The sequence below is a fragment of the Perna viridis genome, chromosome 3 (genome assembly GCF_037379345.1).
Source record: "Perna viridis isolate PV_CMFRI_1.1 ecotype Kerala chromosome 3, ASM3737934v1, whole genome shotgun sequence".
NCBI classification, from domain to species: domain Eukaryota; kingdom Metazoa; phylum Mollusca; class Bivalvia; order Mytilida; family Mytilidae; genus Perna; species Perna viridis.
In genome coordinates, this window is record NC_142447.1 from 48,800,229 (window position 1) to 48,915,335 (window position 115,107).

At 33.0% G+C, this 115,107-nt stretch overlaps 9 protein-coding genes and 1 pseudogene across 10 annotated transcripts; 5 read left to right on the forward strand and 5 right to left on the reverse strand.

Annotated features, from left to right (window-relative positions):
- Nucleotides 1-4,514: 4,514 nt before the first annotated feature.
- Nucleotides 4,515-19,075, reverse strand: LOC148622693 (uncharacterized). The gene is made up of 12 exons (XM_088572756.1): nucleotides 19,001-19,075; nucleotides 18,765-18,855; nucleotides 16,686-16,773; nucleotides 13,781-13,831; nucleotides 13,285-13,356; nucleotides 12,747-12,836; nucleotides 9,989-10,022; nucleotides 9,707-9,774; nucleotides 8,869-8,928; nucleotides 8,162-8,216; nucleotides 7,591-7,671; nucleotides 4,515-6,041 (listed from the first exon to the last, which is right to left on the reverse strand). The coding sequence occupies exons 1-11, from the start codon at nucleotides 19,038-19,040 to the stop codon at nucleotides 7,592-7,594; spliced, it is 729 nt and encodes a 242-aa protein (XP_088428882.1). The 5' UTR covers nucleotides 19,041-19,075; the 3' UTR covers nucleotides 4,515-6,041; nucleotide 7,591.
- A 6,180-nt stretch (nucleotides 19,076-25,255) lies between these two features.
- On the forward strand, nucleotides 25,256-30,249 carry LOC148622694 (uncharacterized). Its single transcript, XM_088574054.1, has 3 exons — nucleotides 25,256-25,666; nucleotides 28,976-29,111; nucleotides 29,252-30,249. Exons 1-3 carry the CDS (start codon nucleotides 25,330-25,332, stop codon nucleotides 29,481-29,483), a joined length of 705 nt encoding a protein of 234 aa, XP_088430180.1. The 5' UTR covers nucleotides 25,256-25,329; the 3' UTR covers nucleotides 29,484-30,249.
- A 12,384-nt stretch (nucleotides 30,250-42,633) lies between these two features.
- On the reverse strand, nucleotides 42,634-44,979 carry LOC148622695 (uncharacterized). Its single transcript, XM_088572757.1, has 2 exons — nucleotides 44,640-44,979; nucleotides 42,634-43,967 (listed from the first exon to the last, which is right to left on the reverse strand). Exons 1-2 carry the CDS (start codon nucleotides 44,827-44,829, stop codon nucleotides 42,973-42,975), a joined length of 1,185 nt encoding a protein of 394 aa, XP_088428883.1. The 5' UTR covers nucleotides 44,830-44,979; the 3' UTR covers nucleotides 42,634-42,972.
- Nucleotides 44,980-56,665: 11,686 nt separating this feature from the next.
- Nucleotides 56,666-59,874, reverse strand: LOC148622696 (ependymin-related protein 1-like). Its single transcript, XM_088572758.1, has 6 exons — nucleotides 59,705-59,874; nucleotides 58,822-58,932; nucleotides 57,876-57,963; nucleotides 57,386-57,550; nucleotides 57,150-57,232; nucleotides 56,666-56,780 (listed from the first exon to the last, which is right to left on the reverse strand). Exons 1-6 carry the CDS (start codon nucleotides 59,837-59,839, stop codon nucleotides 56,742-56,744), a joined length of 621 nt encoding a protein of 206 aa, XP_088428884.1. The 5' UTR covers nucleotides 59,840-59,874; the 3' UTR covers nucleotides 56,666-56,741.
- A 211-nt stretch (nucleotides 59,875-60,085) lies between these two features.
- On the forward strand, nucleotides 60,086-68,986 carry LOC148622697 (uncharacterized). Its single transcript, XM_088574140.1, has 7 exons — nucleotides 60,086-60,092; nucleotides 60,175-60,354; nucleotides 64,429-64,527; nucleotides 65,025-65,138; nucleotides 66,913-66,987; nucleotides 68,163-68,220; nucleotides 68,899-68,986. The coding sequence occupies exons 1-4, from the start codon at nucleotides 60,086-60,088 to the stop codon at nucleotides 65,045-65,047; spliced, it is 309 nt and encodes a 102-aa protein (XP_088430266.1). The 3' UTR covers nucleotides 65,048-65,138; nucleotides 66,913-66,987; nucleotides 68,163-68,220; nucleotides 68,899-68,986.
- A 1,354-nt stretch (nucleotides 68,987-70,340) lies between these two features.
- LOC148622698 (uncharacterized) lies at nucleotides 70,341-73,423 on the forward strand. Its single transcript, XM_088572760.1, has 6 exons — nucleotides 70,341-70,486; nucleotides 70,997-71,107; nucleotides 71,663-71,741; nucleotides 72,040-72,189; nucleotides 72,644-72,744; nucleotides 73,361-73,423. Exons 1-5 carry the CDS (start codon nucleotides 70,370-70,372, stop codon nucleotides 72,730-72,732), a joined length of 546 nt encoding a protein of 181 aa, XP_088428886.1. The 5' UTR covers nucleotides 70,341-70,369; the 3' UTR covers nucleotides 72,733-72,744; nucleotides 73,361-73,423.
- Nucleotides 73,424-75,637: 2,214 nt separating this feature from the next.
- On the forward strand, nucleotides 75,638-84,329 carry LOC148622699 (uncharacterized). Its single transcript, XM_088572761.1, has 7 exons — nucleotides 75,638-75,825; nucleotides 76,766-76,879; nucleotides 78,074-78,152; nucleotides 78,909-79,056; nucleotides 83,287-83,371; nucleotides 83,657-83,687; nucleotides 84,274-84,329. The coding sequence occupies exons 1-6, from the start codon at nucleotides 75,712-75,714 to the stop codon at nucleotides 83,666-83,668; spliced, it is 552 nt and encodes a 183-aa protein (XP_088428887.1). The 5' UTR covers nucleotides 75,638-75,711; the 3' UTR covers nucleotides 83,669-83,687; nucleotides 84,274-84,329.
- Nucleotides 84,330-88,862: 4,533 nt separating this feature from the next.
- On the reverse strand, nucleotides 88,863-93,579 carry LOC148622700 (ependymin-related protein 1-like). The gene is made up of 6 exons (XM_088574055.1): nucleotides 93,373-93,579; nucleotides 92,981-93,091; nucleotides 92,546-92,621; nucleotides 92,203-92,364; nucleotides 90,378-90,460; nucleotides 88,863-89,003 (listed from the first exon to the last, which is right to left on the reverse strand). The coding sequence occupies exons 1-6, from the start codon at nucleotides 93,502-93,504 to the stop codon at nucleotides 88,962-88,964; spliced, it is 606 nt and encodes a 201-aa protein (XP_088430181.1). The 5' UTR covers nucleotides 93,505-93,579; the 3' UTR covers nucleotides 88,863-88,961.
- A 623-nt stretch (nucleotides 93,580-94,202) lies between these two features.
- LOC148622701 (diamine oxidase [copper-containing] pseudogene) lies at nucleotides 94,203-97,791 on the forward strand (annotated as a pseudogene). The gene is made up of 3 exons (XR_015920682.1): nucleotides 94,203-94,321; nucleotides 94,547-94,659; nucleotides 95,382-97,791. The product of XR_015920682.1 is annotated as a diamine oxidase [copper-containing] pseudogene (transcript).
- Nucleotides 97,792-97,867: 76 nt separating this feature from the next.
- LOC148622702 (potassium voltage-gated channel subfamily B member 2-like) lies at nucleotides 97,868-104,864 on the reverse strand. Its single transcript, XM_088572762.1, has 2 exons — nucleotides 104,352-104,864; nucleotides 97,868-99,784 (listed from the first exon to the last, which is right to left on the reverse strand). Exons 1-2 carry the CDS (start codon nucleotides 104,781-104,783, stop codon nucleotides 98,858-98,860), a joined length of 1,359 nt encoding a protein of 452 aa, XP_088428888.1. The 5' UTR covers nucleotides 104,784-104,864; the 3' UTR covers nucleotides 97,868-98,857.
- Nucleotides 104,865-115,107: the final 10,243 nt, after the last annotated feature.

Here is a 115,107-nt window from a genome sequence, read left to right on the forward strand (position 1 = left end):
ACACGGTACTTTGGGCCTTAAGAAAGGACCTCACGCAGAAATTCGTTTCCCATTATGCTTAAATCGCCCGTAACGACGTGACCGGAAGGATCATATTTGAATGGAGAGTTTTTGCAAAAACAGTCAGGTGGTTTAGCCTTGAAGTCCTCAATCTCGAGGTTCTGCAATAGCCTTTTATAATTGAAAATTTTCAATGCAATAGGTGAAGTATATGAATATGAAATAATCGGTATTGATTTGTCCTTGAAATATGGGGAATTTTGTTGGTTACGTTTTTGTGATGGAGGATGTTAGCCAAATTAATCAAAAGAATGCAATCCAGGGACAAAGACCAGACATGGAAAACAGACATACACAACAAAGAACATAAAGTAACTAAAATAACACATACAAAGTAACAAAAGCAAATGAGCAACTCGGACTCCACTAAAAACTGAGAGCATGGACCAGGTGCACCGGTAGGGTAAACGTCCTCTGCTTTTCTAGAAAAACCCGTCGAGTTGCTCATAAAAAGTCAAGTCCGGGGTAGACGAAAGAGAAAAGGAAAACTATGACACGTTGAACAAATCAGTTTTCATGGAGCAGATGGATACACCGTAACGATCCACGTGTTCATGATGACGTATAGGTGACGTATAGTGGCGAAGAAAAATATGTCAGCTCAAGGCAACCCATTGGTCTTCAAAGAATTACGCGAAAACCCTCAGAGCATATTTAGTTACTTTCCTGATGACTCCATTTGGGCCGAGTTTCCTTCTAACTCCTTTAAGTTATGATAGTTTTTGGGTTTCGTCTCCAATATTGCAGACATATATGTTTTGAAAGAAACTTGAAATTATATAAATTATTATATTCACTAGCCAAGTACTAGTAAATCATATCCTAGATAAAACCAGAAATGGTTATCCAAAGTGACAATTATTAATCTGTACGGGTTCAAAAGTTCCAAAATATCAATCATATAAGTATTGCAAATTTCGGTATACTAGCTGTTTACGTGTTTAAGGGAGTATCCTCTCATCAGGATTTATTAAAATCAAAAAACTTGTTAATGATTCACAAGTGAATTGTATACAAGAAGCACTTAAAACCAAAATGTATCGAAGTAAGAAGTCGAAACCAGGAACTGACAATTTAAGAGGAGCTACAACAATGTAGCCCTATATTTAATACAGCGAATGAAGCCTCAATAGTTTAAGTGTTTTGAATTTTGTTTCGGTGAATGGTATAAACTAGTAGTATGACGACTGGACAAGTGAAAACCCTCGAGAACCGACATATGGTCCACCAGCAATGGCATCATCACAATGGTTTCTAAATTCAAAAATACCAACCATATGAAATATTGCATATTTTCCCCATTATTCTTATCATTGGTGGTGTTTTTTGTTTATTATGTTTCGTGTTCATTGTCCTTTTACTAGTGCACAGTTGCCTAAAAAATCAATATTTTCTTTTCAATCCATTTTACTTCATGATAATAAGTGGGTTGCAGTAAAGCAAATATAAATTCTATTGTGTTATTATTTGGCACCTTAAAAGCTTTTTACTTATTTGTTTAAAATATATGAAATATATAAAATCCTGGATAAATCTTAGACAGTGGTATACACTTGTAGTCCTTTATGGTTACTATGTACCCATTAAGTAGCTATTGATATTTCTTGAAAATAAATTGTTTTAAACCAGACACTAAAATCAATTACGAAAATATCAGCATTAATATCTAAGCCAGTATGCCAAAAACACATTTACTTAATTCTAATTTATTCGTAACGGATATACATATGTCAATTAAAATCTACTTCAAATATCCAAACTGAATGGGTGTCAAGTTTATCCTATTAAGAAAGTTGGGTCACTATATCCTTTTATTCTTTATAAAGCCGTTAAAGATCCTATTAATTGACTTGTACTGAGGATGATTATAATATAACATCTCGCTTATTTCATTTTAAGAGCCATTAAACCTTCAAAGGTTTCACTTATTTTTTCCTGCACAGTGTAAATATTACTTATAGTAATGTAGCTTGAATCAATTCATTCAAATACAGTTAAGTATATTGGTGTGAACACCATAATTATCTGACCTTAGCTTTTGCTTTTGATTTAGTAAACATATTTTGAAAAGTGTGGATTCAAAATGAAAATGTTCGCTATGTATCGCAAACGAAAAATACAAATAAATGTAGCTATTTACTTTCTATTACAATAGATTCCACTTTATCACATAGAAACTCAAAGAACAAAAACATTTCCCATCTTGCCCATGTATAAAGTTCCTCATATTTACATAACATAAGACAAAAAAAAAGATTGAAAACATTAGAAAATATCCGTTGAAATGATAATTTCTGTTAATTGCATGTTCCATTTAATTGCAAATATTTACTGAAAAAAGCTATGCAATTAACAGGAATCCACTGCACACTCGATTCTAAAAAAAATGCAAAAAAGACAATGACTTTGGTAACACCTATATCGAATGAATGGAAACTATTGTAGAGCTTTTTTTTTGTTCACATATAGTTTTGAAAATATCAATTGAAATAATTAACTATACCCCAATATTCTAATAACATCATTTGTGGTCATGCTTAACGCTTAATTAGCATAATCGATACCAAAAAATTAAAAACTCAAGGACGTAATTGATCGCTGGTTTTGAAGAACATTTTAGAATTAATGACAATGATAATTCAGAGTTGTTGCAAGAGCTTACACATTTAAAGTCCGGCATAAACAGAACCTGTCACATATAAAACGATCATTTCGTCAGCTCCTGACATATATTGGTCTTCAATTTGTAGTAGAAAGCAAGGATTTTGGAAATGTCGAAATGCCTTTTTTTGATTTGATCTTGATAGTTGGTTTAAGAAATATACCGGTAGATGTTTTCAACTGATAAACGACTTATAAATAGAAATAATGTGTCCATATAACTCGAGCAAGCAAATCAATAATTAAATCAATTTTTTTTTATTTACAGAAGCCAATCATAACATCATTAAAGAATTTTGTAGACCTTTGTTACAAGATATAATTTCATCAATAGAAGGTTTAAATCCTTCATGATTTTCAACTAGATTAGCAATTTCCCTTAAAATTCAGCAAATAAGGTCAAACGCTGTGGATCAGTTCATAAAAAAAAAAACGTTTCTTTCTGTCTGTCATGGTTTTAAGTAATCAACTAATACTTTAAAAGGCAACAACTTTTACATGTATGATTAGTCCTGTTACGATTTCGAAAATCTACCAAATTGAATTACTTTTATGAGGTTAATCTATAAATGGACCTCCGCCTTTATTTTTCTTTATTATATAGATAGCGGTGTAATATCGAATGTTCCCGGCGTAATACATTTCAATAATTCACACATGAAATAAATTCGGCAATTTCACGCGCGCACTTTTTCCCGCCAAAACGTCATAACTTGAATATCAATCCATCTGTCACAGAATTTAAAATTCATGTTGAAAATATCGATTAATTATGAAGAAAATCTATATAATAAATAGGATAATCAATTGGTTATCGTGAATAATCAAAATATGATCACTCGTAACAAGAGCACATGAGGATTTAACACTAGCGCGGAACAACTTCCGCATACTCGTTAAATCTGGGCGTTCTTCTGCACTTGTGACAATATTTCAGTTAATGGCGGCCATTTAATTTTCACTACAAACGCGTCGTTTATGACACTTAATACTATAGAGATTTTGGTGACAGAAATAAGCTATAGAAAAGACTTTGGACGGCAATGGACACCAAATGATGACATAAGCAAAATAATTTTATTTTGTATAAAACTTCATAAGGACATGTTGCCTATGAAATATAGAAAATAGAACAGATATGGTGAATTGCAATATGAAAGTTAATAAACATTGAAGAACATAAACTGATGAGCTATTCATGGGAAGGCCTAGGCGTTTAATTTTCAGGTAAAATAATACTCATTGTAGAATATTCTGGAATTCAACCAAAAATTCCAGATCAGATTCAAATGTAAATTAATTGTAATGTAAAGTGAAATGATTCATTACGAAGTCAACATATACCAATAACAGGTGATTTCTCCTGGAGTTATCATAATCTTTTCAAATAAGCATTTGGCTGAACTTCTAGTATTCAATATTTACCAACAGTGATAATAGAGCAAAGATCAGTAACTCAATGAACACCAGAGGCTCATGTTAGCCAAAAACACATCACATACTTCAAGATCTACAGGAATATTTCAAATGAATGTCTAAGTAATCTAACATTAAAAAAAATTTCACCAATTTCTTTAACAGTTTTCAATCTTACAGCTAAAATGACTGTTTGCTTATATGTAAATATGTGATTCTTTAAATTTAAATTTTTAGCTTAAGACCACAACGGAAAATTTTAATTTTCTTCACAAAATTGATTTCTTGATACATCACAATACCATATTATATTGGTCTCTAATACCTGAACTTCAACTTTCTCTATTATCTAAAATATATATATGAACACTACAAAATTGTTATAAATATCTTTATTCATACAAATCAGCTGATATGAAACCAGCAACATGTAACAATTGTTTTCCATAATATTTCTCTTATGTGGTATTGTTTTCCTGAAGTATAGAACTGCTATATCTAAATCTTCAGTCAACAACAGTTATCAGAAATAAAAAAAATACAATAAAAGTGTACAACTGACTACAGTAATGTAAAATGTGTTGCCATTGAAACGCAAAAAATTACTATGAATATTTTTGACAATTACGGCAAAAGATCAAAGATCACTGGATACCTCAAACCTTTAACAAGCAAAAGGTTTGTGCTAGTCTAAAAACCAACACCAGTATATGGATTCTTAACCTTTTAACATTATTTTGAATTACAATATTTAAAAAACTATAAATGTGATAAACATAACAGTTCTGTTATAATAAAAAGTTGTTCAGGTACTCTTACAAATCTGTTAACAATATTTAGAACACTATATCTTTGATGACTAGAGATTTAAGTATTCATAATATCCTTTAAACAATGATGAAAATGAACAAGGAGAAAAAATGTCAAAAATGCACCATTTTAAAAATATATGAAAACTAGACTATCACCATTTTACATGGAATGCAATACAATAACTCGGACAAATTTTCAGATCAAAACTTAAATTATCTCAATGTAAATGTCAGTCTGGTGATACAATAAGTAAAACTGCTCTAGTCAGACCAAATACTTCAGTATACTGAAAGTATAAAATCTCTTCTTATTACTGTAAAGTGGGTAATTTTCAAGGGGTGATAATTTTTGCAGATTTTAGCAGTCTGTCTAAATTCCACAAAATACTAACTCTGTACTTAAGTACTGAGTGTAACACTATCTGCTAAAATTAGAAGTGCCAAATTTTTTTGTATTCTTTTTTGTCTGAAAGTCACTGGATATCACAGCCACAAATAGAACTGTCCATACAGAAACAAATAACTATGATTGTTTGACAAGATTTCATTAATAAGAGCAGTCGAATATGAGCTATGTGTAGCTTTGACAATAGAATTACAGTTTGTTTATGTAGGATATAAGATACAATGTCATTTTCTTTTTTAAAAAGTCAACAAGCAACAATGAAAATGTCCCTTCTTCAAATATATGAAATTAGATTTTCATATGAAAAGTATGGACAGAGTAATAAAAAACAAAAATAAAACAAAAATCTCCAAAGATAAAATATGAGAAAAATTCAGATGTATTTAAATGTTACATGTAAAAATATAAAAAGAGGTACATTTCTTTTTTTCTAAGCAAATACAGTACTACATGTACTTGTCATATATCTTTTTAAAAACTATACTGGGATCTTCCAGGGAAAAAAATAATTTCCATTAACTATTGAGTTGAAACAATTACTGTCCCATTATAATATTATTCATTGCCATGTTATAAACATAAGAACATAATATAAATGAAATCTATGGTTGTTTGTGACATTTTCTTCAATGTATGTATGTCTGTATGGAGGGGATGATTATGGTGGTGATTCAGTCTTCATGTATCTAAAAAAAAAAATTCACTAGATAGAAGTAGTATTATCTTATCTAATATATTTAGTGTCAAATACTATAGAATGTAGTGGACAAGCACAACCGGTTTTATTTACAGCCTAACATAACAAAGAACTAAATCTACTTACGTGTACACATGTACAAACAATACTGACCTACAATTTTTATTCTAAAATATGACCTACACCAATGTGTACATCCACACAATATTGACCTATATTAATTTGTGTATGCACCCATTACTGGCCTAGAACACTGTGAATGAACACACAATACTGACCTACAATAATTTTTATTCTAAAATATGACTTACACCAATGTGTACATCCACACAATATTGACCTACATTAATTTGTGTATACACCCAGTACTGGCCTAGAACACTGTGAATTGACACACAATACTGACCTACAATAATTTTTATTCTAAAATATGACCTAAACCAATGTATACATCCACACAATATTGACCTACATTAATTTGTGTATACACCCATTACTGGCCTAGAACACTGTGAATGAACAGACAATACTGACCTACAATAATTTTTATTCTAAAATATGACCTACAATAATTTTTATTCTAAAATATGACCTACACCAATGTGTACATTCACACAATACTGACCTACATTAATTTGTGTATACACCCATTACTGACCTAGAACACTGTGAATGTACACACAATATTGACCTACATTAATTTGTGTATACACCCATTATTGACCTAAAACACTGTGAATGAACACACAATACTGACCTACAATAATTTTTATTCTAAAATATGACCTACACCAATGTACACATTCACACAATACTGACCTACAATAATTTTTATTCTAAAATATGACCTACACCAATGTACACATTCACACAATATTGACCTACATTAATTTGTGTATACACCCATTACTGACCTAGAACACAGTGAATGTATACACAATATTGACCTACATTAATTTGTGTATACACCCATTACTGACCTAAAACACAGTGAATGTACACACAATACTGACCTACACCAATGTGTGCACACAGGAAAAGATATGGTGAAATCAATAAATGCACAAGTTCATAGCCTAGAATACTTTCAGAGATCACCTAGAGGTTTAACAGGTAAATACACACCATTAAGTTAACTTTGAAAGGCCCCCAACAAGGAAAGTAATAAGAACTATGACACTTTTTAAAATCTCAACTAAAGTGTAAAATAACAACACAATGATTCAGTAACCACCCCCCTTTATCAGTGTAATGTCAAAAATGGACTGCAACAACAAATACACCTCAAAATTCACTCTGACCTTTACCATTTGTGTACATTCACACAAAACTGATCTTTCCTAATATGTATGTACACACAATACTGATCTATACCAATATGTATGTACACACATTACTGATCTATACCAATATGTATGTACACACAATACTGATCTATACCAATATGTATTCACACACAATACTGATCTAATACCGATATGTATTTACACACAATACTGATCTATACCGATATGTATTTACACACAATAGTGACCTACATCAGCTAGCAACATCCTTAGCATCCTTTATGTGGTTTTTCAGGTATTTCATCATTCCAAATGTTTTTATTTTCTTTTTACCTGTAGCAAAATTAAACATTTAATATCAAATCAATTTGCTGATAAGAGCAACAATAATGTTACGGTTTATACAATGTTAATATTTTTATGTTAAGTGTTACCTACGAAGGATAAAGTCACTAGATAAACTTGTATCAACTTTATTTATTATGCACTGCTATCTTGTTATGGTTGACATCTCTGCAATGCTTCATATAACACTCAGTGTTTGCATTAAAGGTTTAAATATTCACTTCCAAATTACATTCATCATTTCCAACTGAATAATTTTGAGCCATTTATGTTTCAGACTCCCTACATATATAGGACATCGCTGATGCCCCATCCCTAATACAGAAAAATGGGGATATTGGTAATGTGTAAACCTCAATTGAACATAAAAGCACACTAGGTTTCTGTTTTAGAATATATACTTTGTTTGTACCATTCGTTTGTTTGTTTTCTAGTGAATTGTAATTCGAACTGTAAACTAAATAATGTAGACAAATACCAAATAAAGGCAGGAGTTGGTCATCACAGATCATAAACTGTTTGTTTTTAGGGTCCTACAAAATAAGTACATTATTGTTTAATACATAACATAATGATCTGTTATAAACTTCTGTTGAAGTGAACATAGTTTAAATACACTGACTACATTTTTTTCATTTTATGGTGACAGTTTTAGCATATCTGGCAGAGGAAAACATTTTTCAAGATGAAAATCTATGCCAGTACTAGGTTTGTGCATGTAACTATTGTACCATCAACCTAAAGGCCACTTGTTACCTTTGTCAGAAAAAAGTTTTTGGTAGGATCAGCATTGTAGATATATTTTTGATATAACATGCCCCGAGAAGGCTTGAGAACTTATCTGGTCACTATCTATAATAGCATCAGAGATTTTTGAAGAAAAATATGATGTAACAAATCAACAAATAGCCAATACAAAGTGATGGCGTTAGCTCACATAGACTTTTGGTCAAAGTGAATAAAAAATATATGCCAAAAAGTTTTTATTTATTGTTGTGAACCTTTCCACATTTCCAAAAGTACTGCAATAATGTCTTGGTAGATTGCAGATGACATCACTACTATTTCAATAATGTCTGACAGATTGGTAGACTGTAGAGGACATCATTATCATTTCAATAATGTCTTACTGATTGGTAGATTGTAGATGACATAATTAGCATTTCAATGTACATCAGATCTTACTTGTAAATTTCTTTCTTTGACTATTTGCCACATTTTCTTCACAACCTCATTTCTTGCCATCTGTAAATACATTAAAAACTTAAAATGTACTTCACTTAGATGAAAGGAGTAGATCATAATAATACAATATTTTAACAGCAGGAGATTGGCAGTCATTTATACAAATAAAATAACCATCTAATGTTCAAGTGAGGGTGAAAAAAAAACAAACTTTCCAATATTGCAGAGTAAGTGTGTAAGTTTTTAGAAATACACAGAGTTTCTGCATATAACGATTATACAACATCAACCTAAAGGTCACTTGTTAGCTCTGTCAGCTAGTTGTGTGTGGGATCAACGTTATAGATATATTTTTAATAGTAGATACCCCTACAACAACATGAATGAAGTATGAGAGCTTAATACCAGTATTAAGTCACAATTAAAATTGATGAAGCTCCTAACATGAATATCTTACCCTGAGGAAACCTGGAAAGTAAAAAAACACCTTTAAATCTATCCTACCGTTTTCTCTCCTTTACCATGATTACCTTTCTACATATTTAAATCTAACCAATCTTCCCAAATATTAATTTTTTTCAGAGACATTAAATGAATGAAGCCTTACCAAACCAAACTGTAGAATTCTGTAGAAGTGATATATCTAAGGGCTATTCCACAAAAAAAATGGTGAGGGGAGAGGGGGGGCACGCAGAACGCAGTTGATTTATTAATGAATAGGTGGGGGTAGGGTTTGAATTTTTATTTCAAGAATAATGTATTGCATCTTAATTTTAATGTGTTAGTGGTACCCTTATACCCCTATCTATCATGGTCACTCTGCCCCTCAAGACCTTACCTGTTCAGCTCCCATCACAGCTGCTAACTCTTGTGACAGAAAACATGGCCTACTATATGTTGATGTTCCTATAAATAACAGACCAATGTTTGTGGTTAGTATAATCAAAAGTAAATAAGAGTTACATGTTTATTGGTGTCAATATTGCAGATTTTTTGTTGGGTGTTTGATTCAGATCACAGCTCTGGTCTCATTCTTCTCAGTATTCTAAATAAAAACTTAAAACAAAGTATTTGACCACATTAAATATTTTACTTTTTAGTTTTATAAAGATAATCATACCTTTTCTCTCTCCTGTTTTTCTTTCTTTCTTGGGCTGAAAGATAAATACATCTATATGTAGGGGTACATTAAATGAATAAATAATAAATATATAAATATATATATATGTAAATATGTAAAAAATATATACTGGTATATTTTGTGTTATTTACTTAATTCTTCTTCCCTGGTATTTTTTGGGTCTATGGAGTTTGAAAAGGCAATAACCTCGAAAAAAAAAAATCTGATTAAATATAAAATACTTAACGTATTATAGGTATACTGTTTTAACCTCTTTGCAATGTATTACTAGTTGGGATGTATTATTTGGTGTAAATGTTTGCAAGAATCAGGCAAAATGGGAAAAATCAGAAACATGCATGTCATAAGCAAATGACATTATTTGCTGTTTTTTATACATGTTTGAAACACATGTCAAAATCCCACTGATCTGACAATAAAATATCACTCAGGATGCTTTCTCTATTTGAAAAGATCATTATTTGATCACTGTATCATTGGATTCAGTCAGAATTTTTTCATTAGAATCTTAGAAAAATGATGTTTTGACAGAGTTATCTGCCCTTGAAATGTTCATTTTCAGCCCATTTCAATGAAATTATAATTCAATAGTCCAGCATGATATGGAAAATCTTGTCTGTTTTCCTTCATTCTGATGTGCAAATAGTTAAATTACACTTTCAAAATAATGGGTTTTTTCATACCATGTTTCACCTACTGGCTAAATCTTACAGGGACTGACACTTAAAGGAGAAGACCATGTTATTGTGCAAGTCATAAATATCGAAACTAATCTGTTAAATATTCATGAAAATTAAATTGAAACAAAATAATTTCCTTTTCTTAATTAATTAATTGAGATTTATAATAAGGAAATTTGAATTTCCCGCGCCTATGGCACCACCATGATCGGTTGAACTGTGATGTCACGAAGTCGGTTTGTAAAGTGAAAGTAAATAGGTTATTGATTACAATTTCCAAAGAAATCGTAAATTTGGGACTTTTCCCCTATAACTTCAACCCAAAATTGATAGAAGAAGAGATTGAGGCACAACATATAAGCAAATGTCAGACATCATCGACGAACAACGGGATTTGCAGATGACTAGTATTTGTAAGGAAAATCTTATTACTACTTCCAAAGAATGTTCGTGTTGCTGGTGAAAAGAAAAACTTTTAGAATATTTCTCTTTTATCATTCGTGCAATTGTAAGCTTGACAAGTCATTGTGTTTTGGTGATTAGATAAACATGATCGTAGAAATATTTACAGAATATTCTGTTTACATATTATTTGCAGTACTTGTATCAGTATCAAACTGACTTAGTGATGTCATGAGCCAATCGGAAGTTATCGGTAAATATCAATCAAATCTGGCTATGATCTTCCTTCAAATAGTAGAGTTCTGCAAGATGGCTATCCACTTATATTTCAAGGATTTCGGACTTTACATAGCCTTGAGCATTTTATAAAAGCGCATTTTGAATTAAAGGTTATTTATTTTTGTTTACATGGGTACGATTTATCATAAGAACCTAACTTAATGCAAAGGTGGTCTTTCCCTTTAATATCCCTTTTTGTTCTGAACTGATTACATGTGCTTGGGTCTGAGGTCAGAAGTTGCTGACATTGAAACATGACTGTTTCTACATAACAATAACAAAAGTTAATTTGCCAGCATTCCAGGTGATTTTTAGGTTATAAGCTCTTTTTTAAAGAAATAACAATAAAAATAGTAAATCATGCTGAACACTTTTATCTGATGTCAATATTTGGCTAAAACTTATGGCTTTTGTGCAAGAAACCCTATGGAACATCTGTGCAAGTATCATATAATTCAGCTCAGTAGTTTCAAAGAAAATTGTAAACAGATGACAATGACAGATGCCAAGTGATGGCAATAGCTCACATGGTCTTTGGCCAGGTGAGCTAAAAATTCAATGAAAATGAATATATGTGCAATATCTAACGATAGAAAAGTTCATAATGGACAAAGTTGAGCTAATTTGGGATATTTAATTATTAACTGATATCTCCAAAAACGGTAAAATGGGTCTGTCACTCAAAAATGGTCATTTTTGTCCATTTCTGGCTATTTTTTGCTACATGTGGGGTTCAACAGGAGCAAAATAGGATCTAAAGTGCATTTACCCTAAAAGTCTGTACCCCATGAAGGCTACTGAAGCCAAATAAAGTTTGTTACATTCATGTGTGGGGGATCAAATTTAAAAAGAAATAAACTAAATAGAAAGCATTGAAATTCATTTAAAAAAGGGAAATAACTCCTTAATTTGAGCAAATTTTGGTTGCTTGGTTAGATAATTTAAAAACAATTTCATAAGCCATCCATTGTTGATTCAAAATGAAATTTATACTTTTTGACATACATGTGGTATAAACATTACATTGGAAATAAAAAAGTCAGTTGGATAAATTTACCTTTTGCCACTTATCTCATAGGATCTGATTTTTACATGACAGCCTTTTAAATGACTACTCATTTTTACAAAAGACTGCTTTTTCTAAATCCTCTCTTTCTATTTTTTTCATCAAAATAACACCATACTTCAGAGAAAATATGACCACAATAAATTTGTATTTATCAAATATTTAAACTTTATTACACTGCTGTTAGTGTTCCATAATTTTTTGGGGCAAAAAAAATGGATTTCTTTTTATAATTTTTTTTTTTGGTTCTGACCTTTATTGCACAGGATTTTTTCTACAAAATGTAATTCACTTTAGAAAGACAGGATACCTTCTTTGGAGGTTTTTTGTTTCTTGTTCTTCTACCACTGTCATTGAGTTCTTCCTGTAATTTTTGGGCCAATTCTTCATCATTAACATCCTAAAGATATAAGTAAAAAATATATTTCATCTGAACATATTTGAAAGGTAACTATTCAAAATATGTTTCTGCCATATTAAGTTCCAATAAGAATTTGAAAAGAGAACAATTTTCACAGCTAACATAGGAAATCTAACAAAGACATCTTAGAGACCTTAAATAAAACTAAAACAGAAATCATTACAGAAATTTTTAGTTGTCAGAATAAAATCTCTGAAAATCAGTACTTAAAACTAACATCATACATTTGGACAATGAATTATTTCAAGGACAGTCCACAAACTTTCCCCATTTTTGTGTCAGACTGAAGATCTGACAAGACATTATCTTGATTTCAGAAATTACAAAAAATGCATCTCTTAGTTATCAAACTCGCTATTAAGAAAGAATTAATGAAGCCTGTATAATATTATCCCACATGTACAGGTAATGTAAATAAAATTGTTACCTCATCAGATGATGAACCACTCATATCATTAGATTTTACTTTTTCTGGTGTCTTATTTGGTGGAGGTTTGGACTAAAAAAACATTCACCTTCAATTAAAATTCTGTATAAATCAACTAAACTAAGCTTTCTTATTCTACATGTGAATTGTTGATTATGATATAGTAAAGAAAACCAATATAGTAGCCATTTGTTTGGCGTATGAATACTAGTACCGGTACTTCACCTTTCAAGGTGTACATATTAGAGTAACAGCTCATACTATCCCAGACTAAGAAAGAATACTCTCCAGCATGCATGGAAAAGTCATTCTCATATATTTACAAATTATTTTGACAAAAAAAACATTGATATGGACCTCTGTAACAATGAGACAATTGAAAGAAAATGTACAAAACATTAATCTGACCTGGTCATGAAAATAAATGCTTCTTTCATTTAATTGAGATAGCTAAAAACATCTTTGTGTCCAGATTAGTGATAAAGACTTTTTTTACCTTTGTAACTGTGGGAGTTGGTTTCTTCTTCTTAGGTGGAGGTTCGTCAAGCTGAAAAATTAAGACCTAATTGAAATTTGTTCAACTGCCTTCTAAATCTAAAGCTATTTAAACTATTCAAAAGTCTATTTTCTCCTAATCGACCTAAATATTTGTAAAAAACATTTTCAATTCTCAGTTTTTATTTTTTTTACAACTAATGTTGATTTAGAAAAAAAACAATTTCAAGTTTTGATATTTTTTATTATACAATTGTTTTTAATTATATTTTCTACTTCACACACATTTTGTTTCTTGTGTGACCACATGATAAGATAAAAGTATTACTTGATCAGATTAGTGCCACAGATACATTATAATCATGATGCATGCTGGGAAAAAAATGTCAGCCTCCTGTGTTAGTGTTTATCAGTTAATTAAGGCTAATTAGTGAGGCTTTGAAATTAAAGAAACACATTTTTTGCATGTTTACATAGATACTTGTGTAACAGAATGAGTCAATATGGTCAAGGTGATAAATCAAGAACATATAAATTATTTAAATGTTCATATTTTACTGAACAATATTTGTTGCAAAATACACCTTTACGTTTTCGTAGTGCATTTGCAAAATTTAGATGTGATGTAGCACCTTTAAAGATTGAAACTGATCGTTATGAAACGTTAGCATTAAACGAAAGATTATGTCTCAGTTGTAATGATATAGAGGATGAAAACCATGTATTATTAATATGCCCTTTGTATGATGATCTAAGACAGTCACTATTTTTAGATATTATTAGTTATAATGAAAATTTTTTGTCATTGTCTGATGATGATAAATTTATATTTTTATTTAACAATGAAAATGTATGTAGCTTAGTTGCCAAAACCTGCCATAGTATTTTACTGAGAAGAAATAGTATTTTATATCATTAATCTATGATACTTTTTATAAATCGTACATTTTTTTAACTGTATTTTAGATGTATATATTACTATGTTCTCAATAGTCTCATATAATTTTTTTTTAGAATGGCTCATGCATTTTAATTTGTATGTTTTATCTCTTTTTGTTATCATGTTTTATATGAATGTATGTGGTGAGACTTTAATAAACTATTGAATTGAACTGAATACTATTAAATTAGGGTAAAACTCTTTTGGGGTTCCTATTCCCTTTAAAAACAATTATAATTTTTAACTGTACTCTATTTTAGACATACTACTTTGAATTGCTCTGCCAATGGTTTTGGGTATAATGCGTAACAACATACTACATGTCAACCATCAATAGAATCTGAATAATCAGAAACATTATAACATGTATTTAACATAAATTTTGGACTTCAACAGACATTATTTGCATTATGAGTTATTTTTAAAAAAAGGCAAGAAATTTGTCCTGTCAGAATCAACAAGTTTATGGAAGGGTGACTTATAACACCATTTAACCAAAAGTTGTTATTTTATCCCTTTATTTCACCACTCACTATTTTTCATATCAAAAGGATTTGGCTGAAACTTACTACATTTGTACCTGCAGTGACTTCTGTTATTACAAGATACTTGTGCACTATTGATAAATCGGTATTCCCCCTCCCTCAAATTAACCCTACTACTTACAGTAAGACAAGTCACAGGTCTTAAACCAGTAAGTGTGGTTTAAAACCCAAAATTGAAAATTGAAAATAGAAATATCAACATCAAGTGGCTGTAAGACTTAACATCAAGTGGCTGTAAGACTAAATATCAAGTGGCGGTAAGACTAAATATCAAGTGGCTGTAGGACTAAATATCAAGTGGATGTAAGACTTAACATCACTTTTCCTTTTAAACATTATACCTCCTATCCTCTTCAGATCAGAGGTATAATAATTATACATTCACTATTCCATTACATTTTAAATCAAATGTTTTGCAGAACCCACCTTGATACAACTGCAGAGGTTGAACCCTGAACAGTTGAGGCTAGTATGGACAAACCAATCAAACTTGATAGATCTGATTGTAATTAGACATTTGACACAGTGTAATAACTTTATCCTTTTTGGACCCTCATTCCTACATGGTTTCAGTCACAACCTGAAAAATCAATCCAAACCTTCCTTTGGGAGTATAATACTTTGTGGTAGAATTTCAAAGAGATTTAATCCCTTTTACTCAAGTTGACATCCAGAAATAAAAAAGAACTTTTTTCTGGACCCTTTGTGACTTCTAGCTCTTAATTGTTACAAGTCACAACCCCAAATATCAATACATGTACATTGTACTGGTCTATTTTTGAAGTATGATGTTTTATACTAGTCTGAAATAGATCCATTTACTATAACTAAGATATTGTGTAGAAAATACTCTTGTTTCTTGTTTGGCCTCTTATTCCTAACTGGTTCAATTCATAGCCTCAAAATTATTCCAAGCTTTCCTTTGGCGGTTTAAAACATTTTTTTAAGATCCAATTACCTCTAGTCAATAAATTATTTGGAAATCGGGAATTGCTTGTTTTTGGCCCCTTTTTGATCCCCCATTCCTAAATGGTTCGAGTTTTCAACCTCCCTAAATCAACCCAGGCCTGACCTTCAAAGTTGTGGAACAATATCATTGACATTCATATGCTTTGACTGGAGTTAATAAATAGCTAAATTCTATGAAATGCCTGTTTTTGGCCAATGATTCCAAGACAGTTGAGGCCACAACCCCCAAAATCAATACCAACTTTCCATTTACAGTTTGAAACCTTGTTATAAAATTAAATATCATTAGTTGGTTGATCTTTATACAATTTGAAACAAGGTTTCAAACAACAAATAAATATTTATGCTATTGCATGAAAATCGAGCGTCTACAGATGATGACACAGACAAGGACATGGACAGCACCATTATAGGACTTCTAAGCTATAAATATATATACATTTAAAATATACCTCTTCATCATCAGAACTTTCATCATTATCTTGACTTTCTTGACTCTCTGATATCAGTGCCATTACCAACTCATCTATTTCTTTTTTTCTAATTAAATAGAACATTAATTAACTTATTAAAGAAACATGTACAAATAAATTTGTAACAGAATGTAGCCAAATGAAATTTCAGTAACAATTTTTTATAAGCCTTGGAAAAGAAAATAAAAAATGTCTAACAATTGCTACACTATGTAATTTACATTTAATAAACAAAAACTCATATAAAAGCCCTATAACAATTACAAATGAATGTAACCCTTCTGCAAATATTAAGGTTTTACTCCTCCATCTACAGTCTAAGCCAAGCACTGGATATGCTTACACATGAATGTAACGGTTATATAAATATTACCCCTGCACTATGAATGATTTATTAGAATTCAACCTGAGAACAATTCTATCCTTTAACAATTGTACCAGTTCAACATTATTGAAAGTATTGAAACTGCCAAACAGCAACGGCACAATTCTAAATAGATTATGACTCCTCCCTCTATTAATATATACTCTGTGTTTTACTACAACAGTATGTGATACTGAGGCCTGACTGGGACAAAACTGGATTCAAACTTTCAAAGAATATTGTATTATATTCTTTTCTGTACATTTGTAAGTAAGAAAGTCTGAGGACCACTAGTGAATGTACATGCACAGGAAACATACTTTGCCTTGATTTATTTGAAGAAGAAATTACTACTGACAATTCTATCTACTTACGAATTTCTGACAAAGACTATAAAGGAGTGTCAGCCAAGACAGAAGGGTAGAGAGGTTAGACTTCTTTTTTCTCTGTTTGAGCTGGTTGCTTAAAGTGTTTTTGATTTTTCTGTTTGAAGCTATTTGCTTAAAGTTTTTTGTTTTTTCTACATAGGTTGATGAATAAAAATGCAAATGATTTTTTTTTATTCACACTACACAGACCTCCAACAAATATGTATCAAATACTGCTGATATTCGATCATCCTACAGAAGTTCAAATACATACTGAATGAGGTTTTAAACAGACATTACTGTATAGTAAGACAATATGTTGAAATGTTTTAATTTATATTTTAGCATAAAATGACTTTGATGTTGCATCAATTCAGTTGAAATTGCAATAAATTAGCGGTCAATATGCTTGACATGTACAAAATATATGTGTATCAAGATGATAAGATCTATGATAAGTTGTCTTTTAATTAGATTTACGATATAATTTTTTTTCGGAATTTTCTGTATTTCTAAATTGAGATTTTTTAGAGAACCACAATGAGATGATGATAAAGGAAAATTAAATACAGTTAGGTAACTTCACTAAAAAACTCAATGAAAGTGGAAAAATGAACTTTGATATAATAACAAAAGCAAATTAAACAGCCTTCTCCTTTAAATCCTCATTGGAAAATGAAAAATTTGCAGGTCAGAACGGTTCTATGATTTTATGACACCATTACTCAAGTAAGTTGGTAGACAAACAGAGGGGGAAAGTTCAGAGCATTAAGATGTATGTTTTGGGGGTAACAAAGTTATGAATTAAATGGGATTAAGTAAATTGTTGAAAAAACACTTGGGAAGAATAAAAATAAGTGTTTGATCTGATTAATTCTGAAATTTTGTCTGATATGGACTCCGCTGTATTACGATGTTTACAGATATAAGTACTTCAGCAGGCACTGTACATGCATGTTTTGGGTTTTTTTGCGATCAATATCACATACCAATTGAAAACAAATGCAAAGACCATAAGCATTCAATGCATAAGCACATGTACTATGTAGCTCAAAAGAATATAAACTTCAATACAGTGGTAAAAATATGGTAATAAATCAAATCATCAAGTTTTATAAGCATCAACACTTTCATGCATGGTACACAACAACACACAAAGTAAAAAAAGTCAAATCGGCTGAGCAAAATGATCTCTATGAAGGATTGAATTATCTCCCCCTGAATTCTCCTCCACGTGCCAAATACAAGCATTTACATCTTTATTAACAATCCTATATTATTTTAATCATCGAAAAGAATTTGCAGAATACTCGATCGAATCATTACCTGTTTGTTAAATCTGTATCGTACTTCTCTTGTAAAGACAACCGAACTTTCTTTGCCGACAAGCTGTCCAAGTCGGCATCTTTTAAAATGTCTGTGAAAGAATATGGAATGTAACTATAATTCAGTGTCTTTTCAAGGAACATGTTAAACGTTAAAACAGCTTTATAAAACAACAAATTTTACAAACCGTTGAAAAGCAGACACACACACACATACTTATATATATATATATATACCTTTTATAGCTTTGCGAAGTTCTTCTTTCGTGAATGCCATTGTTGATGTTCCGATGTCTAAGGGGAGATCACTCTAACCGATAACAACAACAACAAGAAAGTGAACTGCCCCTTTTCTCATTATGATTTTATGTGGAAAACGTTAAGCACGCGGGATACTGCCACAGTAAACGAAGAATTTGGAAAGTACAAAATTATACCAAAAAAATCAAATACTTTCATTAGGTCCAACAAAAGATTTTTATGGTGGACTATCAAAATCCTTTCTTCAACACATTAACATATACATGATATAGCCTATAGAATGACATTCATATAAACATATGTATTTTTGACATAAGGTGGTATCAAATGCAATATTAAAAATTGAAGTACTTTATAACATCAGAAAATATTGTTTCTAAACATCTTTAAAATATATTAGCGTTACTGTTATTCAGAATTAAATTATTAATTTTATTTTGTGCTGTTCAGTTTATCACATTGTCTGCAGTTTTCAAATACATTTCGTACAGCTGCATGAAAATACAATTAAAAGATTTTTTCTCAATTATGTCTTACAATACCACCATAAATGTTTGACGAAATACTGCGCTATTGTGATTTTTTAATTATTCTTATGTAAAAATCAACAACATAAAATACAAATTTGTTGTTGTTGTTTTTTTTTCGGGGGGTGGGGGGTGGGTTACAACATCGATATTGCCATGCCATAGTATCTCACAATATTTTTTTGAAAAAATGGGGTGTGCATCTTTATAGTAGACTATATTTAACTCTTTGCACCATTCTGTCTAACAGTTGCTTTAATTTCTCATACTTATGCTGATAATTTTATCAACAAGAAACAGAGCAGACATTTTCTTCAATATTTTGCTAACATTACCCAAGTTGCAAGAGTTTGGAACCCTATTCATAATTTCACCAAAATTCACTACAACATTATATTTAATTATACCTATTTTCACTGAAGTCATCACCACAGAAGTTTTATGATCGCCATCATGAACTCGTGGATCGTTACGATGTATCCATCTTCACCATGAAAACTGATTTGTTCATCGTGTCATCGTTTCCCTTTCCTCTTTCTTCTACCCCGGACTTGACTTTTTATTAGCAACGCGGCGGGTTTTTCTAGAAAAGCAGAGGACGCTTACCCTACCGATACACCTGGTCCATGCTCCCAGTTTTTAGTGGAGTCCGAGTTGCTCATTTGCTTTTGTTACTTTGTATGTATTATTTTAGTTACTTAATGTTCTTTGTTGTGTGTGTCTGTTTTCCATGTTTGGTCTTTGTCCCTGAATTGCTTTCTTTTGATTTCCGCAAGAACTTTGGTTCCCTTGATTACTCTTTCACATTAGGAACTATAATTGATCAAACTATACGACAAACGCGATAACTTTTTCATTCCGTATTGTCAACTTTCCTTTTATCTGAGGTAACATCCACTCTGCGTATGGAGTTTTTATACCACAACTTATACGTTATGCTAGAGCTTGCCTTTTTTGTACCGCGCTAGACTTCTTACAAATAAGCCTCTGGAACAAGGTTATGTTGCTATAAGAACAAATTCATCAATACAGAAATTTTATGGTTGCCATCATGAACTCGTGGATCGTTACGGTATATCCATCTGCACCACGGAGACTGATTTGTTCAACGTTTCATAGTTTTCCTTACCTCTTCGTGTACTCCGGATTTAACTTTTTATGAGCAATGCTTTGGATGTTTCTAGAAAAGCAGAGAATGATTACCCTACCGGTGTATCTGGTCCATGCTGCTAGTTTTAAGAGGGGTCCGAGTTGCTCATTTACTTTTGTTGCTTTTTACGCATCATTTTGGTTATTTTATGCATTTTGTTGTGTGTGCCTGTTTTCCCTGTCTGGTCTTTGTCCTTGGATTACATTCTTTTTATATCCGCTAGAATCTCGGTTCCCTTGATTACCCTTTAGAATTTTGACCGAAAATCTTGTTACCAACATGAATGACTTCTTTGGAATAAAAATAATGTTTGGTAATGGTTGAGTTTTTTGTTCGAACAACCGTGAAAGAAATGTTCGTTTAGAACACCCTGTTACCAAAAACTTGCATGTAATCTCTGTTTCTACTGTCGACGCTAGTTCTACTTTACTTTACTTTTTGTCGACGAATGATTTAGTATAAAAGTTTCATTTTATCATATTTGTAACTGTTAATGCTGAACTGAATGATACGTTGTAATGCTGAATCCAAAAAAATTTTTTTTTTCATTTTCATAGTGAAATTCGAAAGTTGTAACCAGATTTTGTGGTATGGAGATCATGCAGTATAGAAACCTGTCTGTCTGGGTATAAATTAAGTATTTTGTTAGTCTGTTAATTTGTTGACAAGTTCGATTGTTGACTTGGAACGGCCTTAAGAGAAATACATACACGTTTAACTATAATAATTCAAATATATTCAAGATTAAACTTTTATTCTAACTGATATAGGACCGGTTTACGTGTTTTTTTTTCTATTTTTTTCCGGAAAGAATTAGAAATGAAATGCTGCATGTCAACGGTCGCAATGAAATTAACAATATATCTCTTTGAGTGGAACAGAAATAATACAATAACTACAAAGCAAAATACCTTTTCGAGTACCGAATTTACTTGACTTGGTCAAATTGTATAATTACAACGCGTGTAATTTCATTTTTATTTCAAAATAATACGATTTAAAAATGATTCTCTCCGGTGGTCGGTCTGGGGTGCTAAAATAAATAGTTAAAGTTCTAAATTTATTGGAAAATGTGTCAAAGATCAATATGGAAGTGATTTGTGTTGATCCATTCTCACCTTAGCGTTAATTCGGTTTTATCTATGTAAACTAATTTGTTCTTACAAAAGAAAAGCCAAATTAAGCAAGAATAAAGTTCTGTTTTGTCCATTATCAATCAATGTGATCTTGTCGGTTTCTTTAATGATATTTGTTTGTAAGTGATAGGTGAAGGTGTAAATAAGTTGGGCTACGTCAAATAGGTGTACAAGATGAGCTTTAATGATAGGCCTCTGGTGTTCACTTCTAATTGTATGTATATAAAGTTATTCTAATATTTGGTGTTGACAAGCTTGCGGGGAACTCCATAGTCAAATCGTGGGAAACATTGTAATCTGTTGTGATTTTACAACTAACATTATTAAAATGAATAATAAAATTGATATATTTTGTTATAAAAATCTACTGTTTCTCAGAAAACGCACTTCCTTCCAACGGTTATATAAAAAAGATGTTAGAGGAAAAAAATTTTGTCGTCTCTTGATGACCTCATATTGGCACAGCAGTTGAATATCGCAAAATATCAACTCGCGTTACTTAATTTCAACATCATTACCAACTATCCGACTAGTTTGTTGCGATGTTAGAATGAAATAAGGTGAGTTGATATCTCGCGATATTCAACTTTCACTCATCATGAAACCTATACATCTTTCTTGTGAACACAAAATATTTTTATGTAAGTTTCGGACAAGAAATGCAACCGAAACATCGGTAAATGTAGTCTAAAAACTTATTTTTAATTTTATTTAGATATTTTTTTCAGGTAAACTAATACACTTTAATCAGTTATTGTTCTAATTGTTAAATATCACATCATAAACTACCCAGTACTGTCTCACTCTAGTCATTACAACAGTACGTACAGTTACAATACAAAATGGAAATATACAAACCTAACGTTGGTCATTAGTGTAATTAAGTTACTGTAAAAACTAGATAGTGTGTTTCATTAATAAATTCGGTTATTTGGTCGCAGTTTATTTTTTTTCTACTAACTTCATTTTGAATGTATGCACGGTTAATGGATGTTACCGACAGCAAATGTTTAAATGAATATATTATGCGTGGCACTCTGTCGGCATATAGGTATAAGTGTGGGAAAGGAATTATTTTCTTTAGCTAACCATCTATCATTGAAGAAAGAATGTATACAACAAAAGTTGTTATTCAAAACTGTTTTAATGAATTAAAAATAAATGATTAAGTTAGATTGGACTTCACCTGCCTCAAGTGGACAATCATTTAAATATTATACACAATCATTCCAATTTATATCCTTTCATCTACAGCTAAGTGTTTTCAAAGTAAATATCATTTATTTACGTCAATAATAGCCTAGGTCTAAAATAAGTAATTATACGCCAGATTTAATGAATTTTAGGATTAGTATTAAGTTATAATGAAGAAATTGTTGGGCACCTGCTTACGGCGAGCTCTAGTGTAGGTAATAGTCATATTTTCATTACAAAATTCAATGCTATACCGATGTCGTTGGTAATTTGTGAAGCATAGAGGAACATTTTAGCATCTCTAATCACTGTCACTATTAGAGTTGTGCGTAAAGTTCATTTCTACTGTCGACAGTTTCCCCATGATACTTAAAAGAGTTTGCGTACACGATGCATTTTGATAAATTCAGTAAATGCGATAGGTATGAAAGTCATTTCATGGAAAATCTTAATAATGAAATATTCATGTATAACTAAATACTAAACAAAATATAACATTTTCAAGTAATAAATTGTAAAATAGTAACAGTAGAAAGATGGTCAACATGGAGAGCACAGTAAATCAATTATTTCGACACCTTACGACAGGAGAAAAAATAGATTCGTGACTTTGCATAACAATGTGTTATTCTGAAAAAAAACTTCAGAAAAAGATATTGAATACTTTGGTTTTTATTGAAATACTTGTCAAAAGGGAATCATCTGCTAAATGTAAAATGAATGACTGTCGACAGTGAAAAAAAAAAGATTTACGATTTTCAGTACAGTGTAAATTCGTGAACTGAACGAAACTATCTACCGAAAAAAAAAACAACACTTGAAGTGTAAGACATGTTAATACAAATGAGAGGGTACTCAGTTACATATTTTCCCTTTTTTTCAGAATATAAAATAACATTTTCAATGATATAACTTACAAATACACGATAACTTTCTTCAAGTCAGTATATAATGATACAAAAAGTGAAGAGATGCCCATGAGATAATGAAGGCTTTCGTTTATCAATTAAATTAATCTGATTTTTTTTTATTTCAACATTTCGAAGTCGATTCAATATCGTAATTTTCACACTATGGGTATTTTTATGTGAATTAAATTAAAATCATTCTGTCAAATTTATTGAGTATTTGCCTTTTTCATAATGATTTTTACTTCCTACAGTGTTTAATCATTTAACGACCATCTGAAGTGGTTATTTCAAATTTAAAGAAAATAAACGTAACAAGAAAAACAACAATATTAACAGATTTAGTTAGGTAAATATTGAATCTTTTGGTTCCTATTGTCGGGGATTAGGAACTTTAAAATGAGGGGCGATATAATTTGATCCGCTCAACTTTATTTACTTGTCAAAATTAAGAATAAATGAGACCCGTGATGTAGATAATACTTATTCAATTAAATCAAATTCTTGTGCAATACATGTGATCGTATATACTACTGAGTTATTTAATTTCATTTTGATAATTACGGCAGTAAAAGTGTCAACGGTCTGCTCATGTGAGTTCATGCTAAAGGCTGTGCTCAATTTTTGCTCTATAAACTACAATGGAGTAACGTTAGTGTAGATTCTTTACAATGCTAAATCAGAACCAGTATTCGGGTATAAGCAACAAAACAATGATATGGAGCATTTTAAAGCTTAAAAACAGTGAGAAAAATGGTCTATAGTGAAAACGCAAATATTTAGATTTTTGTGGTGAAACTTCAGTTCCATATTCTTTTTCAAATTAATTTGATGTATTTTTATTTCTTCCGCAAAACATAAACCAGGGACCATTAAATAAATATACTTAAGAATATTACAAGAATAACAAGAGCATTTTCCTAAGTATAATTTCATTTTTTCTGGTAAATTTTATTTTTACTAAATTACACATTAATGTATGCCTTGATTCTTGCTTACATTCTTTTGTTTTGTCTTTTTCCTCCTTTCAATCAGTTAATAGTATACACATATTAGTATATTTTTTCCCTAGGTTTGATTTTTTTCTTACAAGCCAGGCATCGACCAATATAATAAACTAAAAAAGGAAACCACTTACAGTCATTACTCAAATGGTACTGTTATTCACCGGAAAATGCCTTCCAGGATTTATTATTGATTTAATAGGCGGAGTTAGCGTTAAATTGTCCAATGAACGAACTTCCTTATAATTCAGAAATTATAATTGAAATAACCTCCTTTAATAGTCTATTGTAACACAGTAAACTTAAAAATTGTGGTTCTTGAAACATTACTTTACCATTTACGTCAATTTCAAAAACGTTGAAGAAAATTTCTGGACTAAGGCAACATGAACATCGGAGCTCACCATCCGTTGGCCTTTCATCAAGGATTCTGGCCATTTCCTTCTGTGCATCCAGCATTTCTACACACGCAATATCAGAATTATCAGAACTCTCATCCGGTGAATTATAGTAACAAATCAAATGCTTTCACAATAGACGCTATATTGAATCGTGATCATGTGGACGAGTTACACAATAAGAAATCATCCATGTTTCCATCTAGTCCTAGAAAAGAGACGGACACATCATCACAGAGACACCAGAGGCTGTTTGAGGCCTCTCACCCTTACCTCTCAACAAAAGACAAAACGACACCGATGAAGAAAGTTACAGAATTCTTCGGTAAGTAACATTTTTTTTCTTTTAATTGTTTTTTTAATAAATAAGCAAAAATATAAAATAAGTAAATTAGAAGAATACCATATGTACGTGGACAGTTTATAACTTACTAATAATTCGATAGCTCTGCTATTTTTATGAATATATTTTTTAACTAAACGAATGAGGCTACAATTGAAATATTAATTTTATTCTTTATATGAATATCTAGCCCTAATTGTTTGCATAAATTACAAGTGTAATGAAATGTGCACTATCTTTATAGAAACCAGTGTGATTTTTGCAAGCATTTCTAAAGCACCTTTTCTGTAAAAAACGGTAAATTGGAGGCCTTAATGAAATATGGTTACATTGTATATGTTGTAGCTTCGTGGTTTATACCGTAATCCTAAATACATAAATATATGAGAAAACCCCTTAATATCTTCAGAACAGTAGTTTACATATTAACCAAAACCAAAAATACAAACAAACGAAATAAATAATACAAAAACATACCAAAAAATGTTCTGCGTGGCATACATTAATAGTTGAAAACTTAATGCATCGCGAGCCAGAATCAATCATCGATTAAAGAACAAAAACCGAAACACTGAAATATCATGGAAAGTTTGATGTATATCTTCATGAAACCGTTTGATTTCTGCTCGAATCTTAGTTCCCTTGATTTTTCTTGCTCTTTACTATGTGATTTATATTTATCATAACAAGTTGTGTACAAAATAGGATTACACGTAGATACTTAAAAATTCTTAAATGATTGTGTTTCATCCAAGATGACTGCTTCATTTAAATGAATAGATTATATAAGAATTACAAAAGAAAAAGACGACCGAAAGTAAATATCTATGAAGATTGGTGTAACGTTTTCTATACTTAATTTTATGCTTTGTAAAAGTACAATGTATTGATATTTGTTCTCCAGAAATTGATGAGAAAAAGTGTGAAACTGTGAAAAGTAATTGGAAGTTTACTGTATGTTTTTATATACAATTGTAGAAACGACATAGTTTCTTCGGGTATTTGTAGAAATGTGGTTGTCGGTGGTGATTTATTCTTAAATGTTAACATCAAACGTACGAATCTTGGAATAAATTAAGTTATAACCAATCTATTGAAGTCTGAGACCTCTCAAAATAACATTTATAACAACAGAATATATGTAAGTTATATTACCTTTAGTAGTTTTTGAATGAAATAAAACTAAAGAAGATTTTATAACAAGCTAAAGTTAAAGATCATTATCATGCATATGGAAAAATGGAAAGATATCATACTAATGGTAATTTCCACATATATAGCCCGAATATCAATTATACCGAAGTTATTATCTCTTCCAGGTTAAACAATTGATATCAGGCCTTCGGTTCATTAAAATAAATAAAAAAAAAGGTTGAGATTAACCTCAAATCCTGAGTTTTTCCTCAAATCTTTAATTTCAAGTGACCTGATTGGTCGAAATTTGAGTTGAGGAATTTAATCCAAGCAAATTTGTATGCGACCTGGCACTGGTCATTTAACAGGTTTGGTCATTGAAGTCCTCAAAATAACACAAGAAATCGAACTGCTTTGAACAAAATAGCATATTGAAACTTCTATCAATATAAGATTTTTTGAACACGGGCTGTCCTCAGTTCGAACTGTTCGCACATAACTATAACACAAAAATATTGATATTATCTGGACAAAAAATACATAAAATATAAAAATTCAATGATCAGTTTCCCTTCAGGTCATTACAAAATCGTTATTTGCAAATTCTTATCGACTTAATTTGTGTTAAAGCTACTTACCAAATATGAAAAAATATTGGAAATTGAACAAGAGTGAAATACTTCTTCGTAAAACTCAGAGGAATTCAGGAGACATGAATGTGGTGACCTTCACCCTATAATGTCCTGCTTCACCCAATGCAGCTAGAAAAGATGTACTTGTACATATATTATATCGGCTTTTTTAACCGGTACTTCAGTTTTGATCACGGTTAATATAGGGGAACCCAAAAAAGTTACCGTTTTCTTCATTTTTATTGCCGAACCTTCTTCTTATGCGTCGGGCCATGTTTGGAGTGAAATGTATCCAACCCCATGATTTTTTAAACACATTGATTTGCAACATCAAAGACATGAAAATTCTTTACAAGAATTTTATACAGCTCAAACATCAACACTAAAAGTCCCCGTCACAATATTACTTTCAGAATTTAATTTCACAATAGGTACATTCAGTATTGCGTAACTTTCACGTGGGAATTCGATTTTAATGATGCATAAGCGGACTTTATAAAATTCAAAAAGATCAGCAACCTCCATTTAATTCAGTCTGACTAGTAAATAAATGATTTTTAATATAACTGAGATAATGATAGAGTTTTATACAGAAATCTGAATACTTCAACGTCCTATAGTTATTTAAGTTTGTCACTTATTTTCCAGTTACTTCCCCTTTCTTTGTAAATTTTTTTATCACAATTAATTTTGAAAGTCTTTTAAAAGGTTTGCAAACATCATTTAAAAGGGTTTCCTCGGTTATGAATAAATATCAGGTGTTTTGAAATATTGCACCTTTTGCAAGCCTTTAAAAAGACATTAGCCCATTTTATAGGTTAATAATACCTTCCATCTCCAGTCCAAACATCGAGTCTTGTTCCTTCTTTCACTTACAATTGATTATTTTCCCATTTTAGGAAATTTAACAAAGTGTATTTGACCTTAGATATTTTATCAATATATTTTTTTCATCTTTATATTTATTAAGAGTAAATTGTGCCCAGTTATTAGGTATTTGAGATGATCAAATATTGCCCACTATTTACCAATAAGGTTGCAGGTGATGGACTATAATTACACGGACCACACCCCGTACTTGGTAACAATGCTTACCCCTTTCTGTCAGCTCACAATATCAATGAAATAAATTATTTAGCATTTAAATATACCTCTTACACAACATAGATGATTATTAAAATTAAATATTGCTTTAATTACTAGATTAAGCTAAATTATTTCAATATCTGAGAAAAAGTTTTGCAGATGTTCATTCTAAATATGTAATATTGTCATTTGAAATCAATGTTTCAATGAATAAGCCTTTTTGAATGTGATGCAACAAATTTGTCATGAAAACCATGTTTTATCACGAGCTGAATGATATGAATGCAATCGTTCTTAAAATTAAAAAAATATTGGCTATTTTTCCAGCAAATTTTTAAGATAAATCCATTCCCAACTTACATTTTGTTTGATTTTATTTCAATTAAATAATTGTGGAGTACTCGCATCACATCTAAATAACAATGTCTTGTATTTTCAGACCATTCTGATAAAGAACTGAAAAGCGATTGGAAACAGGGGAAGGGAAAACGTATAAGAACAATATTCACACCGGAACAGTTAGAAAAGTTAGAGGCGGAATTCGAGAAGCAACAGTACATGGTCGGAACAGAAAGGTAACTAGTATATGAAATCTATGAAAAGTGGAATAAAATAGTATAATAGTATTACACACATATACTCTTGTGTACTATTTATTTTGGCAGAAGCCAAATTTCATTTTCTTCAATGTTTTATATATTTCATGTCATTTCAGGTATTACCTTGCATGTTCATTAAACTTGACAGAAGCACAAGTCAAAGTTTGGTTTCAGAACCGACGAATTAAATGGAGGAAACAAAACTATGAACAACAACAAGCCAAACTGGCTCAACTAACAATGTATAAAGACGATGATGTAGAGTCAAACGATGGTCACAGTGACGACGGACAATCGTACTCGGATTTGAACTCTGACGTCACGCAAAGGTCATCAGAGCCATTTTGATTACTCATCAAAAAAAAGTAATGCTTAGATTTACCTTTGCAAAATGTGCTCATGACAAACGTGAATAACGATGGCGAACTGATTTAACCATTAGTTTTGGATATTAATAATTGGAACTGAATGGTACTGATTGGTTGTTAAACATTGTGATATTACAAGACACGTTGTATATAGTGCTAAGTACTAATTATGTTGTTAACAAGTGACAAGTATTGTGAATAATCTTTTTTATTGTGTTAATACTTTATTTTACTTCAGTTATAAACACTTGAAGAACAATATTCATTTTGTTAGATAACAAGAAAATATAACTTGATGAATAAACCTAGTATTGTAAAGGGACTGCTAAAAGTGTTAGTCAACACTCGCTCTTAGTTTATCATACTCAAGATTTCTCTGATAAAGTCACTTTGTATATTTCCGCCACACTTTTTGTGCAAGTCACAAGGGTTCTCTTCTCCTTACTTGTTTAATAAACATTTCAAAAGATAATTGACACCCATAGAAACAAACATTTAGGTTTATTGAATGTTTGCATACAAAGGTTTATTTCTAATTGTGGTACCACGACAACAGAAAAACAATAATGTCTTAATTCAATGACGAATAATGAAAATGAAGTGTCTGCTTCTAGGGACATAATTAAAACATCAGTCAATAAAACGGGACTAATGATCAGGGCAAATGACGAATCAGCTAATTTCCCGTGTTAAATATGGCCGCCGTGTCAACAATTTGAGTTGATGTTTTTAATAAAGAGAATAAATGGTGATGAAACGACACGCTTCTGTTCATTCATTTACATGGCAGACGACTTAACTTTACATTATTCGAAAATCTGATGGACGTCATTGGAACGGATACAGTCAGTATTGGCAATACTGAGAACATATTTTTTAAATGAATTTGATTCCGAGAAAGTCTTGAAAGCAATACAGAAGTTAAACGTATATTCAGTTTATGTATGTTGCAACCGTAGCAATAAGTTTCATACTTGAAACTTATAAGATACAAAGAATAAAACATTTAAAAAAATAACTCCAATACCAGGCAAAAGAAGTGCAAAATTATTAAAAAAAAGTTTCTAATTAACATTTGATAAACAAAAAATTACCAATCTTATTATATTAATGTTCTGAAACCGGCCGAATAGTACCGAGTACAACATGACAAAATTCATAACTATGGTAATGAATTAAGTGGAGTTTGCCTGCGGTCTAACATTGACTCTAAAGCGCTGCGTTCATTGTGTCTTCCCAATAAGCTCCACTGAGTCGTTTAGGTTGGTTGTGTTAGAATACTTGTGGTATTAGGAGGTTCTTATTTGGATCAAATCGGTGAAAACAAGATATATATTTTTAAGATTAATTACTGTTGACCAGTTCAATAAAAAAAAAATCCAAAAAGGTTTAGACTTTAAAATACGCTTTAAAAGAAATTCAAGATAAATGGTCAGAGTTTTGTATGTTTTCTTCTATTTATTATTTGTTAATAGTTACCCAAATTTTAAAGTTTGTCTTTCAAAATTTGATAATTGATTTTTTTAACCATTGATTGCAATTATTTTACACCCCGTTTTGTAAACATGGTTTCTTTTTTTAATCATCATGAACATGTAATATCTTTTAGAAACGGTAGCTGTCACAGCAAAATTGTGTTCTTTTTACACAATTTTGTACACTTCATGATAAAAAATAACAAACGAGACGCGATTTTAATTTTCGATACAGCTTATCGAACACAATGGGAAAAGAAAGCTCTGAAAGGCCTGACAACGAAAGTAATAAACTCCACGGTAGCCGAACGATGACAAGTCTTCAAAATCACACTAAAAAATAATACCAGAGGCTCTAAAGAGCCAGAATAGCTCACCTGGCTTGATACCCATAAGCTATATTCTATTTTAAGTAACAGCGACCATGTATCAATTTGATCCGATGGAGCAGTATGTGACTGCCGAATACTGTCGTCACATTCTGAGACGTTTATATATATATATATATATATATATAAATATATATATATATATATATATATATATATATATATATATATATATATATATATATATATATAATTGCATCGCAAATTTGCAACCTCGATTCTAGAGTTTGGATGTAGTTTAGACTTGATTATCTATGTATGTATGCATCCTTGTATTAACATACTATGTTGATCCTCGCCGTGCATGCTATGCATCTACATATTAATGTACTATCAAGTAAGATGGTAGACTTACCTCAGCCCATTAGACTTCTTATATGTACATGCATTACATACTTGGTGTGGCTGTATTTGTATACTGTTACAGATCCTCTATTGTCTTGCTCGATACCATCAGAGGTTGTCCTATTCAGTTACATTATGTGCTAATGTTCGCGCTCTAGATTTACTTACGAGGAAGTATCACTCGGTCAACGAAAGCTATATTTTTGTCAATGCAAGCCACGACAGCGGCTGAAATTGACTTAGGCATCACATGAAAATCTTGCTAAATATCATAATTTGCGGTAGCACTCACAAGCATCCGCGATCAATACCATTGTGAATGGAAAAGAGTGAAACGTGAAATGGAAAGGAGTAAAAATAACCATGAAATAGACCCTTTTGTGGTAAGCTGGTGAGCATGCTCAATATACACTTCCGCGAGGTAGGGCTTGGGTAGAACAAAAGAATTTTCCTCGCGGAAGTGTATATTGAGCATGCTCTACGCATGCTCATCAACTACTCCAAAGTTAGCACAATCTTCACGATCTATTGATACTTAATCAAACAGCATCCAAGGGAAATTTTGCATCTCCCATTTTATTTATAGGAATCCATGTAATATTTACGCATTATTTAATGACTTGTCTCTTCGGACTGTTGATCACGTGGTGAATCAAAGTGCTGAGGCACTGAGTCAAGGAAGACCTCATAAATATTCATGTAACCAAATTGCAAGCTAAATAAAACGATAAAAACCTTAGTCACTTTTAAAGAGAACCATCTGTTTTAATGCAATGCATATCAATACTGCTTGTTTATTAATGCATTTATGGATCTTCTTTTCTTTTATTGTTTTTGGTATTTCTGGCTGTGTACATTTATGTCCTCAAATTTCTTGACACTTTACACCTAAACCAGCATTTCTTCAAAAATATTATCTCGACTGTGAATCACTGACTAACACTATTATATTGATTTTCAAAGTAAGAAAAAATCCACACTTTGAAATTTCGGGTTGGAGATGCATGAAGTAGAAATGAATTCTGTGGACTAGGGGAGCTAGGTTGACCAAGGACTTTATCTAAAGGGAGAAATGAGCAAAAAAAATTCTTCTTGTTTGTGCTCTCTTTGACAGTGCTTCGTAATAGATTAAATGAACAAATCTGTCAATATTGTTAGTTTTCAAACAGAATTTACTAAAGCTTGTCCTTGTCATTGTTGTCTAGATTAGGCCCCGAGTTGAAAATGTCAATACTATACACTTTTTTACAATAAATAATTACCTTTCTCTAGGAATTTTTCAATTCAAACAAGGATACAAACTCTTGTTATCAAAACTACTATGCAGTTTAAAAATCTTTAAACTAAAAAAACTTTGGTTGTACCTTATATATTTTAGCAATGTAAGATTCCAATCAAGATGGAAAGTCAAGGATGTAGTGAATACAGGAAATATTTTGTCTTTCTTTATAACAAATGCACTTTGAATATAACTCCATCTTTTCTACTTTCAAAAACAAAAAGGTTACTAGTGAACCCATACCCCATGAGTACCACTTTTTATGATGAATCATTATTGCGCTTAAGCAGATTGTTTTATACCTGTCTACCTTCAATAATGTATGTGCATTTCTTCCATTTTTTTTTCTGCATGATTGTTTCACTGATATGTATTACATTAAAATACAAGGAACTCGTGTTTTGCCAACAAATAAGTGCTACGAAATCAGACTTCATATTTGCGGTTTTAATTAAGAGATGTTGACATGTACCAGCATTTGAGAATCATGAACTTTGTTTCATGCCTAAATAGTGTCCCAGCACAGAAATAGTTCATTTTGCTTTTGCTTTCTTCTCACTACATCTAGTGAAACTTTAAATGGGATTACCACTGAAAAGAAATCAAGGAAAAGATGATAACAGTGCCTTTGCAAAATGTTACAATATGTAAATGCATGAAAATATACATGTATTTTAGCCACATCATATGGAAATACAGAAACCTCCTCCTGATGAGAAATATTCTTACATGTACATATAATTGTGTGCAAAGTCAGGCAAAAATAGAGGTTGGTGGTTATCACTGTCCCAGGTTTTTACTGGTTTTTAAACCACCTAGTCAGTACTGGTTGATTGAAATTTTGCAAACAGTATTTCTGTAGCATTATAATTTCTGTCCTACATTATAAAAAGTTAATACAATAACTATATATTATATTTAAGCATTCTGAAATGTTATTCTTAAAATATCTCTATCTCTTAATTAACCTGTCTTAATTAAGAAAAAATAAACACTTTTTTCTCTAAAATAATTCAATTTTATCTTAAATAAAATATAACAAACTTTACAAAAATGTAGTACAGTGTACTTCATGAGCACATATTTGTTTCAATAACTGTAAATAACAGGTAACATAAGTAAGAGTAGAATAGGTTACTTTTCACCTGACTGACAGGTGGTCATTGTTAAAACAACACCCCCTCATAACCAGGAAGATCATTAAAGTGGTTTGAAGTGGGGAGTTTAAAACAATAAATTAAAGCCATTTCTTGTACTAGACAAAACTTCTAAATACAGAAATGGAAAGTTTACTAATGATATTGCTTTAGGATTTCTCCCATGTATGGTTTCTAGTTACCTGATGATTGATAATGATGTCTGGACCCCCCATTTCAAAATATCGCGATCCATCCCTGTATGTTGATATATTTATGAGCAATAAATGTCACACTGTAAAGTAAATAACAAATTTGATACATGTATTACTATATTACAAATATCATAATTTCATGTATGAAATCTTTAATTGATACTGTACTGCATAGTTAGAGTACATGCACATGTATTTTTGAAGTTTTCAGTATAAAGTTCCTGTTCACAGACATACAAATGTAAACTGCAAATTTTGCTAAGACATTTGACAACTGTTCTACACTAGCAATGTTTACATTAGACCTATCACCAGTTCTGAAAATTTTAAATCATTGTGTACATTGGAAGTATATGAACAAACATATGTATAACTTCATTTACCTAATACATGAATGTCCCTGAAAATCAGCTCTTAGGAAAGGTCTACTTTTGAGTGCCTTGATATCCATCATATTTTCAATCCACTTTCATGGACATAGAATTTCTAACCTAATTGACTGTGTCCTTCATGTGTCATGAAAATCCTGTATCTATCTTGAAGATCTGCATTCTCAATGTATATCTTGACAATGCACTAAAAAAGAACCATATTGATAATCAATTATGACTTACATGTATATGGATATAATACACATGTACTAGTGTTCTAGCTAGGATTTTAAAGTAGAGGGGCGCAGGGAAGAGGGCACTTTAACGTGTAGCATGTTTTTTTTCAACAAAAAAAGGGACATTGATTTTGTATGTTTGTGTTAAGTCAGTAATTTGTATTCTTATTGCTTACCTGCCAACTGTTGAAAATGAAGGTCGCATCATAATTTGCAAACTGAGTAAATTTGACTGCATGATTAATATATGTATGACACCCTTATTGTATTGAAAGACCTTTCTCAAGATGACCAAGTGCTTTTAGAACTTTGACACGTGTATGTAGAGGTGATTACGCTGTTATCGTATTACTGTAGCCTACAGATCCCCTATGAAAAAGTTAGAAAATCAGTTTTGAATTCTTCTATTGTTGTGTTCCTGCAGTGAGGCAGCAAGTCAAATGATAGAGGTGACAAGGGCAAGTGATTCCTTACATTTATGACATATTATAAGGTGAAATGTTGTATGAAATGTTACAAATATTCAATACTGTTTCAATTAAATATCAAAATTATAAGTAAGTAAAAGAAATAATAATTTCCTTTAACTATTGCAATTACAACTTATGAAAAATGTCCTTTACTGTTGAAGATATAGAAAATATTGAAATTATAAGGGAGGTAACTGACATCTTGAATAAACTAACATGTGCAACATGCAATTGTTTGCACTGGTAGTTCTACAAAATTTAGACCTGTCATCTTGAACATATTTGTAAAATTAGTAGTGCAGTTGAAATTAATTATTAACCAATAATTGGCTGTCCATAAAATTGTTGAAGATCCAATCGGGATTCATTTTCTACTTGTCAATCATTATCGGATAACCCTAGTCAGCTGATTGGTCACCGATAATTACCTGAGGCTTACCTGTGGGTTAATTACGACAGGATGTAGTTAATGAAGGTGACACTTCTTAATTGGCTTGGGGTAATTTGTTAACAAGAGTGAAAATCTTAAAGGGCAATTCAGGTAATTGTAAATGGGCACGAAAGGGGGTACTTAATAGGGGCAGAGGGGCGTGATAGGGGCGGGGCGGGGCGCGGCGTCCCTCTATTTTGCCATAGCTAGGACACTGTGTACATTCCATACTGAATATTACATGCCAAAATCTGCATCACATGCGGTATCAACACAAGACTCCTGTGTCAACCCACTTAGGGCTATTGGTCGCGGGGTGATATAGGTCGAGAATTTATACCCCATCAGATACAGATTTTGGCATGTCATGTTCATCAAAACATATATTTTAATTATACTTCAAGTGTGTTCTGTATAGGGTGTGATATAAGGTATGCAATATTGGTCTAGGGGTGTGATATAGGGTATGCAATGTAGGTCTAGAGATGTGATATAGGGTATGCAATATAGGTCTACGGGTGTAATATAGGGTATGCCATATAGGTCTAGGGGTGTGATATGGTATGCCATATAGGTCTAAGGGTGTGATATATGGTATGTCATATAGGTCTGAGGGTGTGATATGGTATGCCATATAGGTCTAAGGGTGTGATATATGGTATGTCATATAGGTCTGAGGGTGTGATATAAGGTATGCCATATATATGTAGGTCTAGGAGAGTGATATGCAGTATATGATATGCATATTATGTATGGTTGTGATATAGGCCAGCGGTGTGATATAGGATATGCGATATACATGTAGGTCTAAGGGTGTGATATACAGTATGCCATATAGGTCTAGAGGCGTGATATACATTTGTACAGTATGCAAATAGGTCTAGGGGTACGCGAAATAGGTCTAGGCCTGTGATTTAGGGTATGCAATATAAGTCTAGGGGTGTGATATAGGGTATTTAAATCACAGGTCAGCCACAATGATAATGATTGAAAATTTGAGAATGGGGCAATTTCTAATACAATAAAAATGTAATTAAATTGTTTTAACGTATTTAGGAAAATTTTCAGCAGCAATGTCATAAGCGGGGATTCTCTATGCTCTAAAAGTTTGTTTGGTTACGTATAAATACCTAACTTTTACTAGATATCCCTCTTTTTGATATATCAAGATCAACTATACTGAATGTGATAAATATGCCACATGGCTACATTTCATCCCATTCTAATTCAGATTAGATTTTAAATGCTCCCCCCTTTACCTTTGTCGGATGACTTCATGTGACATAGAAAAAAAGGGAGCAATTAAGATCTAATTTTAATTACATTGCCTTTCATTCTTACCTTTGAAACACTGTTACAGGCATTGTTTATGTTTCTGCTAACAATTCCATGATTCAAATGTTTATTTTCTAGTATAAATAATTCATATTGTTTGCTACATGTACATTTGTATGTTTATTCATGTACATGTACACATTGCTTGCATTTTAAATTCCTGGGATCAAATCCAACACACGTGTATTTAACAGTACAATTTGTATAAAGTATAGAACAACTTGAAAACTGGTAGCATATGTAAAAATATTTTTTATCAAAATTGTTCTAAAAAATACCTGTAATTTACAAACACTAGAGCACTTTCTCAAACCTTCAGGACCCATATTGCAGAGGCGGATCCACACACTTTGAAAATGAGAGTGGCAGCTTGGGTTCCTCAGAAAAAGGGGTGCTAGGACTTTATTTGCCATTTTGTCAATTTTACACATGAAAATTATAATTTTCCCATAAAAGGAGGGATGCCAACTCAGCCCCCCCCCACGCACCCTCACTCTAATCATAGACATTATAACTATTCTTACATGTACGTTTTTTTGTACATCACAAAAAACGTACAATGCAGCTCCAAAAATCCGTTATTAGAAGCTCCTGACATTCGCAATAGCCTTTTACAATCATGATAGCAGTCTATATTTAACTCCTTGGTAAAATTGACAAACAAATAACACTTTCAAACCTACAGGACCCATCTTGTAATGGTAGACATTAACAATATACTAACAACTCAAAGAGTGTACATTGCAGGTAAAAAGATACGTCATTAAAAACTTCCGACATCTTGTGAATGTTTGACCGGGTTGCTCGAATAACCAAAAACCTAGGTGTTAACCGAAAACCAGATTGAAAATCCGAAAACCTCAATAAAATACGTTTTTGGGTGGTATAATTGCTCACTGTGTTATTTAAACACACTTGCAAATAAGTTTTGTTATTAGTATTCCAGCACTTTCTAGATACCTAACGAAAGTCTATAATAATCAATATGGCGTCAGTACTTTGAAATCAGTGACTTGTCCTTTCGACGCAATATTGTTTTCGGTTATTGCAGGTACCATGTTTGACCTGCGTCAGGTCAATTAGAGAAAATAGTCCTGCTCGCTAAGACAAAATTTAAATAGTTTAAGATAAGCACATAATCATAGAAATATTGCAATTCAACAAATATTACAAAAGCTTTGATGTCATAATACTTCCATCTTTTTCGAAAACTAAAGCATCACATATTGATCGGCGGCGGAGAGATATACTAACGTAAATTTTCAAGGTGGAAAAGGGGGAGGGTAAAGAGAACAGACCGCGGAGTATTTAAGCAGTTCCATGTGGCAATATCCACTTCCGGTTGAATCCCACTGGCCGACGATCTCTAAGTCAAGTTCAGGCTATAAATAGCCTTCCTTGACAAAAATTGTTACAGTCACCGGCCATCTCATGCGTTTGAATATCTCACGTGACCTTAGAAGAAAAGTTTCTAAGCTGAAGGTGACGCCAAACGGGAAATAGTTTGATTAAATAAGGTGGGTTACAGCACGAAAGCACTCCCTAATGTAGACACAATTCTTTCATTACAGATACTATTTGCGAACAAGTTTATCTTGAGGGAAAGAATGGATATTTTTTCTGTATCTATACCCCCCGCTAGTACCCTCGCGTCATCCCGCCATCTTGGATTTCTCCAGTTGAGCATCATGACAAATCTAAATATATTCTTTAATTTGCCTGACAATTTTTAGATGTAGATTTAAAATAGCTGAAAATAGTATTTGAGAGACAAAGTTTTATATATTTTAATATTGAAGGGAAGGGAAAATGAATCCTTTTCTTCTGCCAGTCAACCCGTTAGTACAGTTCTTTCGCGTCACCCTGCACGCATTTCAACAGGCGAACATCTTGTCCAATCTTCTATATTAATCCTGTTTAATTTTTTTTATCATTGATGTACAATATTTGTAAAATGTTCTTTGTACTCTGTTAGTTTATGATAAAAAGGTGTGAATCTATCGTGAGCTCATAGTCCTGATAATTTACCTTTTTTTGCTGTGTAATGTATGATTATATTCATGCTACAAACTTTAGAGGGTTTCAACTTTTTGAATCCGTTTGTAATTACGCAACAACAGAGAAAGTATAGGTATTGCATGCTATATATACATTGTATGTACCAACAGATACTTGTAACATGTATTCTTTTTCCGATGCAGTCATTTCTAGAATGAAATGTAGAAAATTATAAGTAAAAATAACAAATTTTACTGCGTTAGCTATCTTTTATTGAAAGATAAGACTTGTTTACAATGTGTTACTTGTAAACAGTACAAAAACCTAGTTTCAATTGATGTATTTATTTTATTGTTTGTCATCCTAATACATATACACATATTTACAATTAACAACACATGTTGAAAACTGTAACGTACTTGTTTTTGTCTAAGTTTAGAATGGATAGTAAAATTGTTATTTACCAAAAGTTTTCAGTTTCTGTTTATTCAGAATATTTTGACAGCATTGCATTTAATAGGGATGGGACTTGCTAGTTATCTGATTTAGCCATTAAACAAATATATGGGGTCCATTAGTACTGAAAGATACAAGTTGTTTGAATTGTTTCTATTTGCAGTCTTGAATACCCTTTTTGCGTCTCTCAGGACTGCTCCATTTTATGACTGTTAGTAACTCTATTTAGTAGAGGTGAAAGAACTTTTTTTTTATTATTATTTTTTTTTAAATTTTTGATATTTTATTTCAATCTGTACATTTGTTACCGGAAAACATAGAATACCGGTACCTTATCCCGGCCCCGTTTAAATTAGTATAATAAGAGAATTCATTTATATTTATTAGAGTGGATAGATTTTGTTAGTACTTGTTAGTGTAAAGGTGAAAGAACCTTGGTTTTGGGTCAACTACTATGTTGAGGCTTTGGTCTGATTGTATGGTCATAATTCATTTTGAAGGTAATTAGACAGCAAAAACGGCAAATTTACATGCTTTTACACAGGAACACAGGATTCAACAGTGGCTTAACTAGAGAGTCTTTGTCCATGTATGACTAAGGGAGAACTTGGAGCTGTATAAATATTTGCTTCAATTCTGTGATAAGTAAAAGCAAAAGCTATGTTGTGAAGTGATTTAAAAAAGCAAAACAAAAAACAAAAAAAAAAAAAACAAAACATGGAAGAGTAAATTAACATGTATATTTTTAAATGTGTACCGTCAAATCAACTCAAGAGGCCATGCTGCTCAGCTAGTAAACAGTCTTTGAAAAAAAATTCTTCTAAGAGAAAGTATGGTGAAAATATTACTTTCCCTAGTTCAAAATATTACAATCCTTTTTTATTATTAGAAATGTGATTGTGCAGTGAGAAACAGAGAAAACTATGAAGGCTTCATTGACTCAGTACTTCAGTACTTTGATTTATATAGCCTAGTTGGCCGAGTGGTCTAGAGCGTTAGACTTAATGCAGGCAGTGTTGCCACAGATGTCAAAAAAAAAAGAGAAAGGGGTTCGAATCCCGCTGAGGGAGCGACCAAATTTGCATCGCAAATTTGCAACCTCGCATCGATTCTAGAGTTTGGGTGTAGTTTAGACTTGAACACAAATAATAACTAAAGAATCTTCGAAATTTAACCCAAATTGAAAAAAGGGAAGAATTTTTTTTTAAATAGATGAGATATTATTTGACAAACAGAAAAATTGTCATCATTTTGATAGCTAAGTCTTATAGTTACTACATTTTAGGATTGTGTTTTTTAATTTGATTGAAATGTTGCAAGGGTCCTCACTTTTAAGCGTATAAATGCTACAGTATGCTAGAGATAATTTTTTTTTAAGTACATATTTGTACTATGGTTCGCTTTGCGATGCAAATTGAAGCACACATTACTATGTTTTGACTGTTTGTCTATCAAAAAGCCATGTACAGATTTTACATGTTAAGTTTTTTTAATGATGAAGTTGAAGGATCTACGTAACAGAGCGTTAGAGAAATGAAATAGCAAAATCGCGAATAAACGAGAGAGAGAATAAAATAACGTCATAACGTGTTTAACTTGCGAAAAAGCAAGACATTTGTCTGTATTCATATAAATTTTATTTCACCCGCACAATCTTTTCTATGTATACGGAGGATGCAAACTATGATTTCTGTTTAGTGCTGTACAAAGAATAATACTGACGTAGACATGCAAAATAATTGGGACAAAAAACTCTGATAAAAAATGAATGGCAATCCTTTACAATGTAGACTTTGTCAAAAAAGAAAAATGTTAATAATCTCTTGATTGCAGTAAATTATACAAAGAAATACAAATTAAAGTGGTTCACTATTTTTGAATGAAGACAGGCATCTGGGCATTTCTAGTACATGTAGTTTAAATTGTGCCTCTTTACCTGTTTTAGAGAACATAAAGAAATAATATTCATAGTGAACGAAAATGATGATTAAAAGTTATATAATTAGTGATGAAGATAACATATTTCACAGTTAATCCAACTACATGTACAAATTCTGAATTTAAACCCCCCCCCCAAAAAAAAACAAAAAACAAAAAAAAAAATCACTAAAATTTGGACACTGGTTGGACAAATTAATAACTTTGTCAGGTGCTGTTCAGAAAATTAGTAAGGGTAGAAAACTGTTATTAAGCTAAGAGGTAACATCAAATTAAAAATAAAATGATGGTTGGAATAATTAAAAAAAATGGTTCATTTAACCCAATGATTCATGGTCATTTCCTTATAAATAACGGAGTTGTAAGCAATTGACTTGAACTAGTTTATTTATAAATTGGAACCGCACGATTGGATGATTGTTAGGAACAGCAATACGCATTTTAAGCGATTCTAGATACTACTTAGCAACGCACGAGACGTCATTAACTGATGATATAATGTAATGGACTGGTGAGTTAGAGATGATGAATGAATAACCAATTACATTCAGAGTTGAACTATGAAAGGCTATAATGATATCTCATCACCTCACCAATGTCTCGTCTTCAATTTACGAAGTAATTGACTACTTCAATGATAAATGTGAACCATTTCTAACGGAGACATTCCTAAACGCTCGTTTTAGTTACACTGAAGACAATCCAAATGTATGTTCAGAATTGAGCCTTCATGAGAAACACATGTACATCCCTTAATGGGGAGCATTAAGGTATACTTCATATGCTGTTTTCGACTTATACCTTTATAGAGAAAGGAATTAACGATTAAAAAACAAAGCACAAGAAAATATAAAAGTTTGCAATACATTCAACAAAATTATTACCGATTTGTCCTTCAAATCCAGGTCAATGTTTTGTATCTTAGAAGAAAAAAATTCAACAACAATAATATAATATTAGCGGATAAGTTAAACATGAAAACTTTTGTCAAACACCTTAGGATACTTCATTTGATAGTACAAATTTCCTCTTTTAAAATTTCAATAAAAAGAAAACGTTTGATACATTCTTTAATCGATAATGTGATGATTTCTTCCATTCACTGATATCTATATTCGATTTATTTTCTTAATCAAACTTTTAATTTTTTTATAAAGGTTTAAAATAGGCTAAATTCGTCATAAATGAACTCGTTATTCGGAGATACGTTTGACATAGTCAAATTACAGTTGCAATTGGGAATAAAATAGTCGCCACAATTGTATTTTTGATATGAACGATAAGAAAATAACCCAATAGACAAACAATTTATACAGTTACCACTAAAAACATGTAAGTTTGAGAATATAATCATTTTCAAAATAAAAAAAATAATAGCATTTAGACGGTGCATCACTCAAAAAACGGGGGTCAGCATTTGTTGCTCCCGCTTGCTTTGTTTTACTTTATGAGTTGTTGTCCATTCCGTAGTTTGTTCAACAAATGATGATGCTGATTTATTAGTTTCTGACTGTTTATTCACGTCGATTTTAGAGATTGAAGATTCAGAATGACAACTGCCAACATCTTTTGTTATATTGCTCGGCAAAGCCTTTATTAATGGTTTCTTTTGACGATGACAATTCATAACTGTTTTGTCCGTTTCCCCGCCGGTTTCACTGTTCTCTGTGTTTTCCTTTTCATCATCATTATGTTGTATATGAATGGCATCTTTTAGCACGGTTCTTAGGCCAGCTTCCTTCACAAAATCTTTCGATGCATTCTTAGTTACTTCCAAGGAAATGTTTGATGTTGAATTTGTCCTAGGTATTGAAGACCAAAGATCAGGTAGTGAGATGTCTTCTTTATAATGTATATTCACTGTATTTGTCATGAAACTCGTTGAATTTTGTATGTCACTAGCACTGGAAGATCGCATCATTGTAGTATCTGCATATGGTAACATCAATTGGGATTTTGTGGGAAATGGAGCATCATTACAAGTCGTCGTTACATTGGTCAAGTGACCTTTACCTGACCCTTTAGCTTTAGCTTTACCATAAGATAATGCATGGGAGACTTTACTGAAACTCGATCTTCTTTCTAAATACGGTGTGTCATTTTCAAAAATAATACTTTCGTCAAATCCAGTCAAACAAGTTTTTTTATATTTCTTATCTGAATCCGATATTACTCTCGTTAATTTGTCATCAATGATCACACTAGAATACATCTTGCCTTTTTCAGATTTTCGTAAGGTAATGTTATCAGTTTCACAAATTGATTCTTTTAAATTTGAATTATCTCCCCTTTTTACTTGTGCTGTGAGACCAAGTTTTTCTATTTCTTTGATAATATTATGGTCAGCATAAGTAGCTCCATTAGGAATTGATTGGAAACTGTCAAATTGTTCTACAATGAAAAAAAAAAAAGTAAACGTCATTTTTTCCTTCAAATACAAGATGTTTTAATCAACTATCTGAAGACATTTTAGTACATTCGTAAATGAGTTGATTGTCCACGAACCCTTTTATCAGTACATAGTTCTAGTTGTAACATAGCTTTTTGGCATTGATTTACGTTGTCCAATAGCCAGGTCAGGTTATAGATTGAACTATGAACCGAACCTATATCTTAATTCTATTAAACTTCTACTGCAGTCTTAACAATTTTATGCCTATTGGTTTTCAAACACTGAGTATTTATAGCACATTATGATAGCACTTGTTTGATTACAGATTTATAAACCCAACATCTCCAATACAAATGCACATGCATGCATGTTAATAATTTCAAAATAAGGCACTGAAATCTTGAAAATCTACATAAAAAAGAAACAAAACAAAACAAACAAAAACAAAAACAAATAAAATCAATAATATTTATAACAAAAACAGAATTGATGTTCAATGCTTTTGTTGCTCTCCTTGGGTGCGTAATTATAATAAAGGTGTACTCAATGAAATGTATATTAGTAGTTCGATGCTAACAGTAGAGATTATATATTATAACATTCTAAAAAAAAACGGAGACAATGAAAAAAAGCAAAAATATGCGTACAGAATTTAAATATTTACCACTTACCTTCATTTTCCTCGGGAATAATTCCAGTCAGGCGTGCTGCTGTCAACATTGTATTTGGGTTTGAGGTTTTGTACTTCCGTTGATTTTTTGGTGACACGACAGCAGTTGTATCGTAGATTCCTGAACCGGGATACGTACAAGAAAGTTCGCATATCACAGGTTTTGGACTAACCTTATTATCCTCCATCATTAGAATTAAATACTCTTATCTTATCCTTGAAACCAATGGAACTTTATATCGGTGTTTGTAAACAACACATGACCTATAAATAAACGGCGTGTCACGTTTAAAAAAACATAACTTTAACGACCTACTGTATGCATTACATCATGTAGTGTTAGTCTTAGATCAACATTGTACTAAGTGCTGATGTAAACATCAAGTTTGTTTTTAGATGAGTTGTATAAAATTACTTTTTATAAAACATTTTTACCCACATTAACTTATTTTCAAAGGACAAATCTTTTTTTTTTTCGATTTTCGATTTTTATATTTCTTAAGAATTTCCCCTAACATCTTTCCTGCGAATTGATTCCGTATAAAACTTTCAAAAGGATATTTCCTCAGAACCTCTCCGAAAAATGTTTCCTAAGATATCCGATGAATATTTCCTAAGAACCTTCCCTAAGAATATGTGGCAGAGTTAAACTTTATAGTTTATATGTTTTAAGTACAAATTTTTAAGGTTCATGCATTTACTTTAACATCTTTATCCTCACTAATATGCATTTCTTCTGTGTAATTGTTACGAATGACTGAATTAGTTTAAAAGCCCATTTGGCGTATGAAAAGTGAATGTTACTGTGTGCGTATGGTTTTAAACTAGTTTAAAACTTAAATCGGCAATGGTATCAAATGAATTTCCCGTAAAAGCTCTAAATTCATTTTGATCTTTAAAAAGATGATTGAGAATGAGTCTGTTTATTTTAACATTAAATTTCTTTATGAATTTAATGTAGTGCATTCATTACATTTTACCTCATTATTTATGAATCCATCATTGGTTCTCTTTAGGTGGATATTACACATGCAAGATGAAATAGTTGTTATTCACAAAGCATTTGCACCTCATGCAGGGTATGTAGTTCACGTAATATTTTTACCATTTTGTCAGTTTTGTATAAGTAGTTCTAGTTTAAGTCGCTAGAATATCGTTCTGTTTTATTTACATTATACATTATTTCTTTATTTCGCCTATATTTCAAAGCAAATCCGCATTTTTGCTGTATTTGGTAACAAGATGCATTTACGAAAGACGTGCATTTTATTTTTGGTATGTTTCATGTTAAGTTAAGAACACAAAGTAAATATTTTGAACCTTCTGTAAAAGTTATTGAAATAGCGTATTATACATGTATGTGTTGATAGTGAATTAGTTTGTTGTACTTTGACATATTAATTTGGTGTACTTTGTTTGACCCCCTTCCTTTCCCCTCAATTAGAAGACGCACCCATTTGGAGGACAAAGTTCAACCAGAAGTATTGAAAGTTCACACGTGTTATTGTTTACATCTAGTAATTATTTACTTTCACTTTTTTCCTAGCTGGACTCAGTTAATGTGGATTCACTTTAAATACTACTGTTTTGTCTTTTAGAGTTCAGTGTTTATACTGTGACCATTACTACCTATTGATAAGTAGGAGAGCTTGCTTTACATTTTTTCCCTTCACGTTTGTCCTGAATGTACTTATAGAGTACTTTGAGTCAAAGTTCATACATACAATTTATGTTTTGTATTTGTCTGTATATATTTTGTGTGTGTGTGTTTAGTTTTTGTATTTACTTGTAATTCGTCTTGTCTGCCTATGCATTGATGTCTTTGTATTTATTTGCGATTCAATGTGTTGATATTTGTGACTATATGTATGTGTTAATGTGAGCTACACTGTGTATTCAATCTCATTAATAGGATATACTTAAAAATATCTAAATAGAGTATATTTCAGTGATTAGATCAGGTATATAAAAGTGATAGTATACTATAGTAGACTAGTGAGCTTGTGATATTACAAGAAATTAACAGAGTATATTCATCACAGCTTGTATTCCACGCATGTATTAACAACTGTCTACCGTAAGAACACTTAATCCCTACCTTTAGTCCTTAAAAACCTATTACTAACAGCTACAGTACTTAGGTAGCAGGTTTGCTGAGTTATTGCTTACTTGAGGTTATTAGGTATAGGGTGAGTTACCTTGGTAGGATTTAGGTAGATTTATGGTATTAAACAGACGGTGTTGAAGGGTTGATTCTTAGTTTATCTTACCTGTCTCGAGTTATTTACTCCACTTTGAAGTAGTAGTATTCAGTTATAGTGTTTGTGTATCACATGTTCAGATATTTCTTTTGAAATGGGTATGTGAACGTACAAGCTTCACGTATACTAATATCCAAGCTTAGCTTTTGTATCCTGAAGGTAAGACATTGTGTGCTTTAATTTACACTTTGTGTACATATTTGCATAATTATTCTTTACTTTATACAGATCATATAGGTATTTTGTGTTTCTATTGTGTTTATAAGAATGAATTTTACAGAATTCTGTTTCCAGACAACTGAATTTGTTTGGACAACCATCTTGTTTCTACACAGATAGTATTATACAATCAACATGGCTGAAGGTGTAGTATCTAACGAAGACCTCGAACTGTTACAAATGACAAAGATGGAAATTAAGGTGAAACCCAAAGGTACAAACCCAGATGATGTGAAACCATGGATGTTAGATTACGTCAAACAATTTAGTGCATTGGAACACTCTGAGCCAGGTCGAGAATCCAAACCAACAGAAAGTGAAGTTAAGCCTGTACAACTCCTTAAGAAAGATCCACCAAAGATTTCCTGTTTTTCTGGCAGTAATGGTAAGAATGAAATATCGTACGACTTGTGGCGATATGAAGTTGACTCACTAGTGAATGATGGAACATATTGACCAGACAACGTCAGTTATGCAGTAAGACGGTCTTTAAAGGGAGAAGCTGGTAGAATCGCAATACATCTTGGTCCTAAGGCAACCTGCACAGAAATTATCCAGAAGCTAAACAGTATTTATGGTGTGGTTGAAAGTAAAGAAGAACTGGAACTGCTTGCTGAATTTTACAGAGCCAAACAGAGAGATGATGAAACAGTAACATCATGGAGTTAGATTAGAAGGCGTATTGGGCGAGGCAGCAGATAAGGGATTGGTTTAGCGACGAGAAATGGACAAAATGCTAAGATCGATGCTTTGGACCAGTTTAAAGACACAATTAAAGGACATATCTGGCCATAAGTATGACACCATTGATGTATTTGATTAACTTAGAGTTTCACTGTGACAACTAGAGGAAGACCATGAAGAGAGGCATCGTAAACCAAATGTATCCAAATCAGCCACAAACCGATCTGAAAGGAAGTCAGACTTAGATGAAGTTAAAGGACTTATCCAACAGCTTTCAACAAGAATGTATAGATGGGAAACTAACAGAAATAGCTATTACAACAGCCGATATAGAAACAATAGATACAACAACAACAACAACAATAACAATAGATGAAGCAACAGAAATAACAACAACAGAGATAACAACGAGAGTAAACAGAAATCCAGACAGCACGAGACCACTTAAAAGATGACACTACTTCTTCACGATCTGAACCACCCGCAGCTGAAGTAGAATGCTATAGATGCGATCAGCGAGGCCATATACGTAAAGGTTGCAGGGTGAATTTAAACGGAAGGAAGCCAGTGAAGCAGAACGTCACTAGGCTTGTGCAATGAAGCAGATCCTACAGAGATGTCAAAGACTGTACCACCACCTGGATTATTTGAAAAGTATTGCTGCATGGCAATCCTTTAAAAGCACTACTAGTTTCCGGATCTACTGTTTCCACTGTAAGCAGAACATTTTTTCAACATCATTTACTGGAACTTCAGACCCTTACAGATCTATTAGACATCGAGTGTGCTGGGGGCAACAGCTTCCATACGAAGGCTACATCAGAGCTGAACTGAAGATGATGATTGGCAATGATACTATTTATGAATGTGTTATACTTGTTGTTCCAGACAGTACTTTTAACAGCCATGTGCCCCTCCTACTTGGAACCAACATCTTGCAGAGCGTTATGGATGATCTGAAAAAGCAACATGGAGAACTTACAGGATAGCCAAAAAACCCTGCGGTCAATCAACATCAGAGAACGGGAACTTGCAAGAAACAACAACGCTCTAGCAGTTGTCTAGAACACAGAGAAGTCAACAGTTACCAACAAACCTAATACTACCTGCAACATACTTGGATATACGGATAAAGAACTTCCGTACAGTACCACCACAGCAATGCTTCATCCTTCCAAACTTCAACCGATTTCTAGAGATTTAGACATTGGACCATGCCTCATACAGTACCAGTACAAGAACAACGGAATAGTCAACTTACTGATAGCCAACGTTACCACCAAGACCATTGTCATACCACCACGTGCAGTCCTGTGTGAACTTCAGCCTGTCAAGATCAACCATGATAGTTCCAGAACAGTACAGTAATCACCCGTTTCATCAGTTTTTGATCAAATTGAAATCACTAGAAGCGACCTTACAGAAGATCAACTACAACGTGGAATGAACCTTATCCATGTTTATGAGGACATCTTTGCCAAGAATGACCAGGACATAGGGAATACCAAGGTTAAGCATAGGATTGATTTGAACGACGAAAAACCATTTAAACAGAGATTTCGGCGAATACCACCTGCCATGTATGACGAAGTAAAGGAATATCTGCGTCAGCTGTTAGCAGCCAGTATCATCAGGGCTTCACACAGTCCAAGGACATCGAATGTTGTACTGGTCAGAAAGAAGAATGGCAAAATAAGGATGTGTGTTGATTATAGAGAACTTAATCAGAAGACAAAGGACAGCTACGCATTACCGAGAATAGACGAACTCCTTGATTTCCTTTCGGGTAGCACTTTCTTTTCCACCATTCACATGAAAAGTGGATACCATCAAGTGGAAATTCAAGATGAACACAAGGAAAGAACAGCGTTCACAGTTGGGCCTCTTGGTTTTTACGAGTACAACAGAATGCCATTCGAATTGACCAACTCTCCAGCGACGTACCAAAGAATGATGGAGGAATGCTTATCTGATCTCCATCTGAAGATATGCTACATCTTCATAGATGATGTCATCATTTTTGGGAAGTCATACGAGGAACATCTTGAGAATCTTCGCCTAGTCTTCGACAGAATCAGACAACACAACATGAAGCTTGCACCAGACAAATGCTCCTTCGTCAAGAGAAAGGTAAAGTATGTTGGCCATGTTGTTTCTAAAGACGGCGTCGAGATAGATCCAGACAAGACAAAGAGAGTTGTGAACTGGCCCACACCAACTAACCCTGAGGACGTGAGACGATTTCTTGGATTCGTGGGATACTATAGGAGGTATATTCGATCCTTCAGCGCCATCAGCAAACCACTTACATACCTGATGTCACGTCCAACATCCAAGAAATCAAAGAAGCATAAACAGAAACCGTGGGCCTGGGGAGCTCGAACAGGAAGAAGCCTTTGCCACTTTGAAGCAGTTGTTAGTGTCAGCACCGATACTTGATTACTCCAACAGTGACCTTCCATTTGAGCTTCACACTGACGCCTCAGGTACTGCCCTTGGTGCTGTAATGTATCAGGATCAAGAAGGACAAAAGAAGCTCATCAGTTATGCTAGCAGAGGACTGACGTTATCGACCTCATAAACTGGAATTCCTGGCATTAAAATAGGCTGTCACTGAGAAATTTAAAGATTACCTATATGGATTTAACTTTACAGTTTTAACAGACAACAATCTGATGACCTATGTGCTCCCCACCGCTAAGCTTGATGCGACAGGACATAGATGGTTGGCAGTTTTAGCAGCATTTGAATTCAACATCATTTATCGTCCAGGGAAAAAGAATGGAGATGCTGATGCACTCAGTCGCTTACCAATCACTGAGATGACAGATGAGGACACAGAGACCATTCCTTTTGAGTCTGTTAGAGCCATTTGCAACTCTTCAATTCCCACAGGATATGTTGAAAGTCTAGCTGTTGAGCCTTCGTCAGTACTATCAGATGAAGTGGAAGATGAAGCTATAATACCAGACGATAATATCGTTGACTGGGCTAGAGCACAAACTGCAGATCCTGATATAAGTAAGTTTGTACAGTATGTCAGTGATGGAAAAAAGCCAACTGTAGCAAATGTAGAACGTCCATCACTACTTCGTCGATTCCAACCTTTTTTTCTGAGAGATGGCATACTCTACAGAGCAGTGACAAAGGACAGTGATAACGAAACCATCTATCAGCTTATGTTACCATCAGCACACGTGGACACTGTGATCACTTCACTCCACAACGACATGGGACATCCCGGGAAAGAGAGAACGAGCCGGGAAGGGACACGAACGTGGAATATTGGATTGCACAGTGTGGTAGATGTGTCCGTAGGAAGACGCCTGCAACTCAAAGAGCACCACTGCATCCCATCACATCGCAGAGATTGTTTGCCTCGATTTCCTCAGTATAAGGGAGGTTACCAACATATCCTAGTGATCACAGACCACTTTACGAGATATGCGCAAGCTGTACCAACTAGGAACGAGACGGCAAAGACAACAGCCCAAGCTCTTTTTGATAACTACATTGAACACTATGGTATACCTCAAAGGATTCACACAGATCAGGGAGCAAACTTTGAGAATGAAGTTATCAAAGAGTTATGGCATCTTACAGGCATGCAAAAAGCTAGAACGACAAGTTATCACCCTATGGGAAATAGACAGTGTGAGCGTTTCAATCGTTCCTTATTAGGGATGCTTGGGACATTGGAACCACACCAAAGTCAAACTGGAAATCCTACCTGGCACCAATGTTTCAAGCTTACAATTGTACGAGACATGAATCAACAGGCGTACCACCGTATTTTCTAATGTTTGGCCGCCATCCAAGACTTCCTATCGATCTAGCATTTGGTTTGAACAGAAACAGCGAACAGCCTACTCGACAGTATATTAAAGAACTGAGGGACAGGTTAAGTCGTGCCTATCGGCTTGCAGCAGAAGAAGCAGAGCAGTCACAACTAAAACAGAAAGAGAACTACGACACCAAAGTACGAGGGGCTGATGTTCAAAAGGGTGACTGAATCCTTGTCAAGATTGTAAAGCATGATGGGACGCATAAGCTCGCCGATGTTTGGGAACATGTTCCATACGTGGTTCTTGAACAACCTAACTCCAACATTCCAGTCTACACAGTGGTAAGGGAGGACGGTGAACGAAGACCACGTACCATACACAGGAACCTTATGCTTCATATAGGCTTTCTGAGGGATAAATCACCACCTTTCCCGAAATCGAGACCAAGACCTAGACCGAGAACTAGAACACAGACGGAGGGTAACCGGTCAACTGTTACAAAGTCCACAGATGAATCATCAGACGAGTCAGGTGATGAAATGACAGTTGGACATGTACTGGAAAGAAGGACTGACAGTGGAATCAGACCCACTGAACAATCAGCTGACGATTCAGTACATGGTGAAGAGATATTTCCTGATGGGGACGCCCAGAACAGGAGGCAACCAGCCGGAAGCGCTTCCGACGATGACGCTGGGATATTGTAGATCTATACCTATTTCCTTCTGCGGTAGTCGAAGTTCATGGGTTTCTATTGGTTGTTTGCACGGGCCAGTGTTCAGGATCATTTTTCTAATTCGACGGGTTTCTTTTGTTCAGTTTTGGTATTGTCTTCGAACTGTTGACATTGTTCAGTGTATATTGCTTATTGCAATTTGCCAGTCTAGTTTGGAGATCATTTCTGTATTTAAGGTTTGTGCATTTACTTTAACATTTCTAACTTCACTAATATGCATTCCTGTGTAATTGTTACGAATGACTGGATTAATTTAAAAGACCGTTTGGCGTATGAAAAGTGCGTGTTACTCTGTGCGTATGGTTTTAAACTAGTTTAAAACTTAAATCGGCAATGGTATCAAATGAATTTCTCGTAAAAGCTCTAAATTCATTTTGATCTTTTTATAAAGGTTCAATGTGTAAATAGTTGAATATATCAATTGCCGCAAATAAAGATGATTAAAAATGAGTCTGTTTATTTTAACATTAAATTACTTTATGAATTTAATGTAGTGCATTCATTTCATTTTACCTCATTATTTATGATATGAATCCATCATTGGTTCTCCTTAGGTGGACATTACACATGCAAGATGAAATAGTTGTTATTCACAAAGCATTTGCACCTTATGCAGGGTTTGTAGTTCATGTAATATTCTACCATTTTGTCAGTTTAAGTCGCTAGAATATCGCTAAGTTCTGTATTTCACAGCAAATCCGCATTTTTTTTTATGTATTTGGTAACGAGATGCATTTACGAAAGACGTGCGCTTTATTTTGGTATGTTTCATGGTAAGTTAAGAATACAATCTAAATATTTTGAACCTTATGTAAAAGTTATTGAAATAGCGTATTATACATGTATGTGTTGAACTGATATCGTAAACTATGATAAAGAATCCTATACTTTCTCTACGATTTAACATGTTTTACATGTTTATTGTTAAATTGCACTAAATATTCTTTATTATTGTTTCAGTGCTTTTATTGTAAATTGCAGATTATGAATGGAATAAAAGAATCCAAATCACTTGTACTTAGTTACTAGAAGCCCTGTTACAAATATTTCTTCAGAATATTACCAAAAATATTACTGAAGAACCTCCATCAAGAACAAGAGATCCTTTCCTTATATCCCATTTTAATATTATTTCCTAACAATCTTTCTCTAAAATATATCTAAATTAACCTTTCCTTACAAAATTCGTTAGAATTGTCCCACTATCTTTTTATCAAAATATCTACTAAATAAATTTTCTTAAATTTCCAGAAAAGTAAAAGCGTTTTGGTTTGAAGAGAAAGTACAGATAAACCCAGCGGTACTGCTGTAATGATTTGTACGTTTTTTCCAAAAACTCATTTTATACTACTTTAAACAAAAGCTTGTCCAAGAGTTTGAAGGTTTCGAAGAGCTCTTATTACTTGTGACATGGAAACATCTTTATCATAAACTGTTTATCGTGTTTCGACAACTATAAATGTAGAATTATGTGACTGTTCATTATATGAAAACAATTTTATGAATGCACGTTGTTCAGCCTTTTACATGCATGCAAAAGATCCGTATTGTTTATTAAGGATATGATGAACCATACCATATTAAATGATATGGCGACATATAGAAAAATTACAGCGACAAATACCAAACTGATACATATTACGAATGCTGAAATACCGACTTTGGTCGATGTTAATTTCGCTACTTGATATGTCAATTCAAACTTTGTGAATAATAGCTTTAAGGGGCGTTTCAAATAATTAATTATTGTTTAATAATTTCAATCTACTTGGCATATGCCTTTTTCGTGCATTATGATTGGTTGTCCATCTTTTACAACCTCAGCGATGACTTGTTTTACAACAGTGTAAATTCCATGTGCATATTATTGTAAACAACATGGCTACCACCGCATCGACAAAAGATATTAGAGCCGTTTAGAGGCTCAATACAGTATTATTTGCTTTATTCTATTTATTTTTCGGCATTGTATATTCGAAACAACAATTTTGAAAGAATATAGTTATCAGTGGCCCATAAATACTTTGAATATTGAAATTGACAACCATGTTACGTTGTGGGTTGATTGTCGCCATTTACAATATCGATTTCAGATGTCACTTTCACTGAATAAGAGTCTACAAGAAAAATATATTTCAAATAGTTAGGGACTGTATTTAAAAGGATTAAAGCCTTTTTTTCAAGAATTTATAGATGCGAAAATCTTACATTTCGCTCACAAACCTGACATAAAGTCCTTCGGACATATTTATTTTGTGATTGAATGGTCCGATTTTAAACATCGATAAATTCTGCAAAAACATTGTATAGTCCTATGATAATGCAAAATTGATTGGTAACATAAAAAAACTTTTGAAAATAGAAAAAGAAAATTATTCAAAGAAAGTCAAAGTCCATGAGAGGAAGTATATAAGTGGCATTTGACAACGTATTTAAAGAAAACTATCCTCCACCCACCTTACGTAACACTAATATGTACATGGTAACAATAATACATAAATTAGTTACTCTGTTGATAAAATTGATACTGGTCGCTGTTGAAACTTCTAAATTGTCAATATCTCTTTATTATATTCGCTTCTATTCTATTTTATTCTATTCTATTCTGTAGATATTGTGTGTTCAAAGAGAGACTACTGCAACATTCATAAATTACATAATACACAAGTGCTAAAAATCTTTGTGAATTTGTATAAGCAATGCATTATCATTAAAAGGGTTTCGTTTTTAGTGGGAGGCTCAAACAAACATATCTGACTATTTTTTTTTTCGACGTAATATATTATATTATATGATGTTGTTAAAATGTTGGAATTTCTGGTCGACAGTATTTATAACGAATACTAAGAACGGGTATTCCAGCAGACCATTGAAATATTCATGTATATCTCTCTTGGTTGCTCTGTTTCTATATTCTTATGAAGCTAGGTTTTTACAAAAAACTCTAATGTAGATAAAAGAGAAACGATTAGCCAATTCTTCAATTTCAATTTCCAATAGATTATTTATCATCTCTGAATAATCCTAATTTCCCTTATTTCCAGGATAACTTACATTTGATCTAGCCAAATGAACTTGAAATTAACTCGACATTTAAAGCACGTTTTGAGCTTCTTCCCTAGAGTTTAGTACATTGAATATGCATAGATGATACAGAAGTTTGAAACTGAAACTTTGTGGCAAGCATGATTGTTTGACTTTGTAATTGTAAAATTCCCTATTTTAGTGGCAATACACCAGTAACTTCAGCATATATAATATACATTTCACAGTCCGTCGATTTGTTACTATCATGCCTGCTCTTTTACATGGACTTTTTTGGACACTGATGACATCGTCAAATTAGATTCTAATAAAAATTTCCATCCCACACATAAGATATTATCAGTTTCACACCTAATTGGATTGACAACCCACCGAACTTAACAGTAACTGGTTTAACTCACTTACAATGTGACTGGTGTAGCTTGTAGAGTAGGACATGCTTACGCTTCCGTGGCACCTGATGTCACATTATTTGTGGGGTGTCATGTTACAAGTGCTTTGAATTTTATTGCGCTGTACTGTTAACCTTATCCTTAGTTTTTATACGTAAATATCATTTTTAGTGCTGAATGTTTGTAAATCTTCTCTGTTGCATGTTTTTAAGTTCTGGCAATGTACTCGGAATTCGATGTCTCTGAATTGCCCTTCTTTTTTTAAGCATCGGTAATTTTGCTTATATTTTTAAACAATATACATCAAGAAGAATATTGTTATTCTTAGATTATAAAATTTAGTACATTTTTTTTATAAATCTTGTACAATTACCCATAAAACAAAGGGAATAAATACATGATTTCTTACTGTGTGTTGGAGACAAAATGTCCCTTTCATAATTGTTATCATATATATGATATCAATTGGTGGCTTTTCAAAAATTGTTCTTTTTTTTCTAATATTAAACACCTTTCAGAGACATTGTAAATACCCCGGGAAAGAATATACTTCTGCTGTGAACGAATCTTATTTTCAATCATGTATGGTGTATTACACTTTAAACAAAATTAAGCAAGAAAACTTTTGTTTAGAAAATATACCTTGAATTAGTGCATGAATTATGTTACTTTATCAGTTATGGTAGCGCAGTTAATGCACATTTGTATTGTTATCTAAATGGAATTCATATTGTGGTGTTATAGCGTCCAAAACCATGGCATTGGTTATGTTAAATGACCCAAGTTGATAATCAAAATACTTATATTTTACTTTGATTCCTTTTTAGTTTTCGTTTTTTTATAATTGTGCATATGTTTGATGGTATGGTTTGAAATAGAAGCGTTATTGTTACCAAAAAAAAACAACCTTTTAGTACATTTAATTAAGAAAATACAAGATACAAGAAAAAACTAGAAAAAAGGATATATTCTCAGTTTTTTCTATTTTCCAACTCCAGTGAATATTGGTGTTTTAATGTGCTGAAATAAAACGAATATTTTTGTTAAAATTGGAATGTATAAAATATATATGTTTCAAAATATCATGAGCGTCAAATAAGGCTCTTTAAAGTATATAATGTCATGTTTCCACTTTAATGATACCTGTTTAAAAGTCAACAAATCACGTGTAGTTCTTGACCATTTACTTATGTGCTGTAAGTAAATTTGCATGTAGTCATTTTTTTAGGACAGAAATGTGTGTCAATTTGCCTCGTTGCATATCATTAATAAGAAATTCATAATGAATGAAAAGTAAACTTAATCAGTGTTTGATTTTCGTGCTGGTCTTGGTGAAAGAAAACAATAAAAGTATGAATTTTCAATACTTTGCTTAGAAATTATACTTACGCAGTTTCTGGGGGTTGAAAAAACATGGTAATCGCTTACTCCTGGAGTTATTCTGTAAAACTCAATTGTCATTGAATATCCCCCTATAAATAAACATGAGTTATAACAGTTCACTTTCTACATGTAAAAAAACTTGAATTCATATTACTCTTTTATATACCCCCGTCCAACTTAACATACTAAACGATTAAAAAACAATTACTTTTCCTACATATCAGCCGTCCAAAACAACTTACCTCCATCAGCTGTTGATCCTGTGGATTCGTAGACCAAAGGGATACATCCATCGTCAGATACTGTGGCGTATACAGTACTCATCCCAGCATTATATCTATACATTGTTGCTGCTAGTTTAGAACTTCCGGCTCCAAAGTAGGATGATATGATTTTTGTTGAATTTTCTGTAACAAAGATATTACCGATTAACTATACTTTGAACTAAGAATAAATTTAAAATGTGGTTTCTGGTTGTCATTTTTTAATTAGTGTGAGACAGCAATTTGATTCTTAATGTTTTAAATAATATTTGCGAACACTTTCTGTGTGGTAAACTATGTATATAAAAAGATTCAAAATTCAATGCGCGCTTCCGTATCATGTGCGACGTCATTTTATACGGTTTTACTGCGGTTGCTATTTTATCATTTAAATTGACATTTTCTTGATCTTGAACAGTTCCTATATTAAGATTATAGAAGTGCCCATAGTAATTTACAATAAACTAACGAGGAATGCAGCCAGGTTCCATGGAGTCCAACGGCTGTCTTTCACAAACTTCTCGTCCATTCACCATTTTTCTCACATATTGTTCTCCCTTAAATAAAGATATAAACAAGATATAAAAGGTACTTCTTTATAAGCATAGATGTTACTTGGATAGATTTCGAGGTAAGAACATGGAATACAATGTGTGTCTCTCTATACAATATAGATGAGGAATGCATTTTTTATGATAAGAAACATGTTAACATATTGGTCGATCGAAAAAAAATAAAGAATCGTTATGCATTACCGAATACTTATCCGCAAACTTTGAATTTTCTTTAATGGACGACGACTTGTTTTTACAAAATATTTAATTTCCTAGATAAAAAAATCCGTTAAAAATGAAAAGATGATATAGAAAGATCATGGCTTATCACTTCCAGTTTAGACGACATCGGTTCGATCTCATTATTGAAAGCTAGTGATTTCTATTCTCGAACCAGAGTAGTCTTTTTATCGTTTTTCATGTATATCTTGATAAAAAAACAAAAAAAAACGTCAATAATTTAACTAATTAATATCAATTTTTTAAAATTGCGAATGATAAAATCCCATAGTAACTGTGTAATCTTTGGTTCGCTACGAAACAAATCCTAATCGTACTTTTCAAACTATCTGTCGATGTAACACTATACCTTTTTTTTGTGGAACTTTTTTTTAGCAGTTTGGTGTAAAATATGTATATTTCATTTTTGCTAAATCAGGTTTCTGTATTCTGTAAAAGTATATGAGTTAATCTCAAGCTAGTTAAAGTAAAAATAGATGAAAATTGGACTCTTGGTAACATATAATATTGGCTCCGATAGTACAATTGATACACAGTAATAATCTTTAATTTTATTTTCAAATTGTTACTTTATAGTCGATAATGTACGTTGCCGAAGGGGATGGAATTTTACCTACTTACAGAACCAAAGTCTTGAAGGATGGTTTGTTGAACAGGATAACCATCAGCCATGAGGGATTGGGAAATGAAGATTCTTCTCATATCCATGTCTACTGTAACATTTTGTTCTATCTGCAAGCGAAAACCGATAATAATTTTGATCAAAATAGTATAGTTTTCCTATTAAATATTTTGCCCCAAAATTTTTAAGTTCACAAATTCAAAAAAAAAAATATGTATGGCATGGGCGGTTTTATTATAGAGGAAAGCATAACAAAAGTACATATCTAAAACGTCGTATTGTTCGTTCATTTGAACAATAAAGATTAGATTACCCTACTGGAGTCCGAGTTGCCCATCTACTTTTGTTGCTTTGTACGTATTATTTTGGTTATTTTATGATCTTTGTTGTGTGTGTGTATCTGTTTTCCATGTTTGGTCTTTGTCCCTTGATTATATTCTTTTGGTTTCTTTGGTTGCCTTACATTACATTTGCTGCTTGATTTTGAAAACTGGTGTTTATGTCTCCGTGTTATCTGGTTCATGTAAGAACTTTCCCTTATCTTTATTTTATTGTTTTCTTGATATATTAAGGTCACAGACACAAATTCAACTAAATGGTGTAAACCGAATAGCGAACACTTTTTTTTCTCTTCATCTGTATTGAATAATTGAAACTATAATAGCATCTGCATAATACAATTTAAACAATAATGGTAATTCAAAATGATTTAGGGGTTAATAGGAAACATATTCGCCACGATGCGTACTTTATTCTCATTCACTCTTTCCCTCATACTTAATTACATATTTTTTTCACAAAATCCACACAAAAAAAATCTAAATCATATTCTCTTTGCTCATCATGATGAAAAATATTGATCTACTAAAAACATGAGCTTACTTCTGTATAATGTCCCGACCCGTCTTTGTCAGTAGATCCTATAGCAACATATTCAGTTCCTTCCCATTTTGTTGGGGGACAACAAGTTGACCAGACCAAGGCCGGAATGACAAATAGAGCAATGTAGCGGAACATTGTGTTACTATAATACCGAACTTACGGATATCATTGAAATATATATAATTTCTTATCTATACATTTGCGTATAATTTAACAGTGATCTATTTTCTACAGAAGAGCAGTAAGATAAGATAGAGCAGGGAGAAGGTTCAATATACGTGAGGTACAAAGATAGAACATATTTTGGACCATTGATCACATTTAATACTAATTTTTCACCTTATTAATTTGGTCAAATACACTTTCGTAATGTCATGCGTCATGTGTAGTTTGAAATAATATAAGTATGTTTCGGTCAGGACCAAGGCGTTCACCTTTTTATCATTAAAAATACAATTGTATATTTCCAGACCAGAACCAGAGTTTGTCATTGATCCAGAGGTTAGCTGCAATATCAACCAGAGTTTCTGGTGAGGATTTGACTGATGTTTGTCCAATGACTGGTGTGAAGAAAAGTCAAAAGATAGAAACTAATCCGCCTGTTGTTAACAAATGGAAACCAATTCCTCCATTGTATATTAAGTCATCAAGTAAGAAAATAAATGATTGAAAATGCAAAAGAAACCATGATTTAACACAACGGTTAACCTCATACAGAATACCAACTGAAACTTTATACGAAATTACCAAAAAGATATGCTGCTGAAACTACATTTTAGTCAGGAATGAGCTCGTGTGGCTGATTTCAGCATTTCAGCAAGACATTCACCGCCCTGGTTGTTGAAGGTCATAGCGCCTCGTGCAGGTCCGGGTGTTAAAAGAATAGACCTGCAGCAGCGCTAAGCTTGTCGTAAAAGCCGACTAAATAGTGCTCAGAGCCCTAGCCGGGGGCAAGGGCGCTTTGCCCACAGAGCAACTGGGATGTGTGCCCCAGGTGGTGGAATGGGGTACCCCTGGCGTGTTACATGCTGGGGTTGTCAGGCTATAATACGGAAAACCTGACCGCAAACCATAGTGGTGCACCGTGTTGGGAAAGATGCCACGTTCCTCGCACGTTAAAGAACCCTACTGTGGTATTCTCCCGGAGTAGGAACCTTAGGGCTCCGCCACAGGAGGCAAAATTGCCCGACCCAACCCACCTCTCCCTATTTCCAGTGACAATCAAAATTTGTCGACCCCATTGCCCTTGTGTACCATTCCTTTTTCATTTCATCATTTCATGTTCATTTTATCATCCATATCATGTTCATCGTCTGAATATAGCTGAAATATTGCTGCTCGGACGTTAAACCCCAACAAACATTGAAGGTCATAGCCGGTGATAGATAATTAACATGGTCATTTTATAAACAGAGATATCCATTAGAATAGAAAAATAAGATATTGCCAAACATCTACCGTGATTTAAATCATAGGAAATATAACGAGTACAGTCCCTCAGTTCTTCGAGGATAGAAAAAACAATTTTCTACTGTTATAAGTCACAGTTTAAAATGGGGTCAAATTAATTAATTAGCATCTCCTTTTCAGTGTGTCTCTTGTTTTGTTTCCTTATTTAGTGCTGCGGACACGTAACAAAAAGTGCTTTAGTTTTCGAGTTTAATGGGCCTAGAGGGTATATCATATGTCAATGGAAAGATAAATCAATGTAGTTTTCTGTTATTTTGCATAACTAGCGGATGAGTTCAAGATCAATCGACCCCAATACACTTTGATCAGTAATTTATGTGAAATCGTTTATTGTATATATTCGGAAAGAAGTAACATGTAAAGATCACATGTATAGAATTTCAAAAATGCAAAAAGGAACTTTTTCCGACAAAAGTTGACTATTTTAAAATCACAGAACAAATTGCTCCAATACTCAAATTCACCTCAGCCTGTTTGCAGTTTTTTTTTAGATTATTTTTTTTATTACTCAAAAATTCCTTTTAAAAAACCTGCCATTTTATTTATGTCGTTCTGTACCCTGAATTAGCAGGGAACCAGAAATATGGCGGGAAATCATACTAATATTATACTAAAATTGTAAAATACGGAATCATTTCCTGGACAACCTGTTTTGTTTCCGAACTGTCGGTACAACAGCAAAGCATAACTATTATCCAAAGTAACTTATTTTTTTACATCATCAACACTTTAAGTGCTTTTAAGCAAATAGATAGGACATATTTTTTGTTGTTCAATAATTTAGCGCTCACCAATGTTCGTTTTGAGGAAATTGGAATGAAGAACAGAATATCCATGGTCAAGGCAAAGTCCAAAAATACAAAAATAGTCATAAGAATAATATATACAGACTTGAAGAATTAATGAGCAATCCAGGCTTGATAAAAAAAAACTGGGGGTTTGGACCAGGTTCATTGGTAGAATATCAATTTTAACGCATTTTCTCTGTTTTTCCTGAAGCGCCCGTCGATCTGTTCTTACATAAATGATGTTATTCCGCATTTAAACGAAGGAGGGGAAACTCTCACATTGCTTAAAAGTCATCTAGTATATGACGGTGAAAAAGAGAACGTTACAAATATCTGGGTTTTTTTTTTGTAAATGGATAATTTCAATTAAAATCGGCCTTCACTATCATATAGACCAATGAAAAGTTTCCAAGTTATGAGTGGCTTATTTCCGATTCCAAGAATTTACAGCATCTTTGCTAGGCAAGGGTTACGGACCTGCCCCTTCCATTGCGTGAAGGAGGGGACGAGACCGCAACCCTTGGCTAGCAAAGATGCTTTTAGAGTTGTGATACAATATTCAGTTTAATATTAATTGGTCTTTAGATTATTACAAATCAGAATTCGAGAAGTGAAGCATAAAGTGGCTCACTTATGTATTCTTTGTGTGAAGCAGACAGACGTGACGTGCTGCCCGAAAATTAAAATTATGACATTGTAAATGTTCAAAACAACTTTTCTACCTTGTCAAAATTAGAAGTAACATAAAATTCAATGCACACAAGCCACTTACTACAACTGCTCTGTACTTGTATGTTTATGCCGCAAAAAAGTAAGTTTATAACAACTTGTAGACATTAAATATAGAAAATGATAGATTGTATCCCCTGTTTATAAACGTCTTGATCAGAGCCCCTCTCTTTTTCTAATATTCTTGATCCGTCCACGGCCTGGACAATGATGTTCCCTTTGAACTAATATCCTAACTATGTTAACATTGTGTCCTATTCGTACCGCTACTAAAACTGGAGTCTTTTTGAGTGGTAAAAAAATCTGAACTTCTTTGGTTTGAATTTTTACAGGGAATCTGGTTTGTTTTTATCAACTCGTTTAGTATAATCCATTCAGAGCAGAGGCGGATCCAGATGGGGTGGATGTGGTTGGCACCGCTTTATTATTGGAAAATATGTCACTTTCATGTGTAAAATTGACAAAAAATGGTGAATAATATCCTAGCACACACACGCCCTTATCCGAGGAACCCCGTCTGGCACCCCTCCTTTTCACAGTGTGGATCCGTATGACACTTGCTCTTATTAATGCAAAATAGACTACTCAGGTAGAAAAAAAATGATATTCAAAAACTACATTGATTTATCTTTCCATTGACATATGATATAGCGTATACCCTCTAGGCCCATTAAAGTTCGCAAAGTCCTCAACCGTCTGCAGCACTAATTGTGTTTGTGTTTGTTATTTATACGACTGCCATTCTTCGTTTAGATGTGGTCGTTTGATTTTGTGTTTAGTCTCAACTGTCGTTACTCTTATACCAATGCCCTAATCCATTAAACACAAAACTCAGATTCACTACATTTCTACTTAAAATTGTTCAAAATATCGATGTAAGAATTTTCACATATCTAAATAGAGTTATGTTGTGCAGTCATCACTACAGAAGATTTAAGGTCGTCATCATGAACTCGTAGATCGTTGCGATGTATCCATCTGCACCATGAAAACTAATTTGTTCAACGTGTCATAGTTTCCTTTCCTCTTTCGTCTACCCCGGATTTGACTTTTTATTAGCATCTCGGTGGGTGTTTCTAGAAAAGCAGAGGACGCTTATCCTACCAGTGCACCTGATCCATGCTCCCAGTTTTTATTGGAGTCCGAGTAGCTCATTTACTTTTGTTACTTTGCATGTATTATTTTAGTTACTTTATATTCCTTTTTGTGTGTGTCTGTTTTTCATGTCTGGTCTTTGTACCTGGATTACATTATTTTGATTTCCGCTAGAAACCTGGTTCCCTTGGTTACTCTTGGAACATATAGTTCACCATTTAGGATAAAACATATAGTATCCAACTAAAACCATTAAACCCTCTAAATTTGAGGGAGAGACAGGGATAAATGAAAATAAATCATTTATATATAGACCGTTGTTAAAATGCTTGTTTTAATAGCAAACTGGAACATAATTGTGATTAGGCTAGGCTCAGCTTAGTGTCAAGTGTACTTTAGGAAATATAAATGTATTATCTATGTGAAGAGCTTTGGTCATTTGTCCTTGGTAATAGCTTCACTTATGACCCGACTGACCGATCCGGTTTTGAAGTTTTATCAGGTTACATTATGGGAAATTTTATTTGGAATGGCATATAAAGAACCGATGAAATTCAGAACTTTTATTCAGATCTCTAGTGGTGCTCCATTGATCAAAGTGCAAAATGCTGATATATTTAGATGCTTTAATTTTACCAACAGTTTTACTTGCTTGTTGTCCTCCAAACCAATGGCAGGGATTAAATTATGTGGATTATGCTGTACAGACACCCAATGGAAAGGGTTACCAACTAACTTACTGTAAGACATTATCATAACAATGAACACGTATCGGTTTATCTTATTCGCTTTCACCTAGAGATACATATTTTAACAAATATTATAACCATTTATATGCAAATTAAAATTGATTCATATCAATTTGAAAACGTAACCATTATTTGAACAAATCATTAACATCATAACTAAAAAGAATTTTAACAGATTGAAATTTACTTCTGCAATTAAATGCTGTTAGTTTAACATTTCGTTATTATTCTGTGATTTAGAGTCTCTAACATTTTGAAAACAAATGCCAGAAAATCAATATTCTTAAGCTTTATGTGTGACATTTTGACCAATATAATATTTTCATTAAACTAGAATTTACACTCACGAATAATAAAACAAAGACAATGCACTAAAGATTATAAATTTAAATGTAAATAATATATTTGATGGGAGGTTACTCCTTGAAAAAATACATCATATCAAAAGCTGTATTATATGATTTGGTACTTCTGTATTTGTATTACTAGATCTCTTAAGGAGTTGCATATGATGCCACACGTCAGATGTTTATTGCCAACGAATCAATAAGCGCCAATGGTGGACCGGTTTTCAACCAACAACTTTACTTAATGTACAATACAGTAAGGCTTTGTAGATGACAAAACTCGTACGGTTCTTGTACATAAAGTTTTACTCACCTCTTTGCGTTCGGACCGAACACTTTAGAGTTCAGTTATGATTCTAGGTCTTGAAAAAAAAGAAAAATATTTGTCTTATGAAATTTTAGAATAAATTGAAATATCGTCTGCATAAATATTGTGCATTTACTAGTTTGGTTTTTATTTTCTTATGTACTGTTAATTAGTTTTTAAATAACCTCTCTCGAATGCCTTTAATTTTATCTACATCTGATAGTCATTTTAAAAGTATTGATTATAAAATATTTCGAATTTTTGCATTGGGACTGGATTTAGCCTATTTTTTTACGATGCTGTTAATTAATATACATCCAGTCCGATTTTAGTGTTCCAATACTACAATTAAACCGTTTTAAAGACAGTATTTAAATTTATTAATAACAATTTATAGATAAATTCGTTTTATAAAACTTTAGAGCATGCAGTTTGTTGTAAATGGTAGAAATTGTAGTGTTGGCAACATAACAATACCAGAGTTAACATGTGTACCAGGTAAAACTTTTTATCCAAAACACAAGGGCTTGCTCTCACTATCAAATGCGGGTGAGCAAACCCATGTGTGCAAAGTAAATTGTTTTTAGTAACGGTATCAAATTCAGTAAGAATTGTTCGTCATTAAATCACGAACAAAAACAAGAAAAATATACCATTCCAATCTTTATAGAATTACAAGTAGATTTGTAAATTGTTAAAGCTAACTTGTAATACGAAATTACAATATGTGATTTATAGTGCCACAGTTAACATTTAGAATAACAAAAGGGCATGCTATTGTCATAGTGCACTTAAAATACAAATTTGCAAGAGGGAAGTTATAGTTGTGACTTAAATTGCTGTTTTCTCTGTGTCTGATTATAAGGATAATTCCAAGCTTTTCCACCAATCGTATATTGGAACGGGGTCCGCTATGATGAAGACATCCATAAATCAGATATCGACGGATGTATTCATTTCATATCTAACAGTAGCGGATGATGGATGTATCCCGGTATTCTATACCAGCACAGGAACTGATACCGTTGGAGGTGAAAACATTGGCAATAAATGAACTAAATGAAACTATGTTACATATAGAGTAATAAAAACCATGTAGTTTCGTTTAAAATATTCCTCGTGAAACTGTTAGCTTTTAAATCGAAAGTAACTATTATTCTGTTTATCTTTCTTCAGCCTTTTGCATCCTTTTTTCATTTCAATTTACATCTATTTTTGTGACTACTTTTGTTCAGCGATAAAACTAATAATGCGACTACATACTTTTGGCGCATAACATCAATTTCATTCAAAACACCGAAGAAGATGCCCGAGTTACATTATAATTATTCCAAATGAAATGACGGGTTATTCATGAATATGATTTAATGCTTAATTATCCTTCAATAGGGTTTTTGTTAGAAAGTTTTTCATTTTTCTACGTTTCATAAATGCAAGCAGTTTTAGTACACTTAATTTGATATTTGCGGTTCATCTTAACTACAGGCAGTATTCTGAAATACATGTTGTTTAATCTCTTTAAGCTACCAACAAATAAATAACATTTGTATAAAGGGGCTCATTTTTTAAAAACATTTGTCACTAAATCGAAACCCAATACCCCCTTTATTCACGCCACTAACCATCTTGAGTATTTTTTTTTCATGTATTTGACTGTAACATTATTATATTTGCAGGAATTCTACTTGTAGAGTGTATCATAAATTCCATTTCTTTGTTACAGAGAGTGTGAGAATGTCAATACAGTATTTGAATATAGAAGCAGACTCTGTGGATGTATGAATTGCCAGATTCATGCGTAAGTACTGCATTTGTAAAAGGTTTTGGTATATAGTTTTGAAATCGTATCAATAATTTTTTTACAGTAGATAAGAAGGTAGAAAAGTTAATTTGTCAAATATACAACAGATAGACAACGGTTCTGGAGTCTTTCTGCGACTAGCAACGGAATTGATAAATATTCTTTGAAAAAATAATAAATTTGTTTGTTTGTTTGTTGGGGTTTAACGTCCGAGCAACAATATTTCAGCTATATTCAGACGATGAACATGAAAGTGATGATAAAATGAACATGAAATGATGATGAAATGAAAAAGGGATGGGACACAAGGACAATGGGGTCGACAAATTTTGATTGCCACTGAAAATAGGGAAAGGTGGGTAGGGTCGGGCAATTTAGCCTCCTGTGGCGGAGCCCTATGGTTCCTACTCCGGGAGAATACCACCGTAGGGTTCTTTAACGTGCGAGGAACGTAGCATCTTTCCCAACACGGTCCACCACTATGGTTTGGGGTAAGGTTTTCCGTATTATAGCCTGACAACCCTAGCATGTTACACGACAGGGGTACCCCATTTCACCACCTGGGGCACACATCCCAGTTGCTCTGTGAGCAGAGCGCCCTTGCCCCTGGCACTATTTAGTCGCCTTCTACGACAAGTTTAGCGCTGCTGCAGGCCTATTCTTTTAACACCCGGACCTGCACGGGGCGAAAAAATAATAAGAGAAATGTGCATCACAGTATGAACTCACAAATGATTAACAGAGAGGTTCATGAGTTTGGGTAGATGCAAATGATTCGGCGAGGTTGAACTTGTTTGATTGGACCTAAACCCTTCCCTATCCCAAGAGAATGAATATAACACAATACACAATAACTCATACGAAATTATGATGCAAAGGAGTACGGAGTCCAATGTAAACATTGTGAACAATTAACAAAATACACAGGACTACTTAAAGTTTCTATTATATTTGCTTATTTCATCAGATAAATATTATCTTAATACAGCAAGTTATACTTCCACAGGTTAATGTATACATTTATTTTGCCTATAAACCAGAAATTTAAAGATCTCATACTTACTTGCATGTTGATCTACAATGAAAACGTTGTTTGTTGCTGAATTGATGTCTTCAATTAATTTACCAATTTACCAATACACTTGACCATATTTATTTGATATCTTTATCAGAAAATGATGAAGAACAATGGTATGAAACAAAGATTATATAAATAAGATGGCCGTCAAGGTAATAATTTGTTAATTAATCTAACTTTTACTGCTAGTTGAAATAGACTCGTTCCAATTTCAGTACAAATCTAGGTCCAAAGATCACACAGGTGTTCTGTTATTGTTTCCATAAATTTCAACTGGCTGTAATGTAGTCGGTCTATTTTTATAGTTATCATTTGAAATGAAATTATTTAATCTTTTAAGTTATTTGTTTACTTTTAGTATATTTACAAGAAATTATCTTGTTTACCATGCAAATTTCCATAACAAAAATGTGTTATCACCTTTCCATGAGTTGAGACAATAAGAGATCAATGATATATTCAATCGACTAACAACTAATATTTCACCACCGGAGCAGATGGTACTGCAATGGTTCTGACTTGGTACAGGCACTTCAAACGAAATGGTGGTTTAATCTAGGTTTTACAGCGCGCTGACCGCCCCCCTCCCATTATGTTCTTTATCCTAGAGAAAATCTCATGCCGATTTCGTTTTGGCGTTTTAAGACAGACAGCTGAAATACCATCGTCTTTACCATATCAAGCCAGATAACAACGACAGTGTATACTGAGTGTATACTCAATTTTTTCACTGTACTCAGTGTTGTAGTATTATAATAATCTTCATTAGTCGTGTTAATAGTTTGACTGATGTTAAAATTAGTTGTATGTCATTTGTGAATCTTTTACAGAAAGTGAAGAAGGACCTAGAAACGGAACAATAAAAACTGTTTCTTGTATATACTACAAAAAACTTCATATATTTTTATTCGATCAATAAAATTCACTCAAAGTTTTCATGGTTTTGTTTTTCATTTTTAACCACCTTATGCATATATTATTCTTCAGTTTAATTTCTTTACTCTAAATCTTATTTATAATTGCTTCGGTGGAAAAATAGCATATATCTGATTCCTGCTACCCAACATATTTTATTTTTGTGCCTTATTATCGCAATTTTGGCACCGTTAAATTGAAAATTGTGTCTGCATTGGCTCATTGAAAAATGTCTTTGAAAAAAGGAAATAATTTCCATTTCTACTTAACCTAAATAATACTTTTTGCCTTATCCAAACTTTTGGGGAGAATGCAATTCCTTTAATCAAAAGAAGAACATGACCGTCATCCATTTTTTTAAAAATAATCGTCAAACAAAAAAGTTTGTATAAAGTCAAATAAATCTGTCCTGTTCAGTTTAGGTCAAGTGTTGAAACAATATTAGTTTTTGTCACACTTAAGCATATGGACTTACACTTGCTTATCCAAGACATTTGCCTTCGATCACTATAAATAAAGAGCAATACTGTAAGTCCCCTGCCTCGCAACAAAAATGATATTTCATCGAATATAAGTAAAAAAAAAACGAAAAGTGTATTGCCACAAAAGCTATGTCCCGGAAACTGATGACAACAGGGCGGGAAGCCGAATTCTATACTCCCCGCTTACATTATAAACTTTCAACTGTGCAAGTTTGATGAAGTCTATGGAGTCATTAAAAAATTATGCTCTGGAAACCAATTTTCAGCCCCAAAATATTATTTCATTAAGTATATGTGACCTGACATTTGACCTACTGACCCCCAAATCAAGAGGTGTCTTTTTAACCTCATAAGCCTTCAACTGTTTAGGTTTGACAAAGGTCTATGGGGCGTTCAAAAGTAATGCCCGGAAACCAATTTCGGAGGGACGGACGGAAAGCTGAATTATACACTCCCCTGATTTCGCGAAAGGCGAGAGGGGGCAAAGAAAGAAACGTAAGAGATGTTTAATATGATAGAAAACACATAAGGAATTTGATAAAAGAAAATTTTCAAGATTGCACCAAAAATAAAAATGATAAAACAACAACGAAGACACGGTAATACCATTATACATGTACGACAGAACATTTATTTGCGGTAGTATAAAAAGTATTTGAAATAGCCCAATTTTGTTTAAATATTTGCTTAGTTCATTCCACAAAATTACCCCAATTAAAACAAGGGACATAAAGATAAGGTCACTATAGATAAACGACACATAATGTCAACTTAAATCTTTAAGTAAAAGATGCCTTATCATCACGGCATTCATGAGAGCAACAACTGTTCCATACGTCACAATCAGGGTTTATAACCGTGATGTTTAGGTGATTATTTTATGTTTGATTAAAACTTTGTCGCTATGATGAAAATTATTTTACTTGCTGCTATACCACTTGTTACACTGGCATGCTGTCCCCCCAAACAATGGAGGGGTATTGCATTTGCAGACTACAACACTCAAAGAGAACATATAGAGGTAAGAGAGCAAGTAAATGGCAATGATATGATTCATGAAGATTTTTATGACATTGCCTCTTTAAAAGTGCATTTTAATGGTTTGAAAGTATGTCATTTGTCACGCGTATTTGTTTGTTCCAATTGTTTACATGCTTGTCGATTATATGAAATATTGAAGTCGAAAGATTTGAGCATTATGTAGACCTTGGATATTTTCATTATGCAATTTATTAAAAAAAACACTTGTATGCGTCACTATGATTTTTATGACCACTTGCTTCGTATTTTGAACCCCAATTTATTTGTTTGCCTATAGATTAAAGCTTAAATTGTTACATTTGCATGAGTGTTGGGAAATTTTCGATCTAAGGCGTTTATAGCTTTTCTGTGAATACTTGTGTAAATATGCATCTGCTTAGATGATAAGTACGGAATAAAGGCAGTATTGAAGTTGTGTCAGATGTAAAAGTATCGCAGTGAACCCCATAGGGAGATGAAATGATTTCCAATATGTCTTCTCCATTTCTAGATTTCGGAGGGACTTGTTTACGATGGTATAATGAATGTCTTAGTAGCAAACATGACAATGACGATTAACGGAAAGGAAATAAAACAAATAGTATACCAAAATTTAACAGCGGTAAGTTGTTGAATTGATGGCTTTTATGGACGCCCTATGCTTAAAGATGCTACTATGAATTTTTTTTCCTATTCATCATGAGTATTGCCTAGAGTTTTTGCCTATCAGTTCGATTATTATGATATGATTGCCCCTTTTTATGCAAAATAAGGACTGAAATGGAAACGTAGAATGTTTACTTAGATACTGTTTTTAATTTATTATATTGATTTACAATCATTTTAAGTAACTCTAAAAGTGAACTTAAAACATAATTTACATGCATATAAACTTTGACAAAGTACCATTTGACTTAAGGTACTATTCTTTATTTCATGACAAAAAACTACTGAAAACGTTTATGAAAAAAAACAGAAATATGATTCTTTCTCATTCAAAACCAAAATCCACTGTTCTTTTTTACAGAAATAAATAACTTGATATATATGTCGCTGGATTACATTCCTTTAATCTACGCTAGAATCTTGGTTTCATTGATTACTCTTTCGAGACCTTTATTGTTATTATTATTTATTTATTTATTTATTTTTTTGTTTGTTTATCAATTTGGTTTAGAGCGTACAGTATGTTGTTGGAGAAGATGGACATTGCCAGATGGAAAATATCACTGCAAAAGTTCCAGGATGTGTTCCAAGTAATGATAAACCTTTCAAAATCTTAGACAAAACTTATAGGATTTCATTTATCCATGGACCAAAGCTAATTTCAATTAAACGACTACAAAGATATGCTAGATATTTCTTTCGTTGAATCAGAATTGATTATAGTTCTGATATTAACATATTAAGTTATATAGTTTATGTTATAATTCATTAATTGTTGTCTAAATATTTTCTGATATATTCCATTTTGTCTAGAATCATTTTTTAATACATATTTAAAATCATGAACATTGTTCAACTGAACAGTGGTGAAATTTTGGGTAATTTCAGAAGAGAGCAATATTTTGCATCAGTCATATATTGGAGCTGGTTCCTCTATGGTAAAAACAACTATCTATCAGTATATGGAAGGAAAGAGACTATCATACCTCACGGTTACTGATGAAGGTTGTATTCCAGTATTTTATGAGTCGACAGGAGGTGAGATTCGTTATTGGCATTTCTACTAGTCTTAATCAAACTATTCTTGTAACAATTTCAAACGGCAAGGTCGAACTTTGTCCTTGTCGGAAAGGTCAATTACGGTCCAAACAATCAAATAAAGTAAACTTAAGACCAATGATTATATGTTAATTACTTCAAAAATAAAAAGATGGCATTAGGTAAAATATTCTGAAATGCAACAATAATGAATAAAAAACTAACTTTGTAATAGCAGTGTACAAATGTACTTAATATTACTTTGTCTTATCAAAATTGTACTGTGCAAATATCTATACTATTTACTACTTTTGAATTAAAAAATAAATAGCATTGTAATGTCTTGAAAGTAAAGTTTGGTTCATATACATAATAATACCATGATATATACAAATACATTGCAATTTTTACCTTGTCGTCAGTTTGTTTTCGAAAAGTTTGAATTTATTTCCAGATGGTATAAAAGTAGCAGCAGAATTTATGGGCATGGAAGCCGTATCCACTGATGCTTCGTATTTTACCCTTCCAGTTTCTTGTTCATAATGGACTTCTATGGTAAAAAATAGAATACAAAATGTAAAATGCTGATAAGAATAATTTTTATGCAATGTTAGAAACAAATAACTTTAACCCTATGCAAGAATTAAGAAGAATAACATTAAAAACTGTTCGAAGACGAATGACTGAATGACAGGCAAGAGTAAAAATACATGGTCTGCTCACACTGACGGGATCATAAAAATAGTACAATAAAAGCTGTCCATATGAACTTATTCGATCCTCATTAGAGTTGTGCTGTGCCTATTCTGTCATTTAAATACGTTCTGCAATGTCTATTAGTTTTAAGTAATGATGACTAGGTAAGTAACTTTCCTAGATAAAATTGCAAAAGTAAACGACTTTTTCTACTGATCGACATGAAATTTTCAGCCAATGAAACTCTTATCGAAACGAATTTTTTTTACAAACCCTAAGTAATTCATTTCGGAACAGCACTTGATTTAACCATAGCAAATAAAAGTCTTATTAAAACTATTGTTCTTGACAAACCGTTTCGAAAAAATGTCCAGTATCGATTAGATTTTTCTAGATCACTCAGTCAATTCTGCTTAGTGAAAAGGTATGAGAAATAATCAGTTTCACCACAATTGGTTTTATTCTTTTATTGTAGAAGGCCCACAGACCAGTATGAACAACTTCATTTTTTTCTTGGAATTAAAAAAAAATAAATTGAGTTCTTTAATTACAGTACTTAGTAATATTGGGCTGATCTAAATTTCTAATTTGTAAATGGGTAGTTCAAACCTTTGGTTTTCAGAAATATTTGTTGCTATATCGTTTACTTACATGTACAACATGCCCAAATACAGATTGACGAGTATTATTTATGATGTGGTTTCTTTCTGACTTTTCAAAGCTTTCAAATCGGAGCCCCTTCATGACAAAAAAATTATTCACATTCCATTTTCAAATATCATGTTTCAATTGATGCCATCAACATCAGCAACATTCTGAACCGAAAATAAGCAACGAAAGAAATACCGCCTTATTGTGAAAATTAATCTGTCACTGTTGTCTCCTACAGTTACAACAATACCATTGCCCGTAATTGTCTTCACTATAAACAAGCGTAGAAGCCTTCTGACTGTTCCGAATCTCCATAAGTCTACAACTTTCGGTTGTGATCTGAACATTATTCAAAATAAGAATCTCCGAAAAGTGAGATCTCTTGGTCCAAAGTTCATAGAATTGCTACAAGTAAACTGGTACCATAAAATTAAAATCACAAAGAACGCAGGTGAATATTAGCTAAGGGGAAAACTTTACTCACTGCCAAATTAGATTAAAGCATTGGGTTTTTTTTGTATGTAAAGCGCATAATAAAAGAACTAGAAAGCAAATATTATTCGGGTAATTATACATAAAAGCGCATTACGGTTCGACATGGATGAAATCCTACCTCACTATATGTCCTTTATTTTGACTATAGTCTGAGGACTTTACCTAACTTGCATTGAATTCCAAACCTACATAAAAGAACACACAAACAAAGCAGTCTTTAAAACTAAGCAAGATTTTGTTTGCAATGAAGGACAACAAAAATACCGTGCAACCGTTTCCTCACACAGTTGTATAAGGCATATGTACTCTTAAGATCTTATAGATAATCTTAAATCCCGCTCCTTTGCTGAAGTTAATTTTTTTTAAAAAATGCATCATAACTACACTGATGGGAAAAAGAAACTGTGCACATTTTCGAGTTTATAAATTCAAAGATGGAAACATTTTCCTTCATAATTTTAACATATTTATGTTTTATTCCTAATTGCTAAACATCCCACTTCAATTTTTTTTATGTTTAGGATGCGATGAATAATAAAATAATCAAGGATACCAAGATTCGAATGGAAATCAAAAGAGTATATTCCAAGAATAAAAATTAGACATGGAAAACACAACAAAGAACATGAACTAACAAAAAACAGCATGTAAAAATAAGAAAACAATAAATGAGTAACCCGGGCTCCACTAAAACTTGGAGAATGGACCACGAGCACCTAGAATCACACGCTGAGTTGCTCACAAAATGACACGTCAGGTAAGACGAAAGAGGTAAGAAAAAACTATTATACGATGAACAAATCGGTTCTCATGGTGCAGATGAACATGGATACACAATAACGATTAACGAGTTCGTGATGACGACCATAAAACGTATGTAGTGATGACATCAATCTTGTAGCAACATAATAGTGTTCCAGAAATCTTATTTTTAGACGTCTAGCACGGTACAAAAACTCCACGTAGTAATGACAAGCTCCGTCATAACGTATGAATTGTCAACTGACAGGAAAGTTGACAATATGAAATAAGAATATGTATATCGCATATGTGGTATGTTTGGTCTTGAGTTTTCCTTTCCAATCGATCTCTACGTTTAGGTCAAGATATGAGTCTGCCTTTATAGTGCCTGAAGTGTCCTTTATCTCAAGTTTTTTTGGGTAGATGCGATGTATAAAACTCCCGATCCTAGTATTGTTTATAGACAATACGTCATCAATACAGCGGAAACTGGAATCAAAGGATCTAGTTAAAAGATGTTTCTTCTTTTGAATCAGATCAGCTATAAAATTAGTCTCATCAGAGTGAGTGAATGGGTCAGCAAGTTGCGGAGTACATTTTGTTGAAAAACAATTATTGTCCCTGCAATTGAACATGTATAAGCCATGAGAGCACTTTGAACTAAATCAAAACAGAAGAAATTAAAATTTGGAATGAAGATAAATCAAAGTTAAGTTAGTTTCGATAAATTGTTAAAATATCAACAGTATCAGAGGATGAGCGCTAACATCTTCTCTAAAATAGCAAGACAAAATTGTTCATTCAAAATTGTTCAAGGGCTATTTAGAATTTCGCTTATCAGCAATGTTGGAATAAAGGTTAAGAGGTAAAATATCCTATTCATGAATAAACATCATAAGTAAGGCAGAACATACTTAGATCTAACGTGTCACAGCCATAATGAAGTTCATAATACTAATAGTGTTACCGATATTATCCTCGGCTTGCTGTCCTCCAAAACAATGGAAAAGTATCATGTATGTCGACTACAATGATCGTAGGTCGCATTCAGAGGTAAGATCATTACCGCATTTATGTCTGTATTTAATGTATAGTTAATGCACCGTACGGATAACTTTAAACTGATCTAAAATAGTGTTCATAGACTTCAGATAATTATTTAATTCTTGACTTACGGACGGATTCTTTTCACATAAGAAAACAAAATGGAAATAGTTTCTAATTATTCAAGGAAGGGGTAGGTTCGTTTATACTAATTCCAAGCCCTGTTTTTAGTCGAAGCTAAAAGACTTGACGACATATTTTTTGTGTTAAAAAGACCCAAAAAAATTTTTCCAAGTTGTTGCAATATTAATGTGACATAATGATGCCACAAAGTATCGTTTTGATGCTACTCTCAGTAATTTCTTTCGCTATTTGGAAGTTTTGCAGATGAACAGCAAAACAACTTGTTTTGTTGTCAAATTAAGCACACCTATACTAAATATCAAACAACATCTACATTGATTGGACCAAGTTTATTTAGAACCGAGTTCTGTATAAACTAAACAAACCTCATAAAAGTGTTTTCTTTCTTTCGTTTGTTCTGATTTAGATTTTCGAAGGTGAATGCTTGCAGTAAACACCCATTTTAAAATGGGGAAATATTATTAGGGGTTATTTTAGTATTAGAGAAGAAAACAATATTTAATTTATTGATATCAGTTAACAATACCAAAACATTCAGACAGAAGAACAATCCGAATCCAAAGGCCTTGGTTAAAACAAGGAAACAAGAAACACTGATGATCAACATATATAATGTAGACAAAAAATGTATACAATCACATATAAAACAAACACATCACACCAAAACACTGAAACAATAACAATATGAACAGGTGCGTAGGAAGGTTTATCCTACACTGCTATCAGCACACATCACATTGCAAATGAGTAAATTCCGAAGGGTTGAACACATCATTGCCATTGTAACATAACAATATTTTGCTAGATTTCAGAAAATGTTGCTTATGATGGTGTGCTCAATATGGTGGTAGCTAATTTAACTTTGACTTCAGAAAATGGACAAGACGAAAGAGTTATTGCTTATCAAAATTATACATCGGTAAGTATAGATAAGACATTCTAAAACTTCAAACTCAAATGTTTCGTGCAAACTCTAAACAAACAAAACTGGTTCATGCTACCTGTCCCAACAAACCATCTGGTTCGTGGAACAAATAAAGCCCTATTCGACTTACCTGTTCGGACAAACCCACCTGGTCTGTTCGGACAAACCCATCTGGTCTGTGTTTCTTGTTTAAAGAGCGTTCTTTGTAGTATTTTCTCATATATGAACTCTTCAGTAATCATCTAAGCATTGAATTGTCAAGAGCTATTCTGAAGAAGAAGCGTTATGGTTTATATTCTAGATATTTAAGGTGTTGTTCCGAAATTTACCAAAGTTGTTCTCGGGTAGAATTATTATATTGAGTAATATCATATTACGTATGAACCTTTCATAGCTCACTTAAAGGTGTGTTTACACTTATTGAAGACCTACGTAGGTATTTGTTATTCTTAATAGGGTTATACGATTGTGCATTTTTTGGGTTTCACCATATCATTCTGTTCTTTTTACTATCACTAACGGGGTATGCATATTTTGATATCCGTTGTAAAAAAATCTAGAAAAAATAATCATCCACATACATATGCACATGTGCAAAAATAAATTTACAAACGTGAGTAAATGCGTTCACATAAACGAATTTGCACCCATGTGTATAAATTAAAATAAATGTAAACAAATTCAGTTGCATGTGTGCTTAGTTGGTCATGAGAATGGGGCTTATGATATAAGTATTTTTTAAATCGTAAGTTAAGAATCATTCTGCTGTTAATTTTCTACAATTATAAAGAGACGTTAGAATAAATCAGAATAATATTTTTTATATTTATTTTAATAGTATAGTTCCCAAAATGGTTGTCATGAAATGTCAAACGGAAATTGAATTTAGTTAAAAAGAAACAACACTATAACACAATGTCAACACATAGCAAGTTTGTTGTAAAATAATAAACGTCAGTTATTTCATAATCTAATTTTAATGTGTTTCAAGTCAGGTACAGCAAAGGTGGATACCATTTTTTTGTTGTTTAAAAATAAGTAGCAAAGTTTTCATTAAATCTCCACGAATCTATTACTTAAAAAAAACATCTGTACCTATTACTATATTGTATGTAACTTTCATGGCATAATACATTATTTAAGCAGTGTTATGTAATGTAACCATGATACGTCAATATATTTTGATAGAACTTGCAATACACTGTAGGAGGAGATGGACAATGTCATGTTTCTAACGTTACTATAAGAGCAGTAGAATGTATTCCAGGTGAGTATCTTGAAACTAAACTACTCTGCTAAAGTAATATGCGTCAAACATTGGTCGTTTGGGTAAGCAAATCGATCTGATCGTTAATGGTATGCGAGTTTCTCTGCCGCTATTTATCCCTTAGGCATATTCAAACTTTATCAACTTCAACTGCCTGTTTGACGAATTAAAGTTTATATCTTGACAATATGGTTTCTTTATAGGTTAGCGTGGTATAACCTTCAGTTTTTCTAGTTTTGTTTTGTTTTGATTTTCCTTGTGTTTTTCTAGGGGAAGGGTTTTGTTTCTTGTTTCTTGCTTTTGTATTTTGTTTTTGTTTTATTTTTTCTTCTTTCCGTCGAACAGTCAACGTTCATTTACATATTTACTTGGTTAAAAAAAGCAAAATTTGAAAAATGAAACGTCAGTGAAATTGAGGAAATAGTTTTCTATTGCATATGATTATTTCTTGAATGGTTAATGGATTTATCAATAGGGCCTTAGTAAGGGTAATGCATAACATTCATAACAGAATGGAAACATGGATTTAAGAAGGTAGGCCTAGGATAAGATACACCACTCTTAAAAATCATTGGAACGTTTGTATTCAGCATTTTATATCAATGTCATGTAAGCATGAAACTAACTTAGATTGATTTCATTCTGTGTCAAATGAAAGCTTGATAGACTTTGGTGAAATTGAATATGATACAAACATATCACTGACTTCATGAGTTATGTCACTTACCCTAGGTCTACCTCCTTAACATTTTTTAGATGATGCCAGAATTATACATCGTTCGTATGTTGGAGCTGGTTCATCAACGTTGAAGACAACTTTATACCAGTATATGGAGGGGAATAGGTTGACTTACACTACCGTGGCTGATGACGGATGTGTGCCTATGTACTATGAGACAACAGGAGTTAGAATTAATATTTGATTGATTTTAAGTAACTGTCTTTGTAAGGATCATGCAAAATCTGAAAAATGTGATACACCCCAAAAAAGGCTACATATTTTTATTTTTGTAATTAACTTGTTTTATGGGTCTATACTATGAAATGTGTAATTATTCATTCAAATCTGCCTGCTCTTAGGAAATAATCAACATCGAAAATCCAATAGATTCTATTGCATGTGAGTGTCATTTACAGAGTTATCTCCCTTAATTTTGAAACACAGGTTATATGAAAAATTGAATGTTTATTTCTATGGTAATTCAAACAAAATATCAAAAATAAAAATATGTAGACTTTTAACCCATGAATCACATTTTGCATGATTCTTAGCTGGAGTGCTACTTGATATCATGATATAATTGACATACTAGACAGACTTAGTAAACATAATATTTTTTTCTCTATAGATAATTATATACTTTTTTTCGATTTGTAATAAGTCTTCTAATACGGGGCGCCGAATGGGACTTGATCTTTTTGTAATCAAAATCAATTTTGTGAGACAAAAGTATATTTTGTGCCTCAAAATTCAATTTTGTGAGACAAAATTCAATTCTGTGTTACAAAAGTTAATTTTTATGCAAATTAGTTCACAGAATCCTTTGGATATGCAAATGAATTCAAAATATGCAGCATCATGTACACGTGTATTACAAACTTAAAGCATTCACTGCAATACAGTGGATAAGGTACGAAAGTGCACGGTTATAATAAAGCACATAAGTGAAAGAAATATCAGATATCGTAATTAAATAACCCACTGTGTCACTTAATCTTGAATCTAAAAGTAGATCATTTGAGCATTTGTAAACAAAAGGGAAACGAAAGTTAGACACGTACTATGTCGGTTTTTTATCTCGCCCGACCTGTTCCACTCAACCGAATTTCTTGTGTCATACATCAATAGAGAATCGGAATGAAGTAAGGAATCTATCTGTATCTGGTAAAAAATCGTGAGGGATAGTGGAACAAAATAATCTTAAGCCGACTTTGACATATTAACAAATTTCACCGCACAACATATTTCTAAAATGATTGTCTTGGCTAATCTAACGATTCATTTCTTTTTCCAACAAAATTTGGGACAAATACATTAATACAAATTATCATGTCAAATTTTAACAAATTTAGTTGCGATTAGCAGGTCTGGCGAAAGCATTTTATAGCCGAGTTGAAAGATGTCAGGAAATGATCACTCGATTCACCAGGAAAAATCCCAATAAATCGAAAGTAGAAAAATCGCGTATTTTAAAAACTGTTTTATCAAACAAATCTAATAGAAAACGTATAATAGCAATTTTAGTCATTTTAAAACTGTTTTACTGTAGAATGTAACTTGAAAGATTTTTTTTAATTTCACTTAAAAGACCTTTACCGTCCTGCGTTGCTCGAAGTAATCGGAAACCTGTTACTATATCCACTGAGAAACCTTACAAAATCGTGATCACGAGAGAATTCATTTGCATATCCAAATGATTCTTTAAACTAATTTGCATACAAAATAGACTTTTGTGACAAAATTCAATTTTGTCTCACAAAATTGTCTTTTGTGAAAAATTCAATTTTGTCACACAAAATTGAAAATTTGTAGTATGTTATAAATTTTGTTAATCAGAATTCATTTTTGTTGAACAAAATTTACTTTTCTCTGTACAAAATTGAATTTTGAGTACAAAACCACTAGAGTCCCATTCGGCGCCCCGTATCAAATTGGTTAATTCTATGTGGGTATTTTTTATGTGTGTGTAAAATGGTACTCTTAGCGTCATTCGATTGGTTCGCAGTTCACGGGACTTTTATTAACTATATTGACAATTTATTAAATAACTCCAATGATAATATATATAAAATGCTCAATCAGCATTTTTGTCCGTACTTCAATTATGTCACAAATCTTAATTTTTTCGGCGTTGGCCATTGGCTACTTTCTTGCTTACGGTTGTAAAATATAACAACAAATAGTATTTTTACCAAAGTATATTCACGCGTAAAGGACTGTAAAAGTAGTCAGAATATCATGTTTATTCTAAAAAATAATGAGTTTTATTGTCTAATAGTAGATAAATACGCACGTATGTTGTGATGTCACGATGTCTTTTTCCTGACGTTTTCGACACGTTGCGTGCTACCCGGTCTTCATCAAAATCTTTTTTTTCGTTAGCTTTGAGTGAACTAAAATAATGGTACTTGGTTGAACATGTATCTTAACGCAGCATTTTGTCTGTGTCTAACCAAAATGTCGCAACATCTAAAATTTGTATATTTTTTTATTCACGTGTACATCATGCGAAATTCGAACGAATTGTTCAAAAAGGCAAATGAAGTTGAGTTGATTTCTTCATATACTTTTAAATGTATTCATCCTCCTCTATGGTTTTATCATTTCATTTTTTTCTTTGGCTTAACAAATGGGTGTTATATATATGTAAAACCGTGTCTAACAAAAATGTCACAAAACGCATTTTTGACGTTTCCAAAGTAATATTCTGTTTTCCGACGTAAAAACTCTTAACGTCAATTTTAAAAACAAAAAAAAAGTATTGAAAAGTTACGATACTAGATTAAATTAAAACGACTTTGGGTGTAATGAATGAAAATAAATACGATTTTAGGAATTTGATAAAATAATGAAAGAAATGTTGAAAAGTAAACAGGAAAAACGAAAGTGTACCCCCCTTTGCGCGGACTCCTGTCTGTTCATATGCAATGATGTCGTGGTGAAATCGGGATCAGCGTGTCTGCATCAAAGTATCTTGAAGTGTGTAGACACGCGCTTGCACATTCGCTGATGAAATATTGTAAAATCAACGTATTTTATGATCGTCTTAATTACCTCTTGACAATTATTTTAGCTATAAGATATAATAAGCTGTACAAATATTGCAAAAATATTTTTTTGATTTTTTTTTTTTCAAATCGGACCAAAAACAAAAAAAAAGATTTATTCTGGTGTGGCTTTTTTGACCCCTTATATCTCGAAAACCGTAAAAGATATCCGAAATTTGATTGAAAAATGCAGGCAGGATTATTAATGATGAATCCAATGAAATAAAAAAAATCGAAAAAAAAAGTTATGAAAATGTTTTTAGGCGTTGCCCAAATTTGACCCCCTATAACTTGAAAACGGTCCAAAATACATAAAATCTGCTGTACATTTGTTTACCCGAATTAAAATAAAGAACACATTGAAAATAGAATAATTAAAATCGAAAAAATACAATCCACATGGGTGTTAATAAAACACGTATTTTTATCCTTTTAATCCGTTTTTCTAAAGCGGCAGGGAAAACAAGGACCAAATCAAATACGATCGTCTTAGTTGTTGGTAAAATCATATCAAATTTCATAACAATTCGTCATCCACAACTAAAGTTATCGCACGGAAACAAAGTGTCTCCAGACCACACGACGACGCGGACAACGACGTCGCCACCGACCACGACGACTGCGCCATAACATTATATGACCGCAAGTTTTTTTCGTCGTATAATAAAAACGGGAGATTTCGCTCCCAGATTTTCTCAATGAGAGAGCTTTGTCAAGGTTTTGTTTTCTCGAATTGTTTAGCAATGTTTTATGTTTAGAAACAGACCTTAGAGTTCCGAAACGAGTACATGTATTCGGAAATATCAACATACATCTACATTAGAGATATAAAACCATGTAGGAAAGAAATAAATTCACTTCATACGCTTCCACGATTTGATTTCCGGGCGGGGGAAGGTGTTACTGACTTTTTTGCTTGTAGGTTTGTTGGCTTTCTGTTTTAGTGAGGGTGTTTTACTTTTTTTAGTGCATCACGAAATTTGTTTTCATAATTTCTAACATTTTTCTCATAGAATAAAATTTCCTTCAAATCATTTTTAAATGGCTGATCCCAAACTATTTACCATATCAGGATGTAATCTGATCATTTCAATTGACCAAAACGTGTGAAAAACTAATATCGAATCGGACGGATAATTAAATAATAAAACATGTCGTGTGTGTTATTTTCTGTAAAAAAAATTAAATAGGCACACTTCTTCTCACATGTAACAATTATAGAACGATGTACGTCTCAATACAAAAAGACGTCGAAATTTTGCCGATTTCGACATTACCAAATATGACACCAACACCGTAGGCTACGTTCATGCATTTCCTGTGCTTATCTTAAGTCATCCTTCAGGTGATAATTTTTTATTATTGCAGATGGTTTAAGATTAACAATACTATACACGGGAGTTGAAGCAGTTGCGATGGATGCATCATACTTCATACCTCCAGCATCTTGTGTAAGATTTTATATAGTTTCAATGCCTCTTATTAATAATACTGTCTCACATATTTTTATTAATTCGTAGTAAATACGGTAATAGATATGAGCGCTTAAGAAAAAAAAAACATTGTCTGTGTTTCAGATAGCACTGATCAGAATTGTATTTTTTCCCAAAACATCATTCGCCGAAAGGAAACTGAACACTTAAGTATTTAATGTAATGGGACATTTAGAAGGTTTAACTACGTGTACATGTCACTGATACATGTATATGGCTAACATCGTAAGCATTACTTTGTAGATAAATGTGTGAATCAAAATGAAGTCCTCTGGTAAGTGTAGCAATATCTATAAAAAAATAATATAATTATAAGCAGGTTACATACAAAAACGAATTTACTACAAACCAAGATTTTTTTTTATGCGCAAAGCTACTATCTAGGTAGAAAATACTTATCACATAGAGCATTTTTTTCTATTATTTTGCAAAATCATGCAGGCATATACATTTTCAATTAACTTATAGTGTTTAAATGATGAAAAAAATAATGTTTAAATCATTTTAAAAAAATGACACAAAAAAATGAATGGTAAAATTTCGAATATTTCTTTTAAAACGCCCTTTTCAAAGGGAGATAATTGGCGGGAAAACTCGTTCAAACGGGAAATTATTGGAGGGAAAATGTTCTATGGAAACGTAATGGTAATGGTAAGTTCTACATGATGTGAGGATATAGATATTTGGGGTATGGTTATGATTTTATCAACTACACAAAGTCCAATATGGTGTAAAGACTGTCAATACAAGACGACTCAATCGATAAGATCTAGGTTGAGTACTCGATGATCATTGCATTTTGTGAATTGATAATGAGTTTGGACGATTGTTAGCTATTATTTTTTTTCTCTATTTTCCAGATGGGGAACTTAGGACACAACGCGTCATTTTTTTCCAAAATAAACGAAAAAATACATTTAAGGATCTACTGATCAGATTGATCTTGGTTCCCTTGATTACTCTTTTACATTTCATTTGTTTTGTGGGTGTTATCACAGAAGGTAATAAGCAACAGAGCTTAATATAATAGTTTGCACCATTCTTAGGAGTCGTTTCTTCGTCATGGTGTACTAATTACTCTGAGTAGTTATTTCAGGTAAGATAACACAAGCTTAAATAAAAATAGATTGTTCTGTGGACAGCGGCATACCTTCGATTCCTCTCTTACTAACTAGATTAAACTACGGGTCGTCAGACGCTGTTCGGATTTTGACGCAGGTCGTACGGTCAATTCTGGAGAAAACACGAGGGTTGTGAAAGAAAATTACTTTGAAAACAATGAAAACTAATCGATATAACAATGTATGAGCAATCGTTGCTTTAATGATCAATCTTTAGAGTTCCCAGAGGTACAACTTTGCAGATTATTCAATCATTCGTGTGAAGGGAATTTTAAAATTGTCTCAATTTAGCTTCTTCACCTAAAAAAACAGACTGTAAAATACCTCCAGTCATCATTTAAACTGTAGAATTCTCAAATCTTCCAAGAATGCTATCCTGTTTGCATATTAATATGATTTTAATTTAACACCGGGATAAATGATTGAAAGCTATACACGGGGAACCAGTCGCTTTACATGGGTAACAGTCAAGGAAATAAATGTTGCTGATTGCTTGTTTGGCTGAAATGAGGATGAGAATCCGCACTCGACATGGGATGGCGGCTCGTAAACTAGGTAAACCCGAACAATAAAAAAGATAAGAAGACAGAAAAAAATAATGTTCTCAAGAGATGAATATTACTTAAAATAACCTGGTTAAACATAACTGTCAGAAATATTTTCGATGAAAAAATATAGAAACGTGTTACGGTACAGAAATTTCTTCTTCATCACCCGATATTGTTTTTTTTTTTCTTGATTACCGTGTTTAAAGAAGCTTTTGTGTGATACGTTCATTAACATAGTGTCTTAGCTTCGACATGAGCCCAAGTAATAAATATTTGAACTTTTCTTAGTCAAGTTAGGTGAAAAATTGCCACCCCTCTTTTCGGCGGGGTAAGTGTTACGGCAATTTTCTTGGCACCATTGTAAAGTTGAGACATTGGGCTACATGATGATATATACATATGTCTGTTGTCTTCGTTCTGTAGAAAGAAGAAGTTCGAAAAACTTTTTAAATTATTTTTTGCCTCAGCGAGGCATAAAAAGCAGCCAAAAAATACAAAAATGCTTCAGTTAATTTTTTGGCGACAAAAATATTCTTGAATGGGAGGTATAAGGGTACCTGAAAATGGTATTTTGGTTGATGAGTGGGTGTGGTGCACGGGGGGGGTTATCTCAGCCCACGTACTAAAACATTTGTATCTTCACACTAATACAATTAACCCAACATATCAGTTTAGTAAGTAACCTGTGAAATTGAATATTTACTTTACCACTTTCACTAGGGGGGATTTCATTCAGGAGATTACCAATTCTCATTGAGCAGCTATAGTTGTGACTCCTACATTTATCCAAGTATTTACCATTACAAAAGAAAAATAAGCTATGTATTGTTACTGCTTCATTAATTCATTCCTTTCTTCACTTGATCAATTTAATTTTGGTTTTTGACAACTATTATAACATTTTCATCTTCAATTACATAGCAAGTATATAACCAACAGTAATCTTGTCTCAATATCGTAAAAGTCAAAATACTAAGTATTTAAACTACAATTAAAGCTAAGAGACGGTTAACTTTCTGGGAAAGCTATTGCTTGTTTTGATACTGAAATCAGGTATGATTAATTTGAAAATTATTCATTCATTCATATTTCTATAATAAAGGAATAAATGGCATTATATTACATGTACATGTACAATGAACGATATTAGTATACATAGCATGGTATATACAAGGTTTCGAAATCTCGAAAAGTCACTACCATTGTTTATACGATTGCTCCAATCTGATCTTTGCTTCTCATCAATTGCACTATTAACAACAGATTTCCATACAGGTTTAGAAGGAAAATCATCATATAGGATGTTGTCTAATAGGTATCCAAGTGGACCATATTTATCAAGAATATCAACAATATGAATCCATAATGTTTATGCCTTTTGACTATCATAAACGAAAAAAAGTATTATCATAAATATCTTCTTCGACAGACAGCACTTGTTCATTTCACACAGTTTATGCAGAAATAACAGTTTCTTCTTATCGATATAAGCATCAATAGGGAAGTTAGTCCCAATATACCTTGACAAGTGTCTGATCGAGTAAACGTTTTCAGTCCCAAAATGTGTTTCACTATAAAATGTTGGAATTTATGCAATGTCGACCAGTCTATCGATTTCAAGTATGTCCACATTTCACAGCCATAAAGAACAGTCGGTAATACAACCGTTTTATAAAGTCTAGTTAAAACAGATAGGCTTGTTGATTCAGACGAGACACCGTCCAACGCAAAAAAGGAATTCCGTCCTTTTCTGCAGGCGGACGTAGTTCGTTCAATTGATTTAAAATTTGATTTGACATCGATTCCCAGATGAGAATAACTGTTACCACTCGGAATTACCTCCTCGCCAATACGCCGTGGAAATTTAATATTCAGTTCTCTAAACGTAGGTGAAAACTGTAAAATACACCACTTTTCTTGATGAAAACCAAAACGCCATTTATTTGAGTACTCAAAACAAATATCAAGCATTTTTTGCAGTTGAGCTGGAGATGTGCTAATACACGCAATATCATCTACCAATGAAGGAACACAACAAGAGACATTATAAATATCCGTATTTCTATTTGCATTTTCAATATTACATATTAACCATTTATGAACATTAAATACAGTAAATCGGACAAGACGCCTCCTTGCCGGACACCTTCATTTACCAAAAATAGTTTGATTTGTTCTGGTTGACTATTACAGCGCTTTTATTATCGATATAACAATCATTAATTTACCTCCAAATGCCACCTGTTACACCTAATTCATGTAACTTAATCATTAACCCTTTTCTCCAAACAGTATCAAAAGCCTTGCGGCTATCTACAAATACATTACTTAAACGTTCTATATTATGATAAATCGTTTCATGAAGGCTAAAGATGCATTAATACAACCTAGGTATTTTTGAAATCCTTGCTGTTGTTTTGGGAAAATTTTAGAGTCTAACACATGGTTTGTTAGCCTTGACTTAATTATATGTTCAAAAGCTTTTAACAAACAAGGAAGAAGACTAACAGGTCTGTAGCTATTCGGCTCAATTTTTGGTTCACCATTCCCTTTGTATAATGGTACTATAAGTCCAAGTTTCCAGCTTGTAGGATTGTACCCTACATTTACAATATAATTGAAAATTATAGTTATTCATTTCACAACAGTTTGGCCCCCGAACAGTAAGTGTTCGTATTGTATCTTATCGGGGCCGCTCGCCTTTCAACACTTTAAAAATATCATTTACCTCTTTTTTGGTAATTTGTCCACCAGGATTTCGCTATATATAGCGTCTACATGTTCTTTGTGGGTTTTATCGAAATATGCATTGTTACTTGTTTTATACATGTCACAAAAATACTCTGCAAACGCACTAGTAATAGTCTCGGGTGTATTACAAGTTATATTGTTATATACAATTTCTGAATATATTCGCGAGACTGAATGTTTAAATCTTTTCACTATTTTCCAGAATAAACAAATGTCACATTCAGACGTTTCATTTAAATCATCGAATATTTTCTGAATATAACTTTCAAAAGCCGCATGCTGGACTTGTCTTAACGCATATTTCGCATTTTTATACTTATAGTACGATTCGCGAACCATTCTCCTGGGTTGTGCTACCGCAGCGGTAGCCTTCCCTGCTCCAGTCCCGTACGCTACCGGGCTGTCACTGGGGCAGCTTCCCGACTAAGGCCGCAGAGGCTATCGCGCTACCGCAGCGGTAGCTTGTCCATCCAAGAGCCAATTTTCTCATGTAACCAACAGAAATCTTGCCTCAATATCGTAAAAGTCAATATACTAAGTATCTTAAACTACAAGTAAAGCTAAGAGACGGCTAGCTTTTGCTTGTTTTGATACTGAAATCAGGTATGATTAATTTGAAAATTAGAAAATACCAGTCTTAAGAATATTGCAAGTTTCGGTATGCTGTACACGTATTTCAACATCAATAGAGCCAAATACGTATGATATTAAAGATTCAAAAGTAGGTACTCAAAAAACAAAAAAAAATATCAAAATAGAAAGCCAAATCCAGCATCAATAAATTCGGCCAGAATATATCAAAGGAACTACTTAAGGAAATCCTATGTTTAATACAAGAAACGAAGCCTCTGTGTTTAAAGAGTTTCGAATTTTGTGCTACGAGAAATTTCGGTAAATTATGTTGTACTACAGTTTGTACCCAAACGAAACTTCGTGATCATTCATGTGCAAAATTATTTTTCATAATGTTTTATATCATGAAAATTCAACAGTTGGGTGGGATATTCGAAATAAAAAACTCAAAGGATTGGTTCAATACCCGTAAATCTTTGGAAACAGAAAAATCAAATTATTTTATATAAACATGTATATTTGAAAAATACAAATATGATAACTGTCCTTTCTGGATTAGCGTCTGCCAACGCCAACCGGTGTAGGGTTGTAAAGATCCTGAAAAACAAAATAAAAAAGGTATGATCCCTTCTTTAAAAATAAGTATTTCACGTCATACTGTATTTTTATATTATCATAATGGGCATTTACAGATCTCATTTTGAGTGAATTAAAATGTAAATTGATGTTTTTCCACTACACTCATTCCTCGATGTCGTGTTCCTATTTACAGCCAATGGACTCTATACTGATGAAATATTTTAACAAGTTCTTTTTAGCTATGGCCAGGTGAGCTATTACCATCACTTGGCGTCCGTCGTCGTCGTTTACAATTTCTTCAAACATCTTCTCCGCTGAAACTGCAGAATCGATTTGCATGAAACTTATCATGACTGTTTCTTAGAGTATCATGCACAAAATGACCGTTTGGGTTTTTGATCGGTTAAAAAATATGACCGCCGTTACTGAAAATAGAAAATAGGGGTCAGACAATGGTTTTTTGCATATATCTTCAAAACCGTTAGGTTTGGCCAATATCTTTCAATTGCTGAAATATCCTTATTATAAAGCCTACAAAAGTCTCCAGGGATCAAAGTTGTCAGACGACTCCATGTAAGGGTTATTGCCATTGTCTTTTTCTTTTTTACAGTTTTCAGCCTATATCTTGAAAACTATGATAAATAGAATGAAACTTTCAATTGCTGAAAAGATTCTTATTATAAGGCCTACAAAAGTCTTCTGGGATCAAAGTTGTAAGACGACTCCATATACGAGTTATTGCCCTTGAAAGGCAAAAATTACGTTTTTTTTGCAGTTTTCAGTCAATATCTTGAAAATTATAATAGATAGAATGAAACTTTCGATTGATGAAATGATCCTCATGATAAGTCCTACCAAAGTCTTCATGGAGTCAAAATTGTCGGACAATTTCTTGTTAGAATTATTGCCCTTGAAAAGCAAAAACTTAACCAGGTGAGCGATTCAGGCTCATGGGAGCCCCTTGTTTATTGAACAAATAAAAAAACATCTACATTTTTTGTAATCTTCCGAAATAATATCATCACACATCTATGATACACCATGACGGTTGCTTCATATTATTTATTTTGGACATTTTTTGACGTCTTATCTGAATTATTCAATTAAACCTTGAACATTTTTTTAAATGACGGGACTTGAAACGCATTTTATTTTGACACGCAAACCTTGTCAAGTGACTAAAATATTTTCAAAACTCAATCTGTTACAAATCATCGCAGTTACTTTCATATACCATACACACAGATGTTGCTCCAATTGACATTTGATAAGTTTGAAGTATCCTTACGTGAGAAACATATTATGTTTTTGGAATGGTGAAAATCGAGATACAGTTGATATTTTTGTAGAACAGTTTGTTGGCGACTATCGATATCTAATTAATTTACTAACGCATGTTGTTGGAATGGTGAATACCGACGAATCTGTGATTCCTGGTGTTATACCAAAAGTTTCCACCGTAGTCTGATGACTACCTGTAATATAAAGACAGCCATTTCCCTCATTTTACTTATACATGTATGCATCCATTATTTCCTCCCACTGACATAGGTTATTTGCGCAAACATGAATAATCCGCTAGAACAAATTCACACATGTATATATTTTAGAGTTCGAATTTTCATAATAATTTCACCATGTATAAGTCGTGTCAGTTATTTGGACAGTTTAACAGCATATAAAGTATTGATTGCAACATGTCCAACTTTTTTCATCTTTGTCTCAAACAGGTCGTGCCTTGTTTAGTATTTTTTTTTCAAATCTACGATGTCCAATGTTCACTATTTCTAGCTCAACTGAACCGAAGGATCATGTTAGCTATAGTCATTAATTGGCGTCGGTTTACGCCCGTCGTAAGTCGATTGTCCGCAAACTGTTTTAAAAATATATTCTCAGAGACTACTGAAGGGATTTAAACAAACTTGACACAAATGATTCTCCGGGTTTTAAATTGTAGTGAAAAGAAATGAAAGACAGTTACTAAAAATAAACATTTTAATTCACAGTTTTTAAACTAATATCATGAAAACCACAACGGACAGAAAGAAATTTCCAATCAAAGAAAAAATCGACTCCTCATAAGAATAATTGTTGTTAAACTGGAAAAAAAGTTTTCTTTCAGTCATTTGATAACATCTTAAAAGCTTAAATTTAGAAAAAGATGTCAGTTGATGAAATTATCATATTGACAAAGCTTACAAAAGTCTTTATTGGAGGTTTTGCTCTTGAAAGAGAATATGTTGTTTTTTTTTTCATTTTTTTTTTGCAGTTTTATGATAATATTTGGAAACCATTAGATAGAAACAACAATTAGAAAGATACTTTAATTGATGAAATAGTTCTTTTGATAAGATCTTGACTGGGCTTGATTTTATATGTATAATGACTACTTACTAAATTTTACACACGAGTAAATTCTAGGTCATCTAAAATACTTAAGGGTTATATACAATGAATTTGTTCATATTTGTCCTGTATTATGTCCAAGGGCAGTCGCATTTAGCCAAGGACAGCTGTAAAAGGCCGAGGCAATACCGAGGCCCAATACGCCTTGTCCGAGGGCATAGTGCAGGGCCAATATGAAAAAATTCTATGACACGTTTATTAACAAGTTGTGTAAAATAAGAAATTTAGTTTAATGGTGGGCTGTTCGCCATAATTTGATGTTCGTCTGCCAGTATTTATAGATGGCACTCTAATCAAATCAGGCTGTGGCTACAGTTACATACAGATTATAACATTTTTTTTTCAAAAACATCTTGCGCATATTTTAAAGATATATTACTATTTTTAAATTATAACGAAGCCTGCTATATTATTTTGTTTCTACCGGAAGTAGAATATACATGACGTGTGTTGAGCCTGTCCGTAGTGGGCCCGTTCATCTATATTGAGCCTTTTTCTCCGTATTGGGTCTGTATTTCCGTATTGGTCCAATTGTTGATTTTGATTAATTCTGGACATAAAGTATTGAATGGACAACTTTAATCATATTTTACACAACGGATTAATAATTGCTTTTATTCTAGCACAAGAAATGGCATATTGAATTTCAAATACGTGATAGGGCACGATTGTTCACTCTTCAACAACTGTGACAGGCTGTAATTTTAGACCTATACCTGTAATTATGTAATCTTGCAAAGAAAGAAAGTTGACCAAATATATTTTTAAAATGGCATCATCTATAATGGAAAGGTGTTGTCTTTTTACTTACCTCCCAGAGCGTCTTGACCAGATGACTCCATTACCATGGGTATACACCCATCATCCGCCACAGTTATATAAGTGTTCATGTATCCAACCGTAAACCTATAAACTGTTGTCATTATCTTACTGTTACCCACACCCATGTAAGAGTGTAATGTTGTGGCATTCTCTGAAATAGATTCATAAAGTCCATCATAGAGATGAACTTGAAAGGAAATTAATAAAGCTTTGCTAAAATTAACAAAAAACAACTGCATGTATATTCTGATGCACAAAAAGGTTAAACAAATTAAAAGTTATCAAAGCCTGTCTTATGTGAATGTGTATTTCAGTATAATACTAAGACAAACCTGGAATACAACCTGGTTCTATGGTTGTTATACCCATTTTCTCACATTTGCCATCCCTCGTGACATATTGGGTAGCCTGAAATGAACTATAATGTTATAAAAAAAACTTGCATCAATGGCATGCTATTCACGCACTACAATAACATCTGATTTTTGTCCCCGTTTATCGTTTCATTACGTTATACAACAAGTTATACAGCTTGGCCTAAATTAAGTCAGACACCTTTTTGTAATCTCTTCTTGTTTTTTTTAGAGTGACAGTGAACCAAGTTTATTTGAGATATACAACGACCCACAATGTTATTCAAACACACGTTGACCAATCTGTTCAGTAATCACTGCTTTTAAATACAAAACAGCAACTTTTCATTATGTATATTAAGCAGTATCGTATAGTAGAGGTCTCAATGGAAATCAAAATTTAGTTAAAATTACCGTGCTATAGTCTAGGAGAACCTGCTGTTTGACTGGTTGTCCATCATACATCATTTTCTGGTCTACAAAGACCATTCTTCGTGTACTATCGACTGTCACGTCTTGATCTATCTGCATAACCAACATCTTTCTTAAACTTTCAAAATTATTTAGATATGATATTGCTTCTTAGAATATCACAACGAAAAAAAAAGTATAGTTTAGTATTAAATTTATTAATTTTTAAAGTATCTGTAAAACATAAATTGTTTTGGTCTAAACATTTACTGAAATATGTTGTAGGGATTTTAAGAATTGAATGGCTTTCGAGGAAGGCGTCATTTGATGGATATTTTCAATTTTTTTAATATGATTTCCTATATCTTTGTTGTACATCGGTAATGAATACGTACCTCAACGTAATGTTTATTACCAGCGGTATCTACACTTCCCATGGCAACATATTCCTTCCCCTGCCATTGTTTTGGGGGACAGCATGAAAAAACCAAAGCAGGCAGAAACACAAAAATCAACAGCATTTTCATAGCCCTGATCAAAAACTGACAACTAAGTGGTCTTCCCCAATTTACACAAGATGTTCTTCTTGATATGTTTGCATCACCACGATAAGATAACCGTGTAATCCATTGAAGTAGGGGTTAGACATGAGTGTCGTATAATCCATGGGATTATAGTCCCTGATACAGGGGGTCATATTATAGAAACGTATGTTACACTTACTGACTTCTCTCCATACTTTCATTTTGATAATAGAATGTGGTAATTAAAAATGCAGTTCATTTCGGTTTTGCTAAGTTTTGAAAAATACGTGACAGCAAATGCAAAAAAGGCGTCAATCATAGAATTAAAAAAAATAGTCTTAATCATTGAAAACATTGTTTAATTCATGATTCAGTAATGCTTTGTCTCTTCGAGGATTTAAGACAAATATTAGAGAAATGGCTGCATAACGATTTTAACTCAACCAATGTGATTCGGTTCTTTATAAAAAGACGTAACGCTTTTATTTTTATTATTCATTCCTCTGTTTAGTATTTATGCCAGGTTTCATAGTATTTTAGTTTAATTGTTTGTTTGTTTGTTTGTTTTTCATTCTGACAAGTTTTGTCCATTAACTTTTTGAAAATATACGTGGAATCTGAGGTAGGTGCTACATGAACGATGATTCTAATTATTTTACAACACAACAGAACACTATACCCGCCTATCATGACTCATAACATAGTATTACATGCTATTTATCAATAATGTTTGCAAAGATCATTCTTTTTATTAGAGTATGTCAGCTGCCTGCTGGTTAATTTTATCATTTGTTGGCAGTAACCAGTACATGGTGTACATGTAAGTATCTTCACTTGTTTGATATTATATTATTTTACATGTACATGTCGAGAACGTGCTTCGATATCGACCAATACTGTTTCATACTGACGCGTTGTATAATAGAAATGCATCAGGTTTAAAGTGAATATTGATCCTTTCATACATGACTTAACCAAGAATTGTATAAATCAATAAATAAATTCTAAATTAGCTTATTTACTGTTTTCATTCTATTTTCTACAGTTAAATCAAAATTTCCATACCATTTGTCGGTCCTGGAGATGACGACCAAAGAAGAGGATTACTGGACAATTAACAGGACTAACAATGATGGATAATACAACAACTTTATTATGGTATGTAAGTCTATTCTCATAAGGGAATTATACTGAAAAGAGAGTCTCATTGACATCAATTTAGATTTCACATATCATACTTTGATGGGAAAATGACTAATTCTCAATCAATCATTGATTTTTGTGCTTCCGTCATTTTTTGATTGAATTTTGAGTATATTATAATCATAATATCGTTATAATTATGGTTACGCTCGATTTCGCTTAAATTTACATTGTACACAATCCATAAAATCCGAAAAGGGATATCACCATTACAAGGAAACAACTGACAAGCTTCACATTTAATTGCAATTGAATCATTAGCATTGAAAAACTGTTATTGAATTCAAACACCCAACCTTTTCAATTTCCGGTTTCTAAAACTTTGGCGTGCCTAACTACTGTACGCAGCACGCTGCAATTCAATAGTTTTATGCCCGCTACTTTTCTGGCAAATATTTAGCGTCCAAATGTGCAATAAAGTCTGAATTAATCAATGACTGAGTTGTTATTCATGTACGTGCCCGTGACTGTAACTACCTTGTGTGTATTTTATATTTCCGTATTTCGCAAGCTTCCATTTAGATAGGGAACCAAAGGTATCAAGATGTTAAATGTAATCATACATGTACTTAGTATGTCAATGAAAAAGTAAAACTATAGTTAATTTCTGTATCTTTTGTTATACTTGTAATTTTTCATATATTGGAAAACACTGACACATGTGCTTCTATTTTCAGAGAACAGACTGAATAGACTATGACTAGCCAGAGTTTTTCCTAAAGTGCGAATGTCTAGCAAGGAACAGAAACGTGCATCCCGGAGGGATAAGAAAAACCTGACTACAAGGATAGCATTCTCCATCCTAACAATAGTAACTCTCTTCCTGCTGACATGTGTTGTGGTCCTTAGTGTGGATCGATCCCGCGGTGATATTACAGTTTGTGATTCCGGATATCCTGTTAATCCACGTAATTCAGAAAAACCCGGTGTGTTTGATAGTCTAACTGTAAAGGAATACAATAGTGTGATAGACTACTTATTCAAGAAAACTAATCTTAGCTTAGTTCAATTTAATGTTGCTTTTCCGAATTCGAGTTATATATTTCTGATCGACCTTCTCCTACCTTTAAAAGAGGTCGCTCTAGAGCATCTGGACTATGGTGTCCGACAACCACAACGAGCTGCGCATGTTATTATTGTAAGGGGAGACTTACGAACTCCACGAGTAGAAGAATACCACGTAGGTCCTATTCCAAACCCTAGTTATCACATTAAAGTAACAAATCCATCCTATACAAAATCAAACATTCCTTACAACTCAAAACCAGTTGATGGTGTGGAGTACAAGTTTTTGATAAAGATTTTGAAGGACACTGCAGAGTTATTGTATCCACTATTGATGGAAAGCTACGGTCTTTCATATCACAATTGTACCGGTGACAATGATTGCATTCTCTTCCATGATGTATCGCCACGTGGAATTGATGAAACAGAGCGAAAGTCATGGTTTGGTGCATATCGAGAAGTAGAGGGTGCCTATCTTCATCCTTTAGGTCTCGAGATTCAAATTGATCATTCTTCTACAGATATTCAGAATTGGCACATTGATAGAATTGTTTATAACGGCAATTTTGCCTACTCGCCTGAAAATTTGCTTCAACTTTACCTAAATGGTGGAATAAATAAAGCAGACAGACGTCTGGTAGAAGATAAAGAAACTTCATTTTCTTCTCTCTGGCAACGCGATGATCATGAAATGGAGGAACCATTGAAAGGCCCCACCCTTATAGAACCAATGGGTCATAGGTATAGAGTGGATGGATTTCACGTCAGTTATATGAAATGGAATATGAACATTAGGATGAGAACTTCAACTGGACTGCAAATCTTTGATATCCGCTTCAATGATGAAAGAATCATCTACGAACTTTCATTCCAAGAACTTGCAATATTTTATTCAGGATATGGTCCCGTGTCAGATCAGATCAACACTTTCGGTTCATCATTTATAATGGGTGCCAAAACTACTGAACTTATCCCAGGAGTAGATTGTCCAGAAACGTCAACATTCCTCGATTCGGACCATTTTTATAATAATCACAAACCACACCGTACTAAGAATAGTATATGTATATTTGAAGATCATGCACACATTCCAATTCGTAGACACTTCTCTACAGATAAAGAAGGTGAATTTCAATACTACGGAGGATTAGGTAATTACAGACTGACTATCCGAACTATTTCAACTCTCTGGAATTATGATTTCATTTTTGATTATATTTTTTATCTTAATGGAGCAATAGAAACTAAAGTATCAAGTTCAGGTTACCTACAATCAGCTTTTCCACTTCACCACGAACTAAGGTTGGGTTCACCAGTGCACAGTAGTTTTGTTGCTAATATATACCAACAATTTTTTAATTTCAAAATTGATGTAGACATCAACGGACGAGAGAATCGCTTTGGTACCATCGATTTTGATATAGAGAATATAACCCGTCAGTGGTATCATAATTCACAAAAGCAGCAGTTAGTGTATAAACATGTCTGGAAAAGAGATGAATATAAAGCTAACTATGGGTCCAAGTTAGGAAATGACTATGATATGATATTTAATCAATTTACACCAAGTAAATTTGGTTCCCCGAGAGCTTACAGAATTGTAAACAATAATCAAATCAACTTCTTATTGAGTGGTGGTAATATTGCTCGGGGTGCTAGCTGGGCTAAATTTCCATTAGCCATATCTAAGTTTCAAGAATGGGAGAGCTCCAGCTCATCAATTTATAATGGAAACAGGCCATGGGACCCGATCATCGATTTCGAAAGGTTTCTTAAAAACAACGATTCTTTTTACGATGAAGATTTGGTAGCGTGGGTGACAATGGGTAACAACAAAGTACCACATACAGAGGATGTTCCAACAATGACCACCGCGGGTTCACAAGTCTCATTTTATCTTTTACCATTTAATTTCTTCACTCATTGTCCGACTTTGTCATCAAGAAGTTCCATTCATATCGCAAAAGACAGACATACACGTGAACTTTTTATCAATACATTTGGTACACCACTTACATCAAGCTGTGTTCAGAAAGAAAACAAACCATCCAATTTTGATGGAAAATAAAACTATTACATTAACTTTGTCGTCTTAACCTCAAAACAGAATATCTATCCATCAGTAAGTCAATAAAAAAATGTTGTTTGTCCAGTTGACTAACTTGGCACAAAGGGTTTGGTAGATAATCATGATAATAATGAAAACCACAGTGACCTTAATGATTTCTAGTAACCAATGGCCTACGGAACACACAGTAATAGTATTAGACACAATGAATTATTAGAATTCACATAATTCAACAGGGAATTCATTGCTCAAAAATATTGATTCTCAATAATCAGTGAGGTGAAATATTAGGAACATATACTTAAAAACTTTGAAATACCTTTAGGCTTATTGTACCGTATACCATGCCCTAATTTCATCCTCGGGTATACAAAGACAGAAAGTATGGTTATCAAGAGTAAAAAAAAGACAAACGAATTGAACTTCACAAATAAAACTACAATTACATGTAATTTAAACACATAAAAAGACACAAGTAAAACAAAAATGAAGTATCCGTTTACAAGTTAACCTGGTGGGACATTTTGTTTTTTGTTTTTTGTTTTTTGTTTTTGTTTTTTTTTTTAATTTTTTTTGTTTGTTTTTTTTTGGGGGGGCGTAGTTTAAACAGTATTTTATTAATTACATGAGCGCTATTACATTCCAATAAGGATTCAGGAACAAGTTTCGAAAGAACTTATATAATTCTATTTCATATATCTGTCTCCTGACATTTTGGCTCGATACTTACGAATATTGGGTTTGCAACGGAAAAAAATACAACCAGCCTCTTTTTTAGTGACAAAAAATTCATGTTCATAATTTCAAACTTGACACTCTGACAGTCCATTTTTATCTCCATTGGCATAATGATTTTTGGGTCACAAATGTACCGTTGTCCTTATTCACCAACAGAATTAATTACCTTACTGTATGCGGAACCCACAAACACATTGAGAGACCCATAAAAACGTCGAGCACAGCTTAATATAAACATGTACATGTATATGCATGAACAAAATACCAAATAATTCAATACAACATTATAAGAACACTGCTTCGTCAAATACGATTAACGCTTAGTGCCTCACTGTTGCAATTCTAGATTTTCTCCACAGGAGTAATATTGTTGAATATGTAATTTTCTCTTTGTCTTTGATTTTTTACTTTTAACTTTGCAATTCCATACAGTGTAATGAACGAGTCAACAAAGATTGGAAGTATGATAGAAATAAGCATAACACCACTGAGTGCACATAGTCCACACACTATCTTTCCGGTGGCTGTATTTGGGGTTATATCTCCATATCCTACCGTTGTCATGGTTACAATACCAAGCCACCATGCCTCTGGGACGGTTTTCAACTTGTCATTCCTTTTACTCTCTACCAAATAGATAATATTCGCAAACATAAAAATACCAATTACAAGATACAGTAAAAGAACGAAGATATCCCTGATGTTCTGCACAAGTGAGAACTTCAGTACTTGAACTGTGCTGAAATGTTGGCAGTAGCGAACGAGTCGAAGTGAGCGAAGAACTTGGAGGTGATCTAAAACATCTTTCAGTGGGACTAATTGATGCCTTTTAGTAAAGTACCACAGGTTTACAGCAGAATACCCTGCGATAAGAGATACAATGTCTGCTATGTTAATGAAGGACATGAAGTAGCCCTTCAGGTCAGGACAGCATACCAAGCGAAACAATAACTCTACAGTGAAAAAAACAAGAGTTAAATACTCAACAATCATTAACTTGTTTTCTTTAACTGTCAGAGTTGGCATCTTATCGGGAAGGTCATAAGTGGTATTACTGGTCCCAATAGTGAAGTATTCATCGTGCAAAATAATATCTTTGCAATTCACTGATAAAAACGAAGTTTTTTCTTTTATAAAATCCTCAAATTGGTCTCTGAAATATTCCTGGACTTCACAGGGAGTTAGGCATCTACGGTTCTGTGGCAGAGTTAAAACAGCAAGCATTATTGTTGAAATCAATACAGAGATTATTCCAATCAGTAGGTATACCTAAAAAAAGAAACTGATAATTGAAAATGAATGAGGTAAACGATTGAAAAGATGAGATAGTTCCAATAAGATGAGATAGTTCCAATAAGACCGAGTTTTGGGTCCAACAACAGTTCAAATTAGAATGAAATTCACTCCAAAAAAATACTTTAGAACATTTCATACTTTGATGAATCTACTTGAATAGTACATTGAGAATGTTAATAAGTAGTTACGTTCCATTTCCTATCTACGGATTTTTGGATACATTAATTGGATATTTCAGCTACTGCCACTGAAATAACAAATCAAAATAAGCAAATTATACTGTCAAAACAATCTTCATCAATGGTTTTTTTAACAGGTATAAGATATTAGACATTTCATAGAAACATTATTATTTCAAGTACTTTGTTAAATCTATAAACTTTAAGCGTCTTATAAAACTTTCATTTGGTAACAAAACTTAGTTTATTCCTCTAGAGTAACTAAATATTTTCGGTTATTTAGACTGTATTATTGACCCTACCACTTCAAGATAAAGAAAGGCACAAAAAATGTTTAGCATATGTTTTGTAAATATAAGACAGATGCATTTCACTTGATAATGGAAAAATGTATTGCTGTGGTTTTATATATATACAAACGTCTCAGAATGTGACGACTCTATTCGCTCCACTGTTCCATCGGATCAAATTGATACAGGGAAGATACATAAACGTATAGAAAGGTCTGAAAAATTCCCAACGATGTTAGAACTGTCAAATTTGCGATGTAGGATTAATCTAGGGCTGTAACCTAGTACACGATGTATGGTAGTACGGGACAGTTCATTTTAAATGTTATTATGTAGGATAGAGGATCAAATTAATGATGCATGTCACAACAAATCAATATTATACAAACGTCTCAGAATGTGACCACTCTATTCGCTACACTGTTCCATCGGATCAAATTGATACAGGGAAGATACATAAACGCATAAATAACGTCTAAAATGAACTGTCCCGTACTGCCATACATCGTGTACTAGGTTACAGCCCTAGATTAATCCTACGAGGAGGAATGACCCGGCCAGCGAAAGTTATATTTTTATATAGCCTAGCTGGCTTAGTGCAGGCGGTGTTGCCATAGATGTCACAGCGGTACGAGTTCGAGTCCCGCGGAGGGAACGACCAAACATTTGCATCGCAAATTTGACATTTCTAACATCGTTTGGAATTTTTCAGACATATATATATATATATCACGAAAAAATACGTTTATGTGTGATAAGAAAATTACATTCTAAATGCTTATGCGTAAAAATTGTTCCAGTATTTTCAGGGCCGTAGCCAGATGATCTGAATGGGGATGCGAACTGATCACTGATAAGCAATTTTACTTAATTATCTGGTATGATTTCTCAATAAATACAGGTTTAGATGTAAATCAAAGTGTTTTTTTTTCAAAGGGCGGGGGATGCAATCGCACCCGTCAAACTCCTCCTAGCTACGGCCTTGATTTTATACCTTACTTACAAATATTTGGATGTGTCAACTTTTTTATTGATTTACCTTAGTAGCTTGGGTTGGCTCTCTACTGTCCATAACTTTATTAATTTACCTTGGCAGCTAGGGTTGGCTCCCTACTGTTCATTACTTTATTAATTTACCTTGGCAGCTAGGGTTGGCTCCCTATTGTCCATAACTTTATTGAATTACCTTGGCAGCTAGGGTTGGCTCCCTATTGTCCATAACTTTATTAATTTACCTTGGCAGCTAGGGTTGGCTCCCTATTGTCCATAACTTTATTAATTTACCTTGGCAGCTAGGGTTGGCTCCCTATTGTCCATAACTTTATTGATTTACCTTAGCAGCTAGGGTTGGCTCCCTATTTCCCATAACTTTATTGAATTACCTTGGCAGCTAGGGTTGGCTCCCTACTGTTCATTACTTTATTAATTTACCTTGGCAGCTAGGGTTGGCTCCTTATTGTCCATTACTTTATTAATTTACCTTAGCAGCTAGGGTTGGCTCCCTATTGTCCATAACTTTATTGAATTACCTTGGCAGCTAGGGTTGGCTCCCTATTGTCCATAACTTTATTAATTTACCTTGGCAGCTAGGGTTGGCTCCCTATTGTCCATAACTTTATTGAATTACCTTGGCAGCTAGGGTTGGCTCCCTACTGTCCATAACTTTATTAATTTACCTTGGCAGCTAGGGTTGGCTCCCTACTGTCCATAACTTTATTGATTTACCTCGGCAGCTAGGGTTGGCTCCCTATTTCCCATAACTTTATTGGTTTACCTTGGCAGCTAGGGTTGGCTCCCTACTGTCCATAACTTTATCGAATTACCTTGGCAGCTAGGGTTGGCTCCCTATTTCCCATAACTTTATTGATTTACCTTAGCAGCTTGGGTTGGCTCCCTACTGTCCATTACTTTATTGATTTACCTTAGCAGCAAAGGTTGGCTCCCTATTGTCTATAACTTTATTGATTTACTTTAGCAGCTAGGGTTGGCTCCCTATTTCCCATAACTTTATTAATTTAATATAGCAGCTAAGATTGATTCTATATTGTCCATAACTTTATTAATTTACCTCGGCAGCTAAGGTTGGTTCCCTACTGTCCATTATTTTATTGATTTACCCTGGCAGCTAGGGTTGGCTCTCTACTGTCCATAACTTTATTAATTTACCTTGGCAGCTAGAGCTGGCTCCCTATTGTCCATAACTTTATTAATTTACCTTGGCAGCTAGGGTTGGCTCCCTATTTCCCATAACTTTATTGATTTACCTTAGCAGCTTGGGTTGGCTCCCTATTTCCCATAACTTTATTGATTTACCTTAGCAGCTTGGGTTGGCTCCCTACTGTCCATTACTTTATTGATTTACCTTAGCAGCAAAGGTTGGCTCCCTATTGTCTATAACTTTATTGATTTACTTTAGCAGCTAGGGTTGGCTCCCTATTTCCCATAACTTTATTAATTTAATATAGCAGCTAAGATTGATTCTATATTGTCCATAACTTTATTAATTTACCTCGGCAGCTAAGGTTGGTTCCCTACTGTCCATTATTTTATTGATTTACCCTGGCAGCTAGGGTTGGCTCTCTACTGTCCATAACTTTATTAATTTACCTTGGCAGCTAGAGCTGGCTCCCTATTGTCCATAACTTTATTAATTTACCTTGGCAGCTAGGGTTGGCTCCCTATTTCCCATAACTTTATTGATTTACCTTAGCAGCTTGGGTTGGCTCCCTACTGTCCATTACTTTATTGATTTACCTTGGCAGCTAGGGTTGGCTCCCTACTGTCCATTACTTTATTGATTTACCTTAGCAGCTAGGCTTGGCTCCCTATTGTCCATAACTTTATTGATTTACTTTAGCAGCTAGGGTTGGCTCCCTATTTCCCATAACTTTATTGTTTTACCTTAGCAGCTAGGGTTGACTCCCTATTTCCCATACAAGCAACAGCATAGGAATATTTGACGACCCAAATAACCACCTGTTTTGTTTAAACATATTTATTAACTAATTTGCACATTTTAACATCAAACCAAAACAATAGAATGAATCGAACAATAGCAAATTAATCACAGGATTCAGAAACAAGACTTAAAGTCTTATATCAATCCGCCTCCTGAAATAATGAATAATAATTATATCATATACCATAGCTCAAGGAAGTAGTGCTTAAGTGTTTATAACGTTTATTTACCTTAACAGCTAGGCTTGGCTCTCTACTGTCCATTACTTTATTGATTTACCTTAGCAGTTACGGTTGGCTCCCTATTGTCCATAACTTTATTGATTTACTTTAGCAGATAGGGTTGGCTCCCTACTGTCCATTACTCTATTAATTTACCTTGGCAGCTAGGGTTGGCTCCCTACTGTCCATAACTTTATTAATTTACCTTAGCAGCTAGGGTTGGCTCCCTATTTCCATTACCTTTATTGATTTACCTCGGCAGCTAGGGTTGGCTCCCTATTTCCCATAACTTTATTGGTTTACCTTGGCAGCTAGGGTTGGCTCCCTACTGTCCATAACTTTATTGAATTACCTTGGCAGCTAGGGTTGGCTCCCTACTGTCCATAACTTTATTGAATTACCTTGGCAGCTAGGGTTGGCTCCCTACTGTTCATTACTTTATTAATTTACCTTGGCAGCTTGGGTTGGCTCTCTACTGTCCATAACTTTATTAATTTACCTTGGCAGCTAGGGTTGGCTCCCTACTGTCCATTACTTTATTGATTTACTTTAGCAGCTAGGGTTGGCTCCCTACTGTTCATTACTTTATTAATTTACCTTGGCAGCTAGGGTTGACTCCCTATTTCCCATAACTTTATTGGTTTACCTTGGCAGCTAGGGTTGGCTCCCTACTGTCCATTACTTTATTAATTTACCTTAGCAGCTAGGGTTGGCTCCCTACTGTCCATAACTTTATTAATTTACCTTGGCAGCTAGGGTTGGCTCCCTATTTCCCATAACTTTATTGGTTTACCTTGGCAGCTAGGATTGGCTCCCTATTTCCCATAACTTTATTAATTTACCTTGGCAGCTAGGGTTGGCTCCCTACTGTCCGTTACTTTATTAATTTACCTTAGCAGCTAGTGTTGGCTCCCTATTGTCTATAACTCTCCATATCCTCGTCCGTATTTTCCGCTTTGGTTCATCACGTGTTTCTACATCTGTTGTTTGTTTCATGAAATTGGTTTTCAAATTGATGTCTTCTATAAACTGCAAATATTTGTATAGACAGCATTCCTGCAGTTCTAAATGTGATATCCCCCAAAATTTCAGTTCTGTTTTGAACGCTTTTGGACAAACATTTGTTGGCATATGAAGTTCTCCGGTTTGATAAAATGCTAAAATAGCATCAAAACTGGACAATGGTCTATCGAAAGAAATTTTACTAGATCCATTAACAGCTAAACGGCCCAAGTATGAATCCGGTTTTTTCAGAAATATGTCTTTGTTCACAATGTATTGAGCTCCAGATATTTGAAGCACCATAGTTTTTTCAAGTGCCATTTTGTTCAACGATGAAGCAAAATGAATTCAACTACAGGTATTAATTATGTATGACAATTTTACGTCCATAAAATTAAAAATAAATACCCTGTTAAATGACAATTTGTACGGCAGTATCGGTACTTAGACCAAGAGTTATCACAATAATACCCAAAGCAGAATCAATCCATATACAGTTGTATATGTTGTTCTATTATTCAGTGGTGAATCATATTTACATAAATTCTAAATTAACTGAAAATTCAAGCAATAAAATTTAGTCAATAGGGAAAAAAATATTTAACTTGATAAGAAGTTACACAGAAAATTGCTGTTTTGTTACTACATAAAACTGACATTATACTATCATATATCTCAAACAGTCTGACAGTTTACTATAGTTCTTAACAATGCTGAAATTTTCAAGATCATAAAAGATCATCATAACATTAATGAAAAAAGACCTTGTCTATAAGATATGCCTAATACATGAATAAGATATGACGATGTTAGATATATGCAAATGCTTCAAAATGAAAATATAATTAAATATAATTATATCATGATATCAAAAAAGGAAAAAACAAGTTCTTTAAAGTGATTTAATACTACATGTAGTGTCATACTTTCTTTGTGTCAATGTAAGTAAATTGTGCTAGCCGACATTTAAGTTACAGAAACCAACCAACAGGTATAATAGTCAATACACACAATTTTATTACAATTTTTCTTTACATTCAGCCAAAAAGAAAATCGAGGTGTTGACACCTCTAGACTCATACAGCATACTTTATATCGCATACCTTATATCGCACCTCTTCACAGACTATACTTGAAGTATGATTACAATATATTACATTGTAATTTATCGCTGTTTTGTTTAAAATCCCTTTGATCTTGCTATACGATAATTTTCAATCACACGCCAGTCGAGTGAGAATGAAAATTATCGCTAGTTTCAATGTCCTCGCGTGACATACAAGCAACAGCGTAGGAATATTTGACGACCCAAATAACCACCTGTTTTGTTTAAACATATTTATTAACTAATTTGCACATTTTAACATCAAACCAAAACAATAGAATGAATCGAACAATAGCAAATTAATCACAGGATTCAGAAACAAGACTTAAAGTCTTATATCAATCCGCCTCCTGAAATAATGAATAATAATTATATCATATACCATAGCTCAAGGAAGTAGTGCTTAAGTGTTTATAACGTGCATTTGGTGAGTTTGGTGCAAAGCGGAGAGGTTGATATTTAATGCCCTATGTATTTACCCTGGACGCAAGGAATTCTTAAAATTATTCAAACTAGTAACTGTAATTTAGGTTGTTGATTTGAAGCGTTTGCTCTGTAGCAAAATGTTTTGAACCTTGGTAAATATTTCAACATTATACTCATCAGACATCTCATCTGATCCAAACAGGAGAAGATTTGAAGTCAGTTGATCAGGAAGTTGAAGTGCTGAAATATGTTGTATTTTAAGCGATTGATATAATGGACAAAAAAGTGGTTCGCAGATTCTATTTCGCCGCATTGACATAATGGGGATGGAATAATGTCTTCGTCGAATAGATCTTTTAGTTCGCTACACTGAAGACGAAGTCTGGCTTGTAGGATTTGGCCTTTGCGTGATCCGCAATAGTAATATATTGGTTTTTTGACTACCTCATTTTGGAGATGAGTTTTGAAAACTTTTACTGATGGCGAGGTCTTGATATCTTTTGGTAGTGTGTTCCATAATCGAATAGTGGAAGGTAGAAAATAATTTGAATATTGGTATGTTCTATAATAAACTCATTGGATTAGGTCAGAATTACGAGTTGGGTAGTTATGGATTTGTTTATTCTGTTAGGAATCAGAGTTTGAAGATAAGGCGGTGTCATATTGTTCAAAATCTTGTACATTAGTGTTAATTTGTGATTTTCTCGCCGAACACATAATTTCTGCCATCCAGTTTCTATATATAAATTTTTTAATTGATGTTAATCTAGTACCCCCTGTAACTATTCTTGCTGCATCAATTGAATCTTTTCAACTTTGTGTTTTGGAATAGCAGTGTTTGTATCCCATATTACATCGGCATATTCAAGAATCGGTCTAATAAAAGTTATGTAAAGTTTTTCAAGGTCTGTCTATCCAAAATTACTTTAAATTTTCGTAATATATTTAAACGATTGTATGCTTTGGTTGTAATCATATCAATATGACTATTCCACCCACCATCATCAGATATTGCAAGACCTAAGTGTTTATGCTGCTTAACTTGGGCTATGATGTCATTATTAAGGTACAGGACTGGGTGATTAGGTTTGTTGGTCTTTCTAGAGACTGTCATGCTTTCTGTTTTACGGGAATTGAATGTGTCAAGCCATTGCTCAAACCACAAATGGATTTTGTTTAAGTCATCGCTAAGAGTAAGAGCAGCTGATTCATGATTGTCAACAATAAGATATAGGCTAGTATCATCAGCAAATAATTTAATAGGTAGACTTGAATTCGGTAACGATATCATTTATAAAGATAAGGAACAATAAAGGACCAAGTATTGATCCCTGAGGAACATCGGCTCTTATCAACAATCATTCAGAAAAACAATTGTTAATAACAACACATTGTTTCCTCTCCTGCAAATAGTTAGAAAACCATTCTAACAAATTATTGCCAATTCCAATAGTCTTTAATTTACAAATCAGTCCTCGATGCCAGACCTTATCAAATACTTTACTGATATCACAGAAGATAACTTCCTTCGCTTGATCAAGTGTTTTTCCAAATTCGTTAGTTACACTTATTAATTGGTTGACGGCTGAATCTACATAAACGCAATGACATGTTAAATAATTTGCTAAGGGGGTATTTCAAAACAGAAGATGATTCTTTTAGAATTCTTGGACTTATATTGTCAGGACCAACAGCTTTAGTTGTGTCTAAGCATTTAAGTATTTCTTCAACTTCTCCGTCAGTGATACTAATAGAGGGCATGGAATATATAGTTTCTTGTTCTATTTGTTCTGGTAAGGTCTTATTCGAGTCGTCTACCCTACATTGATCATTGAAATATTCATTAAAAATCAACGTCTTTTCATTGTCTTCGTCGATAAGATCGTCGCCAATCTTTAAAGGAGGTATTTTATGTTTATTAAAATTTCCCAAGAGCGATTTTACTAATTTCCACCAGTTTTTGTTGTGTCAATCTTATCATTTATTATTTTGTTTGATATGTTGCTATAATAGTCAGATTTCGCATTTTTAACGACTAGATTACACTTGTTTCTTACTTTTCTGAACATTTCCCAGCTATCCGGACTACCATGCTTTTTTGCCTTGTTATGACAGCGATTTTCTTCCTAATTAATTTTTCAGGCGAGAGTTAATCCAAGGTGGGTCTTTCTTGTTTATACTAGTGATGCGGTTAGGTATAACATCGTCACAGATAGAAGTAATTTTATCCGTAATATTTGAAGTAAACGAATCTATTTGTTCATTTATAAATAGGGAGTCCCAGTCGATCTCTCAGTAGGTTATAATCTGCTTGTTCATACAGATAGATTTTTCTTTTAAAGGGTTGTTGTGGGTTAGATTTTGGGAGATTTAGTATTCCAAGAATGGGTAAATGGAAGCAAACTTGGTCCAAGAGATGCGGACCTACATCAGTGATCAACAGGTTGATTGGATTATTTTACTATGATAAGGTCAATAAGGGAAGATGAATGTTCAGTAAAATGAGTCGGTTCACTGATTAACTGCTGAAGGCTAAACATTTGAAGAAGATCTTTAATTTTATTGTTTGGATAATAAGATAGTTGATTAATATTAAAATCGCCTGTTACAATAATATCTTTATCAGTATCTAGGGCTAATTCTAAAGACTCGGAGACTTCTTCCCATATATTATCTTTACTATCTGGTGGAACATAAAATGTACCGTATAACACGATTTTCTTTTTAAGTCTTATTTCTAACCATAAGCATTCTAATTGACCAACGCAAAGGTCGGGACGCCAGATACAGTCGATGTTGGATCTTACATACACAACAATACCTCCATCCAAACGAACTAGTCTATTTTTGCGGAATAGTTGCTATCCTGTTAACGATATTTCGTTATCAGGTACAGTCTGTTTTAACCAGCTTTCCGTAAATGAGAGGATATTGAAGTCGTTATATTCAATTAATATTTGCTCAAGTTTTGGTTTAATGCTTTGCACGTTTAAGTGAAGAAAAGAGACAGAATTATTCAGGATTTGCGAATAACTAAGGTTTAAGCCGGAGGAAACGGTGGAGCTTGTATTTAATGGTTCTGTGCTACAACTGCATGTAGACGAGGGCCCTGGATTAGATTCAACGCCAGGAATTATCAATAAAATGCAAGCAATCACGTAGTAGACAATTTTCAGTTTTTATTGGGAAGTCTGGAACAGACTCTGTGTAACTTGATATATTTTTTCTCATTATCTTGGTTCTTGCTTTTGTATTTAGCTTCCGATTTAGCTCATGATCAAAAAGGACTATGCTTAAAAGAAGTATCAGCGGGACAGAGGCTAATCCATAAGAGATAAATACACAAATAGCTTAATATCGAACAAGGAGAGACATTTCTTAGATTTCCTTTTACGTATTAATGAGTAAAACAGTCCGATTCCCTCTCTATGTGTGGCTATATCATCCGTCAACATGACCATTTAAGAGAAGTTTGGTTGGAAAATTAAGCTTGTCAAGAGAAATCGGTACAAAATTAAAAAAAAATAGAACTAAGTAAACCTCTTCAATGAGTAAAGTGGTGTGATTGAGAAGGATATGCATGTGGGCATTTTTTAGAGAGGAATGCAAAAGTACGGTGCAGACGTGATAAAGAGAGAGAACAAAACTTAGTACAAGAAGAAATGTGTAAATTGTTAAAAGTAAGAGGTGGAACAGAAGCAGTACGAACACAACTAATACATAATTAAATCATATTTAGAATTTACATGACGCATCAACAGGGAAAAAAATAAAACCATAATATGTAATGATCAAGCAAGTTTTCAATAAGCAACGGTTTAACAAATAAAGTTACCAAAAAAACCATGGTATTTAGTTTTGTTTACACGTGTAAGAAAAAGAACCCAAAAAGCAGACATTCAAAATATGGGTCTTTATAATTCAAAATATGATTTTGAATTATTTGAACGAGATTTTGTCGTTCATGTATTAGGCCTTGCAGTTAATTCATAAGATTCTAGATGATTTTTTATTTTTTATTTTTCATTATTGAAAGACAAAAAATAGTCGACTATCGGTAGCATATTTGTGAAAGAAAGTTTTAATGTTCATAAGTGCTAAATAGTCAGAGTAAACCTGTATATATAATTATATATACATGTATACTCTTGCCCAAGACATTACAATACAAAAATAGATTTTGTAAGTTAAAAAAATATTTTTATAATAATAATTTGAAAAATAAATAAGTAACATTATCAGTGCCATATGAACTCTACAGAAATGAGAAGCATCACCAGCTGTGACTACGGGTATGTGATGTAGTTTCTATGAAGAAAAAAAATCATGTAATGTAAGTACAATTACTTGTCAGGTAAGCGCGCTCTTATAATTTCATTATTTAAATCAGGTAATTCATAAATCCTAATAAATTAAGATTTGAATCAACGCGCATGCTTAACAAGTCCAGCTTGAGTCGGTTTTGTGAATGAAATACCTTGAAGCGTAGTGTTTATAATTGCTACTGGCACGTGTTATTCGATACGTGTATAACAAGAAAAGGTATTAATGTGAGCAAGTAGAAGAGTGCAGCAAGAAGATAAGTATTTACAGGTATGATGTGAACACACTCAATTAAGTTTTGAATATAATGTTCAGCACGAAATAAAACGGAGATGGAAAAGTTTGAAAATTAAGTGACATGTTGACATAGTACATTCTAGGTTTATATTGTCAAAACTCTCAATCAAACAAATTTTCGGTGGTAACAACTGGATAAGAAATACCAATAACCGCTGCCATGGAGTTAATATCATGCACCCTCCTAACTGTGTGCACTTGGTCGGACAAGTCTTTCACGTAAATTTTCCCGTTTGTCGTCCAGTGACCGCTGACTTTGTTATCCTTGGCTATTTGTCTAACATGCCAATACATTCGATTACGCATTCGCGTAAGGTCTTCATTGATGTAAACGTCAGGGAAATCACGTGAATCTTTGGGGTTTTTCCTGCACTTTTAAGAGTCTGATTTTGATATTTGGATTACGAACCCTCACCATGATCTGTCTCTGTTTTGCATGTGGACCGGTTGGTCGGTCAAATTCATGTTGTAAGCCACCTTGAGCATCAACAGTAGGACTTGCGGATGTATCGAGTTCCATTGTTTGAGTTTCTGTGCTAAGATTGTTACATGTATTTGCTGATTTAATTTAGTCTTTTCACGTGTGTCAGACGACTTCTGTGGTTTTTTGCATAGGGGGCGGGACACCATTTCTGTGAGAACGTTCTAATTCATTGACGTTAAAGTTATATTTCTATTTCACTAAAGAGTTTACATATCACCTCATCAGTATTTTCATTAGGTGTTTCAGGTATACCCGAGACTCTTATGAGACTCCGACGCCCGTATTGTAATGAATAAATCCCAAAATTATTTAACAAATTTTAAAGTCCAGCGCTCTAGACCACATCGTGTACTGAGTTACAGCCCTAGATTAATCCTACGAGGAGGAATGACCCAGCCAGCGAAAGCTATATTTTTATATAGCCTAGCTGGCCGAGTGGTCTAGGGCGCTGGACTTCGTGCAGGCGGTGTTGCCGTAGATGTCACAGCGGTACGAGTTCGATAAATTTGATTTGATGTATTACCATTCAATTGGTACTTTTTTTCCCTTTTTAAACAAAGTTAGATGTCCTGTAAGAAATTACTCTGGGTTTTATTCATTATGCCTTCATTCAGATGAAACTCAGGACTAGGGTCCCTACATTCCCAAGGTTCTAGATTGGTTACAGTGGTTCTACGCTGGTTATTGATTGGTTATACTAAGTTCTACATTGGCTCCAGATTGGTTATACTAAGTTCCTTGGTACCAGATTGGTATTCACAACGTTATATCATAACTGGTTTAGTCAACACTTTTACGTTCTCAAAACGTAACGTTATAACGTTCTCAGAAGGAAGTAGCAACGTTTCCTGGACGTTTTTGTGTTTAATGGGCAACTATATTTTCTTTCAAAATTGTTGTTTTGAATATGCAGTGCCAAAAATGAATGGAATAAAGCCTCTAACCGACGGCCCAATCTTTTGTCGAAGCGATGGTAGCCATGTTGTTTGTAAACGATTTGTACACGGAATTTACACAGTTGTAATAAAGAGCGGCACTTTAAGCGCATAATACGCCCGTTGCCCTTTTAACTTGTCCTTTTGCTTTTAATGAATGTATATGATCAACCAGAAATACTGTGAGCGCTGTCAAATATCCCCCCCCCCCGAAAAAAAAGTAAATAAAAAATGCACAAAAAATTGGCACTATCAAGGCTACCTCAAGTTTAACTAAGTATGTTGTCTTGATTTTTCACCCATACATTTCTATCTTGTTGAAAACACACTTTTCTAACAAGGTTACCAAGTACCTTTTATATTTACTAGACGTTCATCACATCATAACAAATGGTCCGTTTTCAACAACTTTTCAAGAATAAAATTTCCTTGGCCGTTTCCGCCTTTTTTTAAAGAGTAAAACTTCATGACAGGGAAACGTAAAATTTGACATTTATACAAATCGGAAAGGAGCTTACTTCAATAGATATGAACAATGCACCAAAGTTTCATAAAAGTTTGTGAGTGTTATTGAGTAATTGTGCGAAAACTTGAAAATTCCCCTTTTTTAAGTATAAAAAATCATAACACGGAAACGATAAATCTGAAATTTATAAAAATCGAAAGGGAGCTTACGTCAATAGATATGAACAATCCACCAGTTTCATAAACGTTGGTAAAAGTGTTTTTGAGTTATTGTCCGAAGTGTGGACGACGGACGGACGGACAGATGGACAACGGTATATCACAATACGTCCCGTCTTAGACGGGCGTATAAAAACTGCCATCGCTGAGGTCGTAAAAGCTGAACAACCAATCATAATGCACAAAAGGGCATATGCTAATTAAATTGGAATTATTACGAAGTAGCAAAATTTATAAATAATGAATGGAAGGAAGAAATGGTTAATACTACCAGAATTTCTCTGGTTTATCTGCTAGAATTCGCTCCATATAATGTTATAAGGTAACATCAGTATTTCACCTTGTGATCAAATTTTAAAAATGATAAATGGCAACTTAATTTCAACATTTTTATTGAATATTTTATGAAATTATACTCAAAATAAACAAATACTTATCCATTAAAACATGCAATGTTTCTATGATCAATACCAAAAATATAAAAACCACGAAAAATATATAACAAAACCAAAAAAAAAAAAGACAAAAAGACAAAAACACCATAAAACCATCAATTTACTTCATTTTACAAGTAATTAAGGATGTTTAAACATGTTTTAAGTTAGAATTAGCTCTTCAATCTAGCAACAGAATAGTTACTAAAGGATAGGTTTCACTTTACATTTCAATAGGTTTCCGTGACGGCCCGTGATTAGATCTATTTAATGACAACATATTGTACACCAGAAACAATGAACACATGTAACTCATACAAAACATATAATGTACCCATCAAAAACTAATAATCCCTGAAGAACACAATTTGTTTCAGATTAAATATGCAGCACATTTAATTTTCATGAAGCAGTAGAATATATTAGAAATAAAAGACAAGTTGAATAATTCAAAGTGCTTGAGCTCCAAGTCAATGAAACAAATACTGTGGTACTATTTTCTTCTTAATACCTTAAATGTACTGTTTATACTATTAACTAATTAAGGACTGTTACATTTTTTCGGACTATGAAGAAATAACCTCAATCACTTTAAAATAAACTGCTATGCAGGTTTTGTAGTGTGCATCTCAGGAATTGAGGTTATTTAAAATAGATCGAAAAAATATAACAGTCATAACTATAATTTAATTCAAGTTCAAAAAATCGCGTAAATCATTAAAAAAGTTTGATGACGTCACAGTAATTACAAAATTTGGTCTATGCGATGATAAACGAATTTTTGATCCAATCAGAAACTCTGTTACTGCTGAGATTAAATTACATGCAGTTAAAAATAATTAAGTTTTGATACAGAGTAAAACTTAACAGGTGTTATGGTAATATTCTTATTTTGCTGGAAAATTCTTTCTTTTTTTTTTTTTAGATTATTTAGAATTTACCAAATTATAGAGGTTTTGAACATACTATGTATTGCTAATCATTGTAATGAAATCTTGTGGAAAACTCATAAACCCTGTTTTAGCATTTCTTTATTCATTGTGACTGTTTTGAAACTACTTTGCAGAAAATACCAAATAAGCAAATGTGGTGAATAAATAATACTCCTGAAATTTTGATACTACAACAGGAACTCTTAATGGGTACATATCTTGCTTTTTAAAACTAAAAAATCATCAGAGTTGCAGTACATTTCTTGATACTATTGGAAAGCTGAGACACTAGGCTACTGAACAGACAGTACAAAATGTTATAAAATGTTCTTTAAATGTTTGGCAATGTATTTGATATTGATTCATTGATTAATGGTTTAATCTATATCTCATAGCATATACTAAATACTTATTGAATGTATCTATATGTAACCTCCCCTTATGTTTATTGTGGGGAGTAAATTCAAATATTTTGTGTTTCTGGTGTAATATATCTATTTATGCCTGATCAAATAGTTGTCAGAGAATAGGAAAATAAATTGACAGGGTTAGCATAGGTTTACCTTGAGTGCTTCTTTCAAAATCATCGTATGTATGTTGACAGAGTTTAAGCTTATACCACTGTCACCAGTTTAACACAAAACAATGAAAAACATAAATACATAATACATATCTATAAAGAATCCCAGAAATATTAAAATCTTGTGAAGACTATGATCTTGATGAATATAGTGTTGGTGTTTACATTCACAACAAAACTCTGGGCATATGAATTCAAATCACCCATAAAACAAAAACAACACAAGAGTTACTTTGTCGTTGAACAATAAATGATTCTTTTGTCTATATAGAAGTGGCAGATAAATATTAATAGCACAGTGAAGTTACTTCTGATCTGCCAATGGAAGACAAAAGGTTAAATTAAATGGGCCTAACTCCTACAAAATTCAGTGGATTAATAATTCCTTGTAATATGCACAACTACATATCATTTCCCAGCTGTCTAGAAAGTTCATGAAATTTTG

Bases quoted from the DNA above. Each gene is read 5' to 3' on its own strand.
- LOC148622695 (XM_088572757.1), bottom strand. From the start codon at position 44,829: ATGATGGAGGATAATAAGGTTAGTCCAAAACCTGTGATATGCGAACTT. The intron at 43,968-44,639 runs GTAAGTGGTAAA...TTTTCATTGTAG, and splicing joins TATTCCCGAGGAAAATGAAG to AACAATTTGACAGTTTCCAA.
- LOC148622700 (XM_088574055.1), bottom strand. From the start codon at position 93,504: ATGAAAATGCTGTTGATTTTTGTGTTTCTGCCTGCTTTGGTTTTTTCA. The intron at 90,461-92,202 runs GTAAGTAAAAAG...TTTATATTACAG, and splicing joins TGGTCAAGACGCTCTGGGAG to GTAGTCATCAGACTACGGTG. The intron at 89,004-90,377 runs GTTAGTAAATTA...TTTGTTTTTCAG, and splicing joins TCACCATTCCAACAACATGC to GATCTTTACAACCCTACACC.
- LOC148622698 (XM_088572760.1), top strand. From the start codon at position 70,370: ATGATGAAAATTATTTTACTTGCTGCTATACCACTTGTTACACTGGCA. The intron at 70,487-70,996 runs GTAAGAGAGCAA...CTCCATTTCTAG, and splicing joins CTCAAAGAGAACATATAGAG to ATTTCGGAGGGACTTGTTTA. The intron at 72,190-72,643 runs GTGAGATTCGTT...ATTTATTTCCAG, and splicing joins ATTTTATGAGTCGACAGGAG to ATGGTATAAAAGTAGCAGCA.
- LOC148622699 (XM_088572761.1), top strand. From the start codon at position 75,712: ATGAAGTTCATAATACTAATAGTGTTACCGATATTATCCTCGGCTTGC. The intron at 78,153-78,908 runs GTGAGTATCTTG...AACATTTTTTAG, and splicing joins AGCAGTAGAATGTATTCCAG to ATGATGCCAGAATTATACAT. The intron at 79,057-83,286 runs AGTTAGAATTAA...TTTTATTATTGC, and splicing joins ATGTACTATGAGACAACAGG to AGATGGTTTAAGATTAACAA.
- LOC148622697 (XM_088574140.1), top strand. The intron at 60,355-64,428 runs GTAAGAAAATAA...TTTTACCAACAG, and splicing joins ATTGTATATTAAGTCATCAA to TTTTACTTGCTTGTTGTCCT. The intron at 64,528-65,024 runs GTAAGACATTAT...TTGTATTACTAG, and splicing joins GGGTTACCAACTAACTTACT to ATCTCTTAAGGAGTTGCATA.
- LOC148622702 (XM_088572762.1), bottom strand. From the start codon at position 104,783: ATGGCACTTGAAAAAACTATGGTGCTTCAAATATCTGGAGCTCAATAC. The intron at 99,785-104,351 runs GTAAATTAATAA...TTCTTTTTTTAG, and splicing joins AGCCAACACTAGCTGCTAAG to GTATACCTACTGATTGGAAT.
- LOC148622696 (XM_088572758.1), bottom strand. From the start codon at position 59,839: ATGTTCCGCTACATTGCTCTATTTGTCATTCCGGCCTTGGTCTGGTCA. The intron at 57,964-58,821 runs GTAAGTAGGTAA...TCTTTATTTAAG, and splicing joins TCCTTCAAGACTTTGGTTCT to GGAGAACAATATGTGAGAAA. The intron at 56,781-57,149 runs GTAAGTATAATT...GTTTTATTTCAG, and splicing joins TTTCAACCCCCAGAAACTGC to CACATTAAAACACCAATATT.
- LOC148622694 (XM_088574054.1), top strand. From the start codon at position 25,330: ATGAACATCGGAGCTCACCATCCGTTGGCCTTTCATCAAGGATTCTGG. The intron at 25,667-28,975 runs GTAAGTAACATT...TTGTATTTTCAG, and splicing joins GAAAGTTACAGAATTCTTCG to ACCATTCTGATAAAGAACTG. The intron at 29,112-29,251 runs GTAACTAGTATA...ATGTCATTTCAG, and splicing joins TACATGGTCGGAACAGAAAG to GTATTACCTTGCATGTTCAT.
- LOC148622693 (XM_088572756.1), bottom strand. From the start codon at position 19,040: ATGGCATTCACGAAAGAAGAACTTCGCAAAGCTATAAAAG. The intron at 16,774-18,764 runs GTAATGATTCGA...CTATTTAATTAG, and splicing joins GATACAGATTTAACAAACAG to AAAAAAAGAAATAGATGAGT. The intron at 8,929-9,706 runs GTAAGGTCTTGA...ATGTATTTACAG, and splicing joins CTGTGATGGGAGCTGAACAG to ATGGCAAGAAATGAGGTTGT.